The sequence below is a fragment of the Schistocerca serialis genome, chromosome 3 (genome assembly GCF_023864345.2).
Source record: "Schistocerca serialis cubense isolate TAMUIC-IGC-003099 chromosome 3, iqSchSeri2.2, whole genome shotgun sequence".
Classification (NCBI taxonomy): Eukaryota; Metazoa; Arthropoda; class Insecta; order Orthoptera; family Acrididae; genus Schistocerca; species Schistocerca serialis.
In genome coordinates, this window is record NC_064640.1 from 406,427,291 (window position 1) to 406,571,469 (window position 144,179).

At 40.1% G+C, this 144,179-nt stretch overlaps 1 protein-coding gene across 1 annotated transcript; it reads left to right on the forward strand.

Annotated features, from left to right (window-relative positions):
* The first annotated feature begins 303 nt into the window (after positions 1 to 303).
* Positions 304 to 67,887, forward strand: LOC126471621 (protein arginine methyltransferase NDUFAF7, mitochondrial). The gene is made up of 8 exons (XM_050099857.1): positions 304 to 483; positions 556 to 765; positions 18,694 to 18,804; positions 40,447 to 40,713; positions 50,344 to 50,460; positions 51,959 to 52,102; positions 67,268 to 67,441; positions 67,531 to 67,887. Exons 1-8 carry the CDS (start codon positions 430 to 432, stop codon positions 67,708 to 67,710), a joined length of 1,257 nt encoding a protein of 418 aa, XP_049955814.1. The 5' UTR covers positions 304 to 429; the 3' UTR covers positions 67,711 to 67,887.
* Positions 67,888 to 144,179: the final 76,292 nt, after the last annotated feature.

Consider the following 144,179-nt stretch of genomic DNA (forward strand, 5'->3'; position numbering starts at 1 on the left):
TTCTTCTGGTGGGGATTTTCAATAGAGTTAAAAGACAACATCTAGTGAGGATACACTTTTTGTGGTGCAGTGTTGCTTGCATTCGGCATGTTTCTAATCCTTTGTTCATTAGGGCAGTTTCCTACCCGAAGTGCATGCCCGGTATTACGACTACAGAAGGAAGACAATTCGTTTGAAAATGGGCTCCAAGTGTCCATAGAATACCGACATGAATTTTTGACAGCTTTCGCTTTAATTTCAATATATCGATATCAACTGATTTCTGTTTCAGTTAACTTTGAATGTCAAAGATGTACACATTATTCACTGATTGTTTGTAAACAGTGGCGTGGGCGTTTGATTTGAAATTATACGACTCGGAGACGATATACTCTTTTTGCTTTTAAACAAAGTGACATAGATTTGTCTCTTTCCAGCTTCAATGAAGAAATGTTTACCAAACTTAAGAACACGCTGACACGTCTTATAACTGTAACTCAGAAGGTAAAATATATATATTGGGCTTTAATAATGTTCAATCATGATAGAAAATTTATTAATGCACATTAATTACAGAGGTTCTGCCAAAATAATGGACAACACGAGAAGAATGGAATGTTTCTCTATTTGAAGGAAAGAATTAAAGCGGGTGGACCTTTGACCGTTGCAGAGTACATGAGAGAGTGCTTGACGAACCCAAAGTATGGGTATTATATGCATCGTGATCCGATTACGGAAAAGGGCGACTTCATTACCTCTCCTGAACTTAGTCAAATGTTTGGTGAGGTATGCATAAATTTGAATATTCTCTTAGTTCTCCGCACCCAGTCCCATGCCGTTGTTTTATTGTAGTGGTAAAAGTGTTACATGTCAATTTCCACACAACTAAACGGACCTAAAATTTGTTTTATACTTTAAAAAATTACCAGCTGTATTAAAATAACATTTGATACGAACTATTGCTTCTTAATTCGCTTTTCATGGTGTAGAATTTTATTTATATCAAGTGGACAAATTAGTCATTTTTCCGTATGATACAATCATTATTGCCGAGCAAAACAAAGATGCGCCAACGGGGAAAATAATAAACGGCGTTATTGTTAAAGTTGTTGATAGATTTTGCACAAACGTACTGGCTTTTAATTTGGAAAAAAAATCCACGTCATTTAGTTGCATACTGTCAAAATTGATCGACCCTTTATTAATGTAGTATGTCTTCAAAAAGTAATAAACCGGGTGGAGGGTCTAGGTCTATGTGTGTGCTTCTTGATGGAAAACTGAAGAGGAAAAACCCCGTAGTAGACATGTTGAAGCATTTAGGTTCAGATACTTTTGCCACAAGACACTTTGACAGATACTTTTGTGGTGACAGACTGATCTGCTGTATAACTTGAGGTGTAGGTTAGTTTGGTAGGTGATAATTTGGCTATGGGTTGGCAGAGTCAATGAATGTGGTGGTGACAGATGATTTAGGTCATAGTGGAGATAACCCCTTTTGTCTAGTGTTATGACCATGGTATAAACTGTTTCTTTAACAGTGAACAGTGTTGTCCACCACAAAACTCATTAATGAATGCACATACTGTGTTGTTGTAGTCATAATGTCAAGCTTTTTGAAAAGGCTGCGGCAATATGTGCTTGGATGTACATGACACGAGTCTCTCAGCTCATTTTTGTGCTATGAAAATCTGCTTTCAAATTGACATATTGGCCCTGAAGATTATACCATTAAAGCATGGAAATAACTGGAGTATGCTGATATTGAGACAGTGATGCAAGTAAGACAGAATATAATTTACAAGGCAAATGTTGCTGATGATGCCCTAATCTCCAGTTTCTGGAGAATTTGATCCTGATTCAACTTGCTGTGTATGTGAACACCTAAAAATTCAGAGGAGTGCACTTGCTTTATAGTTGTTTGTTATGCATTATACAGATTTTCTCTGGATTCTTACAGTTTGTGTGGAACTGAGTGAAACTAGGTTTATTTAATTTTATCAAGAAAGAGTTAACAATGAATCACAACATAATTTCTTTCAGCATGTCGGTGATGTAAGATACTATATCACTAGTAGACACACCATCTACCACACTGCTTGTATCATCAGCAAACACTGCACTGTTATATTTTCTGCTTATTGTTGAAGGTAAGTCATTGATATGTGTAAGAAACAACAAAGGCCATTGAATATGTTCTAGAGGGTCTCTGTGACATATTATGTCCCATCCAGAGTCCACTAAATCTTTAGGAGTACTCTCTGAGACATCTAGAACTGTCTTCTGCTTTCTGTCTGTGAGGTATAATTTTAGCAAGTTATGTACTGATCACTATATTCCATAATGGTGGTTCTTTTCTGTGAGTATATCTTGATACATATGCTGTGGACTGCCTTGGACAGATCACAGAAGATGCCAGTTAGCAGATTTTTACAGTCTAGTTTCTCCAAGACATAATTTGTGAATGAGTAAATGACTTCTTGTGTAGAGACTCCATTTGGAAAACCAAATTTGCTTTCTGCTTTCAATGTGTAGTTTCACATGATACAACAAGTATGATAGTTTTTCCAGAATGTTAAAAAATGCTCTCAAGAGAGAGATAGGACGATAGTTAGTGATGCTCGTTTCATCTCTCTGATCTGACTACATCATATTTCATTCTCTGTGGATACACTCCTTGGTATAGGGATGTGTTGCATATGTGAACCAACACCTGTGGATACACTCCGTGGTGTAGGGATGTGTTGCATGTGTGAGCCAACACCCTGCTTATCTCATTACAATAGGCTTTCAGCAGCTTACTGGATATACTAGCTATACTTGCAGCATTTTTGCTCTGCAAAGTACCCACAAATTTTCTGATTTCTTTAATGGTGATGGGGATAACACCTATCTTATTTAAGTACGTGGGGAAGTTATGTTTTAATGCACTTGTGGCTTCACATAAGAAACCACTGCAATCTATTTGATAAGCAACAGTTAGAAAGGGTTTGTTTAAGGGTTCAGAACAATGATTTTGACATTAGTCAAGGGAAGAGCATGTGTTCCTCTGTTCACTGCATTACAGGTGGTTTTGATTTTATAATTGGACCTGTTAATTTAAGACTTTATGCACAGATTTTGGACTACCTGATTGAACATAGAAGTTTGGTTCCACCTCCCTCCAGTCGACATATCTCAACACATGGTTGCTAACAATAATATATCTGCTGATTATTTTATCTGTTATGGCTTGAGAACTCTTGATTGTATAGATGTATAACAATAAGAAAACAGAATACAACCTATCAAAATTTCACCAAATATTCATCTTGTCTATCTGTAACCTGTTTTAGGACTAAGCTCATCTTTAGATTGTGGCATATATTTTGTAATCAATTTTATCAATTTTACGTGCCTCTAATGAGAAGAAAGTGGAGCACAAAAGCAATACATCAGCACATGTTTCTGTTAGTCTTGAGAATCAGTACAATGGAGAACTGAATGGTATCATTTAGTGATGTGGGCTGCACCCATACCTATATTTGCAGATGTAGAAGCTTACCATTCCGTCCTTACACCTTGTTTTATTGTATCAGGAAGTTGGTGAATGTCCAAACAGTTTCAAGTGTTCATTCAGTGGGAGAAGGAAAAGTGACTGCCTACATTCATGATGTCATTTCATTTATCCTTTCTTTTGGCAATAATGATGTACTTTCTACTTCTACACTGTGAGTGTACAGTTCACTCTGATCATTCACTGTCAGCTGTGTAGGGCTAGTGTTGACCTGTCTCATGGGCTGTACCAACCATCTTCCAACAGGAGTGATAGTTTTCTTTATGGCACAAAGATACTGAGTGAGATGGTGTGGTGGTAAGACACCAGTCACATTTGGGAGGATGGTGGTTCAAATTCCAGTGTGGACACTGAACAATAGGTTTCCACGATTTCCCAAATTCACTTAAAGTGAATTTCGGGATGATTTCTTTGAAAGAGCATGGCCAATTTCCTTCATCAGTCTGATCTCGTGCTGCATTGCTAATGAATTCATTAATGACGGTACTTTTACTCCTAATCTTTTGTCTTACAAAGATAAAAACATTTCCAAGGCTGTTGCAATGGATAAATATAAAAGTAAGAAATTAGACAAAGGAATGATTTGAAGAGGAATCCAGAGTTTCTCACATAAACCTAGGTAAAAGGCTCAAGACCCATCTCAAATAACATTAAACCTCAATCCTCCTCCTATCATTAATTCACATAAATATCTTGAGCACCCTGGAATTTTGTGTAGACCATACAACGTATTGGGTATACTTGGTTGTAGGATACCACCTGTCTGCTTTGACCAGTGACGTAGTTCTGCTGCACTGTGATGTGTTGTGTGATATCATTGACCGTAGTGTGTTTGTTTTGGAGTGAAATGTTGTTGTATAGGGGGTGGTGCATAAAGAGGTGCTGTCCCCTAATAGTTTAATTATGTGGTGGCAATGTGCTTGTTTTAATGTGCTACAGTCGTCATGATGTGGAGTGGTGGCATAATGAAATATATTGTGCAGAATGTTGTCATATAAAACAGAATATGTCGTAAAATTTAAACTGTACTCTTAGGTGCTTGCTGAACTACTGAGTGAGTGGATCATAGTTTCTAATTAAATCATGAAAGAAGTTAGGTGGACCAGTGTTTATTAATATACTGAACATGCGACTCTATTATTTATAAACATTGAGCCACCTACCTTCTCCCATGATTTTTAATTAAAAAACATTGATCCAACTACGACATATATAAAAAACCGTTTTCTCATGGGTTCCATCATCTTGTCCTATCCAACTCATCATTCACTGCACATACCTTTACCAGTTGCACCATGCAACAGAAAAGCTGCCAACATCATAAGTGCACTTTTGCAATAGGGTTTAGCTATTTAGGTTAGCTGGACTTACTGTGATCTTATGGTGATTTTTTTAAAAATTTTTTGACAGTTTCAGGTGTTTTGTTTTTTGCAGGAAGTTACATCTTCAACAGTGTTGTTGTTTTTTATTATGGAATTTTTAGTTTGTCCCCGTCCAAAAACCCATTTCTCCCACAGTTGTCCCGCTAATTTAATTGGGTTTAGTCAGTGTATTGGTTCGCATAGTTCTTGTGTTTTTGCAGATGTTATGATTGATGTTTTGGTCACCATTTTGGATATGCTCGAAACAGGTTGGGGAATATTATGTGTATCAATATATCCATATCTTGCATTTGCACATGCAATGAACCTACTTAATTAAACACTCTGCCACATCTCACCATCGTTTTAAAAGTGTTCTGCAGTATAATGTGAACTTTTAACTTGTGCCTACTGTGCACCAGCTATTACAGTTTGTGCAGCAAACATACAGGATATACCAAACCTTTAGGGTCAAAGTTATATGGATGACAGAGAATCCTGAACTGAGCATTTGAGATAAGTTACTAGCAGCTGAAATGAATATTTAGTATTTTATTGACATAAACAGCTTGCACCTTATAGAAATAACTTTAAGCTCATAGTAATTGTTGAAAGTGATGGCCAGTCTCATTTCATGCCTTACAACTTAATCTGATGTCAGAAATGAACTCTGTACAATCATGTGGTCGCATTTCATGTACACATTGATTATGGCAGAGGTGTAATACGTGCTCCATCTGTACTTTCCACCTTGTATTAATCAAAGGATACATTTCACAGGCAAGTTACAAGTGTTTATCGTTTAATCTGGTCCCAAATGGTACATCACCATCTCCTTAAATTCTAATATGGAAACAATTCTTTCCTGAGGATGCCAGCCAGATGTCTGTGGTTTTAATGGACCAGTTTCCCACAAGTTTATATTCACAGCAATACATTTCTTCCAGCTAGGATGAAATTTGTTTCAAAACTTTTCTCTGCACATTTCTTCAGCTTTCCAGGCACCAGATTGTGCTGCACTGTGCATGTCTGCAAATTTCTGTCATGATCTCTCCAGGGTACCCACAACTTTTTTGTGGGTACATGTGTTATGAGCTTGGGACTGTGAGCTGTTGCACCATTTTTCTCTTAATTTTATGTCCTGTCATTTCCTTTCTCGACCCCTATCCCCTATCTCTTAATTCTCTGAATTTCTCTTCTCAGATTTTACTGACTCCAGTGTTAAGTCTTCACACTGAGCTGACTGATTCTTAGGTAGTGAATAGGATTGCTCTTTGTTTTCTTCTATCACCCTTTCTGCAAATTAGTTTGGTCCCCATTTTCAGATTTGACTCACTTTTTTTTTCTATTTCAAAATTCTGACAGTGCTGCAGTAGGGAAGGTGACCTTAGATGGTGCCCTGTTCATGGTGTATGGCGATCACCTATGCTTTCTCAGTATGGGAACAGCCTCTCCTGCTAAGAAGTCGACACAGTAGCCAATCTTATGTGATGAAGTCATCATGTAACCTGCTGACTGTAGCCCCCTGACAATCAAGTGCATGCACGATTGATGCTTGAGCTGTTACCTCCCCATTTAAGCCAAAGAATCAATGCGTATTCTTTAGGGGCACAGGGACTCTGAACAGTAATCTTCGAATCAGGTGAACATTGCTGTGTCTGGGTGGCACCTCAGGTGAGAGCCCTCTACCAGAGTAGGTGTCATCATGGCAGTCACCTCACAAATAAAAAGAATTAAACTTGCATCAAACAATGGCCATGTAAATCCAGCTGTCTCAGTGATTGGAAGAAGAAAATTTGATGTGAAAACTCATAACTCCTCTGCCTTCCCTTCTATGATGGGATGAGGGGCACACTAAGAAACAAGGAATCAAACAATTTATCTAATATTTAGTTTGTACTAAAAGAAGTGGTGATCAGAATCAACAATGAAACCTATTCTTCTTCTTCTTCTTCTTCTTCTTCTTCTTCTTCCTCTTTTTAAATAGAGAATGTCAAAGATAAGTTTGGTGAAGTAGCCACCCTGGTAGAAAAAAGCCAAATTGATCCTTATTAATTGGAGAGTCACTAAAACACAATCTCAAGTACTTCAAGTTTGTACCAAGACATTAAGTTGTACTTCCCACCACCCATGAGATGCTTCTGATGGTTTTGTTAGGTAATTCTGACAGAACTCCTTCTGATGATCAACCTTGTGAACACCCTCCACTGGGCACAAATTGTCCAGACTATCACCCTCCTCACTTGCAAGTTTACTGTAATTTTAAAAACAAAATACAGAAATATTAGACATTTGATCACCCATCATTTTAAAGCTTACAAAACTTCCTCCTTCCTGAATCAGTAAATCATTTGAGGGGAAAGTTATCACCTCCTTCGAACACCACTCATACTGCATCAGTAGATACCCCCCCCCCCCCCCCCCCCCCTTGTTTACACAGCAGAAGGCCTTCCTCCAGTATTTTAACTGACCTATACACAAATAATGATCAATGGAAGAAAGCCATAAGAGCATTGGGTCATAGAGTGATCAGCTCATCCTCTTTCCCACATGTCTGACTCAACAAACCCCCCAGAAATTAAAAACTTATAAAGGCAAAGGGAAGATAATGAAGAAATTTAAACTAAAGATCTGGGATGGTACCACATGAATCTTCGCCTACAGCAGAACTGCCTGTAAATATGGATATTACACCTGATGTACAGGAAGCTGTGGAAGGAACAGTGACTTAAACAAGCTGCCTTTCAGTTTTGCTGCTCAATCACCCCCCTCTTTTAACAATAATGCAGTGGAACTGTACTGGGGACAACTACTTCTGCGAAGAAGTCAACCCTGACATGGTGGGATCATTATGTACTCTTTTGACTATAGCCCCCTGACAGTGAAGTGCTTGCACGGTGTGTTGCACTGTAGGAATCATGGTTATTGGAAGATCATCTACGTACTTTCGTAACAACCAAACTAATTTGCTGAGAGTTTCAAGAGGTGTTTGGTACAGTCACCCGTTTTTAGCAAACAGGTGTTAGTGGACACCACACTCAATGTTGTAGCTGTTTGGATTCAATCATCTACCTTGGTAACAATGTACAACATATACCTCCTACCAGTATAAATGTTGTTGAAAAGTTCAGGTAGTGTGTAATACTTGAGCGCATGAAAAATAGGTGACTGTCATGATTTTTTTTTTCCAAGTAAAATAAAAAGTAAAGTTAAATGTGGTCATATAGTTTTATTCCTTAAACTTTTGTCTTTAAAAAATAATTTTTGCGTCCACATTGGACGCTCCCTGTAACTGTTGCACCAAGTGATGGATCCCCTTGCAGCTGGAACATTGGTCACTGGCAGGAATTCCTGAAACTGTCGTATAGGACCTGTAACAAAATAAGTTTGTGCAAATCATTTTCAACAATTTTCTATCAGCATATATAGGATAATTGAAAAATATTAAGTTCCAACAAAATGGCAACATGTTGAAACAAGTATCATTTTCTTTGCCCACAAAAAAAGCCAAAAGTGTGCACTGAAAATAGACTTATGGAGATGTTGAAAAACAGCCACATACATTGATAGAAAATTCCAATTAGAATACCGACATCAAATTCCAATGAAAATCATATGCACTGCTTTCAAGTTATGTTTCCCACCAAATGGAAATATTCGGTTTTGAGAAAAAATGTGTTTAAAGTTTTGGTGTACTTTTTTGTAGTTAAGTTAAACATCCTCTACTCAGCAATCCTTGGACCATACAGTAATCTGTCCAGGTCCAAAAGGAGGTCCTCCTCCATCTTCTTCCTGGCCACAGTGGTCCTGGCAGTCCTCTTTGGCCACTTCTGTCATCTGTTGCTCTGTTCACTTGATACACTTTTCGTATGCTTTTGTGCAAAAGTTGTAACAGGGTGGTCTGATCTCAAGTTTGAGCAAGTTTGTAATTTAAGTAATGCCTTCACTGAAATTACATGTCAGCTATTTTTTCCCTGCTGTGAATGGTTTTTGGAGAGACTTTCTGATATATCACTTTGTAACGGAGTTTCTGGCTAAGCTGGGATGAACACTACAATGAAGTAGACATCCCAGTTACTATAAGGTGCAAGCTGTTTATGTCAATAAAATACTAAATATTCATTTCAGCTGCTAGTAACTCTGGTTTCAAAAAAAAAAAAAAAAAAAATAATAATAATAATAATAATAATAATTCAAAGAGGACTATCCCCTTAAACGAGACATCACACAGAAAAGCAGGAGTGTTGAGTCGTTGATAGGCACACGGGAGGGGGGGGGGGTACTTGACAGCTTTTGCTTTTCGAGCTAGAGTACACACACACACACACACACACACACACACACACACACACACACACACAAAAAGTGCATGCACAGGTGCATATATGCGCCTTCGTGGTGCTGCATGCCTTTCAGCAAGTGTACTAAGATGTGGTGTGGACTGTGTTGGGTGGGGTGGCTACTGGGAGAGGGAGGTGGGAGGCCAGGTGAGGGGTTCAGAGTGGATGAGTAGTGCCATGTAGGGATCAGCCGGTTTGCTGGTTAGGAATGTGGGATGGAGGGGTGGCAGGTGCATGGGCTAGGCATGTGATGCACAGTGGTTAGGGCCGGAGGGGAGCAGTATATGCTGAAGGTGACATGTGGATGTGAATTGGGATGGGGTGACTGGGCAGTGGAATGGGAAACTGTTGGGTAGAGGGTGTGGAGACTGTGGGTTACTGGAGATTGAGGCCAGAACAATTATGGGAGAGAAGGATGTGTTCCACAGATAACTCCCATCTGTGTGGTTCAGAGAAGCTGGTGATGGAGGGAAGGATCCAGATGGCACAGGCTGTGAGGTCATTGAAACTGAGCATGTTGTGCCCAGGTGCATGCTGTACTGCCAGATGGTCAACTTTGTTCTTGGCAACAGTTTGGCAGTGGCCATTCATCCTGGCAGACAGCTGTTTGGTAGTCACAATGACGTAAAAAGCTGTGCTGTGTTTATAGCAGAGTTGGTATACACCATGGGTACTACCCCTGCCTCTGATGGGGTAGGACTATAACAGGATAGGTGTAGGGAGTGCTGGGTGGGTGGATTGGGCAGATCTGGCACTTTGGTCTTTCACAAGAATATGATCCCTGTGGCAAGGGGTTGGGAGTAGCGTATGAATGGACTAGGATAGTTTGTAGGTTGGGTGAACAATGGAACACAACTTTAGGAGGATTGGGAAGGATCTTTGGTAGGAGGTCCCTCATTTCAGGGCATGATGATAGATAGTCAAAGCCGTGACGAAGCATATGGTTCAACTGTTCCAATCCTGCTTGATACAGATCTGTTGGTGCGGCCCTAGTATTGATGAGCGATTTGCCTGCATGGACTAGGAAATGGGCTGTGGTGATAAAATCCATGAGTGATGTGAGCAGTAGTTGGTTGGTGACAGGCATTGGAAGTAGTCGCATGTGCAAGTGACGACCCGCCAATTGGAAGTACAACATGCTTTCGATTGGTGCCTGGTGTGTGAAGTAACATGAGGAAGTGTCAGTGGCCGCCACAGTCTGTGAAGGCCTTTGTGAGACATTCAGTACACTGGACAGTTGGAGTTCTTGTCACAGCAGGTATGTTGTCCATGGGTGGCTAGGCTATATGGGATGGATTTATTTGTGTGTGCTGCCATCCCTTCCACACCAAAAAGTCCCTCCCATATATCTTAGCCACCCATGAATAACGTATTTGTAGTGACAAGAACTCTCTTGCCCAGTATGCTGAAGGTCTCACAAAGGCCTTTACAGACAGGCACTACCCTCCAAACCTAGTCCTTACACACCCCTAATACTTGCACCACCCCGAAGAATCAGCTACAGAGAGCATCTCCCTTGTCATCCAGTATCACCATGGACTGGAACAACTGAATCACATCCTGTATCAGGGATTTGATTACCTTTCATCCCTTGTCACCCAGTATCACTCTGGACTGGAACAATTGAACCACATCCTTTATCAGGGCTTTGATTATCCCTCATTGTGCCCTGAAATAAGGGACATTCTACCCAAGATCCTTCCCACCCCTCCTAATGTGGTATTCCAGCACTCACCCAACCTACACAACATCCTACTCCATAACTATGCTACTCCTATTCCCGACCCCTTTCCACAGGGATCATATTTCTGGGCAAGACCAAGGTGCAAGATCTGCCCAATCCACCCACCTAGCACTTCCTATGCCAGTCCTGATACAGGCTTATCTTCTGAGGCATCATGCCAAATTTTATTAAAAATGTCCCGTTTCATCAGCCTTTTCAAGTTGAGTTGGTATGTCCTTTAATAATTGACATATACCTGAGAACTGGGTTCCATAGCGTTCAGTCTTGAGCACTATGCTCTTCACAGTTGCCACAAACAAAATTGCTGCCATTACGAGACCAAATGTACTGTTGTTCCTTGTGGAACAGATTGACAGGTTGTAGTAGAATTTTGCTGAACTGTCAATGGATGTATCTCTTACAGATCAACAGGCTCTTCTGTTTTAGACCACTAGGCCCTGTACATCCCAGAGGAGTCTGCCTGATGACTCGGACTCCCCGCATAAGCCCTGACTGTAGTCTCTTAGCTGAAGCAGGTAATCCAGCTCTAAAGATACACTGGCAACATATCTCAATTAATTGCACGGTTAACATTTACTCTGGCCAGAATATCCTTTTTACAGGACACTTTTCCAGGACCTCAATATGTCTTCTCATGAATCATTCGAAAATGGAGAGAACAGCAGCAGTTAGACTACAAGATATGCTTCAGGAGCTTCCAATCCCCCTCCCCGTGATATCTTGCTCACCTACTCCACAAACTGAACTTTGCCCCCCCCCCCCCCCCCCTTTCCACTCCCCTGGCCTATTTCGCAACCAGTAGCACAAATTGATCTCTGGTGTGGCATCAAAAATCACACGGATTGTAATATTCATTGCAGTAAGTTTTATTCAGTCTTCTGCACCTACACAAGCCTTAGTTATTAGATGCTGATGATGAGAAAGTCAGCTACATATTTGTCAATAAATATGTTAATGAATAACACCACCTTTGCCCTGTGTGCAGCATCTACATGGTGGAATTAATAGCAATATACAGAGCTCTAACACACGTACAACCACAGCATCCTAGAAGCATGTTCAGACTCATTTGACCTACAGCGTAGATAACATGTTGATGAATCATTGCCACAGCTCATAGCTGACAATGCAACAAAAGCAGTTCACATTTTAACCTTTGTACAGACAAATGGATATTACCACTTGATTTAAACCACTCATCTTAATAATTGACTCGTGGGGTGAAGATGGGAAATGACCTCCTCCAGCTACTGCTTATTTATCAGTGGTTGAATGAGGGCAAAATAAGAAACTACAACAGGTTAAACCAGAAGTCAACCCATGTTAGACATCCCTTCAGTCACTCACATAGAAAGAAGTGACATTAACAAGATTTAGAATTTTGCCACATTAGCACTCCCTCTAGAGATTTCCATAGTGTACTAATTTAAACACCCATGGTTTGTATTGTGACTTGGACAATCCTTAGTACAGTTGAAAATTTGTGTATTGTTTTTTAGGCAATGGAGATATTAGTGTGGAATGGATTTGAAAGTTTTGTATGTTGTCTGATATATCAGAATTGACAAGAAGAATATATTAAGTTTTCAAATGAGTGAGTCATTCTTCCCTTATCTGTTAGTTAATCTGCAACTCTTAGTTATATTTTTATTGTATTGTATATTTATTGGTCCTGTGAATCATACACTGTACAGGGGTACATAATGATATAGGATAAGTCAAATAATTTTCAATAAAGTTTAACAGAAAAAACTGTTGTATGGTTTTCAGTATATAGCTATATAACTCTAACATATGGGAATAACATTTCACAAATAAATTTTACATGCACACATTTCATACTTTTGGCCTTGATTATACAGACACACATATATGTAATATACCACATATAATACACATATAAATCTATATGTACGCATTTCTTATTTTGGCCTTAATTGTATAAACAATTTAAATTTTTCACATATTTACATTGCAGTTAAAAATTCATCAACACTATAGTAGCAATTCTGTAGCAAGTAGTCACTCACTGCAGTTTGAATTTATGCATGCCAGTTATTGCCTTAATTTCTTTAGATAGTTTGTTATACAGTTTTTTTCCTGCTTGCAAGGATCCTTTTTGTTTTAGTGTTGTATGTGAAAACTGCATATGTAAATCTTGATTATTCCTTGTGTTGTATGAATGGATATTTTGGTTTTTTGGAGCAATCTTGCTATTTTCATCTACGATTCTCCTTATAAACATTGTTTCTAGGATATATAGGCATGGTAATGGAAGAATATGAAGCTTTTTGAATGAGGATTTGCATGAAGATCGAGGTGCTGAGCCTTCCATGGCTCTTATTCTTTTTTGTGCAATAAAACAGCTTTTGCTGGGTGGTGAATTTCCCCAGCAAATTAAACCATATCTTAGTAGTGATTCTGCTTGGGCATAGTACACATTTTTTTATGGCTTGCTATGCAATTGGTGCTGTGATTGAATAAAAAATTCCTGTATTTGTCAGTTATCAGTAATTTATTCATCCCTTACTAATAAGTTGGGAATTTCATTTATTTATGTTATAACGTCAAGTTTAACACATATTTCAGAACGACACAACACATATAAGTCACAGAGTAAGTTGATAAGCAAGACATGTGTACACGTTAGCATTCAAATGAGCACTGAGTCCCGGTCTAGCGGCCGCTGCTCGGCTGGCCGCTTAGGTGGTGCAGCTGGTGCATGGCTGGCAGACAACGCCGCACGTAGAGGACGCACGTAATTGCGTGGCGGCGTTTTCAAGGATCGGCGAGTCACAACACTTTTCCCACCTTTGAAATTGTTGCACTGGTCCTGATGGAGGTGTCCTGGAGATGGGCAACGTCCATAGGTGTTGTTTGATTCGCCGTAAAGTCTTGAGGAGGAGGCTTCCCATACGGACGGAAGTGTCCCCAATGATAACGGGTCGAGATGACAGGAGACGTAGGGGTCGAATCTGCTGGGGCCCCATGCACCCATCTGCCTGTTGCGGCAAGTCCAGTTGATATGACAGGAGACATGGGTGATGTGTCGGCGTCCGTTGGAGGAGAAGGTAAGTAGATTTGCTCTGACAGAGGATGGTCATCTGGTTCCTGCATGGGCACGTCTCCTGGTGGCATCTGTCCTTGTGCTGGCATCGCGATGACGGTGAGAGGGCTGCGTTGTGAGTATTGAGAGATGCCAAGATCCCGAGCGTCAGGTAGAGCCAAAGGTGGTGTAGCGGCATTCGGAACAGGCGTTGCTGGCACACGAAGCCGAAGCTGGTCCGAATGACGCACTGCAACACCCGTGTCCTTCTGGATTTCATACAGGCGTCTGCCACAGTGTCATAAGATGCGGCCCGGACTCCATTTTGGCCGCCTGCCATATCCCCGTACCCAGACGAGGTCGTCGGTGGTGAACCGGCCAAGTGAAGGCACCTGCGGCCGTGAGGTGGAAGGCCGCAGAAGATGAAGTAGCGTGCGGGGCTGTCGGCCATGTAAGAGCTCAGCCGGGCTGTGGTCGCCCATGGGGGTGAAACGGTAAGACGCCAGAAACTGGAGAAGCACATCATCAGCAGCAGAAGAATTCAGAAGTTTCCGCATCTGAGCCTTAAATGTGCGGACCAGTCGTTCAGCCTCACCGTTTGATTGTGGATGGAACGGCGGGGCCGTGACATGCATAACGCCGTGACAAGCACAAAAATCCGCAAAGTCGGAAGAGGCAAATTGCGGACCATTATCAGTAACAAGAGTAGAGGGGAGGCCTTCCAAAGAAAAAATGCGGGCGAGAGCACTGGTGGTTGCCACGGTGCTAGGCGACGTGCGACGGACAATGAAAGGAAAGTTAGAGTAGGTGTCAGTTACGAGGAGCCAATAAGTACCTAAAAAGGGTCCCGCAAAGTCAGCATGAATGCGCTCCCAGGGCTTCTCAGGCAAAGGCCACGGTGACAAAAATGACTTCGGGGCAGCAGCCTGTGACGCACAAGGGCTGCAGGCAGCGACCGTGTGTGCTATTTCAGAGTCGATGCCAGGCCAGTACACATGACGGCGCGCCAGACATTTTATGCGAGACACACCCCAGTGCCCTTGGTGAAGGAGGCGCAAGACCGAAGCACGCAAAAACGCAGGTACCACAACACGCGGCGAAGCATTGTCAGTGAAAAGGAGAATAACACCATCCCTAGCCGTGAGACGGTAGCACAAAGCGTAGTAGTTCCACAACGGATCAGAAGTCTTAGCGGACGGGCGATCTGGCCAACCCTTCTGAATACAGCGTAAAACCTGGGAGAGGGTAGGGTCAGAACCTGTAACAGCTGCCAGCCTGTCCCCAGTGATGGGGAACCCGTCCACAACCTGCTGCTCGGCAACATCCAGGTGGAAACACAAAAGTTCGTCCCTATTGAATGCCAGATCAGGACCCATGGGAAGGCAAGACAGAGCATCAGCATTTGCATGTTGAGCCGTTGGCCGTAAATGAATCTCATAATTGAAACGAGACAAGTAAAGAGCCCAACGCTGGAGGCGGTGTGCAGCCTTGTCGGGAAGTGACGATGGATGAAACAAGGAAACAAGTGGTTTGTGATCCGTAACAAGATGAAATTTTGAGCCGTAGAGAAAAACACCAAACTTATGAAGAGCATAAATAATGGCCAAAGCTTCTTTTTCAATTTGAGAATACTTTTGTTGGGCATCCGTGAGCGTTTTGGAGGCATAAGCAATGGGTTGTTCCGAACCGTCAGAAAAACGGTGCGCAAGGACTGCACCGACCCCGTATTGAGAGGTGTCTGTGGCAAGAACAAGATGGTGTCCAGGTCGATAAGTAGCCAGGCACGGGGCCTGTTTCAGCATAGTCTTCAATTTCTGGAAAGCCGCATCGCATGACGCGGACCAGTGAAAAGGCATGTTTTTATGCAACAGGCGATGCAACGGCTGAGCCACCGAAGCTGCAGATGGTAAAAACTTGTGATAGTATGCTATTTTCCCCCAAGAAGGCCTGCAGTTCCTTAACAGATGTAGGGCGAGGAAAGACATCGATCGCAGCGACAGTTTGCTGAAGCGGACGAATACCATCATGAGAGAGTTGAAACCCCAAGTACGTGATAGATGCCTGAAAAAATTGTGATTTCTGAAGATTACACTTATGACCGGCAGTCTGTAAGACATGAAAAAGTGTGTGGAGATTTTGAAGATGTTCTTCAGTGGTGGAGCCAGTGACAACAATGTAGTCCATGTAATTGATACACCCATGGACAGGGAGCAATAATTGTTCCAAGAATCGCTGAAAGAGAGCAGGGGCGCTAGCAACCCCGAATGGCAAGCGTTGGTATTGATAGAGGCCAAAAGGCGTGTTAAGGACCAGAAACTGCGGGAAGCAGCGTCGAGAGGAAGTTAATGATAAGCTTCTGACAGGTCAGTTTTAGAAAAATACTGGCCTCCAGCAAGTTTAGTGAACAGTTCTTCAGGACGGGGCATAGGGTAAGTGTTGATGAGGCATTGAGCATTTACAGTGGCTTTGAAATCGCCACAGAGACGAATATCACCATTTAGCTTAGCAACGACAGCGATAGGAGAGGACCACTCACTGGAAGTGACAGGAAGCAAGACCCCTGAAGTAGTGAGACGATCCAGCTCCCGTTTTACCCGATCACGAAGGGCCACAGGAATGGGCCGAGCCCGAAAAAACTGAGGCCGAGCAGTGGTTTTGAGCGTGATATGAGCTTCAAAGTCATTTGCACGGCCTAACCCAGGAGAAAAAAGGGACAAAAATGTCGTCGACAAGGAATCCAGTTGAGCATAAGGAATAGCATCAGAGACAATATTGACAGAGTCATCTATGGAGAACCCAAAAACGCGAAAGGCATCGAAACCAAACAGATTCTCTGCGTTACTCTGGTCGATGACAAATATGGGGACAGTGTGAACGACGGATATGTAAGATACCTCAGCATTAAACTGTCCCAAGAGAGGAATCTTCTGTTTATTGTGCGTCCGTAATTGCCGAGTGACAGGTGATAGGACTGGAGAACCCAACTGAAGATACGTCTGAGAATTAATTATAGTGGCAGCAGAACCAGTATCCACCTGCATGCGAAAATCTCGACCAAGGATTTGGACAGTGAGGAATAACTTCCCTGAAAGGGAAGAAGTGCAATTGACAGACAACACGGAATCAGAATCAGTGTCATGTTCATGAACATCATGTATGCGGTCGGATTTGCAAACTGAAGACACATGACCTTTCTTTTGCAATTGTGACACACAGCCCAACGTTGGGGACAATCCTCGCGTGAATGTTTCGTAAAACACCGCGGACATGAATGAAGTTGCCGGGAGTTTTGCTGCAGTTTCTTAGCGGGTTGTTTACGGTTAGGCCGAGGCTGCGTGTGGGAGCGTACTGCGGCCACGTCGGCCGGCAGGGACACGCCGCACGCTTCGTCAACAGTGCACAGAGGTTGTATTTCCCCGACATCACCCCACGTCTCTATTTGCGCCCCAGCGGCGCGAGAAATTTCAAAAGACTGCGCAATGAAGAGAACATCTAGAATCGGATTTGCCAACTGAAGGGCACGTTGCCGAACTTCTTTGTCGGGCGCCGACCGGATAATAGCATCCCGTACCATGGAATCGGCATAGGATTCTTTGTGAACGTCAGTAACAAATTGACACTTTCGACTGAGGCCGTGAAGTTCAGCAGCCCAAGCGCGATAGGATTGATGTGGCTGTTTTTGACAATGATAAAAGGCAACACGAGAGGCTACCACATGTGTTTGCTTTTGAAAATAGACAGACAGAAGTGAGCACATTTCAGCAAAGGACAAAGACGCAGGATCCTTCAAAGGAGCCAATTGCGACAACAACCAATACATTTTAGGTGAAATCCAGGAAAGGAACAGAGACTTACATGGTTGTTCGTCTGTGACATGAAATGCCAAGAAGTGCTGTCGAAGACGTTTTTCATAATCAGACCAGTCTTCCGCCGTCTCGTCGTAAGGAGGAAAAGGAGGTATAGCCAACGACGAGAAACGCCCCGCATTTGACGCCGCGATGAAATCGTGAATCGCCACTGTTAGAAGCGTTTGCTGTTCAAGGAGATTTTGCAATAGTTGCTCGACAGTAGCCATGGAACCCTGTGGGTCTACGGTGAAAAGGAAAAATCGACTACCTCGTCGCCAATTGTTATAACGTCAAGTTTAACACATATATTTCAGAACGACACAACACATATAAGTCACAGAGTAAGTTGATAAGCAAGACATGTGTACACATTAGCATTTGAATGAGCACTGAGTCCCAGTCTAGCGGCCGCTGCTCGGCTGGCCGCTTAGGTGGCGCAGCTGCCGCATGGCTGGCAGACAGCGCCGCAAATAGAGGATGCGCGTAATTGCGCGGCGGGGGCTTTGAATGATCGGCGAGTCACAGTGTGTGTGTGTGTGTGTGTGTGTGTGTGTGTGTGTGTGTTTGTGTGGGGGGGGGGGGGGGGGCGCGCGCGCGCATGCGCGCGCTTAGATCATTGGGGGAAAATTGGTCTTGTTAATGCATATTTGCAATTATGCAGTACTGTTGAGCTAATACAAGAAAAAGAAATAAGGATTATGAAACTAACGCCTCAAGAATGGAAATTAATGCCAGTTCTATTAAAGATTGTATTACTGACTATTGTAATAGGTCATTAAATCTCCTTACACCTCTATCTCACAAGTTAATGTTTCCTTACAGCTTATTGGAGTTTGGATTCTAAATGAGTGGACCAAATTGGGTGCACCAAAACCTCTTCAGATAACTGAATTAGGTCCTGGAAGAGGGACGTTAATTGCTGATATTATGAAGGTCTGTATTTTGAGCTTTTACTCGTGTTTGTCCATTTTGTGGTCTGTACTGTGTAACAAATTTTTAAATATTTAAGTTTTTCAGTTAACATGGGGTTCTGCGAAGGCCATTAAAATTTGAAAAGTGTTTAATGTTTGTGATGCTTCAGGCTTTCTTGACTTAGTAATGATTTGAATTATCCCCAGATTGAAAATCAGATATTTTCAGAATAACTGCCCAGTATTTTGTGAAGTAACTGTTTGGTGTCACCACCAGATATGATGGAAAACAAATTACAAATTGTCAGCATGCGGCTTATTTGTCTTCATGGTTGTGCAACAGAGCAAGACAATAAACCCACCTCCCCCCCCCCCCCCCCCCCCCCCTTGCACCCTTTTCCTGTTCTGCCATTATCTTTCTCCTGTACTCCCCCTATCTCCAGACGAGCGTGATGTCTCCAAAGAGAACATAATGAAAGGTACCCATAGTAGCCGAAGAAAGACATCTGCACTGTTATTCAGGTGATGGTAGCCCACAATGAGTTATGCTGTTTTTAATGTTTTTGTGGTAAGGTATTTGAGTCTTTGATAGTGCAAAAGATGGTCCTCCAACTGTTGCCATTCCTTGTTTGATACTGGGTATTGTTTTAATCTTATGAGCTCTGTTTCCCCAGTCTTACAGAGTTAAAAATTTGATGCACAAGAGAAGAGTATTGACTCTTTAATAACTAGTGGTGCTTTAGGACCACAGCCAAAATGAATTTTTTGATGGACATTATCTTTCTGTTGTTGACTGTAATGTTTTATTTCTCAGTACACAATTGCAATTTTGGCATGTAGACCAGTGTGAAGCCCTTCTGCAACAAACAACAATTGTTAAATGTGTCATAACGTGTAACATAGGATACAGTACATGATCAAACCAAAATGTAACTACTTACAAAGTAGTGCATTAGCACAAGTAAAAGCTATCTGGCCATTATACAAACTTCAAGATGTCCAAGGCAGTTTCTTGTGTCAGCATTCCATTCTAGAAACATCCCCCAGGCTGTGGCTAAGCCATGTCTCCGCAATATCCTTTCTTCCAGGGGTGCTATTTCTGCAAGGTTCGCAGGAGAGCTTCTGTGAAGTTTGGAAGCTAGGAGACGAGCTACTGGTGGAATTAAAGCTGTGAGGACGGGGCGTGAGTTATGCTTGGGTAGCTCAGTTGGCAGAGCACTTGCCTGCGAAAGGCAAAGGTCCCGAGTTTGAGTCTCGGTCTGGCACACAGTTTTAATTTGCCAGGAAGTTTCATATTGGCGCACACTGCACTGTAGAGTGAAAATTTCATTCTAGAAACATCTCCCAGGCTGTGGCTAAGCCATGCTTCCGCAATATCCTTTCTTCCAGGGGTGCTAATTCTGCAAGGTTCGCAGGAGAGCTTCTGTGAAGTTTGGAAGGTAGGAGACGAGGTACTGGTGGAATTAAAGCTGTGAGGACGGGGCGTGCATCTTGCTTGGGTAGCTCAGATGGTAGAGCACTTGCCCGCGAAAGGCAAAGGTCCCGAGTTCGAGTCTCGGTCCGGCACACAGTTTTATTCTGCCAGGAAGTTTAAGTTTCAGAATTTTCTGTTCCTGTGTTGTAGAAGGGGGTAAAACGAACCAATACAAAAATCAGGCGTGTGGAGAAATTGAAAGAGGTGAGATGCAATAATGAAAGTAATTTCAATGTAGGTAGTAAATTTGATTCTGCTGTGGAAGGTGATTCAGCTGAGGGTGCATATGCTGGAGGCCACATTAAATAGGTGCTTGAAGGAGGTGGCGTGTCAGCAGGAAAGTTGGTCAGTGACCTTCGAGGTGAACAGTTAATGGAAATGGAGATGGGTCAGTTAGTGATGGGTTGCTGCAAGGGGTCAGATCTCACAAATAGTATGTATAAAGTAAATGGAGATTTTGTAGCTACTCCCTTTGATGCCTCTCTGTCAGAGTGGAAGCATTCACCTCCTTTGATGGTAAAGTAGATTCTAGATCATTATTTAAGGAAGGACCTAAATTCAGTCTGGCTGGTTGAAGATCATGTGTAGTTTAGTGGTCGGTGGGAGCAAGACAAGTTTTGAGTAGGGAGGGAGTTGGGGCTATGTAAGTGTGAAGCTGGGGCCAAAGATGTATTCTATACATTGTTCCATGATGACAAAGCAGTAGATAAATTGACTCGTCTAGTGCCTGACACACAACTACAGCTCCATGCTTATGAAGTGAGATGAATTTTTACAAACTGAGGTGAGCTTTTACAAAATAATGGGAACTTTTATGAAGCGAGCTGAGCTTTGATGGAATTGCAGTGATATTTACACAGCATGCAACAGAAATGCAGCTTAGTCTTTACAACCTACCACTACACTGTGACATCGTTAGAAGTATATATAACCACAATGAAATTAAATTCAGCTGTAAAAGGGAGATATTTTACTTACTGTATTACATACTTATTCTCTGCTGCTTTGCTTTGTGTAAAAGTCAATGCCTGTTGCCTGTCTTGTAACAGAGAAACAGTAATGCCTCTTGCCTCAGTTGTACATGGTTTCTCAAAGTGCTGATGTGTGCTATTTTTCTCCTGTTCTTTGCAGAAAACACCCATCTCTTTTATACTTTGTTACCTTCTTGATGCAGCATTGCAGAGAACAATGCATTGATGATCTGTGTTGGTCTTAACAGCTGCTAGTTTAGTTTTCATGCTAGATATTTGGCATTTTAAAACTATCAGTTGTCTTGGAGAAGATATTTTGTCAATCAGATCAGTAAAATTTTGCTTAATTTTCTCCTTCTGTTGATTTAAATCTAAAAGCTTAACCTTTTCTTGGCTGAGTTCGGCCAATATGCTTTCTTTCTCACATACTGATTCCCCTTTCTCTGTCAACATGTAACGTATCTTTCTTTATGTCATCATTAACAGCACAAAAGTTATTGGTGTTCATTGAACTGGATGGCTGGCTTAGTTTGCTGATACATGTTTCATGTGGTACTGGAATCTATGCGTGAGCATGTGTATTATGGGTGCAAGCTTGACATAAAATACAAATCAATTTGCAGCGGCAAATTTTTTTGATCAAAATAAGTGACATTTACCTCAAACGTTGATAGTGCAAGCCTGCCATTTTCTTCTCCAACTAGGTATTTACGAACCACCTTTGCATGTAAGTTGTGCTTTTTGCAAATGTCCTGGAGCTTGCCTTTTTCTGAGGTACAACTCAGAGTTAGTTGTAACAGGATTTTAAATCAGTTGCTCCAATGATAAATAAAATACATGCTCAAAAGTTAGAACTTCCTCTTTTAGCATCAAACTCCTCACTAGATCCTAAGGTTCAGACTGTCTTTCCTTTGATTTGATTTTAGTACTGTATTTTTTTCTCCATACTCTGTCAGTTTGCCATGAACAATACAGTCTTCTCACTGGTTCTTCCATTTGTGAAAGCCAAGCGTTATTAAATGTTTCAACTAAATCTGACAGAAAACACTTGAGGACTTATTATTCCTACTACAGTCTTTATTTCATTAAAAAGTAATGGTAGCACCTCTTAGTAAGACCAAGACCTGTTTGAAATAAGGGAGGCACAAGCAAAACCTTGTGTCATGTTGTACAGTACAATAAGTGTAATTAACTCAAAACCATAACCATAACTATTCATTTAATGAGTTCCATCAATGCTGTACTACTTCAGAATTTCACTTTGAGCATATTATGAGGACGAAGTCTTTTCTCAGGAGCAGGTGATGTTGGCTGCTTGTAAAATGACACACAAATGTTATCACTAACATTGATTTTGATCATCCATGTTTCAACACTGGTGCTGTCATCTTAATGTCTCACGACACTGGAACATAATTTATTATGCTGCTCAATGTTGGCACCAGATTGCTGTAGCCTGGACTCACACGCATAAAGAGACTCTTGTTATGTTGAATATCACATGGAATGGAATCTTATTTGTGATATCAGCACTATTTGTTTTTATCTGCTTCTGTCAAACTTAAATGATTGATGATATTTTGATGTCCCACATGAGTAACCAAGTATTTTATTTTGCAGCTACTATCTCCAGCTTAGGTTATTTTATTCCTGAAAGGACAGATACCTCATATGTTGTTAGTACCTTGGGTCTTCATGTGTTGTATGCCTTTACATTTAGGTACATATTTTCCTGAATGACGATATGCAAAGAAATTCCATGTGACATTCTCCAAAGTACAATAAGACCCATGCTTTCTGTTGTAAAGTGAAAATGTGTTTCAGTTTCCCACTGCCAGTCACTGAAATCCTGGGTAGATGCAAATTCAGTCACTTCTGATGCAATAGACACAGCATGTTTCATTGACAAGTGATCATAATAGCATCTCTTTGAAAGGCCTGAATTTGGTCCACAAGAAACAAAATAATAGTGGGGATGCAATTTAGAATTAAAGATCCATGCAGGTGCTGCATTTGGTGACATTAAATGATTCTCTGTTTGATTTAGATTGTAATAATTTCATAATGCACCTTAATATAGGCATTCTATCAGTTGGAATGGTGAACAAGTTTTATGAGCTAGAAGTATTTGTGGAGAACACAAATTCTGTAAAAGTTATATGCTGAAATGAACACTGGCCTAAAAATCAAAATATAAACTTGATAAATTCACTTTCAGATTACAATTTAGCTGTGAGTTTTTGTAGAAAAAACAGTTTTGGAGCATTGTGCATTCTAGTAGAGGACTCACCAAACTATGATACAGAGTTTGTCAGGTATGTAAACAAATACAAAAAATATTTGGCAGAGTAGATAAACAGGAAAAACGTATGGCAAATGGTAAATACATATCAAATGCCACAAATAAATCAAAAGCTGTACAGCAGATTGTCAAAGCTGAAACAAAAAGTTATAATTGCTTGAACAAGGAACTATTGTTTGAAAGCTGCTGCATTGAACTTTTGTAATATGGTGTATTATTATCATATATCACATCCTGACTATCCAGTTACATGTCCATTTCTTGACAAATCTGTAACCTTGCTGAGTAGGTTGCAGGTGGAAAAGTTATGTAAAATGATCATAATATCTGCTAACTTCAACATAGATGTAAGTGCTGATGACAGGTTTGCCATTTGTTTGAAGAACTTGCTATCTACAAGTGGCCTAACATTAAACTTTAGTCAGTACACTAGAGCAACAGCATCTTCTGCGACATGTATAGATAATATAGTGAGCAGTATCAACTATTGTGCTACAGAAAAGTTCATCTTAGAATTAGGCATATCTGACCATACAGCCCTATTTATATCACAGCCAAATTCAGATAAAGCTGTAACAGTGAAATGAGTCAGAAACTTCAGCGAACAAAATGTGAATACATTTGTTATGAGACAAAATGAACTTTCTGGTCATTCAGCAACCAGTACTCAGTAAATATGAACTAAAATGCTTTCGTATCAGAATTCATAAGTGTTTTTTGATGAATGTTTCCCCTTTATAACAGCACATGAAAAAAACGAGAGAAAAAATAACCTTGTAAATAACTGAAGGCATCAGCACATGTAGTAGTAGAAAGAGGAAACTGCGCATGGAAGCAAAGAAAAACTATGATGCAGAGTTTGTCAGGTATGTAAACAAATACAAAAAATATTTGGCAGAGTAGATAAACAGGAAAAACATATGGCAAACAGTAAATACATATCAAATGCCACAAATAAATCAAAAGCTGTACAGCAGATTGTCAAAGCTGAAACAAAAAGTTTTAGTCCTAAATTAGAAATAGATTGGGAAATGATTTCAAACTACAGACATATATGTGAAGTATTCAACAGATGTCTTATAACTTCAAACAAAATTGATGTTCTTCCTCCTCCACACATAAATCCCAATATAATGCAACACAGATCATTAGAATTCAGATCTACTCATGTATCCAGCTATGGAGTGGTTAACATTATAAAATCCCTAAAAAATTTTAAATATGTGGGCTGGGGTGAAATTCCAACAAAAGTAATAAAGGCAAGATGCGATAATATTGCACCCCAAATGTGTCACATAATAAATCAGTTGCTTGATGGGGGTTGCTTTCCTGACTGGCTGAAATATGTGGAAGTTCAGTCTATCCACAAAAAGGACAGACAAGAGGAGAGAGGAAATTTTCACACAGAATCAATACTTACCAATTTTTTCCAAAATATTTGAGCGAATACTGTATAACCAATTAGAAAAATATAACAGAAACATAACATTATTCTTATTAATCAATATGGATTTAGAAAGGGGCAAAGTTCTATCCATGCTATTAATGAACTAATCATTAAAAAAAGTAAATGCCTCGATAACAAGGAGTGCATAGGCGGTATTTTCTGTGACCTCACTAAAGCATTTGACGTGGTAAACCATTAGCAGCTGCTCCTCAAATTACCTTCTTATAGCTTCCATGAAAAGCCTTTAAGTTTGTTCTCATCCTATCTCAAAAATGGAAAACAGAGGGTAGTTATACAATGTAAGGGTGAGAAAGCATGCTCTGGTGGCAAGGAAATACAATACTGTTTCTGTGTTATATAAATTACATTTCGGATAAGGTAAATTCAGATTCAATTTTGTATGCAGACGACTCAGAAGCAGTAGTCTGCTGTAAAAACACTGAAGGGTTAACACTTAAAATGAAACAATCTCTTCAAGAACTAGAAAATTGCATAAATAATAATGCTATGGAGCTAAACCTAACAAAAACACAAATTGTACACTTGAGGATCAAACAATCTGTTGAATATATAACACAGTTAAGTTATGAAGGCATAACACTGATGACTACAGAATCTTTCCAATCTCTTGGAGTGACTATAAACAAAAATTTGTCATTTACTGATCAAATGGATTGCTTACTGAAGTAGTTAAATAGTTTTGTTGACGTATGGGGGTTCTAAATAAATTAACTGACTTAGCTGCTAAGAAAATTGTGTACCATGCATATTTTATATCAGTTGTAAGATATGGCATAATTTTTGGGGTGTTGAAAAAGGAAACCTGCTCAGAGTGGTGAAGCTACAGAAAAAAATTTATCAGAGCTGTGACTGGAACAAACAGTAAACAGTCATACAAACCTTTATTTGCAAGCCTTGACTTTTGAGAATTCCTTCTATGTTTATATATGAAACACTTCTCTTTGATCTAAAAACCCACACCTTTTTGAAGGAAATTTGCTTTCACATGCGTATGAAACAAGGAATAACCAAGATTACATATTACCTTATTATATGAATTGTTATCAGGAGAAAGAAAACTGGCGTTCTACGGGTCGGAGCGTGGAATGTCAGATCCCTTAATCAGGCAGGTAGGTTAGAAAATTTAAAAAGGGAAATGGATAGGTTAAAGTTAGATATAGTGGGAATTAGTGAAGTTAAGTGGCAGGATGAACAAGTTTTCTGGTCAGGTGAATACAGGGTTATAAATACAAAATCAAATAGGGGTAATGCAGGAGTAGGTTTAATAATGAATAAAAAAGTAGGAATGCAGGTAAGCTACTACAAACAGCATAGTGAACGCATTATTGTGGCCAAGATAGATACGAAGCCCATGCCTATCACAGTAGTACAAGTTTATATGCCAACTAGCTCCACAGATGACGAAGAGATTGATGAAATGAATGATGAGATAAAAGAAATTATTCAGATAGTGAAGGGAGACGAAAATTTAATAGTCGTGGGTGACTGGAATTCGATAGTAGGAAAAGGAAGAGAAGGAAACGTAGTAGGTGAATATGGAATGGGCTTAAGGAATGAAAGAGGAAGCCACCTGGTAGAATTTTGCACAGAGCATAACTTAATAATAGCTAACACTTGGTTCCAGAACCATAAAAGAAGGCTGTATACCTGGAAGAAGCCTGGAGATACTGGAAGGTGTCAGATAGATTATATAATGGTAAGACAGAGATTTAGGAACCAGGTTTTAAATTGTAAGACATTTCCAGGGGCAAATGTGGACTCTGACCACAATCTATTGGTTATGAACTGTAGATTGAAACTGAAGAAACTGCAAAAAGGTGGGAATTTAAGGAGATGGGATCTGGATAAATTGAAAGAACCAGAGGTTGTAGAGAGTTTGAGGGACAGCATTAGGGAACAATTGACAAGAATGGGGGAAAGAAATTCAGTAGAAGAAGAATGGGTAGCTTTGAGAGATGAAGTAGGGAAAGCAGCAGAGGATCAAGTAGCTAAAAAGACGAGGGCTAATAGAAATCCTTGGGTAACAGAAGAGATATTGAATTTAATTGATGAAAGGAGAAAATACAAAAATGCAGTAAATGAAGCAGGCAAAAAGGAATACAAACGTCTCAAAAATGAGATCGACAGGAAGTGCAAAATGACTAAGCATGCATGGCTAGACGACAAATGTAAGGATGTAGAAGCATGTATCACTAGGGGTAAGATAGATACTGCCTACAGGAAAATTAAAGAGACCTTTGTATAAAAAAGAACCACCTGCATGAATATCAAGAGCTCAGATGGAAACCCAGTTCTAAGCAAAGAAGGGAAAGCAGAAAGGTGGAAGCTGTATATAGAGGTTCTATACAAGGGCGATGTTCTTGAGGACAATATTATGGAAATGGAAGAGGATGTAGAAGAAGATGAAATGGGAGATACGATACTGTGTAAAGAGTTTGACAGGGCACTGAAAGACCTAAGTCAAAACAAGGCCCCGGGAGTAGACAACATTTCATTAGAGCTACTGATAGCCTTGAGAGAGACTATCCTGACAAAACTCTACCATCTGGTGAGCAAGATGTATGAGACAGGCAAAATACCCTCAGACTTGAAGAAGAGTATAATAATTCCAATCCCATAGAAAGCAGGTGCTGACAGATGTGAAAATTACCAAACTATCAGTTTAATAAGCCATGGCTGCAAAATACTAACACGAATTCTTTACAGACAAATGGAAAAACTGGTAGAAGCCGACCTCGGGGAAGATCAGTTTGGATTCCGTAGAAATATTGGAACACGTGACGCAATACTGACCCTACGACTGATCTTAGAGAATGGATTAAGGAAAGACAAGCCTATGTTTCTAGCATTTGTAGACTTAGAGAAAGCTTTTGACAATGTTGACTGGAATACTCTCTTTCATATTCTGAAGGTGGCAGGGGTAAAATACAGGGAGCGAAAGGCCATTTACAATTTGTACAGAAAGTAGATGGCAGTTATAAGAGTTGAGGGGCATGAAAGAGAAGCAGTAGTCAGGAAGATAGTGAGACAGAGTTGTAGCCATCCCCAATGTTATTCAATCTGTATATTGATCAAGCAGTAAAGGAAACAAAAGAAAAATTCGGAGTAGGAATTAAAATCCATGGAGAAGAAATAAAAACTTTGAGGTTCGCCGATGACATTGTAATTCAGTCAGAGACAGCAAAGGACTTGGAAGAGCAGTTGAACGGAATGGATAGTGTCTTGAAGGGAGGATATAAGATGAACTTCAACAAAAGCAAAATGAGGATTATGGATGTAGTCGAATTAAATCGGGTGATGCTGCGGGAATTAGATTAGGAAATGAGATGCTTAAAGTAGTAAATGAGTTTTGCTGTTTGGGGAGCAAAATAACTGATGATGGTCGAAGTAGAGAGGATATAAAATGTAGACTGGCAATTGCAAGGAAAGCATTTCTGAAGAAGATAAATTTTGTTAACATCGAGTATAGATTTAAGTGTCAGGAAGTCATTTCTGAAAGTATTTGTATGGAGTGTAGCCATGTATGGAAGTGAAACATGGACGATTAATAGTTTAGACAAGAAGAGAATAGAAGCTTTCGAAATGTGGTGCTACAGAAGAATGCTGAAGATTAGATGGGTAGATCACATAACTAATGAGAAGGTATTGAACAGAATTGGGGAGAAGAGAAATTTGTGGCACAACTTGACTAGAAGAAGAGATCGGTTGGTAGGACATACACTCCTGGAAATTGAAATAAGAACACCGTGAATTCATTGTCCCAGGAAGGGGAAACTTTATTGACACATTCCTGGGGTCAGATACATCACATGATCACACTGACAGAACCACAGGCACATAGACACAGGCAACAGAGCATGCACAATGTCGGCACTAGTACAGTCTATATCCACCTTTCGCAGCAATGCAGGCTGCTATTCTCCCATGGAGACGATCGTAGAGATGCTGGATGTAGTCCTGTGGAACGGCTTGCCATGCCATTTCCACCTGGCGCCTCAGTTGGACCAGCATTCGTGCTGGACGTGCAGACCGCGTGAGGCGACGCTTCATCCAGTCCCAAACATGCTCAATGGGGGACAGATCCGGAGATCTTGCTGGCCAGGGTAGTTGACTTACACCTTCTAGAGCACGTTGGGTGGCACGGGATACATGCGGACGTGCATTGTCCTGTTGGAACAGCAAGTTCCCTTGCCGGTCTAGGAATGGTAGAACGATGGGTTCGATGACGGTTTGGATGTACCGTGCACTATTCAGTGTCCCCTCGACGATCACCAGTGGTGTACGGCCAGTGTAGGAGATCGCTCCCCACACCATGATGCCGGGTGTTGGCCCTGTGTGCCTCGGTCGTATGCAGTCCTGATTGTGGCGCTCACCTGTACGGGGCCAAACATGCATACGACCATCATTGGCACCAAGGCAGAAGCGACTCTCATCGCTGAAGACGACACGTCTCCATTCGTCCCTCCATTCACGCCTGTCGCGACACCACTGGAGGCGGGCTGCACGATGTTGGGGCGTGAGCGGAAGACGGCCTAACGGTGTGCGGGACCGTAGCCCAGCTTCATGGAGACGGTTGCGAATGGTCCTCCCCGATACCCCAGGAGCAACAGTGTCCCTAATTTGCTGGGAAATGGCGGTGCGATCCCCTACGGCACTGCGCAGGATCCTACGGTCTTTGCGTGCATCCGTGCGTCGCTGCGGTCCGGTCCCAGGTCGACGGGCACGTGCACCTTCCGCCGACCACTGGCGACAACATCGATGTACTGTGGAGACCTCACGCCCCACGTGTTGAGCAATTCGGCGGTACGTCCACCCGGCCTCCCGCATGCCCACTATACGCCCTCGCTCAAAGTCCGTCAACTGCACATACGGTTCACGTCCACGCTGTCGCGGCATGCTACCAGTGTTAAAGACTGCGATGGAGCTCCGTATGCCACGGCAAACTGGCTGACACTGACGGCGGCGGTGCACAAATGCTGCGCAGCTAGCGCCATTCGACGGCCAACACCGCGGTTCCTGGTGTGTCCGCTGTGCCGTGCGTGTGATCATTGCTTGTACAGCCCTCTCGCAGTGTCTGGAGCAAGTATGGTGGGTCTGACACACCGGTGTCAATGTGTTCTTTTTTCCATTTCCAGGAGTGTATTCTGAGGTATCAAGGGATCACAAATTTAGTATTGGAGGGCAGCGTGGAGGGTAAAAATCGTAGAGGGAGACCAAGAGATGAATACACTAAACAGATTCAGAAGGATGTAGGTTGCAGTAGGTACTGGGAGATGAAGAAGCTTGCACAGGATAGAGTAGCATGAAGAGCTGTATCAAACCAGTCTCTGGACTGAATACCACAACAACAACAACAACAACAATGAATGTGAGGTGTCTGTTCTTTCAGATATGTAAATTGAAGGTGGAGAGTCCAAGAAAGGAAAGGAATCCGTGTAATGTCCCAGTGCAGCTGACAGCAGTGATGCCCTCCCTTTCCTTTCTTCCCCTCTCCACCTTCAATGTACATATAATGTATAACAGCTGCAGATTCTGCGTCGTGTCTGTTCTTTCGGACATGTCTGAAAGAACAGACACCACACATTCATATAATTCGATAGACCTAGCTGGGCAATGGATCCACCATCTTCAGTGAAGATGCACAAATACATCCAACCTCCTATGGGAATCTCAGAGAGTGAACATGGAGGAAATTGGCAGGGATTGCTGAAAGGTGGCGTTCGATGGGAGTGTGGATTGGCCATGGGGTTTGCCAAGACAGTACACGTAGAAGCGATAAAGCTGTGTCCCAGATGGTGCAGTGGTTGACATACTTGATTAGGAAGAAGGAGATCCCAGGTTCAAACACCAGGCCGGTACACATTTTCACTCATCGCTGCTTGTTCCACATAATGTCCAGTGCGGCAGCAGTGATCCCCTCCCATTCCTCTCCTAGCCACAGACTAACATTATTTGAAAAGCTTGAAGCTTAGCAATAAAATATGGTTAAAGTTCAAGGACTGCTAGCTTGAACACACAGGAGCTAACACTGAAAAATATTAAAAAGAAGATGTTACTACAGTGTGGATGATTTTAATAAACAAGGAAGGCAGGCAGGAAATAGTAAATTTGGTTTGTTTTTCTGTTTTTTCTACATTATGTCCTATGGGTATGCATATGTTCCCATTTAATGAAGGTGTATGTTCTTTTTATATGTATGTATGTAAACCATGATTATTAAGTATCTAGTTGTATACACATATTCCCTTTTTATGGAGGTATGTGTTCTGGTTATGTATGCCCATATTTATAAACAAGAGAAAGAAGCATGAAAAATTTAAAAAGAAAAAAATTTAAACCATTGTGGATAATTTTAAGAAACAGGAAGAAATGTAACATGTATTTATCTCCTTATGTTGCAATGTGCTTCTGGATGTATACATATACTTTCTTCTGATGTATAGCTATTTAAGTATTAAATTATTCATTGAGGAGTCACCAATGTTTCAATTAAATGATTTTATATAGCATCTTATTTGACACTAAAGATTCTATTCTATTGTATTCTATCACACAACAGGCATTTTTCATAGAACTATTCTCCAATGCGTGTGCATTTCTTTCATGGAATATTAAACTGTACTCCATGTTGAACTGTTTGCAGTATAAAGTACACAAATATTTATAAAACTTTTGTTCCTTTAACAGTGGATCAATATCATTTAACTTTCCTGGATGTGCCTGTGATACGTGATTCCTCAGATTTTGTTGTAATCATAGCTTCTTCCACACACTCTGAAAATGTGCTTTTTTTTCTTCATTCCTTATATTTCTGATGGTGTTGTTCATACATACATACATTAATACTTGTTCCATAGATCATGAATATGACATTTTGTAATGATGTGGAGTGTGTCACTAACACATAAGTTTTCTTTACACAAAAAATAATAATTTTTTTTTACAGTTACTACTTCATATCTCAAAATTCATCTATTGAGTAAAAGAAGTTGTCATTCAGGAATTCTTTTAATTTGCTTTTAAACGTTGGTTGGCTTTCTTTCAAACTTTTAATGCTATTTGGCAGATGACCAAAGATTTTTGTGGCTGCATAATTCACCCCGTTCTGTGCCAAAGTGAGATTTAATCCAGAATAGTGAAGGTCATCCTTTCTTCTAATGTTGTAGCTATGCAGTTCACTGTTATTTTTGAATTAGGATAGATTATTAATAACAAATTTCATAAGTGAATATATGTATTGCAAAGGTACTGTGAATTTCACGAGTTCCTTAAATAAATGTCTGCAAGGTGATCTTGGGTGGGCTTCAGATATTATCTGATTACATGCTTTTTGCAATAAATACTTTCTGTCTTAAGGATGAATTGCCCGAAAATGATGCCGTATAAAAGAAGTGAATGAAATTAGGCATAGTAGGTTAATTTACTGATATATTTATCACCAAAATTTGCAATAACCCTAATAGCATAAGTAGCTGAACCTAACCGTTTCAGCAGAGCATCAATGTGTTTCTTCCAGTTCAGTTTCTCATCAATTCACACACCCAGAAATTTTGAATATTCTACCTTAGCAACAGACTTCTGTTCATAGTCCATATTTATCAAGGGTGTTGTGCCATTTACTGTACAGAATTGTATAAACTGTGTTTTCTCAAAATTTAGTGAGAGTCCATTTGCAGAGAGCCATAGAATTTTCTGAAAAACATTATTTACAATTTCCTCAGCTGATTCTTGTATTTTGGGTGTGATTATTATACTTGTATCATCAGCAAAAAGAACTAGCTTTATATCTTCATGGATATGGAGTGGCAAGTCATTAATATATATATTAAGAACAATAAGGGACCCAAGACTGAACCCTGTGGGACACCATTCTTGATATCTCCCCAGTTGGAAGACTCTGCTGATTTTTGCAGACTATCAGTACTGTTAATTTCAACCTTCTGCAGTCTTTCAGTTAAATATGAATTAAACCATTTGTGCACAGTCCCACCCATACCACACTACCTCAGCTTATCTAGAAGAATTTCATGATTTACACAATCAAAAGTCTTTGAGAGACCACAAAATATTCCAATGGATGATGTTAGGTTATTCATTGCATTTAATATTTGATCAGTGAAAACTTATATAGTATTCCCTGTTAAAAAGCCTTTCTGAAAACCAAATTGACATTTTGTTAGTATTTCATTTTTACAAATATGTGATGCTACTCTTGAATACATTACTTTGTCAAGAATCTTGGATAAAGCTGTCAGAAGTGAGATTGGGCAGTAGTTATTAGCATCAGACCTATCACCTTTTTTAAGCAATGGTTTAACAATAGCGTATTTCAGTCTATCTGGAAAAATGCCCTGTTTCAGCAAGCTGTTACATATGTGGCTGAGAATCCTACTTATTTGTCGGGAACAAGTTTTTAATACTCTGTTGGAAATGCTATCAATTTCATGTGAGCTTTTACTTTTGAGTGAATTTATTATTTTCCTAATTTCTGTAGGAGAGGTGGGTTGAATTTCAATTTTTTCAAATTGCTTAGGTATTGTCTCTTCCATATACTGCCCTCCATTTTCTAATGAATAGCTGGATCCTATTTTTTCTACAACACTTAAAAATGATTATAAAAATGTTTTCTACTTCTGACTTCTTGTTAATACAGTGCAGTACTTTTTATAATGTTTGACTGTTTCTGGATCATTACTCCTTCTAGATATGACACACATTTTCCTTTTGTGTTTACGAGATATTTTTATACCTGTTGTAAGCCATTGCTTTTTACATGGTTTCTTACAGTTACATTTCATTGTTTTCTTAGGAATACAGATTTCAGATATACTCACAAAAGTATCATGAAATAGGTTAAATTTTAAATTAGCATCAGGTTCCTTGTACACCTCATCCCAGTCTTAACTGCTGCAACCTTTCCCTAAAATTTTCAATTGTTAAATCGTTAATTGGATGCACTATTTTGGAGAACTGTTTACCATTACTGTATGGAGCTATGTCATATACTGTAACTAACTGCGCATCGTTATCAGACAGACCATTGTTAACAGGAAAAGTTTTTGTTTGATTAAATTTATCTTTGTCTATAAAAACATTATCTAATCTGTGTGCTATATCACACATGTAGGAAAATCAATAACTGACGTCTAATTGAAAGAACCAAGTAATACTTCAAGGTCAATCTTTCTATCGGACTCTTTCAGAAAATCTACATTGAAGTCCCCACAAACAATAATTTGCTTCCCCCTGTCTGACAATAGCATAACAAAGAATCTAAGTTTTTCAAAAATTGTTGAAAATTTCCCAATGGGGACCTATAGACGGCTACAATTATAAAAGTACCATTATTTAGTTTAAGCTCACATGCACATGCTTCTGTATGTTGCTCTACACAAAACTTTTTAGTTTCCAAATTTTTCACACTATGACAGATTTTAACATACTCAAATCAAAAAAAAGTTTTGCATCACCTCGGTTCCAAGAGTTCCAGTACTTGTACATAAAATTGGAATAGAGACCACTATAACATCATTTCCGCCCTTTTTATTGCTCATGAAACCCACACATTGCATGTTGTACCACCATACTGCGAGACCTTCTGAGGAGGTAGTCCAGATTGGTGTACACACCAGTACCTCTAATACCCATAGCACGTCCTCTTGCATTGATGCATGCTTGTATTCGCCGTGGCATACTCAGTCATGTTGGTGGGTCATGTTGTCCATAAACAGCCTCTTTCAATCCACCCCAGGCATGTTCGATAGGGTTCATGTCTGGAGAACATGCTGACCACTCTAGTCAGACGATGCTGTTATCCTGAAGGAAGTCATTCATAAGATGTGCACGATGGGGGTGCGAATTTTTGTCCATGAAGATGAATGCCTCACCAATATGCTGCTGATATTTTAGCAGTATCGTTCAGAGGATGGCATTCACATATCGTACAGCCATTACGGCACCTTCCACAACCCCCAGCGGTGTACGTCAGCCCCACGTAATGCCACCCCAAAACAGCAGGGAACCTCTACCTTCAGGTGCTGATGACCACGCAGTTGAGCACCCCACAAACCGAACATCATCAACTCTACATTGCTGCACTAGCTGGACAGAGTGTCCAAGGTGTTCAGCCTGACTGGGTTGCCTCCAAACACATCTCTGACAATTGTCTGGTTCAAGGCATAAGTGACACTCATTGGTGAAGAGAACATGATGCCAATCCTGAGCGGTCCTTTTGGCACATTGTTGGGCCCATCTGTACCACCCTGAATGGCGTTGTGGTTGCAAATATGGACCTCGCCATGGATATCGGGAGTGAAGTTGCGCATCATGCAACCTACTGCACACAGTTTGAATCATGACACGACATCCTGTGGCTGCACGAAAAGCGTTATTTAACATGGTGGTGTTGCTGTCAGGGTTCCTGTGAGCCATAATCCGTAAGGAGTGGTCATCCACTGCCCATGGGGGACCTGAGTGAGGCATGTCATCGACAGTTCCTGTCTCTCTGTATCTCCTCCATCTCTGAACAACATTGCTTTTTTTCTCTCCGAGGCGCCTGGACACTTCCCTTGTTGAGAGCCCTTCCTGGCATAAAGTAACAATGCAGACGCTGTGAGACTGCAGTATTGACTGTCTAGACATGGTTGACCTAAAGACAACACGAGCCGTCTACACCTCCTTCCCGGTTGAATGACTGGAACTGATTGGCTGTTGGACCCCCCCCCCCTCCCCCCGCCCCCGTCTAACTGGCGCTGTTCATGCATGGTTGTTTACATCTTTAGGCTGGTTTAGTGACATCTGTCAAAGGGACTGTGTCTGTGATACAATATCCACAGTCAATGTCTATCTTCAGGAGTTCTGGGAACCAGGGTAATGCAAAACTTTTTTTGATGTGTGTATATGGCAACTCCTCCTCTCTCCATAGTGTCTCTTACATGTGCTGAAAGCTTATATCCACCTACATTTACCATTTCCATACCTGTGATTACATGATGTTGAGACAGGCGTAGTACATCTATTCCATCCTTAGTTTATAAATCTTCTAACCAACAAGAAGCTCATCTACTTTGTTTTTTAATTCCCTGGTATTCTGATGTGATATACTAACATTATTTTTCACTGTGCTTTTATGAGAATCTTGTGACACACTGACATTATTTTTCACTGTACATTTATGAGAATCTTGCAATATTTTAACATTTGTAGTACCTGCTTGTCTGAGCTTCTCATTAAGCTTAATGTGAATCGGTGGATGATTGGACACTGATCTTAGCCTAAAAAAGAAGTACTCCCATGAGTTTCAGTGCCTCCACTTAAAAATTTTGCTATCATCCCAGCCAGTTTACCCTTCCCTTTCCTAATGAGATGCAGGTCATATCCTCTTAAGTCCCACCTACCAGCACTATCAACAAGAACCAAACCTATGCCTGACAAAATAGCTGCACAAAGCAGCTGATCTAACTCAATATTTACCCTCCTGACAGGGCTGTTCAGTTGGGTCAATCATACTGCAGGAAAGCAGGAACCAAGCCAATATTTGTATGGTTCGTTTCAGATGCTTCTTTTACCAGGTCACACTCAATATTGTAGCCCTGATCCCTATCAATAGTGTTTCCTGCTCCACCCATTACCCCAACATGATCCCGCTTTGTTAAATCCTTGCACAATTATCCTACATCCTCTATCACTTGGCTAAGACATGCACTGGGCTTGGAAATACTAGTTCAAGGAGAAAATCGTGGATGTGCCTGTGATACGTGTTTCCTCAGATTCTTGTTGTAATTATAGCTTCTTCCACACTCTGAAAATGTGCTTTTTCTTCTTCATTCCTTATATTTCTGATAGTGCAGTTCTACTTCAAGAAGGAGAAAATCTTAAAAATTTCATACCATGTCAGCAAAGACTGCATACTTGATAGATATACAATAGATCATGTGCACTATTAGGCATCTGGCTGCTACCTTCCGAACAGCGTGTATTTTCCTCATGTGGCTTGGGCTCTTTGTGTGAGAGATTGACTCCGTAGAGCTGTAGTTGAATGCCAGCTGCTAGACACAAGTGATAAATTGTCATTGGAATAGATATTCAATGTGGGTGTGGAGGTTAGAATCTGTGGTATTGAAAATGATTCATTGGAGGAAAGACATTTAAAGAGGGATGTTGTAGAAAACGTAGTCAGTCATCTAAATTAATATAAATGGTATACAAACAGGCATGCCTCTGGATTCTGGCAGTTGTGTGTCAGCTGTGGTTGAATTCCTTATGCAAAGAATAAAGTGTTGTGTCTAGATAAGACAGCCTAGACACAATGAGAGGAAGCCGAAAGGCACGCGGCTGGCGTGAGGTCTGAAACAGGATACGTAATGAATGCTATAAAGAAAAGTACGTAGCTGCTGGAATACTTAACTTTAATCCACAATTGGTGAACATTGGTCTTGTTGATACAGTATTATCATCTCAATATAACTTGGTGATGGCGCCTTGCTAGGTCGTAGCAATTGACTTAGCTGAAGGCTATGCTAACTATCGTCTCGGCAAATGAGAGCGTATTTGTCAGTGTGGCGTCGCTAGCAAAGTCGGCTGTACAACTGGGCGAGTGCTAGTACGTCTCTCTAGACCTGCCGTGTGGTGGCGCTCGGTCTGCGATCACTGACAGGGGCGACACGCGGGTCCGACGTATACTACCGGACCGCAGCCGATTTAAAACCTACCACCTAGCAAGTGTGGTGTCTGGCGGTGACACCACATAAAGCATCAAAAACTTGTAATTTTTCTTCTGATGGGGCGAAAGTAAAGACAAGCAACAGGAGGAATGAGCAAGTATGTGAACCATGAAGTGTTATTAGTTTAAAAGTAGTATTTGTGATTTTAAAATAAGTTGTTTAATGGTTGTGGGCCTGGTAAAGGATGTAATTTTAGGCACTAGTTATTGATACAGTCTCAGAACAATATAAGTTATAGAGACAATGTTTGGAATTTGATAGTTGCAGAAATTGCAAACAAATACAAATCAAAGACTTTTTTTAGGGATGAGACATGAGTGGCCCACGTAATTACACCACACGAGGAATGTGTGTGTGTGTGTGGGGGGGGGGGGGGGGGGGTGTGCACGAGTGCACATGCAAGATGAGATATGTGAAAATATCTTTGAATCACAGCACGACAAAATAAGTAATTTTCTGTGTTATGCAGAGATATTTTTGGACAGACCAAGTTGAGTAATTGGTTTTTAGTCGTGCCACACAAAGCGATAAAGATGAAACTGAAACTGATAGCAGTTGCTGACAGGGACACTGTATGATCTATGCTTGAGTAGTTATTGGAGTGGAATGTAACTGAGCTACGCTGCATTGACACAGCTCGACAAAATAAGTAATTTTTTGTGTTATGCAGAGATATTTTTCGACAGACCAAGTTGAGTAATCGGTTTTTAGTCGTGCCACACAAAGCGATAAAGATGAAACTGAAGAAAAAAGATAACTTGGTTAGGATCACTTTAGATGCTCAGAAGTTAAACAAGATAATAATAAAAGATTGTAACCAGCCAGGAAATACAGAGCAGATAGTACACAACTTCAAGGAACTAACATTAATGTCCACCATGGACATAACATGTGGGTTTCGGCAAGTGCCATTAGTGGTGGAAAGCCAGCGATATACTGCGTTATTGTTTGAGAGACATATTTAGTAATTCCAAATGGCACCATTTGCGCTATCAGTAACAGTCCCAGAATTTGTTAGGTCATTGAGTCATGTGCTAGGGGCGAATCTAATGTGCAAGCTGTATGTAGATGACGTTCTCGTAGCAATGACATCATGGTGAGAGCACTGTAATCTTATCCATATCTAGATCATGTTTTTGTTAATTTTTAGATTAATATGTATGTAGAATGTTTTGGAAGGTCAGAAAGTGACCATCTCTGGGAAGCGCTCATTTCAATGTGTTTAGTGTTAATGTAATTTCATGATCATCGTTTTAAAGTAAAATTGTAAGAAGTTGTGAATGTGAATAGAGCGCTATGATTTCCTAAGGTTTTAAATAGGTGGCACTGCTACACCTCACGGTCTTTTCACGTGGATCTATCTCATGTGTTGGTCAGAGAAGTTGGTGGTGAGTCAGTTTGGCTTTCACCAGGTGTTGAACTTAGTTGCTGGGCAGCAAGCCAGTTGCACCATATCAACACTTTAAAATTTTATAGGTTATAGAATTTAAGTAGATAGTGAATGCGTAGATTTTGTCATGCTGATTTCAAGTCTTTGTTTGTGTGACTCAATAACTTTAACTTTGCATGAGTGATAGTGATCACAGTGAATATTTTTCATACAGTGAAGCAGCATCACCAAGCAAAATTTAATGTTAAGCAATAATTGGGACTTGGATTTTGGTTCTGCTTTCACAGCTTATTTAATAGGAAACTCTGCCAAAGCTTGTTCGCTATTTGTGCAGTTTTAATTGCACTTAACTATGATCTTAATTATTTAACTTTAATGTGGAATTCCAAGACATTTAGCTCTTTATTTTTTTCCCTGTGCCTTTGCCCCCACACTGCAGCAGGATTGGTGTGGTTATTAACTGATTTGGCATGCTTAATTTAAAGGTTGATCAGATGCCCTTCCTGTCGTCTCCTGGTAACCCTATGGGGACAGAATATGTGTACCTCAGCTGTCTGCGTCTAGTGTTATTCATGTGGAGATGAGCAAAAGTTTTCTAAATATTTGTGAATTGTGTAACTGAGATGGGAATTGGATACCAGTATGGGAAACCTCATCCAGGATGGCTGACACACCAACCTTCATTGTTAATCTGTTGGGTGGATTCGATCCGGGGCTAATGTGTCTCCCCATTTCAGAAGCAGCAATGTAACACACATGGCCATCTGGGCAGTTGGAAACCCGTACACATTAATTACTTGATATGTTTTGAGTGAACAATATATAATATTCAAACTTAACTTCACTACTGGGTTGACTACATTTTTATTTCTTTCCAATGAGTTACCATTTATTTTCCTTAACTTATTTATTTATTTGTTTAATCATTTAATTTTGCAATATATGCCAAATTTCAAACATGTCATCAGTGTTTGCGTGGTAAAGTCTATGTTAGGCAGGTGGTGCTGTCATAGGTGTTATGTACAGCAGTGGGTGACCCACCCCTGAGATTGTAAAGCCACACTTTATCTTCAGAGTCATTCACAATCCTGAACTCCAATAAAATTCTGTAACTAATCTCAGAACATTGATGCAACACTTTGTGAAAGATTTTCGTAATAGGTGCTATCAGTTTGCAGTATGACAGTTCTTTTAATGGATTACATGTAGATGGGTCCTTTTTTGTTACATTGCTGAAATTAAATGATTGTGTTAGTGCAGTACATCCAGAATTGTTTCCTATTAGACAGTACAGAACCACAACATGAAAGTAAGTGCTGTATATTTTGTGTGCCCAGGTGCTGAGAAAATTTAATTCTACAGATGGTGTTAGCCTTCATTTGGTGGAGATAAGTCAGCACATGAGTAAACTGCAGTCCCAGGCCCTCAAATGTATCCAAACAAATGAAAGTGGATTACCGAATGTGAACATGGAGTACCAATCCGCAGTTACTCCTGATGGAATAACTGTGAAGTGGTACAGACAGATACAAGATGTACCACGTGGGTTTTCATGTATAATTGCTCACGAGTTTTTTGATGCCTTGCCTGTTCACAAATTGCAGGTAAGTATTACATTAATCATTACAGTCTGCTTCATTGTAAAATGAGTGTTAAATAGTGCAAATATTGGAGGAATGAAACTATATCTAGATGTAGCAGAGTCCCCTTTTCAGTTATGATATCAGCTGAACCATACACGGAAAAAGGAGAAGTAATGTATGCTTGACAGCACAGAGAAAGGGCAGTGCTGAAACTTGAGCTACCCAGTGTATTATGCGAAAGTCAATCATATTATGGGGTGTGGAGCACTGTTTGCAAAAGTAATTATGAGTGTGACTGAAGCTGTTAACCTGCTTGACACAAATCATGAGGACATTCTCTTTAAAAAAACGAAAACGTTCATTGTAGGCTTCCTAAGATTACAAACCTGGGAAAAGTACTTAATGTGAGGAAGAGAAGTCAAATATGCAGCAGTGGTGCTGGGAAATAGTGGAATATTGGAGCAACCCAATGATGAAGTCAACAAACTAACAGTGGTCACATCTCAGTTTGTTTGCTTTGAACTCTAAGACAAGAGATTTTTTTGTGGTTTTAATTGTTTCACGTGTATAGAAGACAAATCCTAGTTTTTATTTAAAATGGCTTGAGGAGATCTTAAAATGGCACAGCACGTGGTTTATGCACCACTTAATATCCTGTCCAAAGACCTTCAATTTAGTGACGGTGTTGTGCATAGAAGGAATTCTATAAGTAGACAATAAATCTTTGCCTTTTTTGCCACCTGCTCGAATTATGTTCCAAAGAACATCATAGCCTTCTGGCATAGTATCAAGCCAATTTTCACACATCAACTCTGTGCATATGTTTTCAGTTGTATTGAGTACAGACAAAGGAGTTGGCCAGTCTAGAAGAGCAATTTGCTCTAATCTGCAAAACTGTGCCTGCACTATTGCTGATGTAAATATTGAAGACTGGGCCTGCTCCTTCAAGAGTAGCTGTTGCACTGATGAGGCCATGCCTTTACTCATAATTTGAGTATTCGGAGCAGCACTTGGTTGACTGCCTATACTCTGAAGCATTTTGAGTTCATGGAATGACATACACCCCCAAATTGTCACAGCAAACAACCACAGCAAAATGAACATTTCTCGGATGAAACCATATACCTTGTGGCCTGTCTATTTTTATCGGTTCATCGTTTGCTGTGGAAAATACTACTTTGTCAGGAAATATAAGATTTCACCAGTCACGTTTGTCTTTGTCCCTAGCAGATGCTAGCAGGTAGAGTTGATGCCCAGGGTATAGGCTCTCTCTGCAAGCTGTGCACTTGCTTTGTAGGTCTTCTGAAGATGGCACCAAACTGCATCCACCAACCTAGGAAATGCAATAGGGGAGATCGTCTAATTACATGTGGCGTTTTTTTTTTTAATTTTTCCTCTCCCTCCCTCTTCCTCCCGTGGTGAGATATGGTCAAACCCCACCCCCCTCCTACCCCCAACACCCCATCATGTAAGGTTTTCCCTCTAGTCAGATAAAAGTACATAAAAATGAAAGTTTTTAATCTGTTTCAAACATTGATTAAAACACTTTAATAAAAGTTGGCATGCAAATTCATGATGAACACAATAACATCGGCACTGTGTGCATTGCAGAATATCACAACTCACTGGCTGAAACGCAGTGATTTCAACTGATGCAGTGGGAAACTCCCCATATGAAGTCTCACACTTTTGTGGTACCTGTCTCAAATTGGGAAATCTGGAGCATGCACACATGTAAAGCATTCATTCTGTTCAGAGAGGCCATATACTCATGTTAATTTTATAAAACAAAGTGTTATCCATCATAATAATGTATATTCCTGAATTAAAAAGTTCACTTGAAATGCTCCCCCTTTAAATGAGATTTGCTGGGATTTTACCAGACCATGCCCCCAATTTTGAGCTCACGTAATTAATGGACATCCCTATAGTGTGTATCAGCTGCACTGCATTTAAAAACAGATTTTGTCATGATGTGTTCACCACTTCATTATTTTGAGCCAGTGATGGCATATTCTTATCCAAGATTATATCCTGTACCAAATTGTTTGGAAAGTACTTAATGTGCAAGTGTGCAAACAGTTGATAACCACTGACACCTGTGTGAGCAATTTTCAACCCTTGGAGGACAAAGTTAACAATTTGATAATTTTTCATAAAGACTGCAGTGAGCTCAACATTGAAGTAGATAATTTGTTGTAATTATTAAAATTTAGCTTAAAATTCAAATGAATTTTATGATTATTGTTATTAGCTTACAGCAAAAGTAGATTTTAACAAAATAAAAAGTCACTGTAAAATGAACTTCCCCATCATTAAGCAGTAAGATAATAAATAGTTTGACACTGAAAGAGCTTGTGGTCATTTGAAGTCTCATGTTACATATGAGTAGCAATTTGAAACAACTGTGGAAGCCTGGATACACGATACTAGGGGGAAATGTATAAAGAACTCTAATTAATAAAACCTCACATGACATAAAATAATAAATAATGTGTGTGCTAACAGATATACTACTGGGAAATAGCAGTCACTCTACTGTCCTTTAGTTTTTCCCGTGTTCTTCAGTTTATAACAAAAAACAAAGCCCAGACACATTTCACTAATAACTCTCTTCCATATCTTCAGAGACTTTTTTGTGAAGCAGTTTGGTATACCCAGTGTACTATATATTGACTGCTACTATAAGCAGTGGAAGTCAGATTTCAGCCATACTGCTTTGGGATGTACTACACTAGGAACAGACACATACATATGTTTCAAGGTTCGTGACAACTTTACTGAATAAGCCTTATGTTTTTGCTTCTTACGGCACACTTAAGTTGTTGTCAAACATTTGACCTCCTGAAAGCTAATCGATTAGAGAAATATCTGTTGTTTACATGACGTCACACTCGATCTGCCTGTAAATGTTACATTGGGCTTGTACATCTCTCTTGACATGTCTCTTTATGGTGACACATACACGTCTGATCAGTTAGAATGTAATAAATTTCCTTGAGATGGGAAAGCTTCTGTCCATGAATCAGCGCAGCATTGGAAACCAATGCTCGTGCGAAACTCAGCTTGCTCTTTTCTCACATGATATACTATGAACTATGGATGAAGGGCAACAGGCAGATTCCGTATTTCTAGATTTGTGAAAAGCATTTGATATGGTGCCCCACTGCAAACTGTTAATGAAGGTAGGATCATGTGGAATAGGTTCCCAGATATGTGAGTGGCTCGAAGACTTCTTAAGTAATAGAACCCAGTAAATTGTTCTCGATGGCAAGTGTTCATCAGAGACAAGGGTATCATCGGGGAGTGCCCCAGGGAAGTGAGATAGGACTGCTGTTATTTTCTATACACATAAATGATCTGGCAGACTGGATGGGCAGCAATCTGCAGCTATTTGCTGATGGTGCTGTGGTACATGGGAAGTTGTCGACGTTGAGTGACTGTAGGAAGATCCAAGATCTAAATGTAGAAAATGTAAGTTAATGCAGCAGATGAGTGGAAAAAACAAACTCATGTTCAAATACAACATTAGTAGTGTGCTGCTTGACACAGTCACATCACGTAAATATCTGGATATAACGTTGAAAAGTAATATGAAATGGAACAAGGAGGTAATTGTTGTAGAATGGAAGGTGAATAGTTGACTTTGGTTTATTGGGAGAAGTTTACGAAAGTGTGGTTCATCTGTAAAGGAGACCATAAATGGGACACGTGTACGACCTATTGTTGAGTACTGTTCGATTGTTCGGGTTCTGCACCAGACGAGATTAAAGTAAGACATCCAAGCAATTCAGAGGTGGGCTGCTGGATTTGTTACCGGTAGGTTTGAACTATATGGAAGTATTACGAAGATGCTTCGAGAACTCAAATGGGAATCCCCGGAGGGAAGGCGATGTTCTTTTTGAAGAACACTATTGAAAAATTTAGAGAACAGCATTTGAAGCTGACTGCTGAACAATTCTACTGCCACCAATGTACATTTCACTTAAGGACCATGAAGATAAGATAAAAGAAGCTGGAGTTCAAGAAAAGGCATATAGACAGTCATTTTTCCCTCACCCTGTTTGCGAGTGGAACAGTAAAGGAAATTACTAGTAGTGGTGTAGGATACCCTCCATCACACACTGTATGGTGGCTTGCAGAGTATATATGTAGATTTAGACATGGATGTAGATGAAGCCCTCATGAATGGCTTTTAGCAACACTGCGCTGGATGACTGTTGTTAATGTTTGCTATCACTTACCCACTTCCTATCTTTCCTCGACAGTTTCCCTTGTAGTGGAGTTTGTATCTATGCCCATGCTTTAAAAAGTTTTAAACCATTATTTTATGTCCCTGATGTGAAAAGTAACTTCCTGCCTCATAAATTATCATTGGCTCAGTGATCATAAGGCATTGCTGCGTCCAAAATGGATGTGTTGTAGCTGGATACTTGTTCATTTTTTGTGTTTAAAATTGTCATAATAAAACCTGTTAGGAGGGGGGCTTATGGGTGCTCAACATCGTGGTCATCAGCGACCTGTTAGGAATCCCATTGGTGTTCGTAGGGCTGTAGCCCAGCAGGACAGGTGTACTTTGCCATATGATTTCATATTGTCAGCTTTATATGAGATCTTCCACATGACTGGAATTTTTGCGGAAAATTTGACCCCATGTGGCTGAGAACTTTTTTCTGTGTCTAGTTTCTAGTTATGGATTAATCTAATTTTGGGATTCTGAATTCAGAGGTGCAACCAGATTTTCTGTTTAATGTCACAGTTCTGAGACACAAAATAATAATATAAACTATCAATTTTATTTCAATATGTGGTGAATATTAATAAAATCTAAGTATGAGACATGTACTCAAACTTTTACATGAACCTCAAAATAGACATTATATTCCACAAAAAATCACACGTCATCAAAACAGTAATCATAATTAGTAATGTTAGTGTATTACAATACAAAGTTTAATGCCAATTTATTTAGAGAAATGGGACAAGAATGCTTTTATTTTGTGAAATCTTTCATCAATTGCTGTAAACAAAAACTGTAAGTAATCAGTCATCATTGAAGGGTTCTAACATTGTTGCTAGTGATAGTGATCTTCTGTTGCAAGAATACCTTGGTAGAAGGATTCACCCTGTTCATTGCTAACAGCACCCAGGTTTATAGCAAAAAATCAGTGTGCAAATGGGAAAAAGTGTATGTTTAGTGACACCACATACTCCAGTTTTTGTAGTCATCTATAACAGTTCATTCGCTATAGAAGTGTAATTCTCTTCTCTTGTATTGGCCAAAGAGCAACGAAGCCTTTGAAATATATCCAAGCATGTAATTCACAATAAAAGTAAACACAGCAGATAATTACTGAATGCCACAGCATAACTGACTTTAACTGCCACAGCAAAAACATGCAGCAATGTTCAATAAATAATGGTAAAGAATCTGGCAAATGATAGTATACTCACCTGTCATGCAGCAATTGTATTTAAATTGACACTATATAACACAAAATTAGAAAGTAACTTCATAGTGACCCATTTTTATATTTTGAATGTGTAAAGAAACAAAATTACAAAACTTACCTTGAAAACCATATGTGATACCACACTTCACAGGGCAAATATTGATTCTACAACAAAAAATTACCTTTAAATTGATATATCACATACCAAATGCAAAATGGTTGCTGCCCAGTGTTATGAGTAGTGCAGAGCGCAAGGCAAGGCTGTGTGGAGTAGATGATGTACTGGACATCGAAATGAAATACATTAGCCAAAGGAACAGTAATTAAAAGAGATGTTAGTTAATTGGTATTTGATATTTTTGTTAACTGTCAGTTTCTGGCCAAGATGACTTGTAATTTTTGTTTGTTTTTAATTATGCCTACTAATTTCATTCATTTGAAAAGGTTGATGACATGTTATGTTTTAAGTGTAATTTTAATTGAAATCAATTTTGAGACAAGTTAATTGTAGTATTTTATTTATTTCATTTAGATGTCAAAGTTTTCTGATTGTTGTAAGTTGTTTACCTCTCGCACCTCCTTGGTGACAGTATGGTCAGCATCCATTAGGTTCCCAGCCTTTGAATTCCATATTTCTTTCTCTGTAACAAGTCTAACTTTTAACTATCCTGCATACCATGTGTTTTCTGTACAAAGAGTTAGTGGTAATTTGCTGAGCTGTTTTAGAATCTTCTTGAGAATTGTATTAAGCATCCAAAAGACATATACATTCCCATGTTTGTAGTAATTTGTATCAATACTGTAAAAACGAAATGCTTATGTGCTTTGCTTTGCTGATGTGATGCCTTGCCTGCATAAGTACACTGTGTCCAAAATTAAAGCAACAAATCACTATTCCCCTGTCCTGTGTGTAATTCATGATATAATCATACAAACTGTCAACAGATATCCATACAGTCATGTTCTCCATGGAAGATTGCATTCCGATCAATGAACGACCATGCTAACGATGACATCAGGGCACCTATCAAATGGCGTAGTGTTCGTCGGGTAGTCCCACATCCACAGTTGCTGTTTTCACAGTCACAGATGGTGCTGTATGGCACAGAGAAGATGCCTACCAGATTCTATGTTGTGAAGGGCCATAGGAATAATGGAAGCAGAACAGTCACAAACTAATGTGGCCTGATGGCTTAATGTGAATCATTATGTTGTTTCTCAAGTGTGGCAACAGTTTATAGAGACTGCAACTGTATCCTGAAGACCAGAGCAGAGCTGACCACGTGTGACATCAGAAAGAGAGGACTGTTATTTGGCTGTAAGGGCATGACGGTACTGCCTTAATACTGCATGGAACTGGCATCTGACCTTGCAGCATCCACTGGGCATGTTGTATCAAGGCAAACGGTGTACAGAAGGTGTCGGAATAGTGGCCTTTGTTGTCGGAGACCTGCGGTATGTGTACCTCTGACACATCTTCACAGAAGGGAATATCTAGAGTGGAGTCATCAACATACCTGGAAAATTGAACAAATGGCAATGTTCCTTTCACAGATGAGTCCCAGTTTGGTCTGGAGACTGATTCTCAACGGATTTGTGGAATACGATTTTGGGACCCAAACATTGTGAAAAGAGACCAGTATAGAGGTGGATCCCTAATGGTGTGGGCAGGGATTGTGTTGGCCACTCTAACACCTTTTCAGGAAATTGTATGGGTGAACTGGCAAGGTTTAAATGCTGTCAGGTATCATGATGAGATCTTGGGGCCTCATGTGAGGTGCTGTGGGCCCAGACTTCATATTGATGGATGATAATGCTCGACCTCATAGAACATGGGTGGTTGATGTTTTCTTTGAAATGGAAGTGTTGTGGATTGGCAAGAGCGCCAACCCACTATGAGAGGAAGCCGAAAGGCACATGTTTTAGCTCACGCAGGCTGGCGTGAGGTCTGGAAAAGGCCAAGGAAATTAGACTAGCAAAAAACGTACGTAGCTGCTGAAATACTTAACTTTAATCCATAATTGGTGAACATCGCTCTTGACGGTACATGTTTTACAGCATCAATAGTAACTGGTAATGGCGCCTTGCTAGGTCGTAGCAAATGACGTAGCTGAAGGCTATGCTAATTATCGTCTTGGCAAATGAGAGCGTAATTTGTCAGTGAACCATCGCTAGCAAAGTCGGCTGTACAACTGGGGCGAGTGCTAGGAAGTCTCTCTAGACCTGCCGTGTGGCGGCGCTCGGTCTGCAATCACTGATAGTGGCGACACGCGGGTCCGACGTATACTAATGGACCGCAGCCGATTTGAAGGCTACCACCTAGCAAGTGACACACATGGCATTGCCTGCTCAGTCTCCCAATTTAAATCCCATAGAGCATGTCTGGGATGAAATTGGGATACAGGTTGCATCACATCAGCATCCACCAACCTCCAAGACTTGCGAGCAGCTCTGCAGGAAGCACGGACGTTATTGTCTCAAAATGAGACTGATGACATCATTTAGAACATGCTCATCATTGTCAGGCCTGTATTACTGCCAGAGGTGGTCACACCCCGTACTGAGCACATTAACCAGTTGGCGGAATGTGTGTGCAAATCCATTAAGTTGGAAAAAGTGAAGAACATTTTTGTCTACCACTATGCATGTTGCAGCAGTTTATGTTCTGTATTCTTTACATTGTTTCTACTTTACTGTCAGCTGTTTATACTATTTTGTGGCAAAATAAATGCAACCTTGCAAAATTTCTGTTTATTGCTTTAATTTTGAACACCAATGAGGTTAGTGTGTGCTTGCACTCCATAAAACTAAAAGTAACTCAGGTAAGAACTATAATCGGTAAAGCAATACAGCAATGTTAGATTTCATGGTGTCACAACAGATGTTGAAAGTGGCTTTCATGTGATGCAATGCTTGCGTTCACATGTCAGTAAAGAGGACTGATGACAGAAATCTCACAGTTGTGATGGTCTGTTGCAAAAACCATTGACAAAATCCTTCCCATAGAGGGAAATATGCTGCTGATAATCCTTGCACCTATTGCAGGTGATAGTGATAGTAGCAGTTTTCATACAGGATACACATAATCATACTTACACCATGTTGCTGGGTCACATGCTTATAATAGGAGTTGTCTCAGTATTGTGTACAACCCAGTCCTCCAAAGCTGGTGTAATCACAGTCTGCTGCCTCCCTGCACATTCGTCCGCCTTAGAGGACCCATGATCACACAAATGCCCAAAAAGGGCTTGAAATGTTGTGTTTGGTGGTGGGTGTCTGTGAGAGTATGTGTTTTGTTACAGTCATGCTGCCTCTCGACCATTTCCATCTGCTTGACCATACACAGACACCATCTCAGCTTGTTCTTGACATGAATACTAAGCCATTACAATACACTGCATCAATCGCACAACCTGCAACATGCATGGAACACATGGCATCTGGTCAGAGGAACTTTCATTTGTCAGTGTGCCACCTACCGTGGCAACGATGCATTTTCGGACACATTTTCATAGGACTTTTTTCCTTCCATTTCCAGTCAGGAATCAATCTTTGTGGTTTGTCGGTTTTATTACTGTTCACCCTGGGTACATATTTATAAACAAGCTAAACCAAATCTTAAAAAAAAGCTGGTACATAATTTATTCATGTTGCTTCACTGGTCACTACTTACACCCACACAAATGCTCTTACAGACAACTATTTAGCACTGACAGCAGGCTAAAAGCATATTTACTCCATTATGCACTTTGTTGTCAACAATTTATCACAGTTCAACAGTTCAAAACCAAAGGTAACGCTATTTTGCCATTAGTTGGCGCGCGCGTGCCCACACACACACACACACACACACACACACACACACACACACACACACACACACACACCCCTTGTGTGTGTGTGTTAGAGAGAGAGAGAGAGGAGGGGGGGGGGAGAAAGGGGAGGCATAGTTAAGTATAAACCATTGTGTGTAAAAGAATACAATGAAGGTGAATATCTGTGCATAAAAATCCCTCAGTGAAAGAAAACTATAATGTTTTTATACTTAGCTACATGAGAAACAAACATGTAACTTTTTTGATGGTTATCTTGTTTTGGAGGGATTTGCCGTGTAATATTTTCCAGGTGATTTGTTAAATTGATCGAGAGGCATGATAATTTACATGAGTTAACTTTACTACTTATTTGTATGTTACAGAGAACTAAACATGGATGGAGAGAGGTATTTATTGACATAGACATGTATTCTGATGGCAACAGATTCAGATATGTAATTTCCCGTTCACCTACACCAGCCTCAAAACTTTTTGTACAGGTGTGTTAGTACTTTAGCTAATCCTATGTAAATATAAAGAAGGTGTAAGCAGTATGAAACCAGTAAACTTTAAAAAACTGGAGTAGACATAGATTACAGGCAACAAATAAAATTTTCGCAAGTGTTTTTAACAGTGTTGTATGCAGTAGTTTCCTACAAGAAGAAAGAGAAAAGTTAAAGAGCCAAATATCTTAAAAAGAAGGCCCAACACAGGATAACATTGTCTAAAAACTTCTAATGAAATTATTGATTCAGATCACTAATAAGAGAATGGGAAAAAAGCAGGGAGAAAATTATACAAATGTAGATGAAAAACTATGTATAGTCAGTAAACTGGGTAAGTACACCAGACTTATGGAAAGTTGGCAAGGGCAAGAAAATAAAATGGGAAAGATGACTCACTGCACAGAAAAATATAAACAGAAAAGAGATTGTGAATTACATTGTTAATGTTAGTCAGTGAAGTATCCATGTATGTTTCATATCTTTTCTTAGCAGGATGGGAGATAAAAGTTACTTTCTCAATGTTCAAGTATAATGAACATTACATTATTAGAGTGTGTGATCTCTGAATTGTGACCATCTACATAATAGTATGTTCATTGTGTTGCGCAATCATGTGCCACCCCTGCTGTAAGCTATTCCAGCTTGAATTTCTCTTGTTTTGCCATTATCGTCATTTCGTAATTTTTATGAAAAGTAATAAGTAGGAAGTTGCTGACAGATTAAAGCTTTTTGCCATAGTGGGCCTCGAATTTGGAAACTTGTCTTTCGTGGGCAACACTCTGATTGCTTATTGCACCAAATGTCTAGCACAAATGGGAAACCTACACAGATAATGACATTTTTATGAATCAAACAAGTAAATGCTAAAATAACTGTCAGAAGCAATCCAGCAGCACATTACAGGGGAGAAAAAACAACAAGATGGTATTAAAAGTATTGATCTACAGTTTCAAGTAATTTATCTGTAGATAAAACGGAGCTCAAATCAGTGGATGAGATATTGGTTCATCACAACCTCAGCGTAAAGAACCAAATTGTAGCAGTAAATAGTTAGTTCTCTAGCTTATTAAATGTGTGGGGATTCATTGGCATATTGTGACAAAGATCGAAATCAACAAGCCAGTCATGTGTATAACTAGCTGTAGTGTTATAGTTTTGAGGGACCAGTGGAAATGACTAGGGTTCTTTTGAAATTGCACATTATATCTTTAGAGCTATAATTTAAATTCATGGATATGTTAGAATCTTGTTAAAGTGATCTGACATTATTATTTTTGTATGTGCTTAATTTTCTGCCTCTCCATTCATATCTTCTTTTTTCTATGTATAAAAATGGAACTCCACAACAGAAAAATTTGCTGTCCTGTTATTAAATTCTCAGATTCACTTTTCATTAGCTTACTTTGGATTTTCCTTAAAGTCTTATCTTTATTTGTTCAACTTAACTACAACAATTTTTATATTAACACAAGTATTATGTATGATTTTCTAGCCTGAAGAGAAAAGGGATCATTTAGAAGTGTGTCCAGCTGCCGGTGTTATAGTGGATCATATTGCATCACTTTTGGAAGAGGAGGGTGGCTTTGCTTTGATTGGTGATTATGGGCACAACGGCGAAAAGACTGACACTTTACGGGTAATCTCCCTCATAAATATATAATCTTTCTAGCATAAGGGGCCACACATTAGTGTATTGTATCTTTATTCATTCCTTTTTATCATTTGCTGTACAACATGTACATGATGTTGGGCAAATCATTTCTGATATTATGAAAATGATGCCAAGATGGAAAACTTACTGGAAATAATGAGAGATATGTTACATGATTATGATGGTGATGATGGTGAGATAATACAATAATATTCATATTTAAAATATGCAAGACTGCTTAAGTAGATTTAATCATTTAATTGCATCACTCATGCATATATTCATATCAAATCTGTACTCATCCCATGTTCATATTGTATAAGTACATCAAGAGTGAACCAAGACAGAAAAATGAATGTCAGATACTATTACTCCTACATATATTCTTTACAAGTCTCTTATGTTGTTTATCAGGGGATATTTTGTATACAACTGTTATTCTCTTTCGTGTTACAGTTGTGAATGGTGGAAATAAAGAACGCCTGTTGATAAGCATCCATATGAGATGGAATCTGTCTTATTTCATGTTCAGAGTATTTGTTACAAGATGTGTGAGAGGAATCAATATGTTAGTTGACTGTTCTAGGAACATGCATTCTCAAAATTGTAGCAGTAAGCCACACCATTATGCATAATGCCTCTCTTGCTGCAGTTGGGACCAGAGTCAGATGAGCATCACCATGAATGACACTCTTGTGCTCACCAAATGTCTGTTTCCTCTATTGATTCCATGTGGTAAGGGTCCCAGGCTTTAGTGTAACACTATCATATTGGTCAGATGAGAGTCTTTGTAATCTACCTCTTTCTTCGGTGGATGTCACTTCCTGAGGATTCTTTCTATGAATCTCACTGGGTTATGTGGAGGATCCACTGCCATCCTTGTACCAAGTGTTACTCCTCACAGGCCTTCCTGCATTTTGCTACAGTTTTGTAGTGTTGCAACTTCCCTTTATAAAACAGCATCATTTGTGAACAGCCTAATGGAGTTTCCAGCCTTTTCCACCAGATCATTTACATACACAGGTGTGGAAAACTTAAGGATGAAAGTGAATTTCACATTATGTGTCATTGCCGGGTATCATAGCTCAGTGAAACCTGGACCATACATAGAAAGAATTCACAGCTGTGTAATACAGAAGGCAACTGAAAGAAATGCACAGTGAGATGAACAGAAATGACACTTTTATTTAAAGACAACAATTACACGGAAGCCATTATAATTTATGGACATCGCAAATTGCGGGGCATGGTTCTGAATAGGTTGTGTGATCACCACAGGTGGCAATGCATGCTTTGCAATGTGCTCCCATCCTGGCCACAAGGTTGGTAAGGAACTCCTGCGGTATAGAGCATTCTATTGCTCCAACAGCATGGTTGATAACTGGTGGATGGTAATTGGTGTTTATGGATCTTCTGCAGTATGTCTCCCCAATGCATCTCACACATGTTCTATGGGATTTAAGTTGGGGGAATGGGCAGGCCACTCCATTCACCAAACATCCTGTTACTCCAAGAGCTGCTCCACCTGCGCAGTTTGATGCATTGTGCATTGTCATCCATAAACATGAATTCAAGGTGGAATGCACCTCAGAAAAGATACATATGAGGAAGAAGTACAGTGCCACAATAATGTTGACCAGATAGTGTATCCTGACCAAAGTATTGGAGGTCAATACACCCCTTAAACATTATGCCTCCCCCACCATAATGCCTTAACCTCCAAAACAGTCATGTTCAACAATGTTTCTGGGTGCATTATGTATGCTCATATGGCGAGAGGTGGAAACACAGAATGCATCTAGGAACATTGTTGAGCTTTCTCTTCCAAATGCGAAAATACATAGGAGAAATGATCACCGTAATAAAATAAGGGAAATCAGAGCTTGTACGGAAAGATATAGGTTTTTCATTCTTTCCCCACACTGTATGAGATTGGAATAATAAGAGAATTGTGAAAGTTGTTCAATGCCAGGAACTTAAATGTGATTTGTAGAGTATCCATGTAGGTGTAGATGTAGATGTTGATCGTTTTGGCAGTTCAGGTGTTGTGGAGTGGGGAGGCATAATGTTACGTGGGCATACTGACCTCCAGATCTTTGAACACAAAACACTCACTGATCAGCTTTATTGTGACACTGTATCCCTTCCCCATGTGCACCTTTTCAGGGGTGCATTTGGCCCTGATTTCATTTTTCTGAACAACAATGCACCACTGTATCAAACTGAGCAGGCAGAGGACCTCTTGGAACTAGAGGATATTCAACAAATAGACTGGCCTGCCCATTCCCTTGCCTTAAATCTCATTGAGCACGTGTGAGATGTATTGGGGAGACTTCCTGCAGTACATCCACACATACCAATGACCATGCACCAGTTGTCAGTTATGCTGTTGAAGGAATGGAACACCCCTACCACAAGAACTCCTTACAACCATGTGGCCAAAGTGAGAGCATGTTGTAAAGCTATCCTTGGTGATCTCACAATCTATTAAGTACCATGTCTCACCATTTGTCATGTCCAGGGAACCATAATAAATCATGGTGACAGTGCAATTATTCCCTATAAATCATCCAAGGCAAAGAAACATTAGGTGTATATATATATATATATAGTCACAGGGCAGCTCTATAAAATAAATATGGTAACACAGTGTAGAGCAATAAATATCATTTACATACATTGGTAGTACTTAACTTTTGTGGTAGCCCGAAGCACGGCTTTTGATGTACTATACCTAACACAATTGATAAGAACTGACTATTGAAAGTGTGCTGTTGGCTTTGCTGTCACTGGCAGTTTATAAGAAAGTCACGATAACTGTTTGTAACTGAGCTTGAGACTTGGAAGCTGTGAATAGTCCAGGCTATGAGCATGCACTGACTAGGCAAACTGCACATATCGTCAGTAACTAACTGGAACTGCCGTAATTGCATAACCTGGTGGAACTGCTGGATCTGACAGAACTGAACGAATATCAGCAGTGCATTTTGTTATGTCCCACTTGACAGAAGAATGTCTATCAGCACCCCACTTTGTGGAAGCAAAGTAGTTCTGATTGCCAGCACTCTCTGTCTGTCACTGACGACACTGTCAGTGGATGGATATGATGTGTTGATGGGCTCGTGGTGGAAGCAAAATGTAGTTCTGTAATGTGAGTACCACCTGAAGGCAGTTGGTCAGAACTTAGGGGCCTCTGGCATGTCGTGTGTGTGGTGGCGTCCCCTTGTAGTATTGCTGTGTACCGCTGGCTATGTTCACAGCATGTTCATTATGTGTTGGGATGTTGTTACTGAATGTTACTATTAATTCAGGACAAACATCCAGTGTACAAGAAAACTTGTTTACTGCTATAGTTCATTAAAATGGGTGACTGGCTGCACGCTAGTACTATCAAATTATACACTGCTTGACAGGGCAGCATTAGAATAGGGATATGGCAACACAATAAGAAATAACAACAACATTTATTAACAACTATGATACAGTGTAGTACTTAACTTTGGTAACAGTGTGATGCATGGCACTTGACATCCTATACCCACATTGAAATCTAAATAACTTTGCTGTCTCTTGGCAGTCTGTGATAGTGTCATAATGACTGAAAGTAATTATTCAGACATATGTATTAGACTATGTCTGCTGCTCAGTAAACAGTGACTGCTAAGTTGGAATGTAATCTTCAGAATGGAACTTGTGGAAATGTCACCTGTAGCATAATTCCAGGAACTGTACTTCAGCAGTGTGTCATCTTTTCTGCCTGTCAGGGGAAGGATTTCCATCTCCGCCAGTAGTAGATGGAATCAAAGTAGTCTCCGATTGACAGCAGTCTCTTCAGTGGTCAGCAACATTATCAATGGATGAGTATGATGAAAGATGGATGTGGCACGGAAGCAAAAAGTAGTCAGGATTCATGAGTGCCATCTGGAGGCTGCTGCATGGAACTAAGAGGTACATGGCAAGTGGTTGTGCCCGTGTGGTGGTGGTGGTCTCTCATGGTATTTGTTGTGTACCTCTTGAGCCTGGTGTACTATGTCCCTCTCTCTTGGACGGGGCAGTGAATCAGACTTGATGAAGCCAACTGACTTCATTAGCATCCTGCTTTCTTGCTTGCCGGTGTGCATATTTGGTGAGTGCACATATTTTGCTGCCCCCGGCATTCATGTGCACCACCATGAGAAAACTGCTCAAAACAACAGTGAGGGAGCAGAGCATTTTGACATCAGCCTGGTCTGAGATGTGAGGTGCGACATTCACTTCTGTTGGTTCATCACTAGCTGGGTGCAGCTGGGCCACACTGCTTGAGGTGGTGGTGGGGGAGGGGGGGGGGGGTGAGGAGGCAGCTGCCAGCTTCATCGTCAGGTTCCTCAGGTGGCTGGCTGTGTACAGGTCTTCTGACTGTATAAAAGAAAATAGCTTACGAGTTCTATATGCATGTGAGTGGAGTGTGGCCTGATTTGATTTTTATGGTTGCAACTGTGTTTGAACATTTACCAGCTGTAGAAGTTTGGAACAGGATTTTCCCTATAGGCAGTGCTAGCCATCACTGTAGGACCCATGACATCAAGTCTGCAGTGCCATCTGTTTTCTGTAATAGCTGACGACGAATGTCAACACACAGTAACTCAAGTTCCATACATTGGTATCTGTTTCAAGCCCGTAAACATGTTGAGTTTTGTGCCTACCAACTACAATTTGCATACAGCATTGGTTTTCTGTTATCATTTGAAGAAAACTGCTGCAGAATTGCATGCTTGTCAGAGCTTTCAGCGAACATGCCCTTGGGAAAACACAGTGTTTTGAGTGGTTCGAAAAATTCAAAAGTGGGATTTTGACGTGAGAAATGACGAGTGCAGGAAACCACCAAAAAAGTTCAAAGGCAACGAATTGCAGGCCCTTCTGGATGAAGCTGACACTCAAACTCAACAGGAGCTCGTCGAACAATTGAATGTGACACAGAAAGCCATTTATCTTCAGTTGAAAGCTATGGGAAATGTGCTTCCGCATGAACTGAATAAAAGACAGCAAGGAAATCGAAAGACCGCTTGTGAAATACTGCTTGCCAGATACAAAAGAAACTCATTTCTCCATCAAATAGTGTCAGGTGATGAAAAATGGATATATTTTGAGAATCCTAAGCATTGTAAATTATGGGTGAATCCAGGCAAACCATCGATATCCACTGCAAGATCAAATCACTTTGGAAAAAAGACAATGCTCTGTGTTTGGTGGGATTAGAAGGATGTCATCTATTATGAAGTGCTAACACATGGTGAAACCATTAACACTGATCGCTACCAACAGCAAATGATCGATTTAAATTTAACATTACATGAAAAAGACCGGAATATGGAAAAAGGTAACACACAGTCATACTGCTCCATGATAATGACCCATCATACCCAGCAAAATGGGTCAGGGAAATGATTGAGGCATTCAGTTGGGAAACACTAGGGTATGCGGCTTATTCTCCAGATTTGGCTCTGTGCAATTATCATCTGTTTGCGTCACCGGGACATGCTCTTGCTGAATAACACTTCAATTCATACGAAAATGTACAAAAATGTCTTGCCGACTGGTCTGCTTCAAAAGAAGAACTGCTCTTTAGCGTGGCATTCGTAGCCTGCAGGAGAGGTGGGAGAAATGTATAAATGGCAATGGAGATTATTTTGAATAAAATATTGTTTATCAGTTTCAGACAACAGATGTTGCAACTAAATTCTGATTTTGTACTTCTACACCCGGTAATTTGAAACGTGCCTGGTAGCCAGGTCCTTTTTCTTACTTGTACATTAAAATGAGTACCGGATCATTCAAAAAAATCAGCTGTTGTTGAAGCTCGGCTTGTGTATGCACGAATGGCTTAAAAATTGACATCAGTGTTCAGTATGGTCTTCCATGGAGTTTCTCAGCTGAAGATTGTGCATTGTGTGGAGTGGCTGTGTACTGAGAGAGGAAGATCAGTAAAGCATTGTCTTTATTGCACTGTTGAACTTTGTCATTTGTGACGTGAAAGTTTTATGAATCTTTCAGCAAGTCCATTGGCCTCAGGACGAAACTGTGCAGTTCTGAAGTGTCAAATGCTATTGGTTTCACAAAATATTTTAAACTCCTGGGGACAGAACTGTGTGCCACTGCCAGTGACAATAGATTGTGGCAAACCTTCAATAGAGAAGACTGAAATAGTCTTTGTTGAAGGTGTCAATGACAAATGTATCGTAAGTGGAAAGTTGGAGAAAGCATTGATGAGGATAGGCCAATTGCTTCCTAAAAAGAATACTGCAAAATTAGTCTGCAGACATTACCAGGGTTCTGCTGCCTGTGGCCATGGAAAATATTGTCGAGGCAGACATAAATGGCATTTAGCCAGCATCATTTCGATGTCTTTGTCAACATTTTTTCAGTAGCAATGCACTCTGGCAATGCATTTGCTATGAACTGTGCCCCAATGGCATTGATTTAAGCACCACAAGGATAACCACTCGTGTCTTGCCCGATTCAGAATACACCACAATGACACCTTCATACATTGTACGATTGTATGTGTATGCCGCATATTCTAGTAAGATTTAATCTCTGGTTGATTAAGTAACTTCTTATCATTAGGCCATTCCATTTGAATATAATGTTTAATCTTAGACAAAAGAAAATCTTCAGACACAAGTTTGCTGGTTAAATTGGTGTTTACTGGGAGATTTTCCACAGTTTCTTGATTACTGATATCTACTAAAAAAACAAACAACAGCTGGTGAGTCAAACTGTGAATAGAATTTCATTGTTGTAATTCAACAAAAATAGTTCCCAGCACTGCAAATGTTGAGCTGTCCATGTAGAAACTGTATTGTTTGGTCCAAATATAGCTCTAAAGGTATATAGTCTGTGAGGAGGACAAATTTACATTCATAAATTTAATCTTGATATTTCTTGACTGCCTCTTTCTTGATTTGACTGTGATTTCTTTGTGGCACTGCTAGACTCTTTTGAAGTGAAAGCTACTGATCTTTCAAAACCACAATCCTGATGCAACAGAATGACACCTGTGCCATAATTTGAAACATCTGCAGCAATTGTGAGAACTTTGACTGGATCAGATGTCAGAAGATATTTGGCATGAAGCAAATACTGTTTTAATTTGTGAAATGCACATTGACATAGACTGTTCCATTTCCACTTGGGGCCTTTATGTAACAACTTGGACAGTGGTTCACTGGTGGAAGCTGCACAAGGGAGAAACTTCCAGTAATAATTTTTATTTGTCCAAATACTGAACATAATTGCTTGACATCCGTGGGGGTTGGCAGATTTTTAATAGCATCAGAATGGGGCAGCATTGGCTTGATAATGTGTGCAGACAGTATGTGTCTTAAGTATTGCACTTCATGTTGAAAGAAGATCCACTTGCCTTTGTTGTATTCCAAATTTACCAATTTTATGATTTTGGAAACAGATAAACAGATTGCAAATTCTGTAAGAGTTACTATGGAGTTGTGCCTGGCTCACTTAAATTGTCAAGGAACTTTCCAGACTAATTGTTCTAAATATTGCTGAAACAAACTTGGTGCACCGACTATTCGAAAAGGTAACCATTTGTAGCAGTAGAGATCAATTGTAATATTTGTCACCAAAATCCGTGGGTGTCCATGTCCAAAGGGATTTGCAAATACAGTTCTGTAAGATACAGCTTGGTGAAGTACACACCACCAGCTAATTTTGACATCAATTCTACCAGCTTGGGAATAGGATATGAGTCAGAAATAGACTGAACATTGACCGTTGCTTTGAAATCTCTTCAGATGCATAGTGAGCCGCTCGGTTTCTGTACAGCTATGACTGGTATTACCCATTGGCTGCTGGTTATGACTTCTGTAACCTCATTCGGTTCGAGAAGGTCAAGCTCCTGCTCTACTTTATTTTTAAATACAACAGGAATGTTGCATGCTTCACAAAATTTCGGCACTGCATTCAGCTTCTATGTAATGTAGGCCTCATAACCTTTGATATTACTTGTTGCTGTGGAAAAATATCAGCAGGAAGTGATCCAGATTTTTGAGCACCATCTGGAAGCTGGTGCTCAAAACCGAGAGGCACTGGGTGACTGGTTGTGCCTGTTTGATGGCCTCCTCATGCGGTATTTGTTGTGTCCTTCTTGAGTCTGATACACAATATTTTGCAACTATTTGGAACTGCATTAAATGCCTTCTGGAAGGCAAGGAATGTGGCACCAACCTGGGTCTCATGGATTAAACGAGTGAATCAGGTATTGCAAAATCATTGTTTCTGGGATCTGTATTGATTCCTTCGGAGGAGATTTTTGGTTTCCAGAAACACAATGATAGATCATGTTCGCTGGCCAGTGTGGCCGAGCGGTTCTAGGCGCTTCAGTCTGGAACCGCGCGACCGATGTGGTTGCAGGTTCGAATCCTGCCTCTGGCATGGATGTGTGTGATGTCCTTAGGTTGGTTAGGTTTAAGTAATTCTAAGTTCTAGGGGACTGATGACCTCCAATGTTAAGTCCCATAGTGCTCAGAGCCATTTGAACATCTTTTGAATAGATCATGTTCCTCAGTTGGACAGCAGTCTTACGGTTTTGTACATCTGTTTGGTGACTCTTCTCAAAACTGAAATGAATTGCAATTTTTTCAATTGTATGGAAAGTTTTGTATCAAGCAAGGTGGTTTGGTTGTAAGACAACAGACTTGCTTTTGGGAAGGTGGTAACTCAGTTTCCTGTTTGGCTGTACAGATTTAGGTTTCCTGTGGTTTCTTTAACTTGCATAGTGGAAATGCCTTGATGGCTTCTTTGAAGAGGATGTAATCAATTTTCTTACCCATTCCAAGCTTGACATAGTAAATTTAATTTTTCTGCTCCATGAAGGTCATTCCAAGCATAAAACGAATGCTGTTATCCCTCATGTTGTTACGTATGTGTGCCTCAACCTGATTCAGGTAATGAGGGATTGTTTATAGCAGCAGCATCTCATTAGCTTTGTAAAATTTTGTTGTAAAAAAATTATAGCACTTGCTTCAGGAATATTGCTTGTGAGCTGTCTACAACATCTTCCTCTTGTGAGCTCCCTGAATCTATAGTGTCTTCTGATGAAAATACCAGATACCTCCCCCGTGTAATTCACTTGTAGAGATGGACTGTCCAGGTTCGTGCTCACAGTATTGCAGAAGAGGCAGAATAATTGGTGGTATTGCTGTGAGTAGCTCAAAACCTACTGGGTATGTGTTGTCAACTAACATGGTTAAGGCCTCTAAAGGCTGGAGTGATGTCAGCTGATAGCTGTAGTAATGATAGTGATGTAGGTTTTACCTTAGCTGGCTCTGAAAGAGATTTCACGTCCATCGGTTCCAGTGAACATAGATGTTGCTGGACTGGCAAGGTGTGGCATTACTTGTGGTGGATGACCTTGACGAGATAGTAGTACCGATGGAGACAGATGATTGTCTCTTAGTATGCAGCTTATTTCTATCGCAGATGCTGTTCTTACTGTGATATGGGTGGAAGCACAAGTATTGCTTCTCAACTATCAACTGTATCAAAGGGCTGAGTAGCATCCATTGTTGACACATGTGCTATGTTGTTGCTTATCAAAGTCAATTTGTATGAACTCAAGAAAAGAGTTAATGCTGCCTCAATATATGACTTGCTCATGCGTTTTACCATTTGCTGCATAAATGTCCTTACTGTCCTTTGTGCTTTTCATTTCAAGTGTGGGTAGACAAGTGAGTTGTCAGGCATTCAGTTCCATGTTACTGTCCATTGTGGTTTGCATTTAGAGTGTGGGTAGACGTGTGAGTTATTGGGCATTCAATCCCATTTCAGTGATAGAAAACTTCAAAGTAGTTCATCATGAAATGTAGCCTCATCTGATTTTAGGGTATGTTAGACCTATCCTATTGTGAAGATTTTCTCTGTACAATGGCCTCTGTGGTGTGAAATATCATAATATGTATTATATGTTGGAAGTTTGTCATGTTGTTCATAACTAGCAACATGGGCTGGCATAATTCCTGTGTATTTAGTTGTAGGACTCTTGGAGTGTTAACTAGGGAGAGAAGCTTTTTGACTGTGAGCCCAGGTTTTATTTCCATAACTGATAACAACATACTGCACACTCTCTTTCAGCACATGAGGGTCACATCATGATTGTTATTCCCCTATAACCTTAATGGTAAAGGTAGAGTACTCTTCCCAGGAGAGCTTATTGTAGTCTGTTGCCAGATGGATGATACCATCCTTTGTGAATGAGCTTTACTGCTGTCTGCAGTGTGGGCGCTTGCTGTGCTTGGCTGTATAGGAAACTCACATATTGCACATTATTTGTCTGTGTCCAATGCACATTATTTGTCTGTGTCCATTTGGAAGCACGCGGCTTTTCGCGGATGATGCTGTAGTATACAGAGAAGTTGCTGCATTAGAAAATTGTAGCGAAATACAGGAAGATCTGCAGCGGATAGGCACTTGGTGCAGGGAGTGGCAACTGACCCTTAACATAGACAAATGTAATGTATTGCGAATACATAGAAAGAAGGATCCTTTATTGTATGATTATATGATAGCGGAACAAACACTGGTAGCAGTTACTTCTGTAAAATATCTGGGAGTATGCGTACGGAACGATTTGAAGTGGAATGATCATATAAAACTAATTGTTGGTAAGGCGGGTACCAGGTTGAGATTCATTGGGAGAGTGCTTAGAAAATGTAGTCCATCAACAAAGGAGGTGGCTTACAAAACACTCGTTCGACCTATACTTGAGTATTGCTCATTAGTGTGGGATCCGTACCAGGTCGGGTTGACGGAGGAGATAGAGAAGATCCAAAGAAGAGCGGCGCGTTTCGTCACTGGGTTATTTGGTAACCGTGATAGCGTTACGGAGATGTTTAATAAACTCAAGTGGCAGACTCTGCAAGAGAGGCGCTCTGCATCGCGGTGTAGCTTGCTCGCCAGGTTTCGAGAGGGTGCGTTTCTGGATGAGGTATCGAATATATTGCTTCCCCCTACTTATACTTCCCGAGGAGATCACGAATGTAAAATTAGAGAGATTAGAGCGCGCACGGAGGCTTTCAGACAGTCGTTCTTCCCGCGAACCATACGCGACTGGAACAGGAAAGGGAGGTAATGACAGTGGCACGTAAAGTGCCCTCCGCCACACACCGTTGGGTGGCTTGCGGAGTATCAATGTAGATGTAGATGTAGACTTTCTGGGAATCATAGTTGTGACACAGTTGCAATATTGGCTAGAACCAGTGCTTCTTTCTCAGTTTGAAAAGAATTAATGTAGACATGACTCAAAGTTTTGGATGAAATGTAGTGGGTTATTGTGATTCACTAGCATTTTATTTGGCAAGACTGCTCCTGTACCATGTTGCGGAAGCATCTGTTGTTAGAATTAAATGCTTGCCTGCGTATAATGTTCAAGGATAGGTCCAAATCTGAGTTTTGACTTTTGTGAGTGGAAAGGTGTATCACATTCTGTAGGGCATGAAAGGTAGACCCATTTTCCTTCATTTATTTACAGAAAATAAGATTTGTTCTGCATTGAGTATGAATTTTTGACGTTAGTGTTCATTGCTCTTCCTTCAGATTTTTACAAACAGGTAATTTGTCAGTTTCTGTCCTGTTAACTTGTTTAGCCAATTTTGATATGTGTATGCCCTATTCTTCTTCATTGGCTTGGGAGAATTTAAAGATAAAGTAAGGTAAAGTTCTGCATTCTGGCCCTAGATGGGCCAATGAAGCCCGACCAACTGCTGTATCGTCATCTGCTAATAGTGTCATTGGATGTGGCATGGAGGGGCATGTAATCAGCAAGCCACTCTCCTGGTTGTTGTTGGGTTTCTTGACCTTGGAATCACTACCGATTGGTCAAGAAGCTTCTCAGTTGGCCTCACGAGGCTGAGTGCACCCTGTACCAGTCCTCCCACAAAGGAAAAATCTCTGGCAGTACCGGGAATCAGACATGGAACTCCCACATGGCAGTCAGCTGCACTGACCACCCAGCTACGCAGGCAGCCTTCGGGAGAATTATACCTATTAAATTATATTTGAGACTGGGCTGTTCAACAGTGACAAATAATGTAATTCTTCAGGCTTTCCCAGAGATCTAATGACATCTTGGGTTGTTGGGTGTTCTTCCAGATATCAGTGCCGTACTTGCATGATATTTCAGTAACATAGCTCATAACCTTCATCAGGTGTGACCTGAGATTGTTCCTCGAGTGGACCTGGTCCAGTATTTAAGTCTGTGGCTTTCCCCTTCCACTGACGGTTGCAGGTGTTCCCTCTGTGGTCTGTGCCAGCTTGCTGCAATCTTCTGGAATGTTGCTGTTCTGTTTTCCATCTGGTGCAGTTCCGAGTGTTCCCTCTGTGGTCTGCACCCAACAGACCAGCTCCTGGGTGTTCCATCTTTGGTCTGGTGCATTTGGAAGTCTGTCTGAGGTACCAGGCATTCTCCCTGCAGTCTGCTCCCACCCACTGCGATCCGCTGGTGTGTTGCTTTTCCATTTTTGGTCCACTGTGGTTCTGGATGTTCCCTCAGCGGTCCGCACCCGTCGGACCTGCTCCTGGGCATTCCATCTTTGGTCCATTGTGCCTGGCACTTTTTCTGGCGCTTGTTTTCCATATACACGCCTTCCGTTCTTTGTTCGTGGAATGCTCCAGCTGTCCCTGTTGCTCCTTTAACAGTTCCAGAGCAGAACCCCAGGCTCTGCTTAGCTGGTACCCAATGTTGCGGTTCATGAGATTGTCAGTCACTTTTATTGCAATCAATTCCCTTATAACACTGTCCCAAAATTATCTAGTTTCAGACAGAGTTCAGCAATGGCTGACTTTGTCACCTGACGTAATCGGGTGTGCCTCTCATGTTCTTTGCACCTGATATCCACTGCTCTTATTGTCTGGCCAATGTAGGACATGCCACATTGACAAGGTATGTTATAAATTTCTGGTTTCTGTAAACCCAGGTCATCTTTAACACTCCCCTCCTGTCCCCAGATCTTGCTGCGTGGACAGAAAACATACTTGATATTGTGTTCATGGAGGATCCTACTGATTCTGGCAGAAATAGAACCATCATATGCCAGATCACCCATGAGCACTGCAACAATCCAACAATTTGGCTTCACTGTCATCTTTCACCCTCCATACAATCCCAGTGACCACGTCCAATTTTCATTTGTTTCCAAAACTTAAGAAAACACATTTGAGGACTTCACTTTGATAGTGATGAAGCAGTGCAAGCAGAGGTGAGGTTGTACCTCCATCAACCAAGTCAAACACTCTACAGAGACAGTATCAATAAATTGGTCTCTTGCTGGGGAAATTTGTTCGTTGGCAGGGTAATTATGTTGAGAAATAACTATGTAGACATAAAGAATAAAGATGTAGAATGTTAATAATGTTTGTTTTGTTTAAAACGCTTTAAGAATTTTCACTTAAAAAATTTGTAGGCATTATTTTTTAGCACACCACCACATAAGTACGTTTTTATGAGTGTTGGACTTTACTGAAGGAAGTATCCCGGCATTTGCCTGAAATGCTTTAGGAAAACCACAGAAAACCTAAATAGTTAGAAAGTTTACACTGTTTCTGTCAGCTCAATGTTTAATTGAACACACATTTTAAAACAATTTTGTAGTCGCTGTTTCTCACTGAACAGCAATCATATACTAACATTTTCATGGCCTGCTCATGGATGTGTTTATTTATGTATTTATTTGTCTCAGTACTGTATTATCTTTGCCTATTTAAATGAATTCACAAACCATATTAGCCATACAGTGAACTACTGTGCTTATGCAACAGCATAAGTACTTATTGAGTTACATGGCTGTCTTCCAGATCTCATTTTACTTTTATTAGTGATGATATCTATGTGCTGGAGGCTATTCATACTTATATACTTGTATTTATAGTTATCCCATCTTTTGTGTTCAACTTCGGTGACCTTTTTTCACACCCTACAATCACATGTAGACTATCTTAGTGACTGCACTATCTGTCCCTGACAGGAGGCTTCTTATAATTACCATGACAATCTACCATATAAACAGGTTATTTGAGCCACTGTAGCTTACCACATCCTCAGTTGTGCTCATTCAGATGTGAGAACTATGTTTCAGCTATGTACTTGTCAAAGGAACCATTCACCACTTAACTTTAATCACTTAAGGAAACTGTGGGAAACCTGGATCTAAATACCCAGAGGATGCTTTGAACACTGGTTCTCCTGAATGCAACTCCAATTTATTGATCACAATTCTCCCTCACTTGAATTCCTATTTCCATGTTGCAGATTTCCTATTTCCATGCTGCAGGGTTTTGAATCACTTTACTCTTTTATCTGTTTAATGTCTCTACACCTTTCTTTGTCACCTGAATATTTTTGGTGATAAAGCATTTGATTTTCAATGCTTGAAATCGATCTTTTGATGTTTATGTGGTTGTGTGCCCAACCTCACATCCTCTGGTTTTGGTTGTTTGTGTGTATGCTCTTTTCATCAGTTCATATATAAATAGTAGATTTAATTTTCTAACTGTGCTTAATTGCTTGCAGTTATCCCTCCTCTTTTTTATTTTAATTGTAAATGGTATTTCAACAATTTCTTTTCAAAGCACAGTTTTGATAAAAAATTATTTTTCATTAATATTAAACAATGGAAAATCCAGGATGGAATGTAACAATATTATGACAAGGAAATTTGCTACTCACCATATAGCGGAGATGCTCAGTCGCAGTTAGGCACAACAAAAAGACTGTCACAAATAAATAAAGCTTTCGGCCATTAAGGCCTTCGCCAAACACACACACACACACACACACACACACACACACACACACACACACACGCACATGCACAATTGCAGCCTCAGGCAAGTGTGACAGAGTGGTTTCAATTGCCTGAGACTTCAGTCTCGTGTGTGTGTGTGTGTGTGTGTGTGTGTGTGTGTGTGTGTGTGTGTGTGTGTGTTGTTGATGAAGGCCTTAATGGCCAGAAGCTTTATTTATTTGTGACAGTCTTTTTGTTATGCATGTATGTGACTCAACATCTCCGCTATATGGTGAGTAGCAATTTTCCTTTTCATAATATTTTCATTAATTTTGTTTGTATGATATCCAATGTAATACATTTGCATTTTACATAGGCTTTTAAAAATCAAAAGATCCATCACCCTTTGATTGAGCCTGGTTTAGCAGACCTTACAGCAGACGTGGATTTCGAATATTTGAAAAAACGTGCTAAAACAAAATTAATCACATTTGGCCCAGTGACGCAGTCGTTCTTCTTAAAGAACATGGGAATTGATTTGAGACTAAAGGTAACCAGATTTTATACATCTTTTTTAAAATTAGCTTTTGCTGTCTACTTTCCACAAGGAAAATTGATCACAATATTTTTTTCTACTAGGTGCTGCTGTCACAGAGTGATTCTGAAAAAAGAAAAATTATTCAGGCAGCTTATCAAATGATGGTTGATGAAGACAACATGGGTCAGCGGTTTAAGTTCCTGTGTATGTTTCCAGCCGTGCTACAAGATCATCTGAATAAGTTTCCAGTCGCTGGGTTCTCGGGCACACTTTTTCGATGAACAAATACACTACAAAAGTTGACTCTGTGTCAGTATACTGTTGCATAAGATTGTTAAAAAGTATTATGATATTGCTGCACGAGTTTTTTGGTCCTGTAATTATGGACATACTCAATAGTATTAGCTGTGATCAATCTGTTTTTTAGTCTAAATTAAAGAGTATTTTTGTTCCTTTAATGTGATTTTGTACCTTTTTATTTTGATATAATTATTTGTTGCACTTTAGCACTGCATTGCACTGTGCATTGTCATCCATAAAAATGAAATCTGGTCTGAATGCACCCCTGCTCAGTACGCCCATGCAAAGTTATGACTCCTCACACTGTAACACCTGGACCACCAAAATGATGAAGTTTGACAGTGTTCCTAGATGCTTTGTGTGTTCCCCCCTCATACCATATAAGGGTATGTATAGAATCACTACCTGGACTGTATCTGCTCTCACTAGAGAAGAGCATGTGACCCCACTTCTTGTTCATTCATTTCCTATGCTCATGGTACCATCACAAACAGTGCCATTGATGTGCAACTGTAAACAGAGCACAACACATTGGTCATTGGGCAGAAAGACCACCCCATGCAGTGGCCATGCCACTGTGGAGCATGATATTGTGTCTTGCAATCCTTTTAAATGTGTTTGCAGTTACAGCCACTGTATGATGTGGGTCCGCCTTGTGAGTGGCACAATGTAGCGGTCGTCTTCAGTTGTAATTGACTGTGGTCAACCACCTCTTCTCCGGGCAGCAATGTGTGTGGTTTTGAATGCTCCCCATGAACCTACAACAATGCTGTGAGCAGTACCAAAGTCCTGGGCTACACCTGTCATACCTCATCTTTCTTCCAGTTTCCCAACAATTCTTCCCCTGCAAAGTAATCCAAGTGTAGTTTTTGGGCCATGTTGTAATGAAGAACACAATGACAGTGCACCCTAAGTGCTCGATGATTGACACACGCTGTCTTTTCCTGTTTATTCAACTGCCTCATGTTGCAGCGCCAGCCCTATTTAGCAGTATAATTACGCTGACCTCATGCCATATGATGTTCAGCTTTCTGTGTACGACTAGGAGACCTCTGGCAACATATTCCTGCACGTTCATTCATTTGCACTGAGTTGTTAATATATTATGATACTTTATCTATCTCATCCTCAAGTTTTACAGAGCAGTGTAGTACTGACAACACAAGGACAAAATTAGAAGAATGCATAAGGCAAGTTCTCAAAACACTAAGCAGTTTGTGGGTTGAAAATAAATTAATGATAGCAACACATAAAACATTTTATACATTACTAAAAGGAACAGTACTAAAAGTGAGAAATGCCACAAAGAAAAAAAGCAGTGTATGGATACCTCAGTTTAGAGGTCAACAAAAACAGAAACCTTTATGCATAAACGGGAACCATTTGCCAGAGAGACATTAAAATCCTTAACAAAATAGGATCAATTGGCCAAAGAAGTTTTCAGCTGTCTCTAAGTGCAATAACAACATACTACAAAGCAATCCTAATCACTATATTTGGCTATGGGGTGAGATTTATGGGATCATAGAAGCAGAAAGGTTAAGACAGCACCGGCTCTTCAGCTAGCACAGAGGGGTATACTCTTGTGACAGATGGCAAGAGGAGCATGCTCGTAGAGTTACAACCAGTGGACCTAACTGTAAGAGAGAGAGGAGCACAGTATTGGCTCAAAAATGATGAACAGATAAGATGGAGAAGTTACTGAGCACAAGAGGCACATCAAAGGAGAAAATAGAGGCAATCATCAGAGAATGGGATGAAATGTGGGACAGGCAGAAACAGGGAGGAGGACCTACCAGTTTCTTCATAACATAAAAGAAAGATAAAAAATGACTTACTTCTCACCACACACGGGAATGCTATGCTACCTATTGGAGTGTGGTCCATATCACAACTATTCACTAAAAGTACACCAATGCAACACAGACATCTGAGAATTTGGAGCAATCGGCACTGAAGAACACACAGTGTGGGAGTGGAGTGTGCCAATGGATATAATGTTACCAGGAAACTGTTAATACAGCAGTCTATAGCATAATAATGAACACTGCCATTTCTACCATTAGCCAAGACTAGGTGGCTGTCTACGGTGGCAAAATTTTAGGGGCAGCAAAGGACAGAAAAAATTAATTTCAAATCTAACAGTGAAAATGAGAAAAAAATTAAAACACTGAATTTTTTGAAGAAGCATATGGAACAGTTACTTATTAAGTCTATACTTACTTTGACGAAAGTGGATGCTGAAAAAGATTAGATTTGTTTCTCATTATGAAAATATTTCAATTAAAACAGAAAAGAAATAACACCAGGATCATCCAGATGACCTAGTTTGATATTTCGGTATATCTTCCATGAGTAGAGCATAATTTCTAAATCCAAGTGAAAACTCATTCGCACCACAAAATAGTTCCACACCTTTATTAGTCCGTTTTCTTGCAGTTAAATAAGTAATTGTTGCCTAATTTGGTTGCACTAGTATATTCAGTTGAGTTCTCGTTTAAAATGTTCAGCATATTCTTCCTATTTAAGTTATTTTGGGAAATTTCAAAATTTAAGGAAAAATTAAGTACAAAAAATTGTTGTCCTCAATCAGTTTTAAAGGAATTGAGGGCAAAATTGAGGACTTTCTCCACAAAATGAGGATGTCTGGTCACTTTAGTTTAATGATTTAAAGCGTAATAGGAGATTTTCATTATTGTGCTGTTGTATATTGTGGTAGTAGTGGAGGGGGGGAGGGGATACTGGGGAGACCGTTGGTAGTAAGAAGAGGAGGTGTCATTTTTCAGTTCTCACCTAGGGTAGCAAAACAACTAGCAATGGTCCTGATAAGGAATGAGGAGCTGTGGCACAAGCTGAACTTACTGACAAACAGAATAGCAGCTTACAAATTGCAAGCCTACCTGCATGAAATATGGACTAAAAGTAGCCACACATTATGACAATGGGACACACCAAGTTGGAACACTGATCTATACCGTTCTCTCAGAAGCTGTGAGGGGATGAGCCTTGAGAAAGTCACGCTCAGAATGAATTCTTGGTTGTCATCTCCCAGTCTCTACACCTTGGATCGTATGACAGCAACCCCTGTGAATCCAAAGTCAAGCATCAGTGCGCCAGAGGCTAACAATCAAGATAAAATAAGAAAAACAAGTTTTAGTTCTGATACCAAGTACAGTAGTGTACTGCTATGTAGTGTAGTGTAGTGTAGTGTTGTATGGTGGCTGAGGCTGTGCTGAGAGCTTTTTAACTTAGGTGATTCTCCACCCAGTCCAGATAATGATAGTAATAGGAGACCCCAAAATATTTGGGCAAAGATCAAAGAAAATGCTTCTATGCATGCCTGAAAGAACAGAAACTTTTTGCAATCCACACTTGTACAAAATAATTTGAAATTAATTTACTAAATTTGAATCTGATGACGTAAACTAGTCAATATTGCCAGGTTTTACATTATTTTCTGTGGGTCTCACATAAGCCCTACTCACTCAATAATTTTTTTCTTGGCCATTAAAAATTGTTTGAGCACATAAAAGCATCTTTGACTGCTCAAGCAGTTAAGAAATTGGATTTAAATTATAAGTTTGGGGAAAAAACAGGACATTACATTCAACACTGTAAAGTTGCTCAAATTTACTTTCATTGCAATGAAAGCTTCGTTGAACACACCTAATAGTAGTGTTTGACTATTGTGTATGAATGATTGTTTCAAGTGATATCCCTCCATTTTGGAGTTCACCTGCCTGAAGTGTGACTTTGCTGCTTCAGACAAAACACTGAAGTTGCAAGTGCTACAGAACATAGTCTTGCGGTGAGTGCTACATGCCCTGTACATCATAAGGGTTGCTGAACTGAACCAGAAAGTGAGTGTCCCACCCTTTCTCCAGGGATACAAGAGGCTGTAAACCAAATCTCATCTTTCTTGTGGTACGACTTGAAAGTGTCGCATTCTGAACTTCGAGATTATTTATTTATTGTGTCAGAAGCAAACTAAAAACAATATTAATACATTACTACATACGTACATTCATTATGGTTTATAAATTAAACTAGTCAAGAATGAAATAAATGGTTAGACACAGATTGTGTTGTCAAACATAAGATAATTTTAATCTATACAGTGCATGCCCAAAAATTTGCAATGTCCAGTGCACTTTGTGTAGCGTTTACGAGGTCCTCCATGGTGCACACAGTTGGAGGTAATGTGCATTGTAGTAGATGTGTTGATGTCTGCACGGCAGCTCCACAGCCACACTGGAGAGAGTCCACCTGAAAGCCCCACCTCTCCAGATTACTCTTGGATCTTGTGACAGAAGAACACAGGCGGTTGAGTGATTTCCATGTGGACCATTTCTCTGTGTGGCCTGGGGGAAGAACTTCTTGCGGGATCAGCCACTCCTCCAGATGCTGGCATCTGACCTGCCATCTCTTCTCCCGGTGTTGATGTGGAGTGTCAGCGAGTGGTTCTGTACTGTGAAGGAAGCTCTTTCTAGACACAATTCTTTGCTGTGCCGGTTGGTGGTCATGTAGTGGGTGGGCTTCGGATGTTAATGCCTTCTTCATTTCACTTTGTGCTGCTGTATCTCTTCGGATGTCCGGGGGGGGCTATGCCGGATAAGCAGTACAGTTTTTCCACAGGTGTGGCTCTTAGACAACCCGTAGTGATACGACATGTCTCATTCAGAGCAACATCAACTTTCTTTGTATGTGTAGATCTGCACCATACTGGGCAAGCGTACTCAGTTGCAGAGTAGCAGAGGGCTAATGCGGATGTGCGCACTGTGTCTGGCTGTGCTCCTCATGTTGTTCCAGTCAGCTTCCTAACCACATTGTTCCTGGCAGCCACTTTTTGCTTTGTTTTTAAGCAGTGTTCCTTATATGTAAGAGCACGGTCCAGAGTGACTCCGAGGTATTTTGGAGTCTTGCAGTGTTCTAAAGAGGTTCCTTCCCAATCTATCTGCAAGGTTCTACTAGCCTGTCTGTTTCGGAGGTGGAAAGCACAGGTCTGGGTCTTAGAAGGATTTGGTTTCAATTGATTGTTCCTGTAATAGGCAGTTAATTCTTTCGGAGCATCAGTTAGCTTCCGCTCCACCCTCTCAAAGCTGTGATCTTGTGCTGTGATTGCTCGGTCATCTGCATATATGAAGCTTTGTGTTCCTTCTGGTAACGGCTGGTCATTAGTGTATATATTGAAGAGAGTGGGTGCCAGTACACTGCCCTGTGGCAGCCCATTTTTCTGCTGCCTCCATCTGCTTCTTTGTCCTTGGTATTCCACAAAATTTCTTCGATTCTGCAGAAGATTTCTAATTAGACAGGTTAGTTTGTAGTCCTTGGTGAGGTTGTATAGCTTCAGCAACAAGAGTCTGTGGCTGACAGTGTCGTAGGTGGCTGAAAGATCTATAAACACCGCTCCTGTTATCTGCCGCCTTTGGAAGCCGTCCTCTATATGCTGTGTCAAATTCAACACCTGTGCTGTGCAGCTCTTCCCTTGTCTAAATCCTGCCTGTTGAGGGATCAGTAATGGTTCTATCATATCTGTAATTCTTTGGAGGATCAACCTTTCCAATACCTTATACAGGTGGCATAGGAGGGAGATTGGCCTATAGCTTTTGGGGTCATCCCGGTCTTTCCCTGGTTTATGTATAGCTATAATTTTTGCTTTCCGCCAAGATTTTGGTATCTTGCCGCTCTTGACACAATCATTCATTAGCTCGAGTAGCCAGCACTTTGGTCCTGGACCAAAGTTCTTGATCTGTTCACTTCTTATGTCATCTACCCCTGCTGCTTTTCCGACTTTGCACTTATTTAGAGCTGAGTCGAGCTCATTCAAACTGAATGGTCGATACAGAGTGTTTCCCTCTTGTTCGGGCTCCCTTTCCAGGGTTCGTCTCCCGATTTTACTGGTATGGTCAGGTTTACCATTTTTCAAAAGCTGGTGTGTGATCTGGTCTACCTTCACATTTGTATGCGTATTGGGTTGGGAGGGATCATTGTTAAGGTGTCGTAACAATCTCCAGGCCTTTTGACTACTTCTACTCATCTCACATTCTGTCATCAGTTTAATCCACTGTTCTCTCTTCGCCTCAGAGATTGAGGAGAGAGTATTTTGCGCAGCCAGATAAGTCTCCTCGCTATAAGGGTTTTTTTCATATAGTCGATAGTATCCGTCCAGCAGGGCAGCTGTTTCAGGTGTCACACCCTGCAGATACATTGTCCTACACCCTCTTGGAATTGATGCCCGGGAGCAATGTTTGACAGTTTGAACAAAGCTGTCATACTCTTCAGGAATAGGTCGCACAGACTTAATCTCCTTGGCCAGCATCTTAGCAAATTTTTTCCAATCAGCTTTCTTGAAATTGTATCTCCGTTTGAAATTCACCTACTGTGGCCTTATCGCTGAAAGAACTTGACACAGTAGTGGCCTGTGTTGCGTCTTTGGTATAGGCGAGCACACTGATTTGGAGCAAAGCTGTGTGATGTCTTCACTCACAAAGAGGAGGTCAGGGTTAAATCCATGTTGCCACCTGCCAGTGTTGAAGGAAGGGGGTAGCTTGCTGTCATGTATAAGAGACAACTGGCAGGATTCAGCCCAGGAGAGGACTGCCTGCCCATTTTCGTCATCTTCAGAGTATCCCCACAAATGACTATGGCTGTTAAAGTCACCGATTACTACAGACGTCTTGCTGTTATGGAAGTTCCTGGGTGGTGTGAAGGAAAATGCAGCCGAAGGGGGCTTATATACAGAGGTAACCACGCAGTTACTCAGCTCCACTGAGGTGACTTCGTTGTTATTTTCTACAGTGCAGTGAGCACTGATTATCTGAAGACCTGGTCTTACAAATATAGCACTTCCATACTGAGAGTGCGGTGTTTCTGCAGCTAGTTTCATGCCCGGTATTTTTGGTCGTCTCTGTCGCTCATCTCTATGCGTCTCTTGTATACACAGGAGATGTACGACAGAAATGAAGCCTTGAAACACAGGTGACCCCTGTGGCTGCTAAGCGACTGAGAAAACTTATTTCCAGGTCATTATCATTTCACCCGATCACATCCAAGCTATCATTATCTCGAAAACCTAGTCACTAATTAGATCAGTGCCTTGATAGCTAACATCATACCAGCCATGCAGTATTGAAATAAATACCAACTGGCAATAGCCATTTCAGGTTTTTGAAAATGTGCGAACCTAGTTATGTGTGAACTTCCATTCCCTAGGAAGGAAACATTTCCAAGACGGGACACTTACCACGGATATCCTTCATATTAGGACTGCATACAATTATAGTAGTTTCTGTGGTGTCACCGCCAGACACCACACTTGCTAGGTGGTAGCTTAAATCGGCCGCGGTCCATTTAGTACATGTCGGACCCGCGTGTCGCCACTGTGTGATCGCAGACCTAGCGCCACCACAAGGCAGGTCTCGAGATACGATAGAGCACTCGCCCCAGTTGTGCTGACGACATTGCTAGCGACAATACGGACGAAGCCTTCCTCTCATTAGCCTTCTGCTAAGTCCATGGCTACGACCTAGCAAGGCGCCAATTGTAACAGTGCATGTATCTTACGAGTCTCATTTGTATAGTCAAGAGAGATGTATCACAAGGAGTGAATAAAGTTAAGTATATTCCAGCTACGTACTTTTCTTGCTACCATTCAATAGTTATCCTGTTCCAGACTTCACGCCCGTCTGCGTTAGATAGCGTGCCTATCGGCCCCCTCAAAATAACACTGTGTCGGCACTTCTGTCGACACATCAGTTTCATCACTTATTCAGCCAGCAGCTTCATTTCATTTTGTTACAGTTTATTAGTAATGTTTGAAATTTGTTGATATGAATGTAATATTTGTTACTTTTATATGGTATGCATTTTTCACAAGTAATAAAATCCCAAATATTCTGGCTCTTGGAAAGTCAATTTAATTTTACATTTTTCATCAAATGGGTATCGTACTGCATGTAAGTTTTCAAGGATGATGTCATTTTTAAGCTTTTTCTTCATTCTGTACATGTTTGTATTTATTGTCCATTTAGGGTACAATAATTAATTCATTCAGAGTTGGCAAGAACAAACAACACACATGCCTCTACGTAAAACAATGTTGCCCTAGAATATATTTGTAAGCTGAAAATACACAAGTGTGCAAAACTTAGGACAAAAGTAACTTTCGCACATGTGTTACTGACAATTGACACAGCTCAATGGACTTGCACCATACATAGAAAGAAGTTCCACAGAATAGTACAGAAGATAACTGAAAGAAATATGCAATGGGGCAAACAGAAGTTACACTCTTATTCAGATTCAATAGTTACACTGAAGTCACTGTGACTCATGATGGGCCCTGAACAATACAGAAAGCGGGACACTATTCTTAATAGGATGTGTGACCACCACAGACAGCAATCCATCCAGTGCAACATTTTCCTATGCTGGCCACAAGACTGGTAAGGATTTCTTGCAATAGGGCATTCTGCACCAGTGCGATTGACAACTGCTGGATGGTCGCAGCATGGTGCGTGAGGACATGTAGCAATTCATCTCCCCAGTGCATCCGACATGAGCTCGATGGGATTTAAGTCGTGGGAACGGGCACACCAGTCCAGCTGCCCAATATCATCTTGTTCCAAGAGCTTCTCAACCTCAACAGTTTGATGTGATCATGCATTGTCATCCATAACAATGAAATTAGGGCCGAATTGAATCCACCCCTGAAAAGATGCATATGGAGAAGCAGTAGAGTGTAACAACAGCTTCGTTTGGTGAGTGTGGCGACTTCAAAGATTTGGACGTTAATATGCCTATGAAACATTATGACTCCCCACACTGTAGCATCTGGACAACTAAAATGATTATGTTCAACAGGGTCCCTGGAAGCATTATGTGCCAAGAGGTGGAACACCTAATGTACCCAGGAACATTGCCAAATGTGATTGCTTTAGTGGTCCAGGTGTTATGATGTGGGAAGTCATAATGTTGCATGAGGGTACTTGCCTCCAAATCTTTGAATATGGTACACACACTAGTCAACAACTAGTCAACAACTTTACTCCTTCCCCATGTGCATCTTTTCAGGCATGCATTCAGCCCTGATTTCATGCGAACAGGTGGCGGAGCTCTTAGAATGAGAGGATATTGGGGAACTGGACTGGTCTGCCTGTTCCCCCAACATAAATCCCATCGGTACATGTGGGATGTGTTGGGTAGATGTACTGAAACATATCCTCATGTACCAGCAACCATCCACAAGTTGTCAACTACACTGGTGTGGGAATGGAATACTGTATCACAAGCACTCCTTACCAACTATGTGGCCAGAGGGGGAAAATGTTATAGAGCATGCATTGCCATCTGTGGTGATCACACGCCAAATTAAGTACCATGTCATGGCATTTGTGTATAGGGGACCATTATAAATCGTGGTGACATCAGTGTAATTATTGTCTTTCAATAAAGGTGTCATTTCTGTTCATCTCGCTGCATATATCTTTCAGTTACCTTCCTGTACTATACTGTAGCATTCATTCCATGTATGGCCCCTGATTGATCAAGCTCTGTTAGTTGGCAGTGACATATCATGCAAAAGTTACTTTTGTCCTTAAGTTTTGCACACCAGTGTAAGTTGACGGTTCATTTGCTAACTGTCATTGTTGAATTACTGATTACTGTATTACTAATTACTGTATCACGTGTGGGTACTGAAACAAAACATTGATATTGTACTGGACATAATGTTCATTTCTGAAATATTGATATTAGTGTGTCAATTTTTTTAGGTTCTTTTTTGAAACTAATGGAAAATATCAAATTGTCCGCTCCAGTTGTTTCAGCAAATGTTGAAAGATTTTCTAACTACAAGCACATGTTATCTGACAGCAGATGTTCACTCACTTTTGAGAATGCCTACATGTGGACTGTCTTACATTTCAGTAGCTCTATGACAATTTTTGTTCATCTTCAAAGAATGAAATTTCTTAAACAAAATATGGTGTTTTTAAATTAATAATTCTTTTTGTGATTTCAGTTCCATCCTCCTGTAAAGTTTTTGTACCACTCTATTTATTTTATATTCCACTTTACGTATATTTTATATCACTTTTTTGTCATGTTATTGATACCTTTTCAAGGTATTTTAGGTCATTAAATTCTTGGCCCTGCAGTTACACGTCCTCTTTCATATTCATAAACTAATGAATTCTTACTAGGGGCAACTGCCCTCAGTGAATTAATTTCGAATTATGTGAGTCATCAACAGTTTCTGTTCTTTCAGACATGCACGTAGGTATCACAAGCCTAGATAGGCACAACAGATTTTGTCTCAGTTCCTCATTGTCTCGTTCTACCTGTTGTGGGTACCCAAGTGATGTTGCGACCATTAGGTGATGTACCGGTGGACTATGATATAATGCTGTCTACAGTGTGCCATATGGGGGTTTGGTTTGGTCTAGGGAGTGTGCACAGATTCTCGAAGTGAATAAGGTGACGACTCACAGTAAGTGGGAGATCCAGGCTCTTTTCCCCTGCCGGCACAAATCTTCATATGCTTTATTGGGTAGTAGAGCTATACCCAGTACAGCTGATGTCAAGGAATTCACATTCAGAAAATTAATTTCGAACTAAAAAAATTGTCTCCACAGATGAGATGATCAAAATTCTCCGTTCATCTGCCTCAGCACTTACAACAAAATCCCAGAGTTTGTCACAGTCCTAAAAACCAGTGGAATTCATATAACAATAGGTACAGCAAGCTGACTAAAACTTGATGTTCATAGCAGTGGAATTTTTGGTGTAGACCTTAAGTCTATACCAAAAGGATAAACTAATGGGAAACTGAGATGTGTGTTTGTCGCAGTAGCCAAAAAATTCAAATACACTGAGATAGAAATTGAAGTTGATGGAAGATTGGGCATGCTGTTCAATGGTGAGCATAAACTTGTCATTGGATCTTTCCATCGACCATTAGACTCACACAGAGATCTAACCAAAAACTTTAGTGAAAACTGTAGTTCATTAGTATGTATGTTCCCTAATCATACTTTCATAATTGGTGGATACTTTAATGATCCAACAATCGACTGGGATAAATACCCATGTGTTGGATACCTCCGCTTCATCGCAGAACGTGGTTGTCGGAGGCTTGCCGACTCTGTAAAGTTCGTTTTACATGGGCGACTTTCTTATCTCAGTCGAGTATTCGTGGCAGTTAAGTCTACTGCAGCACTCCAGCTGTTTTACGTCTGACTGAGCTTCACCTGCCACGACTAATCTATTTGGTTACAAGTTAGCGCCAAATTAGTGTGTGGTGTGAGTGTAGTTTGGTGTGCGGTTTGGCACATGAACGGTGGAGGCGAGTGTATGAGGACCATCCTTTTTGAGAAAATGAGATCGAAAATAGCAACAGACTGTAAGAACAAGCAATGATGATAATATTTATTGATGGCCAAAACAAAATTCATAGTGGATGTTTTGGAGAAGGTCATGTGGTAAATTCTCCACACTTCTGAGATTTAAAAGAATAGGTAATCTGTAACCAAAACATTTCAGAATATCAACATATATCTGTCTGATAAAATACATTTTTGCAAACATGTCAAACCAGTTTTCTTTCCAAGTGCCTAATAATATCGAAAATTATTTTTCTCGTTAAATAGAGGTGAATCTTTCACTGTTGAAACAGTTTTCATTAACAGATGTTTATCTATTTGTGCTCTAATTTATGCATAATGTAGGCTTTTATTCTTTGTCCACGTATTGTAAAATGTAAATACTTTTTTGCTTTGAGATTTTGGTCTCTGCTGTGGGAGAACACTAGCATGAAAACTGCCACACTCTTTTGCAGCCTATGTAATTTGTCACAAGGAAAATGCAAACAACAAAATAAAGATTTGGAAGACAAAAGCACAAAATCTGTTATTATATTGGGTTGGTACATAAGTCCGTAGGGTTTTTCCCTAAGTTTTATAAACACAACAGATAAACATAACAGAGACTTTAGCCATCAATAATATATTCTCCTTCATGACTTACAAGTCTGCCAATGCTTGGGTAGGTTTCCAGTTGCCCGACTGTAGAAATCATGTGGTTTTGAGGCTGAACTTGCCGAGCCATGTTCGGAGCACATTTTCATCTGAAAAGGAAGTTCCGTGAAGGTTGTTCGACAGAGAAAGGAAAAGATGAAAATCTGAGGGCACAAGAACAGGTGAATAAGGTGAGTGTGGAATGACTTTACAATGTTTTTTGTCAGTCTATCAGCATAAAAACAGGTATTATCTTGAAGTAGCAGCACTTTTCGAAGTCTTCCTGGTCATTGTTCTTGGGTTGCCTCTGCAAGATGTCTCAGTCACTATTCAAGCAGTGCATAACATCATCTATTGTGGATGTGCGCAGATCTTTGTACAGGAAGCTGCTGCTTCTTTTCTTTTCTTTTTTTCTTTCTTTCTTTTCTTCTCTCTCTCTCTCTCTCTCTCTCTCTCTCTCTCTCTCTGTCTCTCTCCCCGTCTCTCTCTGTGTTAGCATCAAGACACCATTTCTCATCACCAATAATGATACAGGGTAGGAACAGTCGGTGTTGTTCACAAGCCAATTGATGGTGAGCAAGCAGTGATGCACATATAGCCATCCACTGATTTTTGTGATTTTGGCTTAGACTGGATTCGTGATTTCCTGTCAGAGAGGTCACAGTTTGTAGTAATTGATGGAGAGTCATCGAGTAAAACAGAAGTAATTTCTGGCATTCCCCAAGGTAGTGTTATAGGCCCTCTACTGTTCCTTATCTATATAAATGATTTAGGAGGCAATCTGAGCAGCTGCCTTGGGATGTTGTGCACATTATTCCGTCATTTATTATCTAGTTAAGTCATCAGAAGATCAAAACAAATTACAAAACAATTTAGAAAAGATATCTGTATGGTGCGAGAATTGGCAGTTGACAATAAATAACGAAAAGTGTGAGGTCATCCACATGAGTGCGAAAAGGAATACATTAAACTTCGGCTACTCAATAAATCAAACAAATCTAAAGGCTATAAGTTCAACAAAATACCTAGAAATTACAATTACGAACATAAATTGGAAAGAATACACACAAAATGTTGTGGGGAAGGCAAACCAAAGAACAGAACACTTGTCCGTCCTCTTTTGGAGTATTGCTGCATGGTCTGGGATCCTTACAAGATAGGATTAACGGAGTGCATTTTGTATTACCAAGAAATGGAGGAGAGAGAGTCACTGACATGATACAGGATCTGGGGTGGACATAAATAAAACAAAGGTGTTTTTCATTTTGGCGGAATCTTCTCACTAAATTTCAATCACCATCTTTCTTCTCGTAATGTGAAAATATTTTGTTGATGCCGACCTACACAGGGAGAAATGATCATCATAATCAAATAAGGGAAATCAGAGCTCGCACTGAAAGATATAGGCGTCCTTTCTTTCCGTGCATTATGTTGTATTTTCAGAGTGTGCTGGTTTCCCTGAAAACATCGAGATCATGGATCAAAACATTTTCGTTCACAATTCTGAGGTATTACTCACCAGCTAGCTTGTATTTGCATCATTGAATTATTAATTATGCAGATAGCAACAGGTAACCTAAGAGACAAAATCTGTAAATTCTTGACCTTTATTTGTACTTCCATTCTTCTACAACTGTTGCTATTCTGGCACATATACAGATTGAATTTTTATCATGTGCTGGTTATTAATACTTATATTGAAGCGTATGTAGAAAAAAATGAACATTGCCAGTATTTTCAATAAACAACTATGCATATTAATTTCTCTTTTTTTTTTCTCACTTCGATACAGGAGGAACAATAGCTGTTATATGCATAACTTTGATTTGTGCCATCATGTGTAGCAGCTTTTGGATGGGGTTTGAAGTGGTTGCTTCAGATATTTATCTCTTGGCTTAATTTAGCACTTTCATGTCCATTATATTGTACTACTGAGCATAATACCACCATTTCTGTTAGTCTGTATTCTAATAATTGTTGCAATATAAAAAAAGGAAGGAAGCAAGTTCAGAGTTTAATGTTGAATCGACAGCACAATTATTAAGAGACTGAGCACAAGGTCAGATGATGAAAGGATGCAGCAGGAAATCATTCATGCTGTTTTCAAAGGAACCATCAAGATCTCACTCCCAAACACACTCAAGTGCCTTTGGTGGATCCTGAGGTACTAAATAACTTTTTTATTAATTCAGTTAAGTAACAAACAGTATTAAAGAAACAAGTTCTTCTGCAATGGACCTGCTGGCTGCCCAATGAACATGTATTTCACTGGAATCCTATCACACCCACTGACATTTAAAAACTGTTGTCAAATTTTCAAATTCAAAAAGTGTGGATTGCTACTGGTTGTCCAATTACATTATTAAAAAAAAAACAAAAAAAACAATACACTTAACATGCTCACCATCAGCCAGTATTTTCAATAAATGCTTAGAATTTGGAGTTTTTCCTAATACACTCAAGATATCTAAAGTTATCCCAGTTTATAAAAAGGGGAATAAAAAACTGCCTGAAAGCTATTGACCAATTTCAATTGTGCCTATATTGTCAAAAATATATGAGGCACTAATGCACAACAAGCTAAATTCCTACTTTGAAGATCATGGCTTACTTTGTAACTTCTAGTTTGGATTTCCCCAAGGGAAAAAACACAACTACTGCTGTTTTAGGAATCATTGATCGAACATTATCTGCTATTGAAAACAAAAACAAAGTATCACTTGTATTATGTGACTTAAGCAAGGCATTTGACTGCATTCCTGTTGACATCCTACTAAAGAAATTGGAATACTATGGGTTACAAGAGAACGCTTTAGCCATCATCACTTCTTACTTGAACAACAAGAAACAATTCGTTTCAGTCAGGAATATGCATTCTTCCTTGCTTGAGATAGACAAAGGTGTTCCCCAAGGATCTATCCTCAGACCCTTCTTTTTCACTGTTGCAATCAATGAGCTGCCTTACAACATACCACACCCTGTCATATGTTATGCAGATGATACTACATGGTTTACCTCTCATCAGAACATCTCTGAACTCAATCACATAACAAAAGAATCTCTTGACATAGCTTTGGACTGGTTTACTGCTAATAAACTCTTACATAATCCTGATAAAACACAACAGCTCATACTAGGCATGACAAAGGATATAGGAACTAAATCAGTAAAACTTCTAGTTATCCACATTGACTCCAAACTTAATTGGCAAGAACATATCAAACATGTCTGCAAAAAGATATCTTGGGTATCATACCTCTTTTTGAAACTAAGGGACATGATAAGCATGGATACATTTGGATTACATAATTTGGACTTTTCCAATCTCATATATCATATGGCCATATTATATGGGGACATTCTCCCCATGTCGATAAAATTTTAAAAATACAAAAGAAAGTTTTGCTCTTGTCAGGTGGGAAGTTCATAGCCACAATATTAGGTCTAAGTCGAAGTTAGATATACCTAGGCACAGGTTAGAATGACTAGAAATTCTCACAAAGTAAACCCACTAAGAATTTTCAATAAGTTACCAGTCTTTGCCCGGGCCATGGATATAATTCGTTTTAAACATAAGTGGTACAACTGGTTAACAGGTCACCCTTTTTATAATATTAAAGAATACTTTGATTTACCAGATGATTATATTAACTTTTAAAAACTGTTACTTTTAATTGTATTATTATGTACCACATAAACTTCGTAGAACTAATATTTAATGTTACACATTGTGCTATTGTGCATTGTATATACTTCATATTGTGTCAAATTGATTAAACCCATATAATTGTGAAATGATTTATGGTGAATAAAGATTCTTGATTTGTCCAGAGAAATTTAGGGAAATCACAGAAGACCTACATCTCCATGGCTATACATGTATTTGTACCGTCATTTTCACTAATGTGAGTTGTTGCCACATAGGCAGTGGGCAAGATTCATAACAGCTACTTCCAAATATTTTAATGCAATATACTCTAGGAGGTCATGTATTTAACAGCCTCTGAAAAATGTTTGAAATGTGAATACTGTAAACATATTGGTACTGTACATATTTCTTATAAGCTCTAAGACAGCACAGTAGATTAAACATATTTTGTCATGTATATGTTTTACTGTTCATATGACAATGTCGTTCAGAATTAAAGTGCGTGAAATTAATTGAGCAGCATCACAGTATGAATGAAGTATGTAATGTATTAGAATGGGATAGTGTAAAACAAATAGAACCATAATATTTACTTTGGGCATTATAATAATATTACATGATCTTTACGCAATGTCACATGCATGCATAACTTTCAATTGTATTGTCTTACTCTTACTATTTCTATGAAATCTAATCAACTTATCGCAAAATTATATGCATAATACATAAATCCAATTGAGTTGTGAAAGAATTGTACTGCAAACTCAGAAGATGTTATATCAAATGGAAACAGACACTGTGAATATTATTTGTAAAAACAGCAGAACTAATAATGGTAGAACTCACTGTAAAGACTTTGAAATCATGTTTGTATCAAAAGTCATTGTGTAATTACAAAGTAATTAATAGATGCAGTCATTCTATTGTTAAGAGGGAGTATTTTATGAAACTTTGATGTAAAAAGTGATTTATTTCATCACACTAATCATATCAACCTTGTTGCCACTATTTACCAAACCAAATTCTGTAATCAGATTTATGAATGCGTATAGATTTCAAATATTAGTTTTATTATGTTCAACTTAAACAATACATGGAAAGCTCTTGTAATTGTTGGATCTCAGTCTTGGGTCAGCTATGGATGAGATTTTGTGGTGAGAAATTTGTGTTTCTCTTGTAGAAATAAACAGATTGAAGTTAAATTCCAATGTGTGGGCTACATTATTTAATTATTAGTTGTTGTTGTTGTTGTTGTTGTTGTGGTCTAAGGTCCAGAAACTGGTTTGATGCATCTCTCCATTCTACTCTATCCTGTGCAAGCTTCTGCATCTCCCAGTACCTACTGCAACCTACATCCTACTGAATCTGTGTAGCGTATTCATCTCGTGGTCTCCCTCTACGATTTTTACCCTCCACGCTGCCCTCTAATACTCAATTGGTAATCCCCTGATACCTCAGAATATGTTCTACCAACTGATTCCTTATTCTAGTCAAGCTGTGCCACAACTCCTCTTCTCCCCAATCCTATTCAATACCTCCTCAGTTATGTGATCTACCCATCTAATCTTCAGCATTCTTCTATAGCACCACATTTCGAAAGCTTCTATTCTCTTCTTGTCTAAAATATTTATTGTCCACATTTCACTTCCATACATGGCTGCACTCCATACAAATACTTTCAGAAACGACTTCCTGAAATTTAAATCCATACTCGACGTTAACAAATTTCTCTTCTTCAGGACCGCTCTCCTTGCTATTGCCAGTCTACATTTTATATTCTCTCTACTTTGACCATCGTGAATTATTTTGCTCCCTAAATAAAAAATACTCATTTACTACTTTAAGCATCTCATTTCCTAATCTAATTCCCGCAGCATCACTCGATTTAATTTGACTACATCCATTATCCTCGTTTTGCATTTGTTGATGTTCACCTTATATCCTCCTTTCAAGACACTATTCATTCTGTTCAACTGCTTTTCCAGGTCCTTTGCAAAAAAATGTTTCAAATGGCTCTGAGCACTATGGGACTTAACTTCTAAGGTCATCAGTCCCCTAGAACCTTAGAACTACTTAAACCTAACTAACCTAAGTACGTCACACACATCCATGCCCGAGGCAGGATTCGAACCTGCGATCGTAGCGCCTAGAACCGCTCGGCCACCTCGGCTGGCTGGTCCTCTGCAGTCTCTGACAGTATTACAATGTTATCAGCGAACCTCAAAGTTTTTATTTCTTCTCCATGGATTTTAATTCCTACTCCGAATTTTTCTTTTGTTTCCTTTACTGCTTGCTCAATATACAGATTTAATAACATCAGGGATAGGCTTCAACCTTTCTCACCCCCTTCCCAACCACTGCTTCCATTTCACCCCCTTGACTCCTATAACTGCCATCTGGTTTCTGTACAAATTGTAAATAGCCTTTGGCCCCCTGTATTTTACCCCTGCCACCTTCAGAATTCGAAATAGTGTATTCCAGTCAACATTGTCAAAAGCTTTCTCTGGCTCTAAACATGCTGGATATGTAGGTTTGCCTTTCCTTAATACATTTTCTATGATAAGTCGTAGGGTCAGTATTGCCTCACGTGTCCCAAAATTTCTACAGAATCCAAACTGATCTTCCTCGAGGTCGGCTTCTACCAGTTTTTCCATTTGTCTGTAAAGAATTCGTGTTAGTATTTTGCAGCCGTGGCTTATTAAACTGATAGTTCGGTAATTTTCACATCTGTCAGCACCTGCTTTCTTTGGGATTGGAATTATATTCTTCTTGAAGTCTGAGGGTATTTCGCCTGTCTCATACATCTTGCTCACCAGATGGTAGAGTTTTGTCAGGACTGGTTCTCCCAAGGCCGTCAGTAGTTCTGATGGAATGTTGTCTACTCCCGGGGCCTTGTTTCGACTCAGGTCTTTCAGTGCTCTATTGAACTCTTCACGCAGTATCGTATCTCCCATTTCATCTTCATCTACATCCTCTTCCATTTCCATAATATTGTCCTCAAGAACATCGCCCCTGTATAGAACCTCTAGATACTCCTTCCACCTTTCTGCTTTCCCTTCTTTGCTTAGAACTGGGTTTCCATCTGAGTTCTTGATATTCATGCAAGTGGTTCCCTTTCTCCAAAGGTCTCTTTAATTTTCCTGTAGTCTGTATCTATCTTACCCCTAGTGATATGTGCCTCTACATCCTTACATTTGTCCTCTAGCCATCCCTGTTTAGCAATTTTGCACTTCCACTCAATCTCATTTTTGAGATGTTTGTATTCCTTTTTACCTGCTTCATTTACTGCATTTTTGTATTTTCTCCTTTCATCAATTAAATTCAATATATCTTCTGTTACCCAAGGATTTTTACTAGCCCTTGTCTTTTTACTTACTTGATCCTCTGCTGCCTTCACTATTTCATTCCTCAAAGCTACCCATTCTTCTTCTACTGTATTTCTTTCCCCCATTCTTGTCAATTGTTCCCTAATGCTCTCCCTCAAACTCTCTACAGCCTCAGGTTTAGCCAGTTTATCCAGGTCCCATCTCTTTAAATTCACCCCTTTTTGCAGTTTCTTCAGTTTCAATCTACAGTTCATAACCAATAGATTGTGGTCAGAGTCCACATCTGCCCCTGGAAATGTCTAACAATTTAAAACCTGGTTCCTAAATCTCTGTCTTACCATTATATACCTTCCAGTATCTCCAGGCTTCTTCCATGTATACAACCTTCTTTTATGTTTCTTGAACCAATTGTTAGCTATGATTAAATTATGCTCTGTGCAAAATTCGACCAGGCAGCTTTCTCCTAGCTGAGCAGAACTGAACGTACTCAGACGTGTATCTCTTTACTTATTCTGATCAACACTAAACTGACATACAATATTTTTAGTGCAACACAATCTGACTTTCAACAATCCCTACAAAAGAATGGCCCTGACTAACAATTACCTATACCTTTCATGAATCACTTACCCCACAAAAATCTTCGTTGCTCTAACTACTGCAATACAGCGAGCGCCACTACTGCCAGCTAAATAAAAGATTCTAACTACTGAAGGCACTAACTACTGATAGGCATAGTTAGCAAATGACAAATTTTGATAGAGATTAAACACTGTATTAACCTTAATAGTCCGCTCTCAAAATTCTGCCATCTCTCTCTCCACATCCACCACTGCTGACGGGTCACCTCCAACTGCGCAACGCTATGCGCTGTTCACATCCAACTGCCCAACACTACAATTGTGAATATTCCAACAATGCCAACCAGCCACAGACTGCACACAACACAGTCAGTGATTTTCATACAGAGCGCTACGTTGCTTTACCAACATAAAAACCTAAACAGCCTACTTACCCGTACACTAGTACAGATTAACGCGAAAGTATTATGAAGAAACACTCCAGGTCTCTAGAATTTTTTCTTAGAAAATGGGCCCCTAACATTAAAAATAATGAAAATGGTGCTACATGAGAAAATTTTATATCTTTGTAGCATTAATGAATTTTTTGTTTTAATACTTCCTCCCAGTAGGATCAAGTTGCTCTAACACTATTGGGCTGTCTGCTGAAAACACAACCAACCTCTAAATGGAGAGAATAATTTTTTGTTTGTTACAAAGTTACTGTCACCATGGGAAAATTAGAAACTATCACTATCATCATAGAGAGAAGAAAAAAAGTTAGTATGTTCTGTCCAATTGTGAGAGCAGTTTCTTCAGTAATGCTAGGCCTATGTTGCATTGCTTTTGCTAAATAAAACAACAATTGTGAAAATACTGTAACAATGGTAATACAGAGAAATGAAAATATTTAGCAGTTTATATATTTGAATGCACGAATGAATGTGTACTAAGTTTATTAACAAAACAAAAAAAAATTCTCTTTCTCCTCGGACGAAATAATGGTGATAGTAATGACATGAAATTTGGAAATAACCACTTGCTAAACAAACGTGTATATATTCTCAAGAAGGGATGTGAAGTATTTTGAGATTTTCATCGTATCCATAGTGAGGACAAAGTTCAAGAAGGATAAGTTTAAGTACACCCTGAAACAACAGTGTATGTTTTATAATAATAAGCTGGTCACATGATCACGACTTTGCTTCAGGTTATGACTCCTAAAATAAGAATACATATTGACACTAATGGTGAAAAAATCGCATTACATGTTTGATTGGTTTGTGATGGTTTTGATGTGTGTGCCTGTGCTAGTTGCTGCTAGATTACTGCTCTGAAGCCACAGTAGATAGCAGCATACGTGGATATGTGTTACAGTTCAACCATTTTACACTAACATCATTATGCTGACGTAATAGTACCTATGATTACCCCTCATGATCGATCTAAATAATAATTATTTATCTCTTACTTAACACATTTTAGGAAATGATTCAGAACTTAAAGCAAAATTTTTGCGATGTGTTAGGTAAGAATATATCATGTTATGGCAATTTCTCATTAGTCTGAGATTCTTACCAGTTAGAATTAATGGATGTGGTATACAATTATCACGATACTTACCTCAAACATATGTTCATTAAATATCACCCAGCAGGGTGGCAACTATTAGAGTACATCATCATATGTTAGGATTATGGACACCTACTAAATGATAAGTGAAGCATTTTCCACATTACAAGAGAACAAAAATAGTTTTAAACAAAGAAATACTTAGGTGATATCCCATCTGCAGACTTCTCCTTCTGGCAATCTCAGGCATAAACATTAAGTTTGCTGAACACTTATTTAAATAAATCCTTTGATAAAATCTGTCATCAGTATACAAGGAGTGTGTTACAGCAGTTTTGTTATTCTGCACGTCTTGAGATAATAATGCAATGTATGAAATAGACGACAGTGTCGTAGACAGGATATTGTCAGAACTCTTAATGCTCTAACGATACAAAAACGACAAGTGATAAACACAGAAGGAGGATTCGATGTTAATCTTGAAGTCCAGCACTTTAAACGTGATTATTTTATTGTAACAGAGGGAAAACGTGAGGAACGTGAAGTCAAGCATCGCTATGTATCAAGACAGTTTCCCATTGTCTGCCTGACACAAATACCTACCAGTATTTATTGTAATCACACTATGCTGAGACGCGCAGGATTAGCCAAGCGGTCTAAGGCACTGCAGTCATGGACTGTGTGGCTGGTCCCGGTGGAGGTTTGAGTCCTCCCTCGGGGCATGTGTGTGTGTGTTTGTCCTTAGGATAATTTAGTTTAAGTAGTGTGTAAGCTTAGGGACTGTTGACCTTAGCAGTTAAGTTCCATAAGATTTCACACACATTTGAATATTTTTGAACACTGTGCTGTGGTACTGATGATAAGCCTGCATAAAATACATACGAGTATACTGTAATAATGTAGTCTAAGACACCTCTTGACTTCACACACTAAAAATGGTGAGATAGGACTTAGTACATTTTTGCTGCAGTGTGCTAATTCCTTAGTCCCATATTTACATGGTCGTTGTGTAGTCAGCTACAAATGCCAGTTCGCTAAATTTTCCGTTATTACAGGGGGCAGGGATACTACAAATGTAGTGTGTGGACAGTTAAGTTGGGAATTTGGGTGTCAAGGGGAGCGTGCCAGAGATAAGTCCCTGCAGTCGCACTATCCTATGTGTCCTTGGTGGCTCAGATGGATAGAACATCTGCCATGTAAGCAGGCGATCCATGGTTTGAGTCCTGGTTGGGGCACACACTTTCAACTCTCCCTGTTGATATTTATCAACACCTGTCAGCAGCTAAAGGTCTGGATTTCATTGTAATTTGAATTTACAGTTACAATGAAAATTTTATAGAAATTTGTGAAAGTAGTGGTCCTATTTTCAGTTTTTATGACTAAAAATTTCGGATTGTTATTATAATTTACTGATAAATAATTTACCAAAAATATTAAAAAATTATTTTGCATTAAAATGTTATTTTTAACAGTTGCTCATACAATAACCAAAAAATCTGAAATATACAAAAATTAAAAAATGTATAAAGATAAAATTTTTCTATTTATTATTTTTTTATTTTACGATTAGTTTGAAACACAGCAAATATAAAATAAGTCATCTCACACTGAGTTATAATAAATTGCGATATGTATCTCAAAATTTTTCGTACCACTTATTGCTGCTACTTCTGTACTATGTAAGTCACAAAAAGAAATCTATATCACAGGATTTTTCAGTATAATTTTTCGTTGTTCAAGCTCATAATGAGGTTCATATTTAATAATTGGCACTGAATTTCCATATTATCAACTACAATTTTATCTACTCTTGGCAAAGTATCTTTTATTTTGACTCCACAATCATTATAATCAGACCATCCAAATATAGCGCCATTAGCACTCAAACTCTAAGTAAAAATTACAGTGAGATCTCTTCCCCAAAATTTCTAGTGGATATAGTACTTCATTTTTTCTCCTTATTTTACAATTATCATGTGTATGTCCCTCTATACATATTTTATCATCAAGAGACGAATTTCAATATAATAAAACTGAAGAAGAAGAAAATTGTTGTTCGATTCTAGATAAAATCTTATTTCCTTTCTTCATGATTACGAAATTGAATTTCTTTGCTACATAATTATCAATTTATTTTTTATTTAATTTTCCATCATATTTCAGATAATCTATTCCATCACCTGTAACTATTTTAAAACTCATATACAATTGAGCATTACTTGGTTTTAATCAGTCATCACCATTATGAATGTTAATTTCTACACTTTATTAGGCATATTTAGAATAGTTTTACTTTTCTCATTCACAGAAAAAGAATAAAACAGACTGCTCTCAATCTTGTTGATTTATTGAAAGTAAATTTTTTTGATTCACTTCTAAAAAAAGTTGTTATAGTAACACCATTGAAGTCATCAGATGATTACTTTCATCAACAATATTAATTCTTATGTCCTGAATTATATTCTTAATCAGGATAAGCACAATATGGTTCATAAATTGTATGCCTACCAAATTCGAAATTAGGCTTAAATGAAACAGCAGTATTGCTTTCTCAATCAAATAATCATCATTTTTATAAACATCTTATCAGTTAATTAAAATTGATTTTAATTAATTCAAATGGTACAATTTCTTTAATATTATTACTAATAAGTTTTTCATTTGGCAGAATAATTTAATTATTAACTCCTAATGCATTTTTGATACTATCATTTGTGTCCATACACAGTTTAGCATCGTTGCCAATTACAAACTGTACTTAATCTTTTATCTTCTTTAATGATTAAGATTTTTGTATAAATAAATTGTTCTGAATTTGTTAAACTGTGTTGACCAACAGGAATCTCTATTGTTTCTCCCTCACAATAAAGTTTATTACTTTTTGATTTGATATTTTGAGTTAAAAATATTGTATAAAAACCAACTACTGTAACATGTTTATAGCTATCTCTCACAGGTACAGATAATATTTTCTTGAGAACTGATAAATTACCACTTAACTGAAATAATCTTTTAATTTGTTACTAATAAGTTATTACCAATTAAATGGGAAGAGACTGGAATCCAAAAAAATAAGATTTGCAGAAATGATCTCAAAGAAAGTATCAAAAACTATTACCTAATTCAATTTGATACACAATAATACGATCAAGTGGATGTGGAAGAATGACGTTAATGATTGATAATTTTATTTTAGCTCCAGGTAGGTTAAGCTGGCATAAAATCAATCACTTATATATTTATTCTAAGAGTTAGATCAACCAAAATAGCGAGACTTGATGAAAATATGTAAAAAAGTTAATGAGAATGTTGCTACTTTTATCCAAAATAATGATAAAATTATACCATTGAATGATCATGAAGGCACTTTAGCTGTTTTATTTGTATGATTTCATACTTGAAAATCAGATTGTAGTTAGAGAAAATTTTGCTGGATGTAGACATGAAGGAATAGATTGATTTTATTTAACACAAACAAATCGAAAAAAAGCTAAAAATTAGTGCGAGATAATCTGTTTTTAAATATCTTTTTACAAGATGGCACAAATTTAAATCATATTTAGCATCAGTTTTTTGCAGACATTTAAACATTAATGATTTTCAAGAAATATAATAAATTTAGGATTTTTTTTACTAGAGACACAACTAGATAAACGAGTGATAGAAAATATTGATATAAGATTAAAAGTTTTCTAACAATATGAGCAACCAATTATTTTTACCTTAATTAAATGGTCATTAATGAACCTTGATTTACAAAAAGTTATCAAGAACCTATTAATTAACCATGCCGATCGCATTTAACTTTTACAAAAAAAGAATTTACCAAAGGAGTTGATTATTTAGGACAAATAAAACATTAAAAAATTAATCAACATTAGAGAATTAGTCTGTGGTCAAAGCATACATGTGTCTGTCAATATTCTGAGAAATGTAAACGTAAAATACAATAGCTGATTAATTTTTTATATATCTATGAATGTAATTTAATTTTGATGTCTTAAGACCATATGCTGAAAACATGTAAGATAAATGATTATTATCGAACACATTGTTATAAGTTATTCAACTGTTAAACAAAACTTTAGTCATGAACCTAAATTTTAAAAACAAACATTAATATTAAATAAAATAATGATAAACATTACATATAGCTGTAACATAAATATAAACAACATAAACATAAACATTAATATCAAATATGATGTATAATAACTGCTGATGTTTTATTTTAATTAAAAGAGTAAAATATGATCCAGAAGTTGTTAAACTGTTATATAACATAGAAAAAAATTGGAGATTTAAAACACGTTTTCAAAGATGGAAGAAAAAACTGAAAAAATTGAGAAATATAGAAAAGTAAATGAACCTGATATTGACTGAATTGAACAAATAATAAAAGCAGTGAAGTTTTATGTAGTGATGTTCTGAAAGCTGTTGAAGAAATTACAGAAGCAGAAAAACAAGTAGCCCCTCATCATTATTAAAATTTGGAAAAAATTGAATATATACCACCACTAGATTACACATTAAGTGAATCAAAAATATGAATGTGTTGAATAAATATGATGAATACAAAAAAGCTAAATGTAAGGGAAAGAATAATGAAAAATAAATGTAAGTGAAAGAATGTTTAAATATGTCAACAACAGAAAAAGAACATTTTGGGATTAAGACCTGTTCCTATGTTTAAGTATGTTGGAAATTTGCAAGTAAAATTTCATATCCATGAATTAACTATTGGTGAAAGAGAATATGAACATAGAGATGTATTAATGAATCTTTTAACTAAAATCAAACTACTGTAGATGAAATAAATACAAAATTTGGTACTATCGATTTATCATATTCTTCAGATATGTTATTTGATTCAGGAACTCTGCATTCTGATAATAAACGAAATAATATAAAATTAAATAGAGGTATTAAATATAATAATTTGATAAAAGAAATTATACAAGTTTATCTTTCAAAATGAATGACAGATAAGTCACAATCAAGTACAAATTATTCAGAAAGTGAAAAGACAAGTGAAAGGTTAATAAAAGATACAGAAAAACCTATTGAATATGTTTGGATGAGTGATGTTAGTAAACACATTAATTAACAGTCTACCACTTGGAATGCATCTATCATGCCATAAATATTGTGGTCCAGGAAGAAAATTAGAAGAACTATTAGCCACAGGGGATCCAGGTATAAATCTGTTATATGAAGCATAAAAAATTATGATATTTCATTCAGAGATCATGAAGATTTAGAATGTAGACATGAAGATAACAAACAACTTCAAAAAATGTATGCAGAAGATGCATTATTGGGAGAATAATTAGCTGCAACAGCAGTTGGAGGAATAATGTATAAAAAAAGGGAATTAGGTATTGGAACTGAACTTAACGAGTATACTTTGGAATTATAATTTTGTTTATTTAAAATCTATATAAATGAATAACTTCAAAATCGATTATTCTGGTCTACTAACTGGTAAAGCTAAAGGTAAATTCATTAAAATTAAACTTAATAATTATGAACTATGGAGTATTGATGATTGTTTAACTGGCGCTCAGATAAGAAAGAGTGTTAAGGAAAACGATAAAGTATTTATTTATAACATGAGATATACCTGGTATGAAAAAATATTGAATATTTGACGAAAAAGGAAGAAGCAGAAAGTTTAAGAAAATGTGGGAGAAACTTTTTACCAACTTTGCTAGCAACAGTGGGAGCCATTAGTTCATTAGCTGGCAGAGCAGTAGCTATAGCAAAACCATTAATTGTTAAACAAAGAAATGATACAGAATTAGCAGAACAAAAGATAGAGTATTAGAAAAAATGTGTTTGAGTTAAAAAAATGTGATAAGTAGTTAATATATATCCTGATGCATTAAGTAATTCTGGTGTAGAAATACTTGTTAATTAAATGAAAATCAAATATTTTTGCAATGTTGTTATGAAAAGGAAGGAAGGAAGATTAATTTTAATGTTCCGCTGATATTGAGGTCTTTAGAGACAGACTCGGATCATGGTAAGGATGGAGATGAAAATTGGGCATGCCTTTTCAGAGAAACCATCCTAACATTTACCTGGAGTGATTAAGAGAAATCACAGAATACCTGAATATGGATGGCTATACATGGGTTTCAACCATGATCTTCCTGAATGCCAATCCAGTATGCTAACTACTGTGCCACCTTGTCCAGTGATGTTTTTATGATTGATAAATTACGTAATTAAACATTTTCGAATGTGGAATAGTAAATTTAGGTATTACTGGTAACATTGGCACACATTGGGTATGTTTATTATTCAGCAAAAAATTGAAAAACTGTCCTTGATTCATTTGGTCACAGCAAACCAAAAGAATTAATTAATCATTGGGTAAAAAACAAACTATACCACAATGTTGAGAGAATACATAATTTTGATGAATTAAAATCTGATCTTTTGTGTATATTTGTGTTAAAGCTGTTGGAAATTGTTATAAATTCTATAACTTTTCAAGTTTAATAAATAGGCATTTTTGGAAAGAACATAAACATGGAAAATACTGGAAGAATAAAGAATTAGAATAAGAATTAGAAAAAGCAAAAATTAGATCAAAAAGGACTTCATCGAAAAATAAAATTAGTGGAACAATTTTGTAGTGAACTCAGTAAGTACCCAAGTACCCAAAAGTTATATTGATATTAATGGCAGATGATTGGAGCTAATTGATACAACTGTTAAAAAAGATTTAGTGAACAAAAGATATTTAGAAAATGAATTAAATAAGTCAATTACACAGATACACAAGCATTTGACTCAGTTTACTAACAATGTCAGAATAACTCAGTTTAATAGAGAGATCAGTAATCTAAAGCCTGTGCAATAAACTTTGTTGATGTACTAGAAAGAAAGATATGAGATAAACAAATAATTGAATTTTCATTTATGACAGGAAATATTCAAAAAATTATAGTTTTGAGTATGCATTAAGAAAATTACTGTCATTGGTAAAATTATGAAAAATTTTACATTTAATGATTTTGATATTACATTAAGTGTACATGATAATCTATATGAAATAAATAATAATAACGAGTGAATATAGTGAATAAATACGATTTCTAACTATAGGATTAAAAGATAGAATTAAAACTGTACCAGTTGTTATAAAAATAAGTTTATGTTTTGAAAATCAATCAATATAATTGAACTTCATCCTCAGTCCATAAGGACCATTACATTTGCTGTCTTACATGGAAAAAATTTACTGTACACATAATCCTCAAAGAACAATATCAAAAATGGACAACAGAGGATGCAAGATATCTGCAAACTATGTAAAATAAAAAAAATAAATTTGTTTAAAAGCATTATTTATGTTCATAAAAAGTTATTAATGAATTACATAAGTCAATGTAAATATTTTTAAAGAAGAAATATTGTTTCACTTATTTAACATATTTAGATGTAATTAATTAATATGGCCACTCCAGGAGTCAATGTATACCATATGGAAATTTTGAATGGGAAAATAATTTATATATTGATCTCATGAAAATTGCTCATATTTCTTTTACAGGTTATATAGTAGAAGTTGTTTTAGAATAAATATTTCATCACAGAAATATGAAATAGTAATGATCTCTGGGAATGAAGTTAACAAAAATACACAGTGTTTTAAAATGTACACAAATCTGAGTTGTTGAAAATGTACATAGATTTAAACACAGAAATGAGGATTAAAGCTACAAACGATTGTTGCAAAACACTCGCCATGTTATGCTTGGTGTCACAATACACAGTCTACAGACACGCAAACAACTCCTAATTTCAGTACAGACCTGAAAACTGCTCCAAATTAATGCTTCACAGTGATGTGTAGACATGCTCAGTACTTGTAAACTGCCCAAATAGCACATAGCACAGCCTAAAGATCTGCTCATGAAATAAAGCAATCAACACTCATCGGCAGCCCAGCAAAATGATGCATCTGTCAGCTGTCAAACCACACACAGCTGTCCACAGGCATGAGGTGGATACATCCCCTTTCATACTTGACACTAGAGAAATTCCTATCGCAATTCATGTTCACCTACACGCCCATGATGACGCGATCGGACATAAAAAATCTCTCACGGTTATCAGTGTGCTGAATATATATGTCCCTCACGATATTACACAAAGTCATCCTCCCTAGTCATGCCGTAAAATAAACCATAGTAACTTTACAATACAATATTACATAAACAGTGCAATTATCTTTTATATCTCTACAGCACCCGAAAAAATTATTGTATGCCTACACTCACACAGGCTATTTTTCACAATGCTCCCCAGTCCTAGGAGAGCACTGTCCACCTTTTCTTTGTTTCTACAGATGTGACATTCAGATGCAATAAACTATTTTACACTGTTTACTATATTGCACCGACAACTAAACCTCGCAAAATCAAATACGTAAAGACACCTACTCATTTACACGGTCCTCCCACTCGTGCCAGGAGCTTGAATATTAGCGCGTGAAACTGATCTCCAACTCAGCAATATATCAACGTGTACCGTGCTGATGTAGTAAACATACAATTCCTATCCTATGCCATACAAAATCACCCCTTTTACATCAGAAAGCCCTCACTCAACTGAAGTCACTCTCAGAACTTATGTACAAAGACAGGCTCGTTTCCCCTCAGTACAAACGCGCTACTGTTTCTGCTCCGGACCTGCCTGCTTGCTTGCTTTTCTACACACATCTCCATACTCTGAGATTACAAGAGCACACCTATTTTCGCCATAATATTATATCATTTTCGCCGTACTTCTCGATATCAAGCACACAGCAGTAGATGCACGATCGCTCACACAACATAATTCCGAAGATATAGACTGGAAATTATTTCTCTACAAACTCCAAACTTTAGCTAGGTCGAATGTGCTCTAGACCACTGAGTAACTAGAAACAAACAGATGAAAAACGATATTTCCACCTGCGAATGCCAATCTCGCTGATCTAACAAATTCCAAATCATCCAGGCCAACTAATGTCTTTCCCATGTCTAGAGAACAGGCAAACGTGTCTTCCACATGCCAGATGCACACACCACAAGCGATCTTCCTCAACTAAGTAAAGGCCCGAAATGTGCAGAAGCAGTCAACCGAAAAATTTATATGGGAGGGAATAACAGTCCAGTGCAAACGCACCTCCATACACAATCTTCTCAAATTTGCACTTGATCACGAATGCTGCCCATCTAACAATCACGGTCTCAATTGAACGTCATTCGACAATGAGCGAAGTATCGGAAATACACCCTACAGAAGGTGGTGGTTCTGGAAATGGAAATATCTGTACCTTTCTTACGACTGGACATACTCTTCCCTTTGCTAACACAGTACTCCAAATCAAATCCATACCTTCCCTACAACAGGGCACAGTCATCTCCTTTCCACAAACACTTACTTTATAAACATGATGCTCAAATACGTACATATCACACACCCACCACTACTACTAATCATAATATTTCATCAATAAATCATTGCCTACGCTACGAAATAATACTGACCTAAAATCAACGATGCGTGTGCATGTACCTCATGATCTTCTTGCGAGTCCTACCACCATGTCACAGAAAGAGAGACGTAATCGACCAGATGTTAAAGAAAAAAACCGATCCCAACAACTACTACATGTTACTCCCACAATCGCTCCTGGTTCTACAGGTGCACACAAGTATCCATGTTAAAAGCTATACCTGCTTTACAAATTGTGGTATGACATTACCTCTGAATTAGGTAGTTTTCTTTTTTCCGGACAAATACTGTGACGGTGATCGTAGGAACGTGTAAGTCCGTGATGCAACCTAGTGATAAAATTACCGCATTTGAAAGTCAATCGGCTAAGGAACGTGATATGAAAGCGGTATTTGCGACTCCCTCACACAGCCCAAGTTAAATAGTTCTATGGTATTTCTAGCACTTTATATATCAGACATTCAGCTATATATCCTCTGAGTTATAGGTGATGACTGATTGAGAAAGAACACAAACATCAGTAGTAGTAGATGATGTGCTGATTGAGATCGTAAGAAAATGTACACTAGTTTCCCCGATCTCTAGTGTCACGCTATCTGCTAGAAATGATGGCAGTGTTTTGGAATCGGATCTTTCGACTCAAGCACATACCCGCGTTCAATCCTATTGACAATTATTTTAATTATTACAACCACTATTGAATGATATTTCTGACATTGTCATGTCTCGAAACGAGTCACCTTTCCCGAACCTAGCTACTACAGTAAAATTCCAATGTCGTTTTAGTCACCCCCTATGCATCTTGCAACTGCTCCCTTTTGTACAGCTTTCCGCATGTGATCGTTCCAATTTAAGTCGGAACTGAGCAAAAGCCGGAGAAAGTCATATTCATCACCTTGTGCAACCCATGTAGAAACAGAACGACCTTAGTGCAACAGGACTGTGTTTTGACCACTCGGCAGGAATGCTAGCAATTTGGTACGTCCCCAAACCACATACAAGTATTACAGATCCACGCACATTCAAATCAGTCAGCCCAACATGCTATCATCGTTATTCTCTACCCCCCAAAAAGAAAAATTACGAACTTTAAAAGCTCATCCCATTTAGAAGTCAACTAGGCACTAATGCTGGCGCAATGACGCACAGCTGCGCAGTGGCCCAGTGCAGAGAAAGAGATTTCACAATACTCCCCAGAATAGTGCAGCCTGCAGCTAGCCAAGCATTCCTAGCGGTATACACAGTCCCTCTGCGAATTTTCACCTCAAACTGCTGCTGCTACTGCCTCCTGTGTCTTACGGCGGAAACCATAACTCGCCACACATCCGCTGGTGTTAAATAAAAGACACTTACAACATAAGCAAACTGGAAGACTTTTACCGCGTTGGCATAGGTCTCCAAACTGTAGTCTGAAGGTGATTCACAAGCTCTACATTTAGACTCATCTCTCACCCTGACGAAATAGCTGGCGACTGTGTGTTCCCTTTCGCCTCATTCCTCATATTGCACTCATGTACGTGATCACTGTTTCACTGCTAGCAACCCCCAGAAGTTGCTGTCCATTCACCAAAACTTTTTCCCCACCTCAAACATGCCATATCAGTCAATCATTATCTACTAACCAGTGCAGGGATGGGATAGAAAAGACACCATCCTTGTACTCTAATAATGAACATCACACTTGATAGCATGAAGAATTTTACATGAAGTTCAACACCAGCCAATGATGTGACAGCATGTTTCCCCAATTTCAGTATCATAGCTAAACCATGCCCTCTCCACTTTGCGAGTATCATTGCGAACATGGATAGATGACTGAGCAGTACGTCCATTCAGTCTTAATTCTCGAACACATAAATCATCAAAATATACCAAACAGCGCTCCACATATTTCTATCACCTCGAGCATAGTGCTTAATTTACGATCTATCTCTCTGTGTATGGGAGTCACAGAGCATTCTCGCTGTCTTAGGGTAAAATTAGAGAGTGAAAGACCGTCATCACACTGTTACTGACCAACCAGTCCTGCAGCACAGTTAGCGAATTAATCTGCAGCCGACCAGAAGAAGACCGCTATACTCCACGTCTCGTGAATGAATTGAGCTTTCCGAGTCCTAACCCATCCAAGTGCATGACATTTCTCGAGATGCGACCACGTCGAGGAGATTAGCACACCTAATCGATGTATAGTAACAGATTTCAAAGTGTCGTGATGTAATAGCAGACGGTTAAGAAGAACAAGAAACGAATGATTTTTATACGTGATGGAGCCCCAGATAGATGTAGTTCGACGTATTTTTACGTAAATCAACCAAGCTATCAACTCTAAAGTATTGTTCTAGAGTGTAGGATCGGCACCTGGAAGGTATTCATAAGAGATAGAACATAAACACAGGCACTCTTAAGGATGCAACGTTCTGCACTTAAAATGGGCGTATAATGTTAGATTGCATGCGCTTGCAACCTATCAGACTTATGGAATTGTAGCGTTGTTAATATTCCAATGTGAGAAATATATTTCAAGCGTTTGACATACATTCTTCTTCCCCATTTCTCTGCCATAAATTATCTTATCGGACTGTAAAACGAAAAACATACTATTTCCGTAAAACACTTGCTCTGCGTGATACAAGCACAATATAGGTTCCCTAATACGTATAGTGTCCACTGTTCACATCTGATCACGGTTCAGAAATTATACTATGCCTGCATCAGGCCTATATAAAATGATTCCTAGTAGCGGGGTATACATCCTACAAGCAAACAGATAAACGCATAGCAGCAGCGTCTGACATGTCAAAATTACAGGTCATTCCATCACTAACTATGTAAACCGCAAATGTGTCGGGCAGTTGTGTACATGGGGATTGCAGCGCCTCACAGGCTCCTATTGCTAACTTAGTTATGACGGTGAAGTCTCAATTTTACACCCAGGATGCGACAACCACTGAAGCCTGTACTTCACAAGCACCAGAAATATCCACATTAACAGGAGCCCCTCTCTCATCATCTGTATCCTGTACCTCTACATTTATAACATTATGATGATTAGTCGCCTGGCAGTGGTTCTACTTTACAACGTGAAACGGATATTAGTGAATTTGCCTACAGTTTAATTGCGTTATCCACGATGAAGAAATAACCTTGAATACATATATTTAACAACACACCAGTACCAAACGTTCCATTAAAGCTTGTCTCCAGATTCTGAAATGTAATTAGGTTATGACGAATAGTTAGTCCTCCAACGGAGCAATGGAATCTAATACTCAACGTAGGATTCCACTGAGGGATTGTCTACAATATGACCATCAGTATAGCTGTTTTGGTATCGTTTCTTTCCTTTATCAAATGTTCCATTAAAGCTACAGTATACATACACCTGTGTGACTTTGGTTAAGGAGAATAGGTGGTCACCCAGCAGAACAATCGAATCACATACGTGAACATCATAGATATTCAGCATAGTTTGTCATATATCTGTCAGTTGCTTCTTACTGTGGTGTGCTGTAGATGGAGGCTAAAATGTGTTTCTATAGTTTTAGTAATAACATGATATTTATGGATATTACATGTATGATCTACAAAAAACTGTGGCAGTTATCCCGTAGAACAGTCATTTTAACATTGACCATTTGCAATTTGTAGCAAAAGTTTTATTTTGTTTATTTAAAATAATAATAATGTATGACAGTAAACGTTAAATAATTAAACCATAAATATAGACAGGTACTTGCTGACTGCCTGATAAGAAACGCTGCCAGGTGAGCACATCACTGACCTACCACACAACAATGCTTTAGACATTCCCGACAAAGTAAGTATGGGTATCTCTATGCAGAATACATATAATAACATGACGTATTTTCAACCCTGCAGAGTAATACCCATATCGACAAATACTGGTACTGTCTGCCAATTCTACGTTTTAGTGCTGAAATCATAACTTCTTAGTGTTGATCTAATTTTTTTCTATTTTATTTTTGAAAGATGTGTTAAGATCAGTATGCACATATATTAAGAATTAACCTATCTAGGTATTGTGGTCACCTAACTCTGTCACCTCATATATTTCCAAAAAGAAACAACTTGTGAAAAATGCCATCGACCAGGAATGCACCTGTCAGGGGCTAACACAATATGAAGGAATGCATGATCTATAAAGGTCAATGAACACTTTTTCAACACAAAGTTACATTCTTTCAACTTGGACATATGTGTTTTTTTCTACAGTAGTGAAAACTGTAGGTCCAATTAGCGAACACAGACTTGGTTTCGCTGTTCTAAACTTCATATATTCTGAAATAAAAGACCGTAAAGATGAAACCAGCGGCACATTTTCTATTGTAATGTGCAGGGCAACAGTACCCTACACCGTCCTACAGCCTGCTGTAAACAGACCATTGTCAGTACGCACATTCTACCTACACTGTTCAGTCTACTAGTATCTCCTGCTCAGGCCTGCAGTGCTGCTGTCAGTGTCAAACGGGAAAATACAGTGTGACGCATTCTTTCGTATGTTTTGGACAATGCTTTCCCTGTTTTGGTGTGGCTCCTGACATTTGCAGTCGCCTCGTCGATATGCTAGTCTTCAGTAATGAAGAAGAACTGATATGGTGTTAATTGATGGTGAATGACATAGAAATGCAACGACAGTTGTAGCAGTGTACAGCTGACGTTACTCAGATCGACAGTGACCTTCGTGTCATGCCATTTCCAACAAGTCTCATAGAAACAGGCAGCTGGGCACCCGGAAAGTGACAATGCACAAACACAGCGTTACATGCAGTCTTTAATTTTAGAATGACCTGTAGTAGTATATGGAGAATTTCACATGGGCATATGTTTCATGCGTGTCACAGGAATGCTTAAAACTGCACATTGAATTCAGTAGTTTTGCATTTCAGCGTTTGCAAGTCATCCTAGCTTCCTACATAATACATTGTTTACAAATGAAGCTTTGTTTACAAATCATGGTCATGTGAATTTGCAGAACATACACTGCTAATTCATGCAGAATCTCCACTGGCTTCATGCAGTTACTCATCAATGACAGTGTGGAGTCAATGTTTGGTGTGGCATCATTGCTATCCATATTACAGGACCCTATTTTTATCAGGCAAGACTAACCAGATGGCGATATGCATAATTTCTACAAGACATTCTACTCTTTCTCATAGAGGATGTGGGATTGGAAACATATCTATCAGTGTGGTTCCAGCATGATGAGCCTCCCACACTATATGCACTTATTTCCAGGGAAGTTGTGGATGTAATGTTACGAAGTAAGTGGACAGGATAAGGAGGTCCTGTGAGCTAGAAATTCTGATCCCCCAATGTGACGCCTTTGACTTCTTTCTCTGGGGTAATTTGAAAGAGTGTGTGTACCATGAAACACCAGCGACACTGAAGGATATGAAGATATGCACCGACGTATTACCACTGCATATACGGCAATATCCGTGGAAACACTACATTCTGAGCAATTTGTTTATTACTCGTACAAACAAAGCTGACACTCAGCGCGCTGGCTGATGGGAGCGACTGTAAATGGGAAATGCCTTTACAGTCGCTCCCATCAGCCACCGCGCCGAGTGTCAACTTTGTTTGCGCGAGTAATACCACAGTCTAATATATACAGTCGCGACACTCTCGCTGATTTTTGTTATACACCGCGACAACAGCGCCCCAAGCGGTGGAGAAGCTACGCTGCTGAATAAGGTATTCAGTAAATGTAAACAGTATCGTTTATATTAATTTTTAACGTGGTTTTTACGAAAGGCAGCGTATGTAGCGCAATCAATTGCAGTAATAATAGGAAGAAGACACCACATTTGCCATTCTTCAGGTTTCCTAAGGACCCTGAGAGGTATGAAACATCACATTAGAGCGCTCTTTATTTACGATTTTTTTCTAAACTGTATTGAATTACTGAATTTGTTTTTCTTTTTTAGGAGCAAGAAATGGTTAATAAATAGTAGAAGACAGGACCTGCTGCAAAAAGATGTCCTTTATTTGCAGAATAACGTGAAGTTTTGTGCATTACATTTCGAGTCAAAGCAGTTCATGAGCGCGGAAAAGAAGACATTGGTATGGAATGCAGTTCCTACGTTATTTGACGTGCCAAATAAGTCACAACTAGTGACGATGAAGAGAAAGTTGCCATACAAACGTGAAAGTGTTACTGCAAAAACAATAAAACTATCTCCTGACACAGAAGAAACAGCTACCACAAATGTTCCTACTCGCGAGACACATATAAAATCACTAACAATGGAATCTGCAACACAGACATCTTTTGAAGATGAAATGCTTAGATTACGTGAAATTATTTGCGTGTTAGAAAATCGTGTGAAATGTAAAAACGTGCAAATCATTAGACTTCGTACAAAATTACTATGTGACAAGGAAAGTGCCCACCGTAAAGCAGCCCATACACAGCCGGACCGGTCCGCCGACCGATCCGTTGAGAGGGTTGGCCCCGACCGGCTCGCCTGTGTGTGAGCGATGGGCTCGCGCTCGTGTCCGGAGTTCGGGTGCGTCGCCTCCACCGGCGAGCCGCTACCTGCTTGCCCGACCGCCACTTGCTGAGCCGGGGCCACAGCTCAGGCCGGCCGCTTCCACCGAGTCCACATTCCGTCAGTACGGTGTCAGACTCTCTGTTATTCACTACTTCTTTCGTTGTCACTGCTTTTCGCTGCTTTTATGATAACGTCGTTCGAGGAAAACAAAGACTTTTGGGTGTGTTTCATTAATAATGTACAGAGAATGGCCATGTTTGTGGGAGATAAAAATGAAGGACTACTCCAATAGGAATATGAGGAACAAAGCCTACAAAGTTCTTATGGCTATGTGCAAAGAGATAAATCGTGCAGAAGACAAGGCGTTTGTTATTAAAAAAATTAGTTCTCTACGAGCGTCTTTCCGGCGACAGTTTAGAAAAATACAGGACGCTAAATCAGCAACTAGAAGTGCTGCTGAAAACATGCCAGAACCGACGCTTTGGTACTACGATCTCCTGCAGTTCACCCTGGATCAAGAAGAGGTGCGATGTGGGATATCTTCACTAACACAGGGGAGGACTCTGGAGGATGAACAGACTGAGGAGGTAAATGATGAGTCAGATATTGATGTTGTAAGTATACAAACGCTTTTATTTATTAAGTATACAAAATATAAATAAATGTTGCTCTGCACATAAACTCTAAATGATCAAAGTTTCTTGAAATTCTAATTCATTCACGTCCAAAAGCATTCTCAACTACCCACCGAGCTCTGCTAAGCCTGTAATTGAAGATCTTTTCCTCCCTTGTTAAGTTCCTTTGAGGATACGGTTTCATTAAATTCGGCATCAAAGGGAAAGCTTCATCACCTACAAACACAAATGGCAATGTAGAATCCACTCCTTCCAGATAAACGGGATCTGGTAAATTTAGAGTTCTAGATACTAGTGAAGTGTAGAAATCTGTAAGCTTTAGAATACCACCATCTGACACTCGATCATTCGTACCGGTGTGAACATATATAAACTCATAGTTTGCATTTACAACAGCGAAAAGGACAACTGAAAGTACCTTTGTAATTATTTTTCTTTTTTTGATCAGGACATGCTTGTTACTAGTCGCTCCTTAGCGGTGATGGTAGCTCCTATACGCGTTTCTTTCTTCTCGATTTTAGGCCGTATGAGATCCAGTAATTCACAAAAAGTATTGTCATCCATACGTAAGAAGTTTTTATAGTCTGTAGGCTCTTGAACTTGGAGGGTACGTAACAAATTTGTGTAAGAAAACTTGAATTTATCTCTCAACCATTCTTTCATCCATAAACGTTTCTTTTTATTGTCTTTATCTACACATCACTGCTGCAGCCACAGCAAGTTTTCCTTTTTGTTTTGGCATGGCGAACGCTGCCACACGACTGTGCGCTCGCAGCTAGAGGCCGCCCAGCGGTCGGGGGTGGCCACACACAGCCCGACTTGTCGGGGTTACAGTTAGCGAGCGGTTTGGCGGACCGGTCGGGCTGTGAATGGGCGGCTTTAAGAATAAACTGCAACCACAACGTCACAGGACACAAGTACAAAAGGACAAGCTCATTTTAAAAAATATTGGTTCCAAGTACTTGAAAAAAGATGCTCTCGATTTATTGATAAGCCAAATCAGTATACCACTGAATGGAAAACGTGGCGCGAGATGGAAAGATGAATCTAAATTATTTGCACATAATTTGTTGGATTATAGTACTCGGCATACAGTTTTTTATCACAGTGTTTTAGCCTTCCATCAGTACGTACCTGACAAAGGTATGTGGAAGATACACAATTAAATTGTGGGATAAATAATAACATATTTCATCTTTTAAAGCAGAAAGTGCAGCAGTTACCAGAAACTGATATAATTGTTAATTTGTCTGTGGATGAGATGTCACTAATGGAAAATTTGATATATGACAGCTCTAGGGATCGTGTTATTGGATTTAAAGACGTGGGGTTCATACGTACATCTGTGGTTGCCAATACTGCATTAGTTATAATGATTAACGGCATATTCTCAAATTTTAAACAGCCATTAGTATATTATTTCTCCAAAGGACCAGTAGGAGCCACCCATCTGACGCGCATATTTTTTGAAGTTGTCAGAAAGCTCACAGAGATTGGTTTCGTTGTAAAAACATGTGTGACTGATCAAGGCTCGAATTTTGTGGAGTGGATCACACCAGTTAATCCATGCTTAGTACACGAAGGGAGTAAGATCTACTTTTTTATGACACCCCACACTTGATAAAAAGCATACGTAATAATTTATTCAGGTATAACATTATGCACACAACAGATGAAGGATGGATTGGCACTGCTTCATGGAAGAACATTTGTCAGTTGTACTCAAGTGATTGTGAAAGGAAGTACAAGTTGGCCCCCAAGATCACTAAAAGAGCTGTCCAACTGCCAGCATTTTCAAAAATGAAGGTAAGCACTGCAGTTCGTGTGTTGAGTCATTAAAGACACTGAAGCCACGGATACAGTCATGGAAATTTGTAGATGTTGATGGGAAAGATTTTTCATCTAGGATTAAGTGTGTTAAAGGACTTCTGGGTAATATAAGCGCTTTGAACATGTTTGTTGATGATGTTTTGGATGGAACCAAGTTATATTTATTAACACGCAAAATTAATCAAGATCCACTGGAAAACGTTTTCTCAGTGATAAGGCATAAAGGTGGTTTTTGTAGCAACCCATCACCACAACTGTTTTGTGCTGCGTTCAATAATTGTGCTTTAAGAAAATTAATGCACACACAGTGTAGTTACCTCCAATTGTGAGGGGATCAACTGGGGTCAGACAATAGTGGATATGAAAGCAGCGCCCAAATTACTTGTTTCACCACTGCTGGACATCAGTGACACGAGTTCAGTGATCAGAGTACCAAATGTGGAAGTCCAGACAGACCTCTGAAAGGCAAACGGCATGAGATACGTGTTTGGTTATGTATTAAAGAAACTGCTTACAATTCATGACTGTTATAAATGTAGGACAGTACTTGTAGATGGCAGCCAAGACTTAGATGCAAATGAAAAAGTTTATTGTCATTGTAAAAGTTATGAATGCAACTTTGGAAGCCTATTTATTTGTACAGAAGATGTTCAAATGGTTCAACTGGCTCTGAGCACTATGGGACTTAACTTCTGAGGTCATCAGTCCCCTAGAACTTAGAACTAGTTAAACCTAACTAACCTAAGGACATCACACACATCCATGCCCGAGACAGGATTCGAACCTGCGACCGTAGCGGTCGCGCGGTTCCAGACTGTTGCGCCTAGAACCGCTCGGCCACTCTGGCCGGCACAGAAGATGTCAAAGAATTTTTAACTCATTCTGAGACTAAGATGACTTCTACTTTTGATGAATATGCTCACATATGTAATTGTGATGCTTTCTTTGTGAACATGTTGATGGACATCCCCAATTTTCCATCTGGGTGCTGTGCTGAAACCAAGCTGATGTTAATAAGGGTGTCTGTGAAAGTGAGGCTCTTTTAGATTATTAAATTCAGGAATCAAGACTTAGTCTGTAGGAGCAAGAGAAGAAATAGAAAAGTGATGAACCTAGCTCATTTGGGTTGCTAAAGTGTTAGGACTGACTCATTTATTTAATTATATTTTCGGCAAATGTATCAATGGGATATAATAAAGTTTTAAAACAGTCATACCACAAAGAATAAGATGGAAATTGTATTTTCGGAAGCAGGTTCAAAATGGTTCAAATGGCTCTGAGCACTATGGGACTTAACATCTATGGTCATCAGTCCTAGAACTTAGAACTACTTAAACCTAACTAACCTAAGGACAGCACACAACACCCAGCCATCACGAGGCAGAGAAAATCCCTGACCCCGCCGGGAATCGAACCCGGGAACCCGGGCGTGGGAAGCGAGAACGCTACCGCACGACCACGAGACGCGGGCTCCAGAAGCAGGCTTCCTGCAAAACAGAACGTAATGAAAAGTGATATGTCGCTTCATTTTTTCACAAGGAAGAGCATCTATATACTTCATATGTGGGATATACAGTGTGTATTCTCTTACTTTCAGTGGAATAAGTTCTATTGTATGCTACTTCTTAATTATTTCTTCAAGAATGTGTTGCAGCTTATGTCACTTCATTCAATAGTTTCTGCTCTGTTTACTTACATTTCACGATCATTTATGTCTCTCACTGTTCTCCTAACACTCAAAAATATACTAACAATTTTGTAAATTACGTAGAAATCGAATTAAAAACATACATTATTTTTACGTCGCATCTGCCGTCAGAGTAAGGCGAGCTTTCTGGCCGCTAGGGGCGCTAGTGTCACTTGAACTGTCAAATGGAAACAACTTTCACAGCAGTGAGTGTCGCAACTGTATACATTAGACTGTGGTAATTCCTTCTCCACACGTGTGTTAATGCAAATGGTGGCCACTTCGAACATCTGTTGAGGTGATGCAGATCTATTGAACATGACATTACTGATTATTTGTGAGTGCGTTTTCCGTGCTGGATGTCATGCACAAACCTGAAGTTCCTGTGTGCTGTATCTCACTAATAACTATATTTAGGACACTAGAACCACATATTATCATTAAATTGTACCGCTAGTTTTTATTCTGTAGGTAAAACATATATGTACCTTTTAAATAAACGTAACTACAGACTCAATTGCAATCACTAAATTTTAATATCAGGATGGTGATGTGGTTTGTCAAGTTATTTTTGACAGGTGAAAACGACGATGCAGAAAGGACTAAGAAGAGAAACTATAAGGTGAAAACCATTAAAGAAAATGATGTGAAGTGAGGCATACACAAACCAAGGGAAAAACAAACAATTATCAAAAACGGACCTAAAAGCAGGAACCACATTCTTATTACACAAATCGTTGATGATGGACTTTTTATTTATTTGCTTAGCCGTTATCTATTGTAACTGGTGCAGGATAATTACTGGACCGTGGCTTGCATTCAAATAATTTAAATGACATTAACCTTGTAAGAAATTGTAATTAGAAGGGAATAGTTTACTACTAACCAACTAATAATAACACACTAACGAAGGAATAATCTTAAACATATGCCCCTTACAGACAGCAAATGTAACGATAATAAGTTTGATGCTCCATTAAGGCGAAATCTAACAGGGTATATCTATGTAATAATTGTAAATACTGTTGTTATGAATAATTCAAAATGTGTATATTTAAGGTGTTTGTAATTTTAAAAAATGATGAGTGTTATGCAAGAGAGATTACAAACATGGTTTAACATCTCACTTTTTGCGTTATTGGATTGAAAAATTAGGACAGGGTAGAAGTTTGTAAATCATAATAGGACAAAGAAGTATGTGTGAAGTAAACATGGAATGTTATATTTGTTTTGATATTCGTTGCATTAGTATAGCATTGTAATGGCTCTGAATGAGTAATGTGCAGAATCACGAGCATCGAATGCAGTCTAGATGGTGACTTGGTCGGCATGTGTTCAGACACGGAATCAAGTGCTGGTGGTGTGTGTCTTCATGGCCACTCAGCGAGTGGCTCCAGACCAGATGAGAACCAGTTAGAGTGATTATTCACTTTCGCTGGTGCACGCCTGGAGGAAAGAGAAACAGTGTGAGACAGGCTCACATGGCTGACTAGCCTCCTGCGGCTGGAGTTGGTAGAGACAAGGACAACAGGGTAGCTCCCCATCACAACATGTCAGTTCTGTAATACAGGATGCAGCAGATGTGGATATTTACATTGTGAATTTTCTTGCTCGTTGCAAGAAGATCACCTGTAAAGTCGTTGAGCTGCAATGCAGGAAATGAAAATTTTCCCTTCAACAGTTCATATACAGAGGTACTAAATAATGTGTGAGGAACCTTTACCCTTTTCCTCATTTTGAGAGATTTAGATCAGGGAGTCTGTAACAAATATGCAGTAATATGCTACCAGGCCACTATTTATTTACCATATTCATTCTCCTAAGGGAACACCATATGGTACCATCTGTAGATATAGCACTGATCAGCACATCAGTTTCAGTCATAATCCATGGATAGCATAGACCAACTGTTAATGCCACACCGCAACAGGAACTATTCAGATCTTGATGGAGCCATTACACCTCACTTTCGTTTTGCAGTAGAGTTAACATTCACAGAATGACTAACATTTATCAGTAAGTCAGCTTGGCAGAGATACTGTAGACACATTCTGTGACAACTAGCACACGCTACCTCCACACCACGACTGAGGAGAAAAGATGTCTCAGTCATGTTGTCATTCGAACGCCTGTTACCATTCTGATAACGCCTAAAGATGCCTGGTGGAAGGAGGTGCTGATCTGCCTGCTGTATCCAGCCCATGAGCCTGTCTGTAGCGCCAAGCTTAGCGCATGAGCTGCAACTACTGCTATGCCCTTTACACTGACTGACTCCAGTTTCCAGAACGTTAGTGATGATACAAAACTCCCCTTCTTGTGTGAGAAAGTGAGCACCCAATTCATACCTGACACACTGAACACCCCACAGATCTCATGCATCAGTGTTGTGTCTGAAATACCATGTCAGGTTCATATGTAGTGTTGCGTTTGTTATTTTTCTCTCAGCAGACTCATTTTTTCATGCCTATTTGATTCCTCAAACAATGCACCTAATTCATGTTGTTTGTTTGTGCGAAGATAATTAAGATATGCTTGGCAATCTTAACATTACCAACGGTTGTAAGCAAGAGCATCAGTACATAATCAGTTGAACGAAATCTTTTGTGGTAGCTTTACAAATATTTCCAAACAAACACCATGTTTTCGAAGACAATATATTAACCTCCGACTTTGATTACACTTTCTCATTTTATATTGCTACACATGAAAACATGGGTGGTCATAAGAAGTCAGTTTCCATTTATATAAAACATTATTTCGAACGGCCTTGCTGTGCTGGTACTGCGAACGGCCGAAAGCAAGGGGAAACTACAGCTGTAATTTTTTCCCGAAGGCATGCAGCTTTACTGTATGGTTAAATGATGATGGCGTCCTCTTGGGTAAAATGTTCTGGAGGTAAAATAGTCCCACATTTGGATCTCCGGACGGGGACTACTCAAGAGGATGTCGTTATCAGGAGAAACAAAACTGGCTTTCTACGGATCGGAGCGTGGAATGTCAGATCCCTTAATCGGGCAGGCAGGTTAGAAAATTTAAAAAGGGAAATGGATAGTCTTCACGCAGTATCATATTTCCCATTTCATCTTCATCTACATCCTCTTCCATTTCCATAATATTGTCCTCAAGTACATCGCCCTTGTATGGACCCTCTATATACTCCTTCTACCTTTCTGCTTTCCCTTCTTTGCTTAGAACTGGGTTTCCATTTGAGCTCTTGATATTTGTACAAGTGGTTATCTTTTCTCCAGAGGTCTCTTTAATTAGATATAGTGAGAATTAGCGAAGTTCGGTGGCAGGAGGAACAAGACTTTTGGTCATACAGGGTTATACAAAATCAAATAAGGGTAATGCAGGAGCAGGTTTAATAATGAGTGAAAAAATAGGAGTGCAGGTAAGCTACTTCAAACAGCATAGTGAACGCCTTATTGTGGCCAAGGTAGACACGAAGCCCACACCTACTACAGTAGTACAAGTTTATATGCCAACTAGCTCAGCAGATGACGAAGAAATTGAAGAAATGTATGATGAGATAAAAGAAATTATTCAGATAGTGAAGGGAGATGAAAATTTAATAGTGATGGGTGACTGGAATTCGATAGTTGAAAAGGAAGAGAAGGAAACGTAGTAGGTGAATATGGATTGGGGGTAAGCAATGAAAGAGGAAGCCGCCTGATAGAATTTTGCACAGAGCATAACTTAATCATAGCTAACACTTGGTTTTAGAATCATGAAAGAAGGTTGTATACATGGAAGGAGACTGGAGATACTAAAAGGTATGAGATAGATTATATAATGGTAAGACAGAGCTTTAGGAATGAGGTTTTAAATTGTAAGACACTTCCAGGGGCAGTTGTGGACTCCGACCACAATCTATTGGTTATGAACTGTGCATTAAAACTAAAGAAACTGCAAAAAGGTGTGAATTTAAGGAGATGGGACCCGGATAAACTGACTAAACCTGAGTTTTTCCAGACTTTCAGGGAGACCGTGAGGGAACAATTGACTAGAATGGGGGAAAGAAATATTTTAGAAGAAGAATGGGTAGCTTTGAGGGATGAAGTAGTGAAGGTTGCAGAGGATGAAGTAGGTAAAAAGGCGAGGGCTAGTAGAAATCCTTGGGTAACAGATGAAATATTGAACTGAATTGATGAAAGGAGAAAATATAAAAATGCAGTAAATGAAGCAGGCAAAAAGGAATACAAACGTCTCAAAAATGAGATTGATAGGAAGTGCAAAATGGCTAAACAGGGATGGCTAGAGGACAAATGTAAGGATGTAGAGGCTTATCTCACTGGGGGTAAGATAGATTCTGCCTACAGGAAAATTAAAGAGACCTCTGGAGAAAAGAGAACCACTTGTACAAATATCAAGAGCTCAGATGGAAACCCAGTTCTAAGCAAAGAAGGGAAAGCAGAAAGGTAGAAGGAGTATATAGAGCGTCTATACAAGGGCGATGTACTTGAGGACAATATTATGGAAATGGAAGAGGATGTAGATGAAGATGAAATGGGAAATATGATACTGCGTGAAGACTTTGACAGAGCACTGAAAGACCTAAGTCGAAACAAGGCCCTGGGAGTAGACAACATTCCATTAGAACTACTCAAAGCCTTGGGAGAGCCAGTCCTCACAAAACTCTACCATCTGATGAGCAAAATGTATGAGACAGGCGAAATTCCCTCAGACTTCAAGAAGAATATAATAGTTCCAATCCCAAAGAAAGCAGGTGTTGACAGATGTGAAAATTACCGAACTATCAGTTTAATAAGTCACGGCTGCAAAATACTAACACAAATTCTTTAAAGACAATTGGAAAAACTGGTAGAAGCCGACCTCGGGGAAGATCAGTTTGTATTCCGTAGAAATATTGGAACACGTGAGGCAATGCTGACCCTATGACTTATCTTAGAAGCTAGATTAAGAAAAGGAAAACCTACGTTTCTAGCATGTGCAGACTTAGAGAAAGCTTTTGACAGTGTTGACTGGAATACTCTCTTTCAAATTCTAAAGGTGGCAGGGGTAAAATACAGGGAGTGAAAGGCTATTTACAATTTGTAAAGAAACCATATGGCAGTTATAACAGTCGAGGGACATGAAAGGGAAGCAGTGGTTGGGAAGGGAGTGTTGCAGGGTTGTAGCCTATCCCTGATGTTATTAAATCTGTATATTGAGCAAGCAGTAAAGGAAACAAAACAAAAATTCGGAGTATGTATTAAAATCCATGGAGAAGAAATAAAAACTTTGATGTTCTCCGATAACATTGTAATACTGTCAGAGACCGCAAAGGACTTGGAAGAACAGTTGAACGGAATGGACAGTGTCTTGAAACGAGGATATAAAATGAACATCAACAAAAGCAAAACGAAGATAATGGAATGTAGTCGAATTAAGTCGGGTGACGCTGAAGCAATTACACTCCTGGAAATTGAAATAAGAACACCGTGAATTCATTGTCCCAGGAAGGGGAAACTTTATTGACACATTCCTGGGGTCAGATACATCACATGATCACACTGACAGAACCACAGGCACATAGACACAGGCAACAGAGCATGCACAATGTCGGCACTAGTACAGTGTATATCCACCTTTTGCAGCAATGCAGGCTGCTATTCTCCCATGGAGACGATCGTAGAGATGCTCGATGTAGTCCTGTGGAACGGCTTGCCATGCCATTTCCACCTGGCGCCTCAGCTGGACCAGCGTTCGTGCTGGACGTGCAGACCGCGTGAGACGACGCTTCATCCAGTCCCAAACATGCTCAATGGGGAACAGATCCGGAGATCTTGCTGGCCAGGATAGTTGACTTACACCTTCTAGAGCACGTTGAGTGGCACAGGATACATGTGGACGTGCATTGTCCTGTTGGAACAGCAAGTTCCCTTGCCGGTCTAGGAATGGTAGAACGATGGGTTCGATGACGGTTTGGATGTACCGTGCACTATTCAGTGTCCCCTCGACGATCACCAGTGGTGTACGGCCAGTGTAGGAGATCGCTCCCCACACCATGATGCCGGGTGTTGGCCCTGTGTGCCTCGGTCGTATGCAGTCCTGATTGTGGCGCTCACCTGCACGGCGCCAAACACGCATACGACCATCATTGGCACCAAGGCAGAAGCGACTCTCATCGCTGAAGACGACACGTCTCCATTCGTCCCACCATTCAGGCCTGTCGCGACACCACTGGTGGCGGGCTGCACGATGTTGGGGCGTGAGCGGAAGACGGCCTTGGTGTGCGGGACCGTAGCCCAGCTTCATGGAGACGGTTGCGAATGGTCCTCGCCGATACCCCAGGAGCAACAGTGTCCCTAATTTGCTGGGAAGTGGCGGTGCGGTCCCCTACGGCACTGCGTAGGATCCTACGGTCTTGGCGTGCATCCGTGCGTCGCTGCGGTCCGGTCCCAGGTCGACGGGCACGTGCACCTTCCGCCGACCACTGGCGACAACATCGATGTACTGTGGAGACCTCACGCCCCACGTGTTGAGCAATTCGGCGGTACGTCCACCCGGCCTCCTGCATGCCCACTATACGCCCTCGCTCAAAGTCCGTCAACTGCACATACGGTTCACGTCCACGCTGTCGCGGCATGCTACCAGTGTTAAAGACTGCGATGGAGCTCCGTATGCCACGGCAAACTGGCTGACACTGACGGCAGCGGTGCACAAATGCTGCGCAGCTAGCGCCATTCGACGGCCAACACCGCGGTTCCTGGTGTGTCCGCTGTGCCGTGCGTGTGATCATTGCTTGTACAGCCCTCTCGCAGTGTCCGGAGCAAGTATGGTGGGTCTGACACACTGGTGTCAATGTGTTCTTTTTTCCATTTCCAGGAGTGTAGATTAGGAAATGAGACACTTAAAGTAGTAAAGGGGTTTTGCTATTTAGGGAGCAAAATAACTGATGATGGTCGAAGTAAAGAGGATATAAAATGCAGGCTGGCAATGCTAAGGAAAGCGTTCTGAAGAAGAGAAATTTGAAACTTCCTGGCAGATTAAAACTGTGTGCCCGACCGAGACTCGAACTCGGGACCTTTGCCTTTCGCGGGCAAGTGCTCTACCATCTGAGCTACCGAAGCACGACTCACGCCCGGCCCTCACAGCTTTACTTCTGCCAGTATCTCGTCTCCTACCTTCCAAACTTTGCAGAAGCTCTCCTGCGAACCTTGCAGAACTAGCACTCCTCAAAGAAAGGATACTGCGGAGACATGGCTTAGCCACAGCCTGGGGGATGTTTCCAGAATGAGATTTTCACTCTGCAGCGGAGTGTGCGCTGATATGAAACTTCCTGGCAGATTAAAACTGTGTGCCCGACCGAGACTCGAACTCGGGACCTTTGCCTTTCGCGGGCAAGTGCTCTACCATCTGAGCTACCGAAGCACGACTCACGCCCGGCCCTCACAGCTTTACTTCTGCCAGTATCTCGTCTCCTACCTTCCAAACTTTACAGAAGCTCTCCTGCGAACCTTGCAGAACTAGCACTCCTGAAAGAAAGGATACTGCGGAGACATGGCTTAGCCACAGCCTGGGGGATGTTTCCAGAATGAGATTTTCACTCTGCAGCAGTGTGTGCGCTGATATGAAACTTCCTGGCAGCTTAAAACTGTGTGCCCGACCGAGACTCGAACTCGGGACCTTTGCCTTTCGCGGGCAAGTGCTCTACCATCTGAGCTACCGAAGCACGACTCACGCCCGGCCCTCACAGCTTTACTTCTGCCAGTATCTCGTCTCCTACCTTCCAAACTTTACAGAAGCTCTCCTGCAGAGTGAAAATCTCATTCTGGAAGAGGAATTTGTTAACAGCGAGTATAGATTTAAGTGTCAGGAAGTCGTTTCTGAAAGTATTTGTATGGAGTGTAGCCATGTATGGAAGTGAAACATGAACGATAATAATATAGAAGCTTTCGAAATGTGGCGCTACAGAGGAATGCTGAAGATTAGATGGGTAGATCACATAACTAATGAGGAGGTGTTGAATAGAATTGTCGAGAAGAGGAGTTTGTGGCACAACTTGACTAGAAGAAGGGATCGGTTGGTAGGACATGTTCTGAGGCATCAAGTGATCACCAATTTAGTATTGGAAGGCAGCGTGGAGGGTAAAAATTGTAGAGGGAGACCAAGAGATGAATACACTAAGCAGATTCAGAAGGATGTAGGCTGCAGTACTTACTAGGAGATGAAGCAGCTTGCACAGGATAGAGTAGCATGGAGAGCTGCATCAAACCAGTCTCAGGATTGAAGACCACAACAACAACAACATGATGCCACACTAAAACAGGGAATGAAAGTATGCAAAGTAAGTTGATTTACTTATATGTGTATTGCCAAAATTTGCAATAACCCTAACAGCTTAAGTAGCAGAACTCAGATGTTTGAACATATCATCAAAGTGTTTCTTCCAATAGAGTGTCTTATCAGTATGCACACTCAAAAAATTGGAATATTCTGCCTTAGCTACTAACTTCTGTTCAAACTCTTTATTTATTAATAGTGTTATCCCATTTACTATGTGCTGTGTTTTATCAAAATTTAATGAGAATCCATTTGCAGAGAACTACTTAATAATTTTGTATAAGACATTAGTTACAATTCATCAATATATACAAGTCATTATTCCATATTAAGAACAATATGAGACCCAAAACTGAACCTTATGGGAAGCCATCCTTGATAACTCCACAGTTTGAGGAATCTGCTGATTTTTGTGCATTATGTCAACCGTTTATTACAACCTACTGTACTCTTCCAGTTAAATACGAATAAAACCATTCGTGCACTCTCCAATACTGAAGCTTATCAAAAAGAATTCCATGATTTACACAGTTAAAAACCTTTGAGAGATCAAGAAATTCCCAACTGATGATGTTTGGTTATTTAGAGCATTTAATACGTGATCAGTGAAAGCATATATAGCATTTTCTGTTGAAAAGCCTTTCCTAAAACCAGGTTGGATATTTTGTTAGTAGTTTCCACACTTCTCACATGATCGCTCCATTTCATATCGCTTTGCAACAATACGCCCAGGTATTTAAACGGCATGACTGTGTCAAGCAGGACACTAGCAATACTGTATCTGAACATTACAGGTTTATTCTTCCTATTCATCTGTATTAACTTACACCTTTCCACATTTAGAGCTAGCTACCGTTCATCACACCAACTAGAAAATTTGTCTAAGTCGTCTTGTATCTTCCCACAGTCACTCAACTTTGACACCCTTCCATACACCACAGGATCACCCGGAGACAACCGCAGATTACTGCCCACCCTCTCTGTCAAATCATTTATGTATATAGAGAACAACATCTTTCCTATCACACTTTCCTGGGACACTCCTGATGATACCCTTGTCTCTGACGTACATTTGCTGTTGAGGACAAAAAACTGATTTCTGTTACTTAAGAAGTCTTCGAGTCACTCACGTATCTGTGAACTTATTCCATATTCTCGCACCTTCGCTAACAGCCTGAAATAGGGCAACATGTCAAATGCTTTCTGGAACTCTAGAAATATGGAATTTGCCTGTTGCCCTTTGTCCACAGTTCGCAGTATATCGCGTGAAAGAAGAGCAAGCTGAGTTTCACATGAGCAATGCTTCCTGAAACCATGCTGATCCGTGGATATAAGTTTCTCAGTCCCAAGAAAGTTTAATACGCTACTGGCCATTAAAATTGCTACACCACGAAGATAACGTGCTACAGACGCGAAATTTAACCGACAGGAAGAAGATGCTGTGATATGCAAATGATTAGCTTTTCAGAGCATTCACACAAGGTTGGCACCGGTGGCGACACCTACAACGTGCTGACATGAGGAAAGTTTCCAACCGATTTCTCATACACAAACAGCAATTGACCGGCGTTGCCTGGTGAAACGTTGTTGTGATTCTTTGTGTAAGGAGGAGAAATGCGTACCATCACGTTTCCGACTTTGATAAAGGTCGGATTGTAGCTTATCGCAATTGCAGTTTATCGTATCGCGACAGTGCTGCTCGCGTTGGTCGAGATCTAATGACTGTTAGCAGAATATGGAATCGGTGGGTTCAGGAGGGTAATACGGAACGCCGTGCTGGATCCCAACGGCCTCGTATCACTAGCAGTCGAGATGACAGGCATCTTATCCGTATGGCTGTAATGGATCGTGCAGCCACGTCTCGATCCCTGAGTCAACAGATGGATACGTTTGCAAGACAACAACCATCTGCACGAACAGTTCGACGACATTTACAGCAGCATGGACTATCAGCTCGGAGACCATGGCTGCGGTTATCCTTGACGCTGCAGAACAGACAGGGCCTGCGATGGTGTACACAATGGCGAACTGGGTGCACGAATGGCAAAATGTAATTTTTTCGGATGAATACAGGTTCTGTTTACAGCATCATGATGGTCGTATCCGTGTTTGGCGACATCGCAGTGAACGCACATTAGAAGTGTGTATTCGTCATCGCCATACTGGTGTATCACCCGGCGTGGTGGTATGGGTTACACGTCTCGGCCACCTCTTTTTCGCACTGACGGCACTTTGAACACTGGACGTTACATTTCAGATGTGTTACGACCCATGGCTCCACCCTTCATTCGATCCCTGCGAAACCCTGCATTTCAGCAGGATAATGCACTGTCGCGAATAGTAGAAGATGGTGTCGCGAATAGTAGAAGATAGAATTAAAATCATGTAGGCTGTAGGCTGGAAAATTATTGCTACAGATCAAGCGAGGCGGACGTGACCAGACTATCTCATGTGTAATGTGTAATGTGTACTCGACTAACAAGAGCGGAGTATGCAGTATCACGAGGCTCAAACACAGTTAGTGGCAACCCGTGGACACAGCAAACAGTGGAGAATGGCTAGTTCATCACGTAGGCATCACATGCTGCCGTGTGACTAGCCTGCTCAGGGCTCAAAGTTCGGGGTGCTAGAACCTTCTAGAACCTTCTAGAACAAGTGGTGCCGGGTGCACTAACCCCTATAAAAGCGGATAGCCGCTAGATCGAAAGAGAGTGATGGAGTGAGGTACTTAGGAAGCCGGTCCACGTCAGTCTGCGTCGGGATGCTGCAAGAGTTGCAGGAGAGTATTGAGCACAGCAACAAGTAGGGACTTAGGCTGAATCGACACAGCTGACACTTAGTCTGGTGCGCTCGCCTCTGCTGTATTAGGACTTAGGTTTGGGAAGTTAGGGATGGCAACTGCATAGCCAGATAGACAATCATGGGAGACTGTATATAGAACCTTATTTAAATCACAAGTGCCAGGGGTACTTCCAGTATAATCGTTCTATATATCGAGTGTTCATATATGAAAGCTTCCCTAAGATCCTATCCGAGTTCCGTACTCTAGCTCACCTTGCAGCCTTCTCTACAACGGAGCAGTGAGGAGTTGGCGGCCCACACCACCGAGACCTCATGCCAAGTAAGTTCTCTGACGCGCACCAACGCAGTCCTTCCACTCCCTCTCAGGACACGTCAGTGGGACACGACAGAGGTTTAGACCATTTTTCTGGTGCCAGGTGTGGGGTATAGGTGAGGTATCTACGGGTGAAGAAGCGACAGTATAGAGTACTGGAATAGGCAGAGGGGCGTTAAGCAGCACCAGCATCACAGAACGAGAGGGTCGACACATCGCGCCGTCGCAGAACGAGAGGGTCGACACATCGCGCAGCTGCGGAGCCAGAGGGTCGACGCAGCGCACCGTCGCGGGTCCAGGGGGTCGCCGCGGCACGTCTAAGCAGAAGGTGCTGATTCACGCCAACGCAGCACCAGCGTCGCATCGCGCCGCCGCCGGGGTAGAGAGGCGCCGGTCCGCGCCGTCCCAGCAGCTGTACCGTCTCGCACCGCGCTCATCTCGAGCAGATCTACGCGCCGCCACCGCGACGCGCCACATTCAGCACCAGCCAGCAGGAGTCAAGGTTAGTGGAGATGTCAACCTCCAATGAAGTAGACTCGGGCGAAGGCCCGCAGACACTCTCCAGTGTAAGCAGGCTATATTTAAGTTATAGTGAGGCTACCAAGTTGGTACCCCATAAATTTGATGGGGACAGAGAAAGATTGTCCGAATTTATTGATAATTGCGATAATGCGTACCATTTAGTGAACCCTAGTTATAAGCAAGTGTTTCTGAAGTTCATTATTGGTCAGATAACGGGCTCAGCCCGCAGTAAACTATTGGTTAGGGATCATACAGAGACTTGGTCTGCCGTGAGGTCTATATTGTTGGAAAATTATGAGAGCAAACGCACAATTGACTACTATGCTTGTACTATGTTTAATAGTAGGCAGGGAAACGGTGAAAGTGTGGCTCAATGGGGCTCTCGCGTTGATTCTATGCAGTTCCACTTTCGAGAGGCAATGAAGAGGGTCATGGATGAGGACGAGATTGCAGGATGCAATGCGCTGATAGGGAAGCTAGGACGGGCCGTGTTCATACAGGGATTATACGACGAGAGAATAAAAACAGTAATACGGGCACAAGGCGAACGGATAACCTTGTCAGAGGCTATTGACTTATCCGCAACGGAGGAATGTGCGATAACGTCCGAGCGAGATAAACGCCGAGTGGCGACTGCAAGCAGGACAGGACGGAAAAATAGTATGAAATGCTTTAGTTGCGGAAAAGAAGGGCATGTAGCGCGTGAATGTAGAACAAAGTATACCGTCCGAAAAACAGACGTGGTAAAGGGCGGCTCCCAGGGGACAGACCGAAATCGATTACCAGTCAAGGAAATTGACGTGCGGGAATTTAGGGGAAATGGGGGACGAGCTCAGTGTCCTCCACCCGTACGGTGTACAGCATGTAACCTACCGGGACACACACCCCCGTGTACCAAAGCCAAACCAGTGACATGCTTCACGTGTCACCGACACGGACACTATGCTCGAGATTGCCACGAAAGTAAATGGGTTAACATCCGTGGGAAGAATATGCAGGGAAACGAGAAGAGGGCGTAATGCCGCAGTTCCATTACGCTGCGTCAGGAATAATAAGAGCTGCCGAATGCACGGGCAAAAATGACTATATATGTGTGAGGAGCAAAGATGTAAAAGGAACTGAGACGAGATTACTAATAGATAGCGGGGCCCACATTAACCTCATTAAATCCAGGGTTTTGAGGGATGGTGTAAAGAAGGAAACCGACAGGGCAGTGACAATAAAGAGTATCGTCAATGAAGAGGTCAGGACGGAGGGTCCTGTATTAATCGAATTAAGTAGCGGTATAGGAAGAAAATGGGTTACTCAGTTTCAAGTTGTAAATGAATGTATTGATCTGCCGTTTGATGGGTTACTTGGACGGGAGTTCCTGGACGAACATAAAGTCGTGCTGGATTATGGGCGACGGAGAATGTATGTGCAAGACGAATGGGTAGAATTACGAGAAGCGTGCGAAGAGGACACTGCAAATCGATTAGTTGCGCAAAGTGGTAAGATTGGGACGGAGGTAAGAACCAGTTACGCAGATGTAGCGCGAGGAGATAAGGCGCCGGTCGAGGTTACGACGCGCGCGCGCGCAGTCGCTGGGAAACAAATAAGAGATAGCGGTCCAAGTTATACAGACAGTAAGGGTGGCGGTTACTCCAAATACCCGACGAGGCGAGACAGCCGAGTGCCGGCTGCGCCAACTTGTAAGAATTGTGCGACGCCAGATGACAGTGAAGTTATTCCAAACGAAGAGCTGCCAGAACGAGCAAAGAAGCCCTGTAATATCATGACGAGTAGGCGTGACAAGTCGCTAGCCCCGGAGGATCTGGAAGAAGTCAGGATAGGACCCCGGGAAGAGAGGTTTATAAGAGTCCGCGTGACGCGAAAAATAGGTAGGGAGGCAGTAATTCCCAAACAAGAGATTAGGCCAGGGGTCTATATACCAGAAGCCATAGTGGCCGTCCAAGATGGAACATGTATAACGAGCGTAATGAATACCCGAACCCAAGAAGTGCGGTTTAGGGTGCCGGAAGTACTAGCAGAAGAGGTCCCACCGCCCAGTAGCTACAAAGTTAGACGTGCACCCCAGAACAGGAGGATCGAGAGAAAAACGCGGCAAAAGTTGTTAACGGAAAATATGCGTATAGACCACTTAAATCGGGAGGAGCACAACGCCATACGGGAATTGTGCTTGGCGTATAACGACGTGTTTCACTTACCAGGGGACGTGCTCACCTACACTACCGTAGTGAAGCACCAGATCCCACTAACGCCGGAAGCTGAAGGGACAGTTATAAATCAAAGACCGTATCGCATCCCACAAGCTCAGCAGGATGCACTGCAAACGGAAATTCAGGGCATGTTGAGAGACGGCATAATCTCGCCGAGTACCAGTCCATTTAATTTCCCCTTGTTATTATTGCCAAAGAAACTTGATGCTAGTGGTAAACCCAAATGGAGAGTAGTTGTTGATTATAGGAAACTAAATGATGTCTCGATAAATATGGTTTACCCGTTACCTAGAATTGACGAAATTCTAGATAGCCTAGGAAAGGCAAAATATTTTTCAACGTTAGATCTCGCGAAGGGATACTACCAAGTATTAATAGATGAGAAGGATCGAAAAAAAACGGCATTTAGTACGCCGACGGGACATTACGAATATAATAGAATGGCCATGGGCTTAAAAACGGCCCCATCTACATTTCAACGGCTAATGAACACCGTGCTGACGGGCGTGCAAGGGAATAAAGTGTTCATTTATCTAGATGACATCGTCATCGTAGGTGCGTCGCTTGAGGAGCATAACGCACGCCTTGAAGAAGTATTTGAACATTTAAGAAAAGCGAACCTGAAGTTGCAGGTCGACAAATGCGAATTCTTGCGGACAGAAGTTACGTTCTTAGGACACGTTTTAACGGCAGAAGGTTTGAAACCCGATCCCACGAAAGTAACGGCAATAGAAAATTACCCGCCGCCAAAGACAACTACGGAATTGAAATGTTACCTGGGAATGGTCGGATATTACCGACGGTTTCTGAGCAATTTTAGTAAAATTGCCAAGCCTCTACATGAACTACTAAAAAAGGGAGTTCCGTACGAATGGGGCGAAGTGCAACAGGAAGCCTTCCAGACCTTGAAAGAGAAGTTAACCAAACCTCCAATACTACAGTACCCGGATTTCACTAAGGAATTTTTGGTAACCACAGACGCCAGCAAATACGCGGTAGGAGCGTATCTGAGTCAAGGTCCTATAGGAAAAGATTTACCGGTTGCGTATATATCGCGCACTCTCAATAAAGCAGAGATAAACTATAGTACAATAGAGCGAGAGTTAACTGCTATAGTGTGGGCTGTTAAATATTTTCGTCCTTATCTGTTTGGGAGGAAATTCAAAATACTCACGGACCACAAACCCCTGATGTGGTTAGGCAGTATCACAGATCCATCGTCTCGATTAATGAAACTTCGGCTAAAATTGGAGGAATATGATTACCAAATCCTGTACAAGGAAGGGAAACAAAACCGCGTAGCTGATGCATTATCACGGATTCGGAGTGTACAAGACAGCGATAAGGAAGTACCGCAGGATAGCGGGAGGCAAGGAGAAGTAAAGGCGGACGCCGCGCAGCGGGACGAGAACCGAGAAGTAGATAACGAGGCAGCGACAGAAGCAGTAGCGACAGCTGAGATAACAGACCCCGAGGAAACAGCTGACGCGACCGAGGTAAGTGAAGACGGAGCCGCACCGCCGATAAACGAAGAAGACGCTCTAAGCGCAGAGGACAAATTGGAAATCCTAAAACAGATGCACATATCTCCCATAGGAGGCCATCAGGGAATGGGAAGAACATATGCGCGAATAAAGCAGTACTGTACCTGGCCGGGTATGAAAGCCGATATAGAAAAATTCATAAGAATGTGTGAAAGTTGTCAAAAGAATAAGATAACCCAAGCAAAAACGAAGCAACCGATGGAACTAACGCCGACTCCCGAATTCGTATTTGAGCGATGTGACATCGATATAGTAGGTCCCTTACCAGTTACCCGAGTTGGCCACAAGTATATTTTGACCTTTCAAGACTCTCTTACGAAGTTTGTAATAGCTGAACCGATACCTCGACAGGACGCGGATACAGTAGCTCGAAAGTTAGTAGAAAACATTATTTGGAAGTTCGGCGTTCCGACCGCCCTATTAAGTGACATGGGGAGTAATTTTATTGGTGATACGATGAGACGAGTCTGCAAATTACTGAGAATTGAGAAGATACAAACAACGGCGTATCATCCGCAGTCGAACGGAGCATTAGAACGTACGCACCGCACGCTAACAGAGATGTTACGACATTACGTGAACCGGGACCAGACGGATTGGGACGAATGGGTATCGTTCGCATGTTTTGTGTACAACACAACACCACACAGTACCACGGGATACACTCCATTCCAGTTATTCTTCGGCAGGAAGTGTAATCTGCCAGGGTGGTTACAGAAGAAGCCAGCCAACGTGATCTACAATTATGATGATTACGTGACGGAAATCCGACAGCGACTGCAGTTAGTACACCAAGAGGCCCGTAAGGCAACACAGGAAAGCAAAATCAGGAATAAAAGCGATTACGATAAAACACAGAACCCGAGGGAATTTAAAAAAGACGATCGCGTATTACTGTATGATGAAAGCGTGCGTCGGGGACGCTCAAGGAAGTTAGACAGCCAGTGGCGAGGACCGTTTACTGTAGTAGATGTACAGGGACCGAACGTGATAATTAGACTGAAAGGAAATAAATGTATAAAAGTGCACGCGAATAGACTGAAGGAATTTTACTAAGCAGGCAAGGATATCTTTTAGTTGTTCGTGGTAGAGGAAGTGAACAGATTGCAGGCGATAGCAAAACAGGAGAGTGGCACGTGCGTTTCTATTACAGATGCCACTGATGAGGGCTTTGTGGATGACAGCGATATTCGGGAGTATATGGCAGATCGGACTCGCAGGACGCGAGGCAAACCCACAAGATGTAAGAGTGCAAAAATTCCAGTCTGCACCAGGAATGTATTACGACAACCAGGGCAGTGTGAAACTATACAGCACAACGTGGAGAGTGGTGACCTATTTCAACCTCAAGGAATTGCATGACAAATTTGAAGAGACGCAGGTGGGGGCCAATAGAGCGATAGCACATTGTATAAGTACGATGAATCAAGCAAAGTTAGATGCCAGAGAATGTGAAAATGTACAACAAACTGTAAAATGGCAGGTGGGAGAGATTTCTAAATCAAAGGACTTGATTGACCAGTTGGCTAGACATGAACGGCCCAGAACCAAAAGGGGGATATTGAACTTTATTGGGGTAACAAGCAAGGTATTGTTTGGTACACTAGATGAAGATGATGCGGAATTCTTTAAAGCTAAGATAGATGTTTTAGAGGAACAGCAAAGGGAATTATTGCGATTGTCCAAGGAACAAGTAACCATTGTGAGGGCGTCACTGACGGGGGTGAACCAAACAATTAATGCAGTCACCAGGAATACTCAAATAATTGCGGATGGGATAAGGAAGTTGAGTAAACATGTCGAGGATTACGAAAATAGTACCAACAGGAAGATACAACACACCCTGATTGTTTTGACTATTACGGAACAACTGATGCAAATCTCTAATATGTTCAATGAGCTCGAAAGGGAATATGATCTATTGATCTCTGCCATAGTTAATGCGCAGAAAGGGCTATTGGAACCACACTTGATTAACCCTGTACAAGTAGTCACGTATCTCGAACTGATAAAGGAGGACTTAAAAGACAAGAAATTTCCCGTTGAACTCACGAAGGACCAAGGGTATCTGTTACTTCGTATAATAGATATAGATGTAGTTCTTGCCGGCAATACCTTAAGTTATGTACTAAATATACCTTTAGTAGATAGTAGTGTATACACTTTATATAGAATATGGCCATTACCCGCAGAATATGATGCAACTAAGAAGTTATTTGCGTATATCGAGCCTGAACGAAACTTTCTACTTATTGACGATGCGAAACGACAGTACGCACTACTGTCTCGGGACCAATTGCAGTGTAAAACGGTTACGGCGAGAAATCAAATTTGTAAACAACGGTTCGTTCTGATGTCGACCTATGATCACGAGCGATGTGAAGCTCGAATGCTACAGCCTATAAGGGAAATTCCGAAAGATTGCAATCAAAAGTATGTCATACTGAACGAAAGTATCTGGACGCAGATACAGGACAATGAGTGGCTGTATGTCGCTCCCAAGGATGAAGGACTGACAATATTATGTAACGGATTACCCCCAAACGACCTTATTGTAAGGGGTACCGGAAAGTTAACCTTTACGAGTCAGTGTAAAGGATACGGTGCGCAGGTCATGTTACAAGCTGACCATATAATTAGTACTAATGTAAGTAAGAATGATATAGTACCTATGCTAAACTTAAATATAGATTGCTGTATCATAGACGAAACAAAGCAAGAGGTCACACGTATACCTATAGATTTACCCTTAGAACATATTGTTAGACACTTAGATGACCTCAAGGTAGCCAGTCACAAAGTGGATGAACTGCAGAGTGAAATAGAATATCAGCAGCGAACCACCTTTAGTGGATGGTCTAAGAGCGTATATTCCGTATGGGGGTATACGGGTTCAGTAGTGTTAGTTGTCTTAATTATATCATGTTGTTTATGCATCTATTGTAAGTGTTGCCGTATGTGTGGCAAAAGATTGTGTGAAATCGGAGGACATTGTTGCGCTAAAGTGTGTGTGACTAATACAGTGGTAGCGGATGGCCGCTGGGAACGAAGTGTTCGGTACACCCCTGCCCGACAAACCGAGCACTGTGAAGCGGCAGCAGAAGGTGGAGAGTATGAATTAAGTTGTACACGTCGCACTCCTCTCTCCGATAGGGTACAATGGAGAGAACAGAGTCAAACACCACAACTCTCTGAGCCCCATGCCAGAGCAATGGAGCTGTCAAGCCCCAAGACAGACAGGAGATAACACAATTGTATGTTTATTGATTATCTTACCCTCCTGATGTATCCTAAATTGATGACAAATCAGATCTTTTGTATGTGTATAAAACTCAAATGTGTACTTATGTATGTAACTATTTTGTATGCTCTTGGTAAAAATTTGCAGCATTTTTGAAAATGTGACATGAATTTTGTTTGTTCTACGCACATTATGGACGGCACTCAACTGTATCTTATAACTTCTTGTGTTTTTTTATTTTTGTGCCATGTATTTTTCATGTTTATAACGTCAAGTCTTGATGGCAATAAAGACTGGTAAGTTTTACTGGCACCGCGAGTAGAAAACGAAAATTTTGTAATCTCGAGGGACCGAGCTTACAAAATTTTCCCCTGGGGATGGGGAGGTGTCGCGAATAGTAGAAGATGGTGTCGCGAATAGTAGAAGATAGAATTAAAATCATGTTGGCTGTAGGCTGGAAAATTATTGCTACAGATCAAGCGAGGCGGACGTGACCAGACTATCTCATGTGTAATGTGTAATGTGTACTCGACTAACAAGAGCGGAGTATGCAGTATCACGAGGCTCAAACACAGTTAGTGGCAACCCGTGGACACAGCAAACAGTGGAGAATGGCTAGTTCATCACGTAGGCATCACATGCTGCCGCGTGACTAGCCTGCTCAGGGCTCAAAGTTCGGGGTGCTAGAACCTTCTAGAACCTTCTAGAACAAGTGGTGCCGGGTGCACTAACCCCTATAAAAGCGGATAGCCGCTAGATCGAAAGAGAGTGATGGAGTGAGGTACTTAGGAAGCCGGTCCACGTCAGTCTGCGTCGGGATGCTGCAAGAGTTGCAGGAGAGTATTGAGCACAGCAACAAGTAGGGACTTAGGCTGAATCGACACAGCTGACACTTAGTCTGGTGCGCTCGCCTCTGCTGTATTAGGACTTAGGTTTGGGAAGTTAGGGATGGCAACTGCATAGCCAGATAGACAATCATGGGAGACTGTATATAGAACCTTATTTAAATCACAAGTGCCAGGGGTACTTCCAGTATAATCGTTCTATATATCGAGTGTTCATATATGAAAGCTTCCCTAAGATCCTATCCGAGTTCCGTACTCTAGCTCACCTTGCAGCCTTCTCTACAACGGAGCAGTGAGGAGTTGGCGGCCCACACCACCGAGACCTCATGCCAAGTAAGTTCTCTGACGCGCACCAACGCAGTCCTTCCACTCCCTCTCAGGACACGTCAGTGGGACACGACAGCACGACCGCATGTTGCAGGTCCTGTACGGGCCTTTCTGGATACAGAAAATGTTCGACTGCTGCTCTGGCCAGCACATTCTCCAGATCTCTCACCAGTTGAAAACATCTGGTCAATGGTGGCCGAGCAACTGGCTCGTCACAATACGACAGTCCCTACTCTTGATGAACTGTGGTATGGTGTTGAAGCTGTGTGGGCAGCTGTATCTCTTCACGCCATCCAAGCTCTGTTTGACTCAATGCCCAGGCGTATTAGGCCGTTATTACGGCCAGAGGTGGTTGTTCTGGGTACTGATTTCTCAGGATCTATACCCCCAAATTGCGTGAAAATGTAATCACCTGTCAGTTCTAGTATAATATATTTGTCCAATGAATACCTGTTTATCTTCTGCATTTCTTCTTGGTGTAGCAATTTTAATGGCCAATAGTGTAGATTCAAACTGAGAATATGTTCAAGGATTCTGCAGCAAACCAAAGTTTGGGATATTAGTCTATAGTTTTGCGGGTCCATTCTTTTACCCTTCTTACATACTGGAGTTCCTGCGCTTTTTTCCAGTCGCTTGGGACTTTGTGCTGCGCGAGAGAATCTCTATCAATGCAGGCTAGAAGAGGAGCCAATGTCGTAGGGTATTCATTGTAAAACTGAACTGGGATTCTATCCAGACCTGATGATCATTTGCTTTCAACTCTTTCAGTTGTTTCTTTGCACCAGAGATGGTTATTACTATGTCGTCCATGCGGGAGTCTGTCCAGTGGTCAAATGACAGTATGTTTGTACGACCCTCTATGATGTGAAATATGAAACTTTTTTTCGTTTTGCTGTCTTCAGCAGCCACGCCACACTGGTCAACAAGGGACTGAATGGAAGCCTTAGCTCTATTTAGTTATCTTAACGTAGCACCAGAATTTTCTCGGGTTTCCTGACAGATATTTTGCTGAGGTGTGACGCTGGTAGTTGTATGCTTCGCGCATAGATCTTTCCAGAGACGCACCAATCTCTACTGACCTTTGCTTGTCGTCATTCGTGCATTCTCTTTTGAACAGAGAGTGCAACAGCCTCTGTTTTCTCAGCGTCTTCCGAATTTCGTTATTAAAGCGCGGTGATTCTTTTCCATCCTTTATCCACTTACTAGGCACATAACTCTCCAAACCACGATTTACAATCTGCTTAAACATCATCTACAGTTCGTCTATGTCCATCTTACTGGAACTAAGTGATGTCTGTTCACTGTCTTATAAGTGAGGTGCTAATAACTGCTGATCTGCTCTTTCTAGCAGAAACACTCTCCTAGCCTTCTTGACTGATTTACTAACTTTCGTAACCATAGTTGCTATAATGACATCATGAACGCTAATCCACCTTTCTATACAGACATTGTCGATGAGGTCTGGCTTATTTATAGCTACGAGATCTAACATATTTGCATTACGTGTGAACTGCCAAGGTGGCTACTCAAGACAATTTTCAGAAAACGTTTTAAACGTATTTCGCATTACTGCCTGGCTGTACCCTCTGCAATGAATTCACATACATCTCAGTCTATACTCGGTAAGTTAAAATCGACTCCAACTAGTATTGCATGATCTGGGTACGTAAGCGCTACTGACAGTAGACGTTCTTTGAATAACTCTAGAACTGTCACAGGGAGTCGGGTGGTCGGTATAAACATCCAACAATTAACTTAGTTTCATCTACACCTGTTATACGCGACCAGATAACTTGATTGTCACATTTACCTTCGACCTCAATAGAGACAATATTTTTGTCAACGGCAATGACACTTCCCCTCCTGTGGCATCTAACCTGTCTTTTCGATATATGTTCCACGACTTGCTAAATATCTCAGAGCTTTCGACTTCAGGTTTCAGCCAGCTCTCGGTCCCAAGAATAACTTTCCTGGCGAGCAGTAAATTTGGGAACTTTATTACGAACACTTCCACAATTTGCTGATAAAATTTTGACAGTCGAAGTGTTTTTACTCTGAACACCATCTGACTCTCTCCAAGTACTCTGTTATCTGATTAGCTGCTTTCTTTGTGTAGTGCACCCCTGACCGATTAAGGGGAGCCTAAAAACTCACCACACGATAACGCAGGTCTAGAAATCTGCAGCCAAGAGCGTCAGAGAGTCGACGAAGCCTTTGGTTGAGGCCCTCCACTCGTTACAAATCAAAACACCTTGATCAACTCTGGGTAAAATGCTGCAAGTTGCAAGCTCTGCTTCCACCCTACAACGAGACCAGCAGTCTTCACCACCTCTGCCAGCCACCTCTATGAACAGAGGATCGCCTCAGAACCCATACGACAGGCGGCGTTGCTGCTGACGTGAGCCACAACTTGCAGACGACTGCACCTTGCAAGCTCGATAACCGCGGGCAAGGCCGCCTACACATCTCGGATGAAGCCCCCCAGCAGACATGCCGAGTGCACTTCGGCTTCCTTTCCCGCCCTAAACGGTATCTACCTAATGGGCTCCATAATGCGCCTAACATCGGAGCTCCCGATAACTAGCAAACCCTGAAACATCCCCTTTGGAAAATTATTAATGACTGTGCTGGTAGACTTCTACGTCAGTTGATACAAAGACAGCTGAGTAAAACCCAACGTACTCAAATAGTTTTCTCTTTACTTATTCTGATCATCACTAAACTGACACAATATTTTTAGCACGACGCAATCTGACTCTCAATAATCCCTACAAGAGAATGGCCCTGACTAACAATAACCTATACCTTTCATGAATCACTTACCTGGAAAAAATCTTCGACTATTATAACTACTGATAGGCATAGTTAGCAAATGAAAGATTTTGATAGAGAACAAACAATGTATTTACCTTAATAATGTTCAAAAGTCATCATATATATATCTATCAATTCATGATATCCATCTTTACAAATTTCGCTTTTCTGGTGGACACACGTCCAGGTCATCCACTTACAGCAACCTCTCAAAACTCTGGTATCTCTCTCTCCACATCCACCACTGCTGGCGGCTCACCTCCAACTGCGCGAATCTATGCGCTGTTCACATCCAGCTTCCCAACACTATGATAGCGAATATTCCAACAATGCCAACCAGCTATAGACTGCACACAGAACAGTCAGTAATTTTCATACAGAGTGCTACGTGGCGCTACCAACATAAAAACCTAAACAGCCTACTTACATAGCCCACATGCTTCCCACAAATTTTACAAATTATTTGGACAGTACCCAATAATTATTTGCTAAATGTTTTTATATTAACGATAACAAATATATCAAATACACATACTTATTGATACAATGTTGATCAAAAGCAAACATTGTCCACTGTCCATAAAGACAGTCCTGATCATTCATCACAGTAGTAATTACATTACGTAAAGTCTGATCAGTAAAAGAAAATGCCTATGGAAGTAGTGGATTTCCATTCAGTCTTGAAGAAGCAGTGTTGTCCTTCCAACGGAAAGACAGTGCTAACTTTTGACATGCAGACAGGTAATGGGGCACAACAGAGCAAACCCACAGCAGAGTCAGTCAAAGTTTTGAAGAATATTGGTAGGTAGGTCATCACAGAGCAGACCCATTGTAGTCCTGGATTATGGTATTGCTGGGCCAACAGAAGTGCAGACCAACTGCAGTCCTTGTACAGGTAATGGTATTGGTGGGCTACCAAAGGTGCAGGCCCACGGTAGTTCTTGTAGAGATGGCCAGAATCCATCTGTTATGACTGTGCGGCTGCACAATCACCATTGAAGAGTCTCGCAGATAATATAGCGAGTCTATAAACCACCACTTGTGCACTCACAAACTTTTTGGAATGTCCTTAGAACCAGCAATGCTGTTAACCAGTCCCTTGCTGAATTATCAACACACGTGCGACCACTAACAGTCCTTATTTTCCCTCACATATTGTGCATATACTATGACCAACAGAAATGTGTGCACTGAAATGAATCCCTACAAGTTACTTAATTTGATGAACTGGTGTCAATTACAATTTTATATCAAATGGTTTAAATGGCTCTGAGCACTATGGGACTTAACACCTGAGGTCATCAGTCCCCTAGAACTTAGAACTACTTAAACCTAACTAACCTAAGGACATCACACACATCCATGCCCGAGGCAGGATTCGAACCTGCGACCATAGCGGTCGCGCATTTTATAACACAAGAATACAATTACAAAGGTACAGAAAAATCATTAAAGAACATAATAATACAGATAACATTTGTAGTAATACAGGCTTTACAAAAGAATAGAAATAAACATATACATCGGTGTTAAAGGGTTATGACATAAGTAAATAAATAAAAAAATGAGAAGAGCTTTCGAAACATTAACTTCACACATGAGCATTAAAACAGAACATTATAAATAATGTCTAAACATCTTTACAAAGTAAATAACATATTATTAATGCAAATTATATTTGAGGATAATAGCATTCCTCATCATAGTGAATGTAGCTTAGTATTAGAAAAAATTCAACAACATAACTCTTATCAGATAAACACATAAGGACAGGAAGAACACAAATACACAAGGGTACACAAACACATAGCGAAATAACACAAAAGGAAAGGACAGGGTCTGTTTTCAGTGTAACATTTGGTACTGCAGTCCAACCCAAAACTTAACTCCATAGATCTTTCTTCTTATTTCAACATTTGTTCCCAGAAAAAATCCTATCCAAGCATGCTTTCTGTATTTATATGTTCACATATTTCTTACCTAATTATTTATTTTCCATTTTCTTACCTCATCATTTGTTTCCATGAAAATTCTACCAAAACCTGTTGTCCCTAAACACTACTTTTTTTGTTCATAACCTCTTTCAAAATAATTATTCTTCATTGTACACTACCTGTTTGGCCAAACCTTTTTCATATAGCTTCTCAATGCGTTTCTTCCAATTCATCACAACTTATTCTCTTATACAGCATACCCCCTCTTAAGTTAACTTAAACCTACTGAGCCCAGATATATATACTAGAGAACGAGGCAATGCAGCAGCAGAAAACAGTTAACCCAAACAGCAATGAAAAAAAATGTAAATTGGTAAAACAAGTGGCAGTGTATCTAAATTAGCAAAGCAAATGCAACATTACCACTAATTTGAACCAATGTGCAGCAACAAGAAGAATAAATCAGAAGTGAAACTGGCTTAATGCAATGTAAAATTCAGTAGAAATATGCCTGGCAAATGAAATAACTTAAACCTAAACGCCGGCCGCGGTGGTCTACCGGTTCTAGGCGCTCAGTCTGGAACCGCGTGACTGCTACGGTCGCAGGTTCGAATCCTGCCTCGGGCATGGATGTGTGTGATGTCCTTAGGTTAGTTAGGTTTAAGTAGTTCTAAGTTCTAGGGGACTGATGACCACAGATGTTAAGTCCCATAGTGCTCAGAGCCATTTGAACCATTTTGAACTTATACCTGAACATGATAAAGCTCAAGCAGAAAAAATACTACAGTAAAGATAGGAAATGTCTAATACCTATGTCAGATCTTAACACTAGAGTGATGCATGACAATAACTTACTCTACCAAACAAGTTACCAAATCGTTGAAAAGTGATGTATGCAGTTCCTGTGATGGGAAAAGTCTATTTGTGCTCCCTTTTTTAAGAAATTAGACCATAAAATTATTATTTAATGAATCTGTAGAAAGAAAACATTTCTATTAGTACATCTATTAAATTTTATTTTAACAAATGTTGCAGTGCAGCTAGAAACTAGATATTAAACAAAATGAGCAAATATACACTCCTGGAAATGGAAAAAAGAACACATTGACACCGGTGTGTCAGACCCACCATACTTGCTCCGGACACTGCGAGAGGGCTGTACAAGCAATGATCACACGCACGGCACAGCGGACACACCAGGAACCGCGGTGTTGGCCGTCGAATGGCGCTAGCTGCGCAGCATTTGTGCACCGCCGCCGTCAGTGTCAGCCAGTTTGCCGTGGCATACGGAGCTCCATCGCAGTCTTTAACACTGGTAGCATGCCGCGACAGCGTGGACGTGAACCGTATGTGCAGTTGACGGACTTTGAGCGAGGGCATATAGTGGGCATGCGGGAGGCCGGGTGGACGTACCGCCGAATTGCTCAACACGTGGGGCGTGAGGTCTCCACAGTACATCGATGTTGTCGCCAGTGGTCGGCGGAAGGTGCACGTGCCCGTCGACCTGGGATCGGATCGCAGCGACGCACGGATGAACGCCAAGACCGTAGGATCCTACGCAGTGCCGTAGGGGACCGCACCGCCACTTCCCAGCAAATTAGGGACACTGTTGCTCCTGGGACATCGGCGAGGACCATTCGCAACCGTCTCCATGAAGCTGGGCTACGGTCCCGCACACCGTTAGGCCGTCTTCCGCTGTCGCCCCAACATCGTGCAGCCCGCCTCCAGTGGTGTCGCGACAGGCGTGAATGGAGGGACGAATGGAGACGTGTCGTCTTCAGCGATGAGAGTCGCTTCTGCCTTGGTGCCAATGATGGTCGTATGCGTGTTTGGCGCCGTGCAGGTGAGCGCCACAATCAGGACTGCATACGACCGAGGCACACAGGGCCAACACCCGGCATCATGGTGTGGGGAGCGATCTCCTACACTGGCCGTACACCACTGGTGATCGTCGAGGGGACACTGAATAGTGCACGGTACATCCAAACCGTCATTGAACCCATCGTTCTACCATTCCTAGACAGGAAAGGGAACTTGCTGTTCCAACAGGACAATGCACGTCCGCATGTATCCTGTGCCACCCAACGTGCTCTAGAAGGTGTAAGTCAACTACCCTGGCCAGCAAGATCTCCGGATCTGTCCCCCATTGAGCATGTTTGGGACTGGATGAAGCGTCGTCTCACGCGGTCTGCACGTCCAGCACGAACGCTGGTCCAACTGAGGCGCCAGGTGGAAATGGCATGGCAAGCCGTTCCACAGGACTACATCCAGCATCTCTACGATCGTCTCCATGGGAGAATAGCAGCCTGCATTGCTGCGAAAGGTGGATATACACTGTACTAGTGCCGACATTGTGCATGCTCTGTTGCCTGTGTCTATGTGCCTGTGGTTCTGTCAATGTGATCATGTGATGTATCTGACCCCAGGAATGTGTCAATAAAGTTTCCCCTTCCTGGGACAATGAATTCACGGTGTTCTTATTTCAATTTCCAGGAGTGTATGTATAAAGCAAGGCATGAAACGTCATTCACTAGGCATATGGCATCTTCTAAGGCAGTAAAAAAACCTCTCAACCAGAGAGGCGTTAGTCATAATCCAGTGTATAGACATATAATATTTGATATCATTTTATAGGCATTTCAGTAAATATCAGAAAGTACGAGCTCCAAAGTGTATTCTTATGTCTTCAAGTATGAGTGTGCCATATTTGCGATGCTTTCTACAAAGAAATGTCAATAGCGAGGTTAATAACCTCTTTTTTCTCCACGTGTGCCTCTGAAAGGCCCATACTAATGGCTTTTTTTTTAGGCGACTGTCGTGCAGCTGGGCACCTACAGCACATTACATCAATGGTCACCTACCTTCCTTACCGAAATATTTACGACAGCAGTTTCTGCTACAGTGACAGTCTCAAATAGATAAAAATTTCACAGGTTGATAATTTATATTACAAATGTATAGAAACAAAATCCCATAAATATAACAGTGTCCAAAAATTTCCGCCAGCATTGAGATACATTCACGCATGTACACACATTTCATAACTCCTGAAGTACAATTCTTGGTTTCCAACATCCTTTTCACAAACCAGTGTCCCTAACCTCTTCTCATTATTCATATACATATAAACACATTATCACATTCCTCGTATAGTATCATCTTATTGATCATAAACATATCTCAACGGCATAATACACACCGTCGTCGTAATAATATCATAACACCTCAGTCAAATCTCAAAAACGTCGTAGCTTTTTTCAATAACCTCAAAACCTTTTAATAAATGCTCTCTGCTCGTTTCAGTAGAGTCATCTACCTCCAACGTACTTCAGAAATCATGATCCAATACCAAATACATCATTCAAAGCTCTCATTGCATCACAATGGTTCCAAAAAAAAAAAAAAAAAAAAAAAAAAAAAAAAAAAAAAAGATGTGAAGAGTTCACAAAGTACAGACAAAATACAATTTCATAAGTGTGAAGTTGTGTAATTGCATAAACATGTGTCACTGATGTAGTAAAAAAATGTTTGTCTCTCTGTTAAATGATCAGATAGCTGTGTAATTCTGTGTTAGAGAAATATGGTACCGATGTGTAAAGTTGTATAAGCAAATACCATATTAGCTAGGGCTCCTAGCGCTTGCCACACATTAGTACACAAAGTAGGCGTGTACCGCCTGAGGATTAATGTAATTATACCCTCAGATGTTACAGATTACAGCAATGAAATGAAATGTATCACCGAAAACCTTCTTTGTATCTTTGTAATTCAAAAATCTTTAAAATTAAATGTTTTAAGTAGAAAAAATTAATCACTCAACTGCGTGTCCTGTAGCGCTAAGCGGTCCGTTTTGCTGTAAGATAATTTCTGTCATTACTTGACGGTAAAAATGAACAAGTGTCGTAGTTACGGTCCTCCGTAAGCAAAGAACTACAGATGTCTATGTACTTACCTCGTCATAAACAAAAGTGAAATGCTTTGCGTATAGGTATCGTAGTTATTACGCTTATTGCCGTGATCAAGAAAGTACCTTATTGTAACGTATTGTTGTGCTACAGAAAAGGCTGTCTCATTGTAGCTAACCACAAAGTTATCACTAAAACATGTTTTACTTTCCAGAATAATACAGAAAAACTGTGCAGATATAAAACAGATACAGCGCAAAAGCAACAATGTAAATAGTGTCACTCATTAGAAGCGTAGTGATATAATCGTGTAGCTGTCAAATAAACCAAATACTAAGTCATCTGTAATCTCACAGAAAGTACTTTAAATCGAGAATGTATCTTCAAGTAAACCAAAACGTTGCATTAAAATCTCATTAGCAGTATATGTTCCAAATATGTAAGCCTTATAATCGTTTTGTAATCGTGCAGCTAACAAGCAAGAATGGACACACAATAACACTGTGTCGTCTGTTCACTATAAAAATGCATTCGTAATTACTGTCTAAATATGTTCCATAGGTTCTTGCCTGGATAGTTGACTTCAAAACATAGTTGCATGTTAACAGTTTCTAAGTGTGACAAAGCGTATTAGTAACGTGAAGTGAAAAATGTTATGGCAAAGCAGATTATCTCTCAATAAACGGTTTTACATGTGAAATGTGGTGCAATCCTTTACTGTTCCTAGTACACAGAGTTTCAACTTCAACACAGTTATCATGTGGTATACGTCGGATTCTGTAAGGTCCATTGTAAATAAGAAAGAATTTGTGACTCAAGTGTTTCTTCTTGTGTGACAGTGAATGAGCTTTAATGAGAACTTTCTGACCAATATATAGTTTTTTTGCATTTGCTTTACCGTGTAGTTTTCTCCTTTAGTCGGCAGCAGAATTTATGTTTTTAATAGCCGAATCAATTATGTCTTTGTGTCGAGCTTTACGTGTATTCGGAAAGGGTACAAGCTCTCTGATTCTATTTAGTGGTACTTCATTCTTCAGTACAAGAATAGGAGGTAAAGCAGTAGAGTCATGAGGCATTTCATTCAGCACGTTTTGAAATAGGTGTAAATATATGTCCAAATACTGATGCTTTCTGTGAGAATAAAGTCTGCAAAGCTTATTGATTTCTTTCATAATCCGTTCAGACGGGTTACAATGTGGTGAGTACAATGAAATAAAAAAAAATTTGATTTTATGATTCCGAAGCATGCGTGACCAAACAGCAGGTCCGAATTGCGGTCCGTTATCTGAAATGACTTTACTAACGTGTCCAACTTCACGTAAGAAATTTTTAACAAAGGCGTTGGATACAGACCGTCCAGTGGTTTTACGTAACGGTGTGAAAGAAACAAATTTTGAAGTAAGTTCATCAGCGACTAGAACGTACGAAAATCCATTCGATGTTCTGATAAGGGGTCCCAAGAGATCAAAAGCAGCAAATTCTTTTAATTTAGAAGGAATGATAAGAAACAACGGAGCACGATGTGAGATGGTAGATGGTTTAGCCCTTTGACAAAGTTTACAAATAGACAAGACTCTTCGAATTCTCTTTTCCATATTGCTAAAATAACAAGTCGTCCGAAGAATATGATAACATTTTCGTGGACCAAAATGTGCATAGATTAAACGAATGTACCAAATCAGCTTATTAACAAAATCGTGAGGAATGCAAAGTACCCATAGCTTGCCATGAACAGTGCAGCGTTTGAAGAGTATGTTGTTTCTAATCAGATAATAATGCTGAATCAGTGTGTGTGTCTTTTAACGCCATTTACTTTTGATGTCTTTCCAAATCGGATCTTTATCTTGTTCATGAGCAATGTCCTTTAAAGATGAGGTGATGAAGTTTTCAAAGGCGACTTTCTGAGTGTAAAGAATACTGCATTTTTTTTCTAGGTTGCCTTCTGTGTTACTTTTCTCAAGCCCAGCCGGTGCACGTGATAGTGCGTCCGCAACAGTGTTCTCCTTGGCGGGAATATAGACTACTGTGAAGTGGAATTCTTGCAGAAACAATGCCCAACGATTTAACCTGTCATGATTTAATTTTGAAGACATAAGAAATTGTAATGCACAATGATCACTGTATACTTTTACGTGCTTACCAGAAAGAAAGAAATGGAATTTGTTAAATGCCCAAACGATAGCTAAAGCTACAAATTCAGTAACGGAATAATTTATTTCAGATTTTGTCAGCACTCGCCTAGCAGAAGCAATGGTTTTCTGAACAGTAGTGTCATTTTCTATGGTTTCTTGAAATAAATGGGCACCTAGACCGACTTCAGAAGAATCCGTACTAAGGCAGAAATCTTGTGGCGGATCTGGATGAGCTAGTATTGGCGCGTTAAGTAGCGCTTCTTTCAAAGAACTGAATTCCAACTATGCCTGTTCGTCCCAGTTCCAAATAGTATTTTTTTCCAGTGAGAGAACAAAGTTTTTGTGTAACTAGAGTATGCATATTCAGAAAACGACGGTAAAAATTTACGAGACCTGGAAAACTGCGGACTTGTTTTTTTTGTGGATGTAACTGTAATGGCTTTGATTACTTCTAACTTTTCAGGATCCGGCTGAATGCCTCCAGAAGAAATAATGTGCCCCAAAAGCTTCACCTTTGTCCTACCGAATTCAGACTTTTCCAAGTTAACTGTAATTCCAGATTCTACAAAAATACGTAACACACTGTTGAGGATGCGATTATGTTGTTCCCATGAGGCTTCTGCTATCAGAATATCGTCCACATATAAGGTGATGTGACGTTTTAAGAACTCAGGTAATATGGAATTTAGCCTACGAAAGAAAGCTGCCGAAGAAATGTTCAAACCAAAAGGAAGTTACCAAAATTGATAACAAACGCCGAAAAAAATAAAAGCTGTGTATTTTCTACATTCTGGATGAAGTTCGATCTGATAAAAGCTGGGTCTGAGGTCAATAGAAGACAACACTTTTACACTATTAAAATTTTGAAGAAGCTCTTCCAACATTTGCGGCCTGTCTGTTTCAGGAATGGTGATAGTATTGATTTGTCTCGAATCTAAGACAAGCCTGATTGATACATTTTTCTTCTCAACAACATATAATGGATTGTTGTTGGAGCTTACTGCAGGCTCAATAATGCCCTCGTCAAACATAGATTGTATTTCTGTTCTAACACGGTCCCTATAATGTGCCGCAATTACGGATGGTCTAACACAAAATTTAGTATGCTCACGAACACGAAACTGTTATTGAAATCCCTTGATTGTTCCTGTTTTGTGAGTAAAAACTGTGGAATGTGCTTGTAAAATCTCAATAAAGTCCTGCCTATCAGTGTCATTACAATTCTCAATTGTTTGAATTTTATTCTGAATTAACTCATTAGTATCAAATATGCCTTCGATATCATCCCTGTCAATACTTGCAGAGTGATTGTTAGTGTCAAGTTCCGTCGAAAGTTCCGAACTGTTGTCTAACAAGAGGTAAAGCCGATTAATTTCCTCGTCATGGTTTGAGAGCTAATCTTCAAATTTCAAAGCTATTGACCTACCTTTTTTCTCTAACCTTATCTCAGCATCGTGAAAGTTTAAGATTGCTTTGTATTCATTCACAAAGTCTACTCCCAATATAATTTCTGTAGACAATAATGGAACGATAAGAAAGTTCATAGTGATTATGTGGGTTTGACAAAAGAATTCTAAGTTAGTTTGTCGGCGTACATCTACACTTTTTCTAAAAATTGCATCTTGTAATTTAATCTTACGTAAAGGAAGTGTGGGGAAATCGTTCGATTTGTTGCATTTGCTAAAAGCTGTTTCCCTAATTACTGAAATGCGACTGCCAGAGTCAAGTACTGCCGTAAATTTTACATAATTTACTGTAATGTGAATTACAGGATATGCGATGTTCATATGTTTTACGTCGTGTTCCTGGAGTAAGATGTCCCTAATGTCTTCCATCTTTACGTAAATAACAGCCACGACAGCTACGCCGTCAGCTTCATAAGTACGTTTTGTGGCTGCCAGCGGTGTGAGCCATTGTCTACTGTCTCTTCGTTGTCACTCGTCGTTATTGGGATTTTATGATTTAACCTCTACAATTTCAGTTTGTCGAGAGGGCCCTGCCCTGTTTGGATCCCACCAGTTCTGATTAAATTCTGGTCTATTGTTAAGGTTATATGGTCTGTCGCCATGTCGGTAGTTTCTGTAAGTTCTTTCTTGTTGGTCACGAGGTGGAGAATTTCTCCCTGAGTCGTAACTGCGCGGTGGACAGTTTCGTCTGAAGTTATTCTGTCTCCTTTGATAATTATTATTTTGGCTCCCATATTGTCTGTTTCTCTGATTGACTCTGTCATAGTCATTACCACAGAGAGTTGATCTTTTCCTGTAATTATTATTTTTCTGCCAACGGTTGTCATACAGGTGGTGGCTGTTTTGATCACGACTTGCGTTGTAAGAATAGCCTTGTCGTGTCCAGTTATTATTTCTGTCGTCACGGTATTGTGACAGATGTGACCAGTAATTGTTGCTCTCCTGGTTTCGCGTCCCGTGACTGTCTGCGTCAATTTCTAATTCTTTTAAAAGTCCCTGAAAACCTTCGATGTCGTCTTTGCAACGTCCTGCCAAAATAATATGTCTTAAATGTTCAAGCAATTTGATTAAGCAAATGCGGATGAGTTCTGAGAGGCTGTATGGGTTTGACAGGTACTGATTTTTGTGCAACATATCTTCAAAATATTTTGCCGGACTCGAAAATTCAGACTGTTCAAAATGCTTCATCATTATGATGCTATGTTTTACTCGGTCTTGAGTAACTTGAGACCAATATGCTGAGAGGAAGACATGATAAAATTCTCCTTCACTGTGACAATCGCGAATGATCGAAAGCATTCTTACAGCACGTTCATTTTCTAAATAGCCACACATAAATTCCAGTCTGTGTTGCAATGACCAGCTGGGAGGAAAAAAATGAGAGAATTGATGAAGCCATGCTTGTGGATGAATGTCGTTGCCGGAATTCTTAAATATTTTGAATTTATGTGTAGTAATGAACAGCTTATAGTCAAAGTCATCGTGTCGGCGAGTCGCATATCGGTCATTGTTACGTTGTGTCGGAGGTTCCACCTCAAAATTCAGTGCACCAAGGCAATTTCTTTCATAATTTCCAAAATACCCTGTGTTATTATTACTTTGTGACTTTTACTTATTTCTTAATCCCTCTTCCCGTGTCGGAGCGTGAGCCTCATCTGAAATAAGTAATTCTTGTAATACTTGTGCCAAATGATCTTGTACTTCCCGGATTTCTCTTTTGTGTTGCGTATTAATTTGATTCTGATTTTGTTTGAATTTTCTAATTTGTTCGCATCCTTCTGTGTCAGTAAAAGCTGCTGGTCTTGTGTCATTCAGATCATCATCTACCTTTGTAGATAAGTTAGTGAACTGATCCGAAAGTTCGGCTACTTTCTCCGATAATGAATGTCTAACTTTTGAAGCTGTTGCTGTGTTTGTCTCTGATTTAGTTCCATTTGTTTTTGATTTTGTCAGTGTGTTTTTCTGAACCAAGTTTCAGAGTGTACATTTGTGTTGAAAGCGTATCTACTGTGTCCTTTAAGTTTTCCTGTGTTTTTGCATGTTGCGTAACCGAATCGGTAGATGCAACTGAGACAATTTTAGTTTGCAAGGTGTCGTGATTTTCATGAACAATAGTTTGCAGCTCTTTTATGCCTGCTTCGTGATTCTGTAATGCATTTTCATGACACGAAAAAATAGGTTGAAAATGCTCACAAATTTGTGTTTTTACGTCATTACAGAGTTTTTGACATTTATATTCGATTTTAAGTAACTGCAGTTAAATCTTAACGTGTTTGTTCAAGCGTTTGTTCCATTGAGTCTAACTTTTGAAGCTGTTGCTGTGTTTTGTCTCTGATTTTGTTCCATTTGTTTTTTATTTTGTTTCATTTGTTGCATTAATTGCAATAATAATGTATTAGTGTCTGGAACCTGTTCCTCTATGCTTTTCGACAGTGCATTTACACCGGCAGCATTCGCATTTTGAAAAGCAGAAAATGTGTCTTGACTTAATTGAGAAAAAGTTGAGAACGCAAAACCTGAATCTATAGTATTTGCAAAATTTTGTCCTGTCATTTTGGATTCCTGAGGCAAGCTCTTGCCCACCGATCGATCGAGAATACCACCCTGGCCCTGTTCACTTATTGTTTCACTGTCTACACCATTATTTGCAGTCTGGTCCACTTCCCTATGCACAGTTACCAAATTACTACTTTGAATGTCTCTTAATTCATTACACGGTGGTGCTGATAAGCTACGCCCGTCGTCACTATCATTTCTCAATTTACTTTGGAGCCTAGTGTTACGTTTTTC

Bases quoted from the DNA above. Each gene is read 5' to 3' on its own strand.
- LOC126471621 (XM_050099857.1), top strand. From the start codon at position 430: ATGTTTACCAAACTTAAGAACACGCTGACACGTCTTATAACTGTAACT. The intron at 18,805-40,446 runs GTCTGTATTTTG...TTGTGTGCCCAG, and splicing joins TAATTGCTGATATTATGAAG to GTGCTGAGAAAATTTAATTC. The intron at 67,442-67,530 runs GTAACCAGATTT...TTTTTCTACTAG, and splicing joins GAATTGATTTGAGACTAAAG to GTGCTGCTGTCACAGAGTGA.